The sequence below is a fragment of the Strix aluco genome, chromosome Z, assembly GCF_031877795.1.
Source record: "Strix aluco isolate bStrAlu1 chromosome Z, bStrAlu1.hap1, whole genome shotgun sequence".
NCBI classification, from domain to species: Eukaryota; Metazoa; Chordata; class Aves; order Strigiformes; family Strigidae; genus Strix; species Strix aluco.
In genome coordinates this window covers 26,039,349-26,172,957 of record NC_133971.1, presented here as the reverse complement: position 1 = coordinate 26,172,957, position 133,609 = coordinate 26,039,349, and the positions used below count along the sequence as shown (strand labels likewise).

At 44.6% G+C, this 133,609-nt stretch overlaps 1 protein-coding gene and 1 pseudogene across 1 annotated transcript; one reads left to right on the top strand and one right to left on the bottom strand.

The window, feature by feature from the left end:
* Positions 1–55,266: 55,266 nt before the first annotated feature.
* Positions 55,267–56,502, bottom strand: LOC141918714 (putative C->U-editing enzyme APOBEC-4; annotated as a pseudogene).
* A 14,795-nt stretch (positions 56,503–71,297) lies between these two features.
* On the top strand, positions 71,298–121,431 carry LOC141918771 (ral guanine nucleotide dissociation stimulator-like 1). The gene is made up of 14 exons (XM_074813638.1): positions 71,298–71,386; positions 71,453–71,531; positions 72,578–72,688; positions 87,981–88,186; positions 99,221–99,298; positions 103,459–103,643; positions 106,923–107,047; positions 107,757–107,972; positions 111,842–111,945; positions 113,113–113,197; positions 115,598–115,687; positions 118,754–118,786; positions 120,274–120,395; positions 121,284–121,431. The coding sequence occupies exons 1-14, from the start codon at positions 71,298–71,300 to the stop codon at positions 121,375–121,377; spliced, it is 1,617 nt and encodes a 538-aa protein (XP_074669739.1). The 3' UTR covers positions 121,378–121,431.
* The last annotated feature ends 12,178 nt before the right edge of the window (positions 121,432–133,609 follow it).

Here is a 133,609-nt window from a genome sequence, read left to right as displayed (position 1 = left end):
GTTCTCAGTCCTTATCTCCAGAGACGGGGCACAGCTGGGGGAGGTGGGAGGAATCACACCCAGCACCAAGCACCCAACCAGGAGGGGCGGGGAGGGGTGAGAATTGCACCCCCACACCACCTTATCCCAGTTGTTGAGACAGGAGACAGCAACAATCAGTCACAAACGAGCTGCCGGAGCATCGCAGGAGTTCATGGCACTGGCACCAAGTCCAAGTGCGCTCTCTGCCAGCCCTGTGCCCTGTCCCTGCGCCAGCCCCCCACTCCAGAGGATTCCCTAGAACCAACGGGATCGAGCAGCTCCCCACCCCTGCCCCTTCCCCGTTCCCAATGAACACCGCCCCAGCACACCCGCTCCTCTGAGCTCCTCACCCAGCGCAGAGCCCAGCCAGTGCCCCAGGAACAGCGCTGCGATGTTTCCAGCAGCGTCACCGCCTTCCCTCTGCAGGACGGGCCATGGCCTTGGGTGAGCCCCGTCTGATGGCATCGAGGGACTCCTGGCATGGGGCTCTGTCTGGCTTTTGGAAGGACAGAGGGCAAGAGGCTGATCCAGGGTAATTCAGGTGGTGTAACACAGAAGGAAAATAGCCCCCTTCGAACCACATTAACACTTCATGTTTAAAGTCACATGGTTTGTTTGGTTTTTAATTATCCTACCCAGGTCTGAACGCTCAGGCCAGCAAAACCCCTCTGCATCCCGCAGCTTGTTCCCTTCAGACAGCACCAGACCACCTTTCACAGGAATAACTGCTTGCCACGGTTCTTGAGAAGCACTTTTGCTTCGAGGCTCACGACATCACCCTAGAGACTCCTTGTAGCTGATAACAAAGGGGTCACCCCGCCCCGCATACCCGGGGGGGCGGCCCTGCCCGGAGCAGGAGCAGCCGTTCAGTTCCCCCCCGGCCCCGAACTCACAGACACGCCCGCAACGAACTTCGTTCTTCTACCCGCCCCCCCGCGGCACCTCCACTCGCAGCGGGCACCGAGGGCACGGACGGGGCGTGCGGCGGCACCGGCACCGGCTGCCCGAGCGACGGTGGGGCGGGAGGGCCGTGCCGGGGGCGGGGAACAAGCTTCCCCGAGGCGGCTGAGCCCAGCTCCGAGAGCCTCGGCCGGCGCCTCGACGGCCCCAGCCGTCCCGGCGGGCTGCCCCCGCCCTCCCCGTGCCGGAGGGGCCGCGGCACCGGGGACCGATCCCGGGACCGGCAGCGCCGTCGGCGGCAGGTCCCGGGGTGGGCAGCGACACACCGCGGTTCGGTCCCGGGGCGGACAGCGAGGAACCGGGGGCAGTCCCGGGGCGGGCTGGAAGGCACCAGGGGCGGTCCCGGGGAGGGCTGGGAGGCACCGGGGGCGGTCCCAGAGCGGGCAGCGCCGCTGGCGTTCGGACCCTGCAGCGAGGCACCGGAGGCCGGTCCCGGGGCGGGCAGCGAGGTACCGGTGGCCGGTCCCGCGGCGGTCTCGGAGATACCGGGGGTCGGTCTTGGAGCGGGCTGGGAGGCACCGGGGGCGGTCCCGGGGAAGGGCTGGGAGGCACCAGGGGCGGTCCCGGAGCGGGCAGCTTCGTCGGGATCCGGTCCCGGGGCGGGCAGCGCGGCACCGGGTTTCCGTGCCGGGGCCGGCAGCGCCGTCCGGGTCCGGTCCCGGGGCGGGTAGCGAGGTACCGGTGCCCGGTCCCGCGGCGGTCTGGGAGATACCGGGGGTCGGTCCTGGGGCGTGCTGGGAGGCACCGGGGGCGGTCCCGGGAAGGGCTGGGAGGCACCGGGGGCGGTCCCGGAGCGGGCACCGCGGCACCGGGGTTCCGTGCCGGGGCCGGCAGCGCCGTCGGGATCCGGTCCCGGGGCGGGCAGCGAGGTACCGGCGGCCGGTCCCGCGGCGGTGTGGGAGATAGCGGGGATCGGTCCTGGGGCGGGCTGGGAGGCACCGGGGGCGGTCCCTGGGCGGGCAGCGCCGCGGCACTGTTGCAGTTTATCTTGATGTGATTTCTGATACTTCTGATTCGCCTTTAAAGAGCAGGTTCCCTCACTTCTAAGAATACGAATTTAGTTACTGGATTTTTCTGTCTCATGTTGCAATCATATTTTCTGATTGCTCCTAGTCAGGCTTTATTTCCTTGTAAAGCTTTTAAAAAGGCTTTGTTGGGACATACATTTCTTTTTTTGTGGGAGTGGGAACATGTCCTATTAAAAATCCATAATTCCCATAAAATATCCAGCCTGACAAGACACTTGTTGTACTTGGAAGAAATTCCCTGAGATCTGGGTGAATTTTTCTTCTGTAGTCATAACATGCTCTCACCTAGGAGCAAGTCTAGCTGCCCCATATACTACTGCTATCTTAATTTGGAATATTGCTCACCTGAGGTATACAGGTTGAGCACCAAAGAGAATTTGAAAGTCATCTTTATGTCCTTAGGAGCTTCAGTGGGAAGGTGGAGGTTAAGCAGAATGAGTAGGAGTAAGTGCAGTGATATAACCCTGGCAGAGTTGGAAGACTAAAGTATTGGGGATCAGTGCTGCAGCCTTAATGGAAGCCATGGAAAACTTCTGTTGACAGTTAGATATGTTCAAAGGACAAGAGATCCAGGCCTTTAGAATGTGGGCTCATCTAAGCAGGTTAAGTACAACACTGAAAGGAGCAGACTGTAAGGGTGATAGAACTGCTCAAGAAACAGAATTTGTGGGATGGCATTCGTGTAATGCAACTAGAAACTCAAAGTATAGGAAATACATAAATCTGTTGGTGCGTGAGGTGGCAGCCCTCTTGTAGGTTGTCAAGCTAGTGAAACTTGGTGTTCCTGCAATCCAAAGAAGGGTTAGACTCTAAAGTGCCTCCTTTGTACTCTAGCTGGAAACTGGTCTGAGCAGTGACTGAGCAGAGGATAGGCTGGGGGAGTACTGTGCTCAGGAGACCTAGAGGGAAGTGCAACAGGTGTATTTTGGATGTGCCAGTAGAGGATTAAAAAATACTGAAGACTTTATTCTTTGTTTTCTGAGTAGGTTTTAGTGGACACATCTGTTCTTGTCCAAGATCAGTCGTTTGGCCAGAAATCAGCAACATCATCACTACTCAGTCACACTAAAATGCCAGTCTCAAGGAAAAGAGTTACTGGCCCATGGGACAGGAGCTTAGAAGATGTGATCAAAGATGACAATGACAGGGAGGAACAGCATATGTCAAGAGAAGAAGCAGTGCAGAAATCTGTAGAAAATACAGTTCTTATTGGGAAAAAAGAGTGTATGGTATGTGCCAGGGCTATGTTAAGAATTAGCGTAGCATGGAGTCTTGAAGCAAGGTATTATTCTGGTTTTCCCAATCTCTCACCTTTTTTTTTTTTTTTTCTTTTCCCCTGATCACCCTTATTCTATCTAAATCCAGCATTAAGAACTAAAAGTGGGATTACTCATCCTGTGGTGCCTGTTGTGGGAAAACTCTATAATGTGTCTGAATATAGACTAAGCCGTAAGAATTGCAGATTTGGCTTTCTCTCCTCCTCCTGTCAATGCACAGCAAATATTACCTGCTTTTAGCAATACAAGACTGTTCCTCTGTGTTCTATGCACAAGAAAACGCAGAAAACTGTCCCTTAAGCAAATTTAGTCACTTCTAGGGAAGATGAGGAGGGAACAGAGGACTAGAAACTGTTTTATGGAGGTTTCATTAATATTGCCCCAAAAATGAGCATCTGGAAAACAAGATCCAGTTTCTGTGGAGCTTAAGCCTGTTTAAGACAACTTCAACAATTCTTGTAATAAAATGGATGTTCTTTACAAATGTCTGCTCTGTGCAAACTTAAAAATTGCTGTGTTAGTACCAAAGAGATATTTTGATCTACTCATAAATCTTCCTGTTTATGAATAAGCTAATAAAAGAACTGGAAGAGCTTTTTTCAGGTGCAAGAGTAAAGTGGTGTTGTAGTGTTTGAGGAATGAGAAAAATCTCACTTCTGGGAAACCATTTCTTTATGAAAAACTTAATAACAATGGTAGTTCTAGATGCTGCTGAGTCTTGTAGAAGAGTTGAACAAACTTCTTGCTGAAAAGAAGAATAAGTTACTGCTGGAACTACAAATTCGTGAAGAGGTGACACAGGAATTTGCCCCATATTTTGCTGAGCAGGAAATATATTTCAAGCAAGTTAGCTTTAAGTGGTTTTTAAAGTTAAGGATTAAAAAAAATGAAATTAAATTCACTTATTTCTTAAATCTGTCTCTTGGCTATAAGAGACCCACCCTTCTGCTAGACTTACTGCCTCTGTTAATAGATCAGTTTCTGTTTGGACTATGAGTTCAGGAAAAATACTGTGTAGGAAAGGCTTTGATTCTGGGGGGGATGGAGGGGGGGTGTGTGTAATCTGTCAGCAGTGTTCCTGCAGAGCTCTCCCTAACAGAAGAGCTTTGATAGGATGTCTGTAGAAAGAGTGACACTTGCACATTCTTTGGTTACTGCAGTCTTAGTGGTACTTCAAATGGGTATTCTGGCTCAAGAAGCTTAGAAACAACGCTTGTAGTTAGGTGTCAGCCATAATCTGTGTATATATGTCTCCCCCTCATTCTTCGGGAGTGTGTGTGCAGGAAATAGACTTCTGTTTTGGTGTAGGAACACCATTTTGTGTATGTATCGGGTCTGGCTGAGCCAGAATTGGTTTTCCCCTGTAGCAGCCCTCATGGTGCTGTGTTTTATGCTGGGAGCTGGCAGGGTGTTGATAGCACACTGGTGTTGTGGCTACTGCTGAGTAGTGCTTACACAGCACCAAGGCTCTTTCTGACATTTCCCCCCCCACAGTGGGACGGGGTGGGCAAGATCTTGGGAGGGGACACAACCAGGACAGCTGACCCGAACTGACCAAAGGGATATTCCAGACCATATGACGTCTGCTCAGTATAAAGCTGGGAGAAAGGAGGAAGGGGGTGGGGTCACCCTTGGTCCTCCGAGGCAACTGCTATGCGTATCAGAGCCCTGCTTCCTGAGAAGGCCCGACATCGCCTGTTCATGGGAAGTAGAGAATAAATCTGTTTTCTTTTTTTGCTTCCGCGCGCGGACCTTTGCTTCGCTTTGCTTATATTAAAACTGCTGTTGTTTTACCCACAAGGGTTGTTTTGTTTTCCTATCTTATTTTCTTTCCCTTCTTTGCCCTATTGAGAAAAAAAGGGGAAAGGGGGGGAAGTGATAGAGCGACTTGGTGGGTACCTGGCATTTAGCCAAGGTCAAACCACCACAGTGTATTGTTCTATTGTGCCAAAATAAAGAAAAAAACATCTTTGTTTATAAGCAGCTGTACTAATAACTTCTTAGCAGCTCATCTAGCTAGCTTTTATCTGACTTATTTTTCCTACTATAGTGAGTGCCTTTCTTATGAGTGAGAACGGCTTGAAGAAGATGCTGACACACGCCTGGAAATCTTCAAGGAACTTGTAGATGGTTATCTTGAAGACATGGATGAAGAAAATAAACTAAAGGATCATCCTTGCAGTGAACAAGCTGCACCTCTGGTGTTTTTATCCCCCTGATAACATCCCTTTCACTAACTACCTGTTATGGTGATGGTACGTCTCAAGAATTAGAAGAATGGTTTCAAGGAATTGCATGCTGTGTAACTGTATCCTCAGCAAGATATATTTATCATGTTAAATAGGAGTAGTTGCTGTGCCTCGGATATGCATTTAGGAATCTTTGGGGTTTTCTGCATTTCTGCAACACAAAGTGAAAATTACTGTGTACAAAGAAGCTGGGGGAAAAGCTGCAATTGTGCTATCAACTGTTGCATTAAGTGCATATTTAAGGTATTTGAAGCTGAATTCTTAGGCCCCATATATGGGCTGTACTGGAGTGGTCCCAGAGACTTTTTTCCTCTTTAGGTTATTGTAGCTACAACTGAAGCAATGACAATTGTATAGACACTTAAGCATAACTAAACCCTTAAGTTGAGGCTGGTTCTTGTGAGTTTGGAACCCTTTGTTTTTAAAAAACAAGGAGGAAAGATATAAAGTCAATGTTTTAAGTACAACTTAATTTGATAAGTTACCACAAACTTATTTGACCTCACAAACTTTTACTGATATTTGAAAATTTCGGATGTATTCATTTTAAAACTGTTTGCTTGCTGTGTTCATTCAGTGTTCTCATTGGGTAAAAATGCTAGCTTTTATATTAAATTTGGAGGGGACGCTTTTGTGGTGATATAAAAGGGAATGTGATGATGGGCCATTAAGTGCTTTAAAAATGAAGTATCTGTTACTTGATGCTGGAGACTTCTGTGTGAAGGTAGACAGAAACTGGCAATCCAATTGCCTATGAACCCACAAGATGGCTTTGAAGTCAGAATTAACTGTACTTAGGTGTTTGAGGACATAATGGTCTTCCAAATTTTCAGTAGAAATAGTGGATATTGTGTAATTATTTCTATTTCTAAAAGGATATAAATTATCTTTCAGAATGAAGAATATGGCATAGGGCCAGGCACCTACATTGATCTTGAGGACGTTACTGATTCTCTGCAGAATGATGTCATTGATATCAAAAAGCAGGCAGAAGAAACACACAGACACGTGGTGTCTCTGGAGGACCCACAGGAAGCTATAGGTTGGCTTGCAAAACAGCTGGGCAAAACTACCACTGAACTAACTCAGACCAAAGAAAAGCTGACAAAGAAAACCAATGAACTAATCAAAATTGAAGAAGAGCTGACACAGAAAACCAAAGGTGAGCTCTGTGTGTGTGTGATGTGAAAGAAAAAAGAAATGACTACTGTAAAATAGTAGTTGAGCATTGTAAAATCCAGTTGAGCAGGATTTTGGAACCAAATCATATGTATAGAGGTGATAATAATTGTTTTGTGTATGTTCAGGTTGAACAATTGCACAGGCCTTGATTATTTCATTTTTAAGACAAAACTTAAAACTGTCAGTTGAAGACTTCTGAATTGTGGGGTAAGACGCCAACATAATTTATTCGTGATTTCATGGTTATATTATGATCCCAGCACTTTACATTTTGCTGATGCAGTGTTTTCAGGTATTCTGTGGAACACTGATAGATAAAAGTAGCAATACCTCATAGTACGATTTCAGCCGAAGTCTCTTGACGTGATCTATATTTTATATGGGTTGCAGGGCCCAATTCTATTCAAAAAACCCTAAACTTTTGAAATGTGTCCTGCAAGTTGAAGCCAACACAAAAATAAATGAGTCTATTCAAAAGCTACTAAAGGACCAGGAGATCTGGAAAAATGGATTACTGAGTAAAATATGTAATGGCTGGTTATTTGATGCAGGGTTCTTTTCCTGTTACAGACTTTGAAATGCAGATGATTAAATCGGATGAGTTTGCTGAGCAGCTTAAAGAACCAACTGAGGTAACTTTCTCAAAAAAAACTTGTGCAGAATTACTTGCTTTAATACAAAATTTCAGTAGCTTAAAATGCTGTTGTAGTACGTTTCTAGCTTTTTTTATATCAAGTTTAGCTTAACTGATCTTGCTTCTAAATGCATCGTATAGTTCGAGAATTCAACATTGACTGAACTACTTTCTTTTCTAAGAAAATGAATACGCAGAATAAAAGGATTCAAGAACTAATAGACATTGTGGAGCAAAAAGATGATGTTACCATGAGACCGCAAGATTTGATATCCCGTTTAGAAAAAACCATGACAGACTATGTAAGTCTGAGACATCTTAATTTTCTGTTTACAAAAAAAAATCTAAATCTGTGCTTATAATGGACTTGACTATTTTGGAAAATTGAAATTTTCTGTAAGTAATGGCTTCTTTCTTGAAATGGCAGCAGGTGAAGTTGGCATTGAAACTGAAGTTACAGCAGAATGTGTGTGGAGGTGTGTGTGGAAAATAGGACTTTTGGAAGCAGTGATCTGGAGTTATTATTGGAGGACTGTCGATGAGACTATGAAGAGCCACTCTAAAGAGAAAAAAAACCCCAACACTCAAACTGGGAGGACTTTAGCAGTGGGAGGAGAGGGATTATGTCACTGTCTTTTTATTTTTGCCTGAATGGAAGAGGAAGGAAAGGAGGTTTTGCTGCAGCAAAAGGTCAAATTTAATTGAAGTTAGAAGTTAATGTGAGAAGGACAGTGATTGTGTAAATTGCCAACAAAAATCAGTGTGTTCCACCTACTACCACCATGCACACAAACTTTTTAAGGCAGAGCAGTAATATGAACGTGTTGAGTAGAGTTTGAACTAAGAGTGGATGGCCAGGGTATCTCTGCTTTTGATGCGATCAATAAAACTTGCAGCTGGCTAGTCTGCTGCTAGCTGCTGAATGCCAAAAGACTGGCTTGGCTACATGTATACAGGTTAGAAAAAAATCAAAACATGCAGTTAGGTGGTTTTTTGAGCCTGATGCCCAGTAACCTGAAACGTAGTTCTGAGAACATTTTAAATTAAACTTAGGCAGCACTCTGATCCCTTTTTCTCTTCCACTGTGAACTTAAGGATTTGACCATACTTAATCTTCTGTTCCCTCTCTGCCTCCGAGCACCTTAGCTTTTCAGTAGCAGGAATGCTCAGGGTGATGGCAGTTGTGATGACTGCTTCCTATCACTGCTCCTTCCAAGAGAAAGGCTCCAGCTCTGTCCAGTGTTTCTATGAGACTCTGTGGCATGAAACTTAAAACGTGACCACAAACCTCAAGTCTGTTCTACAGATTATTTTTTTTTAATGAATTACTTGGATGAGTGATTGGTCCTTGGCAACCAGCATGGCTTGCCACTTGTGTCATCTTGTGAGTAAAGAAACTTCATTCTTAGTCAAATATATAGTCTAAAGTATATATGACAGAACTGACTAGGCTTTCAAATTGCATCAGATCTGTCATGGTAAAAATGATCTGTGGCTTTGCTGAAGGAGGTTAAAACTCCCAGCTCTACCAACCATGACAACAAGAAAGTGGTGAACTTGTAGAGCTGACCATTGGCCCTTTGAGCAAATCATGAATTTCCTCAACTCTTTCGACACTGGATACTTCAGGTGGTAAACTCGTTTTGCATTTTGTAGTTTCCTAGTCTCTTGCTCTACTTTCTGTACAGTGCAAAACATTGTGCCTATTACTGTCTGAAGGTGTACCTGCTTTTTGCTTGAGTAACTGATCTGTAACTGACTTGTTCTTCTGACAACCCCTATACAGGTTACCCAGATAGATTTGTAAAAATATTTGCATCTAAAAGATTACTAAGGCTTTTAAGTGCTCACTTGGTAAAACTTCAAAGTAATTGATCTTATTTTAACACAGGACAACACTGTAACTACCATAAAAAGAAAACTCGCAGAAAAAAACTCTAAGGAAGTGATTGAAAGCAGCCAATTCAAGGATTGTGAGGAGACTGTATTGGAAGTGGGAAGAAAACGTTGCTCTGAAAGTAAGCCTATTGTGGAAAAAGAGCCACCTGCAGAGAAAGGTAAAATTTCTACCATCACTCACAGGGGGCCTTCCAAAAAAACTTGATTACTATTCCAGAACAGAAGCGAAAAATTGTGAAGTGTAAACGTTATGTTGTGAGGAGAAAAACTACTATGTTAAACTGTAAATCAAAGTAACTGTTATGTAAATATCACTTTTGCAGAAGGTCCTATACTGCTCACTCCTAAATGCTTAAAATAAACGTTAGTTTTTAGACTCTCCTTTCTGCTGCTTTTTCTCATCTGTTAATGTACTTGCAGACTCAGCTGTAGTTCTTAATTTCTTAACAATTGTTTTTGGACTAAACTTGCTGTTGCTGGACTTCTGGGAGAGTAGCATCCCCTGCTCAAGTTTTTTTAAAATTGCCTACACAAGCGTCAACGGTGTCAGTGAGTTACTGATGGTTCAGTCATACAGCACGGACTGTGAAACTTGATGTTTCATGCTGTATGCGTGCTGTGAACACACCAGCTTTGCTCAAGGTGACAGTGCTGGCAAAGGAGAAAAGCTTTTCACTTGAATGGAAGTAAAATTATTTTAAGTCCACAGATACATATTTTGTGCAGCTCTCACGTTTGCACTTCCAATCTTTTTTGCTTTCCTTGCTTTATCTGTGAGCTTACCAGTCTTTTTAGAATGAGGTGAATAAACCAGCTACAGTTGAAGACCTTCAAGCATGAAGGTGAAACTTAAAAGGACACCACTACTTACGTTATCCATTTCATTAAAGTCTATTAATTGGTGAGATTGAGCTTTATGGGACTGACTTGTGCAAAATGGTATTTGTAAGATCTTCAGGACAGAGCTGGGCTCCAGTTTCTCGTAGAACTATGGAAAGCATATGCCAGAGGGGAATGAAAGATCTTCCCTTTGTATCCCTCACTTTCTTGCCTTCTTCCTGCAGAATAAGTGCAAGTAAGAAGATCTTCCAGGCAATTGTTTGGGTGAGGATAGGATAGAAAAAGAGAATAAGGTTAAAAATGGGGATCAGAAAATATCTATCTCCATAAAGAAGGATAAAATATGTTACAAGGAGACTTGTCAAGTTCACATGATCACAGAAAACTGAGGATACAGATGGTGAATAAACTGAATGCTGGACTGTCATTCATCACTGCAGTGAAAGAACAAGGGAATGCTCAATCTAGAAGATCAGTTTAAGTTTATGGAACACAGCACTTCATGCCATGGGTAGTGAACTTCTAGTATTTGTTGCCCTAGGAGGTGAGAGAGACAGATAATTCTCAGATTCCAGGAGTGGTTAGACAAGCTAACGGCCAACAGGTTCATACATAGATACTGACAGGGTTAAGCAGGGATTTACTGTCTCATGTTCCTCCAACATTCCCAGGTGTTCTATGTCAGAAAAGGTTTGTGGGAAGTGGCTGGGCCTGCCAACAGCAGCAAAAGGAGGCAAAATATTAGGCTAGGTCAACTGATGGTGTGTCATCCAGTAGGGCACTTCTGATGTCTGTGCAGCTTGTTCAAAAACGTGTCATTTGAAGTCTGTCTTAAGAAAAGCTTCTGTCTGTACCAGATGCGTTTCTGATTTGTCTCTACCTTTTTTGGTTGGGATGAATACTGGATCCTATCATGACCATTTGATAGTGCCAGCTATATAAATGTTACAGGAAGGGGGTGAGAACTGAAGCTGATGTAGACTCTTTGATATATTATATAGTAGTAGGTTTCTAATCTCATGACTGAAACTTGTTTAAACAAGCAAAAACCAGAGAAGTGATAGCTCTTCTCAAACAAGAAGTTAGTTAACAGTGCCAATTAATGACAGCACTGAGATTTTCTTTTTATTGGGAAGAGCAGGCTCTTCAGTCATGTTAAATATGTTTGATATGTGGCTGTTGAGAATATAAGGCATCTAATTTAAAAACTGAGTTACTAGATGCTCTGTAATGATGAAACTTATATATACTTACATTTAACCGTTCTTGTTAAACATACTTGGTACAATAGAAAAATGAGCACAGGTACATTGTGATGGCTTTGTTGTAGAATTTAGACATGCTGGTGGCCTATGACCAAAGCTTATTTTGTGAGAAGATAGGTTATCTTGTCTTGAGGTTCAGGTTTTTGTAGTCTTCTCTAGGACTTGCCTCCCATGTTTTGGGATGGGATTTTTTCCTTTCTTAGTACTTCCTACATAAGAAGCTTCTGCACTGAATATCATGCATCTTCTTGCACTAGTATTTATCCTGCTTTGCTACATGATTGTGGTTGTCAGTACAAAGCATCTCGATCACCTCTAAATCCTCTTGTGAATGATCATACTCTTCTCACTATAGCTGTTGGGCAAAACTCTGCTACTTTTTGTATCTTGGCACCTTAGATCGCAAAATATGTCTTAAGACATCTCAGCACCTCTCCGTTTTAGTGAAGTATGTTAAATTCATGTCCAGTGTGAGGAGTTTGTAGTATTTTGTCTGATATGTTTTCTTGAGACCAAACAACTAGGCTTTCAGAGAAAACCATCTCCCAATTCCAATTTTTTCATCTTGTAGTATTTAGAAGCATGGCTTTACAAGCCAAAGTAAAGCTGCTGTTTCCTCTGACCTAGCAGGAACACTTGATACATCTAATTAGAACAGAAAAGAAAGGGTACAGAAAAGCAGGAGGAAAAAAGTGTCCTGTAGAATTTGATCCCTCTAAAAATAATCAAAAACCAAAACCTGAATTGAGATGGAAACCACTATTGCTAATGCTTCGGTATGACTTTTTGTTAGTGACTCTATAAAACTTGTTGGATCTGTTCAGAGGATGTTTCCATGCAGTACACATGTACCCGTGTGCTTAATGCTCCCAAAGCGAGATGACTGCCAAACTCCACCTTACTGTAGTTGCAGTACTCACAGAAATCTATAGTATCACTTTGGAGTACATAGCTGTGATGACCTAAACCTTTAGTGATAGTCAGGCTTGATTTTAATACTAAAACATACATGCATGTTACTAAATGGACACAGTTGGATTCTAAAACAGTGGAAAATACAGCTGGAGTCAATTTTGAAGGTGGTGAAATGCATATGATTTTACTTCAGGGAAAAAACAGTCTTAAGCTAATAAAATGTTTATGGAAATTTGGGATCGTGATGGAATGTTGTAGATCTTTCTGGGAGAACCTTACATGCAACACATTAGGTGTGGGCATAAGTTCTCCTGAAAAAACTGAAAAAAGAGAAGAAAGTCCAAACACTAAGCAAAAAACTTGTGCTGGATTTTTAGCTTAATTTTTAAAGTAAGGGCATATTGAGTATGAATGAAAATTCTCAGGAAAGTAGACAATACCATTGCTTTTCTAAATGTAAAATGGGTGATTGGCTGTATTAAAAGGATTGTTGAACCAGTGGAAGTGGAAACTAGACATAACTGTGACCATTATCTGGCTCATAGATATTACTACATATTAGTAAAACTAGCTAGATTTTTCTATAGTGGTGCAGAGTAGAAGGCTGGAACAGAGCCATGGCAAAATGTTCTTTAAGGCTCCTGAACACCTCTTGCTGCAAACCACGTCTATAAGCCTAAGAGGCACCTACTGCATTTTAAACTGTTCAGAGGGGCTTTACTTCAAGACTTCGAAAAGCCATGTGATATAAGGGTGTGGCTTTCAGATGGTGACCATTTTCCACATAGTAATTGCTATTTGGCAGTGCTAGTGACTTGTACTACTGATTTTAATCATCCTGAACTGTTGTTTTGGTTTTTTTGGTTTATTTTTTTTTTAGGAGGTATGAAGGAGAGTTGGGAAGATGACTCTCTGGATCAAAAGAGAACTGAATATGTGAAAGCAAATAATACTGAGAACTATGCAGAAATACTAGCACTGAAGGAAAGAACTGAAACCTTGGAAGGGCAGCTAGCTGCACTTGAAGAACAATGCAGAATAGAAAAAATCAAAAAAGAGTTCAGTGGGCAAATAGAAAACTTGAATCTCAAGCTCTCTGCTTCTGAAGAAAGGGCTTCTGGCTTAGGTGAAGAACTTCAGCAGTGTCGAGCTGACTATCAGGAGATTGTTTCTGAATTGGACAAACAGAAAACTATCAATAGGGAACAAGAAGAAAAGATTATTCAGCTAAATAACGAAGTAGAAGGTGCTAAACAAAATATAATTTATAAAGTGCCACTAATTAAAACAATGCAGTCCAAAGTAGATGAGTTGTATAAATGTCAGTTAGAGTCTTACACTACGGATATTGATTCAGTTGATCTAAAGGATTCCTTAGACTCTCAGAAAGATGAACTGGAGAGAGCTCAAATGAGTCCTGTGTGCATGGAGTCCCAAACTGCTTCTACAGCAGCTCTGGGACAGGAGAGCTCCTTTCATTGCAGTGTTGAAAGCATTTGGGAAGAATGCCAAAACATTATTAAGGCTTCTTCACAAAAAAGTCAGCAGATTCAAGAACTACTTCGACAAGGTGAAGACTTAAGGGACTTGATGATGCTGAGAATTGCAATAAATAACTAAAAATAAAGTTAAATGAGACTGCAAATCGAGATCATCAGTCCACAAAGGAAAAAGATCTTATGAGTCAGTTACAAGAGCACATCCAGAAGAAAACCCAGGATTTTGAAAAACAGGCTGCAGAAGATCACAGAGTACTTGCAGAGTTTGAAGAGGAAGTTACCAGCTCCAAGGGAAAAATAAGAGAGCTTGAATGCTTCTTGGAGGCTTTTAGAGCTAAAGATGACAGCATAACAAAGTTAGAAGAAGTACTTAAAGAAAAAGAATCTATTATTTTAAATCTGGAAAGTAATATAGTAGCTCTGCAAGAGGAATGTGCCAATTCAGACAAAAAACTGAAAGAATTAAATGATCAGGAAGCAAATCTAAAGGAGGAAGTTGTGCAGTTGATGAACAGCTTGCAGAACATGAAACACACTCTTTAAGAAAAAGAGAAAAATGAGGACGAGCAAATACAATCTATAGAATTGTAAGTAAATAATGAGATAATTCCTAGCCCTTTGAGAATGGACTCAAGTTAAAACTACCCTCTGTGAACATCAATTTATTTTGACATAACACATCTTCATGTTTGTCAACTTTATTAACCAAACTGCTTAAGAACTTTTAATGCACTACTTGATTTCTATATTTGCATATTTTGCTAGCTATGTTTTCCTCACCTGTTTCTGTATTCTTTCAGAAATATAGATCTAAATCATGCAGAACTATTGTAGGGGCAAACAGGAAATGATGAATTATTGGGGGATTTCTAACAGTATTATGTTACATACCCTTTTTGGAGGAAATGAAATAGTTTAATGTTATATGCTGTCAGTCGTATAAAAGCAGGCAATGTTTTCTTTAGAAAGGACTGAATGGTAAAAAGGGAAAGAAGAAAGGAAAAAAAAGCCTAGTAATTAAACAGTAAACAGCCGGTTTTGGTAATAGCTATTCTAGGTGAACACAGTATACTATAAGAACTTGGAGGAATAATGGGTGTAGGAGAGTAGAACTTCCCCAGCCCCCTCTAGTTTTTAAATCTTTAAGAAATAAGAGATTAAATGTATCTGAGAGATTATATTTGCTATGTGGCAAGGAAATTGCAATGATGTAAAAATAGCTTTAAGATGCTGTGTAGCCCTTCTGACTAGGGTTTCTTTAGTTCTGATATCTGTGGGCACGTGCATGTACTCTAAAATACAATTTAGCGTGAAGGTCTGGGGAACTTTGAAAGGTTTTCCTTTTGTGAGACCTTATTTTGCATTGTTAATTATAGAATTTAAGAAATCTTCTATTAGGTAATTGCGAAGTAAAAATCCAAGGTAACTTACTGTAAGCTTTTTAAAATAAATATGACCATTTAAAAATAAACCCATTAAACTTCTTAATGACTTTATAGCACTTAATAACAACAGGACTTGTTACAATGTTGTTGTTTTTTCTACTTTCTTTTGATTTTTATTTATTTTGATCCTTACAAGGTCTGGGATGTAAATATCAAGTTTATACTTAACTGATATTAACCTTGTCCCTTTTGTTACTGTGTAAGGACACCTAGTGATAGAAATGGTTAGTCTACTGTGCTTAGAAAAAAGAATTTTAAAAAATTGCACTGTTCAAGAGTGAATCTGAGCGGTTTGTTACTTCAGGATCATATAATATGTAGCTGAAATCCAAAATTGTAATGCTTGTCATTTAGCTGATAGATCTGGGATTCTATTCATGAATAAAACCAGCCATCGAAGAGCCTGAGTTAATGTGTAAAAGCTGTTTCTTTGAGATGTGTAACACTAATGTTATTTACGTCTCTTAATTTCTAACACAAGGCTACGTAAAGATCTTTCTGAGAGCTCTGCCCTTGTACAGAGCTTGAAAAAGGATTTGCAGAGGAAAGAGGAAGAATATGCAGATTTGAAAGAGAAACTTTCTGATGCCAAGAAACAAATTCAGCAAGTACAAAACCAGGTTTGTAACCCTAGGGCAAATGTTTCTTCTGCAAGTTTGTTTGGGGTTCTGTTAGTAAAACCTGTTTTCACAAGTCTCAAGCTACAGCTGTTAAAAGTGATCCGTAACAAGGCTGTGTTCAGCCATCCATTTAGAGTAAGAGTGACTCTAAAGTTACATTGCCATTGAGCTGTGAGCTAAAGATAAGGTGTTAAAACATGGATTAGCACTGATATTGAAGGGGGGAAGTAAATTTTATTAATACACTTGAAAAAGGCTTGTCAAAAGTAGGCTAACCTGGTTATGGAGGAGGACTTTGTAATCTTCATAACAACAGTAGCCTTCTGTTGTTATTTGTGCTGACTGCAAAGCCTCAGAATTCAGACTTTTGGAAAATGCTCATCGCTGGGAGGAAAAGATGGATTAATTGGAAAAGGAAAGCGCAAAATTCTAGAGACTTTTTAAAATCTGAGATGTTTTCTATTAAGTTTGGGGAAAATAAATGAAAAAATGGAATAACTTTTACTAATGTTGATTGTTAGCATTTAGTTATTAAGCAGTAGAATTTCTTAGAACCTCATGGGATATCGCAAGAACTTAGAATCCAGAAGACTATTGCAAGAGTTTGGGCTTGAAAGTTAAGCTTTAAAAAAGTATTAATGTCTTCCCCAGCAGCCTAACATTTCAGGACTTTTTCCCGACTCAACATGCAGTGTATAATCCTTTGGGAAGTAGCAAGGAGTGGATGGGATCACATGTCAGGAAACACTTTTTTTTTTAAAGGACAACTGAATTTGTAGTTTGATTAGGCTGTTTCCTGGTGGTTTGGTTTTGGTGGTGTGGTTTGTTGTTTTTCGTTTTTTTCCTGCCAAATTTAATACTCTATTCTATGGTGAAAATTGTTCCCTGGGAAGGATGTACAGTATACTGCACTTCTAGCCCCTGAAATTTAGCAAAGATGCTTGCAAAAATTTGATTCTTGATGAAAGTATTTTTTTACTTAGATAACCTGCAGAGATTGTAAAAGGCTTATAGCTAAATGTCAGCTTTGCTTGCTGTCTTTATGCATTGTTACAGGTGTGTAGAATGCAATCTGAGGAGAAATTCCTGAGGAACAAAGTTAATGAACTTCAGAAAATTAAAAACCAGTTTAGTAAAGAATTAGAGATCAAACAGCGCACAATCCTGCAATTTAAAAAGGTATTCTATTTTTTTAAATTTTACTTGCTTTTAATTTTTTTAAGTAATCCAGTAATGAGGCAAATTTTCCAACCAACAGGAGAAAGCTTACAGAAATAGGGGTAAAAACAAGAGTATCCAGATGAAATTAGTCTTAATGGATGAATGAAAGATGTTTAAAGAACTTCTCACTGCAGGACCTTGGCAAATTGTTTTAAATCGAGTAATCTGCCTAGTAAATACATACTTAATACCTGCAGATACCCTGATTCTGATTAGTGACACTTAGATATGTTAGTAGTAATGTCTTCTAAACACTTTTTTAGTCAGCTTGAATGCTCCTTTCACTACATGAAAAACTTACTTATTCTCGACTGTTTGTGTTCAAATACTTCATTTAATACTTACTGAGGCTCAGAATGAAAAGCTACTAATATGTAGCATGTATATTTGTTTCTTTCAATATGTTTTTGACATGTTTTCTTTAATTTGCTTTCAATGTGATATTTAGAAGCAGCCGAATAATGAGACGCTGGAAGAAATCTCCAAACAGTATGAGAAAGTGTGTAAAGGTCAGAAAAAGCCCTTACTGCGCCATTTTTTGGGTGTGGAATGGCAACATAATGAGTTGTGATGTTATCTAATTTGGAGAGTCTTGCATATTTATATTTTAAAATACTGAGAAAATCCAACCCGGGCATTAAAATGTTACAGTCAGGAACTAATTTTTATTGAATCATTATTAGCAGGAATATTTGAAAGCAAAGAAACAGCCTCAGAATAAGAAACATAAGCCCCAAAGAAAGACTGGATTTGCTGTATCAGTGTTAACTTACTCGATATTGGTATTTATTTGCCACTTTAGTTTGCCATGTTAACATCAAACACTGAAACATGAACTAGCACAATAACAGTTTCTGCAGGTTTGATAAACACTCAGCAGTTGAACAATAGTTAGTTTTTCATATAATACAACCCTTAGTCTGACGTTAACACTGAAATGCGCTCCTAAATCGAGTGGATGAGAATCAATTCAGAATTCTGGATTTGGAAAGTTCTGTGGAGATACTCTATTTCTTTCTAATAGAGCTTTAGATCTCAGGAAATGGGGGAAATTACTTGTGATGAAGGCACTTTGGGAGAGAATGGTGGGAACTAGGATGGGGGCTCATCTGTAAATTTATTTTCAGATCTGTGTGTGTTGAGGTTTGAGCTCAGCTGGCAGCCAGTCGCCACGTGGCAGCCGTTCACCTCCCCCCTCCCCTCCCCAGTGAAATAGGGGAGGGACAAAAAGAAGAAAATTCGTAGGTTGAATAAAAAGAAAGAATTTACTAAACATTACAAGAAAACAACAGTAACAGTAGTGAGTCCAAAAAGCGGGTAAAATGCAGCAGTGTCTTACCGAGCGCAGCAACGGTAAGACAGGGGGGAGCAGTCCGTCGGTCACCCGCCGCGCTTGGTAAGCCACTGCTGCATTTTTACCCATTTCTTTTTATGTTTTCTTGTTATGTTTCGTAAATTCTTTCTTTTTATTCAACCTACGGATTCTCTTCTTTTTGTCCCTCCCCTATTTCACCAGGGAGGTGAATGGCCAGCCATGTGGCATCCAGCTGCTGAGTCCAAACCTCAACAGAGAGCATCTTCCTTTCCTGATTTCTGTGCTCTCCTGTCTCATGCCTTGCTGGATATGTGTGAGTAGGAAGGGTGTGGTTTTGCAAACTGGTCCTGGCTTTTGCCAATATCGTCCTTCCCTTGTCACAATCGTCATGAGAAAGGTGGTGAGAGAGGAGGAGGAGAAGGAGAGTTTTCTTTCTACCAGGAGGCAGCAGGAGATTGCCTGCTAGTAGCAATGGGCACGAATGGGTGATGAGAGATGAAAGGGGGTGTGTGGTGGTTTCCCCCTTCTTTGTTTTACAACTGCACCTGCAAAGGCTTTATCAATTAAGGTTCAGACAAACAAACTTCAGAAAACACAATATACATAGAATAATTACAAAATAAGGAAGATAAATCCTGGAGGGGCTCATCACTCTGGTCACACAAGCAGTCTCTCTGCTGGTTACACACTTTACTGACATCATCACTCCAGTCACACAAGCAGCCTCTCACACCATCATCACTGCCATCACCACTTTTAGTGCATACATTCACCTGAGCTGCATTACACCTCCAACACACTGACCACTAATACACACAAAATCAAAGTCAGCACACATCTTCACCACACAGGCAGTCTCGGTGCTGCCATCTTCTTCACCACACAGGCTATCATTTACCATAGATACAGAGAAATTCACACTCCACAGCTGCAGCTGGGCTGTGTCTCACACACAACACAAATCACACAACCACACAAAGAAGCCCTTTACACTTATTACCCACACAACATAAAATGACAAATACTACAATCTGCATTATTTTTGACTTCCTTAAGCTTAACAAATACTCCAATCTACACTATTTTTAACTTAAATACTACAATCTGCATTATCTTATTATTTTCCTTAAGCTTAACAAATACTACAATCTGCATTATTTTATTGTTTTCCTTAAACTTGAATACTACAATCTACATTAGCAATCTGCATTATTTTTAACTTAACTTCCTTAAGCTTCAAGACTTTTAAACATCAAGACTTTTAAACATCAAGAGACCATTAAGAATACACAAAGCCATTGCTTGTTGACCATGTGGTGTATCCAGAGAATTCCCCTTCTTTGTTTTTAATCAAGACCTTTAGTATACAGATTAGTCCTTTTAGAATAGACAAGTGACACCACATCACAGTGTCAACACCTTCTGTAAAATCCAGTATACTTTTGAGTTTTTAAGTCTGTCCTCATTACTGCTTTTCTCTGTAGTTCTTTAATAATAGAAAAATAAAGTCCTTCCCAATGTGGCTGACGTCCTAGTTCATACATTACAGCAACAACTTCTAGGGGTGTCTCTACTGCAACTATAGGATCTGTCCGAGACTCGGATCCACTATGCAACGTGGCCTCAGTTGCAGCTACCGCAACAGTCCAATCGCTTTTTTCTCTCTGACCTGCGCAGCAGTCCAATCACTTTTTAACTGTTTCAGGGAATCATTTACCAGTTGCCATGTAGTTCAAGATGATGCAGCAGGGACCCCATTCCTTTTGCACCAAATAAGTAAAGTACATACCACCTTTTCCTCATATTTGATACACATCTTCTCCAGAGTTCTTATCAAAATATATAAAGTAGACTTTTTCACTGCAGAAATTTTCACCTCCATCTTCTTTAGTGCTCAGCTGCTCACCTTCTGTCCAGGTGCCTTCAGTTACTTGTCTGGACTAGTTGGCTCACCTCTGCCGATCGTAGAGTTCATCTGGGCTCCACTACCACCGCTCAGCTCCACGGTCCTCGCTCTGTCCCAAATCAAGATGGGATTCACACATCACAGTCACCAGTTGTATTAAATTTAAATAAGTTGTAATAAATTATACTAAGTTGTAATTAAGTTGTAATGAGTTGTAGCAGCCAAAATAATTCACACATCACAATGTTCTTCTTTCTTTCTGCAGGGCAGGGGCTGTTTATTTTCTTTAAATTCTTTTTTTCTTCTTACATTAATACATACTCATACAATAATACATACTCATACTCTCATTCAAGCTCTTACTTAATAATAAGCAAATCAGCAACTAGACAGTCATCAACCCTCTCTCCCACAAACAGTTCCATCCACCTTAGCACAGCCTGGCAGTTTCTTATCTCTCTTCCAAGGCCTGTTTCTCCTCAAAGCCTTGCTGCTTCTCCAGGCCTGCGCAGAGCAGAGCTGGCACTTCTCTGAGCCAGCACAGGACCAACCAGCACTTCTCCAAGCCTGCACAAAAAGTGCTCCTGAGCAGAGCACTCCTGAGTAGAGCTGACCTGCCAATGTCTATTTGGCTCTTAAGTATTGAATCTCCCATAGCTGCGCAGAGCTGACAGGCCAATGCCGACTTGCCTCTTAATCATTTACAAGTAACACATTGAATCTCCCACAGCTGCGCAGAGCAGACACTCCCACAGTGGTTCCTCTTCTTTTCTTAATGAAGTCTCACCTTGAGATGCAGTGAATACAAGAGGTGCAGGAACAAAGGGACTTGTTAAAGTCTTCATGCCATTCCCGTGTGGGTGATCTCTTTCCTCTTTGTGGCATTTTCCTTTGTACCAGGTCTGGCTGAGCCAGAACTGGTTTTCCCCTGTAGCAGCCCTCATGGTGCTGTGTTTTATGTTGGGAGCTGGCAGGGTGTTGATAGCACACTGGTGTTGTGGCTACTGCTGAGTAGTGCTTACACAGCACCAAGGCTCTTTCTGACATTTCCCCCCCACAGTGGGACGGGGTGGGCAAGATCTTGGGAGGGGACACAACCAGGACAGCTGACCCGAACTGACCAAAGGGATATTCCAGACCATATGACGTCTGCTCAGTATAAAGCTGGGAGAAAGGAGGAAGGGGGTGGGGTCACCCTTGGTCCTCCGAGGCAACCACTACGCGTATTGGAGCCCTGCTTCCTGAGAAGGCCTGACATCGCCTGTTCATGGGAAGTAGAGAATACATCTGTTTTCTTTTTTTGCTTCCGCGCGCGGACCTTTGCTTTGCTTTGCTTATATTAAAACTGCTTTTGTTTTACCCACAAGGGTTGTTTTCTTATCCTATCTTATTTTCTTTCCCCTCTTTGCCCTGTTGAGAAAAAAAGGGGAAGGGGGGGGAAGTGATAGAGTGACTTGGTGGGTACCTGGCATTTAGCCAAGGTCAAACCACCACAATTTTCATTTTCCTTGCACCTCACCTGGGGAGAGTCATCTGGAGAGTGTCCAGCACAGTTCCCAATGAGCTGAGAGCACTCTCATGGAGCCATGGAGGCTGCCCAGAGAACTGCTTGTTGTTGAGAACCCAGGTGAAAGATGGGAGATCTCCAGGGATGCTTCTCCATGGGCCATTCACAGAAAGGACTCTCCAGCTGCATCAGGCATCTTGTTTTTCCTGCTTCTGGTGCTATGGAGTTGCGCCTTTCGGTGTGGGAACTGCTTGGCCTGCACTGTGGCCAACTGTGGCTCCTGACTCCCTGTCCCTGAGGAAGCAGCCCCACTCCTACTCTGCATGGGGAGAAAGATCGCAGGTCCTGTATAATGCTGTAGTCATTCTGTATGTTATCCAACAGGGAAAGCCTCATCTTGTCAGTATCAATCTGATAACAAACGAACTGTAAGGGTTATGTTTTGCAGGACATTGCTCCTTCACAGTGCCATTGCCATTGCACAGGTGGGATAAGAGGGTGTGAAAGTGAGTGGAAAATTCTGGGGTTGTGTTGGCCCAGAGAGCTACAAGGAGTTATGCAAAGTCCAGATGGCAGAGAGAAAGTAGTGGTATCCCTTGTGGGTTAGTACAGGAACAAATACTCGTTAATGTCCTCCCCTTTACAGGCAGTGTGCCACTTCCCCTTTTCTGCTTAAACAGAGGTGAACACAGTGTGGGGCCCCATTTGCACCCCTCAACAGGCTGGAGAAATGAGCTGACAGGAACCTCAGGGCATTGATTTGACAAAAGCCAATGCACAGTCGTGCTCCTGGGATACATAAAGCTGTGCAGCAGGACAAACTAGCTCTAGAGAAAAGGTCCTAGGTCCTGTGGACATGAGGCAGCAGTGCAGCTGGGCAGCAAAGAAGGTCCCCACACACTGGACTGCACAAGCAAGGAAGCAAGGGTGCAGTCAGAAGCGCAGAGAAGGGATCCTGCCCTGTGTTTTGGCACTGGTGAGATCCCTCCTGGAACTCCCATCTCATAGTTTGGGCTCCCAGCACAGGACAGCCACTGATGCATGGGAGCAAGTCCAGTGGAGGGTCACCATGATTGCAGGGGTATGCAGGGCATATGTGGAGAGGTAGAGGGTGTTGGGTACCTGGGTTTTTTCCTGGCCATGCTGACTCTGCCTTAACATGGGGTGACAGGCAGCCTCTCGTCCTCACCCCTTGCTGGCTCGTTAGGTTAACGGTTGGACTCAATGATCTTAAGGGTCTTTTCCAACCTAAATGATTCTGTTCTATGATTCTAATCTATGGTGAGCAGCACAGGTTTTCTCACCTGAGATGCATCTATTCCTTTGCTCTAACAAGAAAATTCCACCTTTTTCATTTTAAGAGAGCATTAGAAAACCATCTTTTCTATCACATCAGCAAAAATCAACCCCTTCAAGGATTTTTCTTCTATATAGCAGAATTAAGGATAAAGAGCAGGAATGAGAAGGCAGAGGTTAATACTATAAAAGATAAGTCTTTTGCAGGAAGTCCATAGTTCTGCATCAGTTTTCTTTTAAATCACAACAAATTTTAAAACAATGTTCAGAACACTGGGAACCAACATCAACAGTGATGTTTCCCAGTTACCTGAACAGCAGGAGATGAGACTCTGACCTGAACAGTGTACTCTTGAAAGTCAGAAACTCTAGAAAACTAAGACTGTTCAAAAGAAAAATAAGATACACAAAGTTTGTCTAGAGTACATCCTTTATTATTTTAAATTTTAATACATGATGGAATTTCTACATCATTTTGTCTGTTTAAGCACATCCTCATCTTTTCCAACAACCCAGTCAACTGCACCCTTATTACGTACGGTCAGTATTTATGAAATATTGCATACGCATCTATGAACTTAGAACAATAACATCCCTGGCAGGCCAGAGGGCTGTGCCCGGGGAGACACCAGGGGCATGGGGGGCAGTAGGGTTGTTGTGCCAGGGGACACTGCTGGTTCCAGCCACCTGAGCTTGATAAATTCCCCATTCTAAAGTCAAGTCAAGGCCAGTCCTTCTGGATTTCTGCAAATCTCACAGTTAGTGAACTCCCTCAATTCAGAAATGGGAAGACAATCCCCCGAAACATCTGTATTTTTCCAAATATGTATTCTTACAAGTCCCTCCAAGGCTCTGGCTGCTCCTCGTGGGAGGGCCCTCTGGTGTGGGGCTGCCACACCAGGGTGCAGGACGGCAGGCCTGGCGGACACTGGCCTGAGCTGGTCACAGCCGGATCCAGCCGCCCCGGCAACAGACAAAACCGGCCCACCACGCCAGACACAACCAATCCGAGCAGCTTGTTGCGCCTCTGAACCAACCAGAGGCATTTCTACTGGGTTGTGCGAGGAATTCCTCGGGGCAGCATGTTGGAAGGTCTCCTCATGCCTGGCCGACGGCATTCATTCCACTATCCTCCCATGAACCTGCACTCGATAAATGCAGGTGGAGCCTGACTTCCCCCAGTTGCTCTGTATGAGAAGTCTGATAAACTGAAAGGCTCTGCGAAGCTTGTTCTGCAAAGAAAACACAGCAAAAAGACACATCACTCGCGACGCGTAAGGAGCGGCAGGAGGCCCCGCGTGTCTTCCTCTGTCAGCCTGGGCCCTGCTCTGGCAGGCGCAGCTCCCGCCCGGGCCGAGGGAACAGCTTCTTCCTCCTTCCCTTCTCCCACCCAGGACCCCTGCACCTCTGCAGAGCAAGTGCCCGGCCTCAGAGAGCAGGCTGGGCTGCTGTGGAAACCTGAGGCTTGCTGGGTCTGGGAGGAAATGAGGCCTGGGGAAGGTCCTGCTGCTGGGGCAAAGTGCTGGGTGTCCCCCCTGCCACCACCTGCCCGGCTGGGGCTCGCTCCCTGTCCCGCCACCCCTTCCCTTCGCTGCGGCCTCTGTGCTGGCAGAGTGGCCGGGGAGCGCTCCTGCGCATGGGCTGTGGCAGTACCCAAGCAGCTCCTCCAGCTGCCTCCCCTGCAGAGCCCAGGCCCCGGGGATGCCGGCCACCCTGCAGCTGGGTGTGGGGCATCCCTGTGGTGCTGCCTGTTGGCTGTCGCCCCCCAGCACTTGCATTTCAGGGCACTGTGTGGCGCACATGGGGTGGTGAGGCCGTGGCTGGCTCTGCCAGAAGCAGCAGCAGGCATAGGCGGGGAGCTCTGGGGATTTGCACGGCCGTGGGACCGACCCGCCGACCGACTTGGGTCTCGCTCTACTTTTGCTGCCCTTGCTGGGTGCTGCTCAGCCCTCCAAACCCTGCCATGTCTCTCTCGGCCAGGGTTGGGCCCCTGCCCTGGGAGGGACCATCCACACTCCTTCTGCCACTGACTTGCTGGCAAGCCCGCCTTTCTGCCCTGGCCTCTTGCCCACACACGCTTCCCGTACCTGCAGAAGGAAGGTCTGGGTCGGCTTGCTCTCTATGTCGTAGCTGAATGTCCCGAGCAGAGTGTCCTCTTCCTCCTCACCCACTCCCTTGGAGATAAAGCACAGGGGAGCAGGTCAGGCTCGACTCAGCCACCCACAGAAAACACGCATGCCGGATCCGTGCCCGCGACCCGCCCCCTCTCCCACAGGTCCAGCACAGTCCAGCGCAGGATGCGGTGGAGCCGAGCTGTTGGGCCAGAACACACTGAGCAAGCCTTAAGATGGGATGACACCGCCCTGCACGTCCTCTGAGATGTCCCCTCTGGGCACAGCAGTGCTTGGGAGAGACCAGCACAAGAATCTCAGCAGATGCGCAGAGAGCAGCAAGTCCCCCTTATGGCTTTTCCCCAGCACCAGGTCCCATCCCCAAGCACCTGACAGAGACTTACGAAGACCGTGAAATCTCGGGGGGCGCTGCTGATGTCCACGAGCACAGAGGTCTTCAAGGGGTGCTGCACAGTGATTGCGGCTGGTCGGACTTGTGCGGGCAACCTAATGACCACTTGGCTCCGAGACGCTTGGACAGGCCAGCAGTACCCCGGGGAAATGTCCGGCTGAAAGCAGAGGGCAATAGCAATGGTTGGTGAGGGTGCGACACGGCTGGCGCTGCTACCAGTGCAGCCAGAAGCACTGGTGGCACAGTGCCCGTGGGCTGTATTTGTGCTCAAAATGAGTGGCGTGTTGGGAAATGAACAGAAGCGCCTGGATGTCTTCCCAGCCGGGGAAAGAGGACTCACTGAATTCCCCAGGAGAGGAAAATACCCATCTTGAAACACCCGATACCCTGCACCTGAGTCAGGCCTATGAAGAAGGCTCTCTCTTTGACCAGCAGCTCTGCATCTCCCCCTACACCCGCCTCACCCATCTAAAAAGGAACCATCAGAGCTGGGGGAGGCTACTGGGATCGCAAAGGAGAACCACAGAATCATAGAATCGCTGACGTTGGAAAAGACCCTTAAGATCATCAGGTCCAACCGTTAACCTAACACTGCCAAGTGCACCACTAAACCACGTCCCTAAGTGCCACACCTACAGGGCTTTTAAATATCTCCAGGGATGGTGACACAACCACTTCCCTGGGCAGCCTGTTCCAATGCTTGACAATCCTTCCAGTGAAGAAATTGATCCTCAAATCCCATCTAAACCTCCCCGGGCACAACTTGAGGCTGTTTCCTCTCATCCTATCACTTGGTAATTGGGAGAAGAGGCCAACACCCGCCACGCTACAACCTCCTTCCAGGTAGCTGTGGAGAGCGATAAGGTCTCCCCTGAGCCTCCTTTTCTCCAGACTGAACAACCGAACAATCCCTCAGCTGCTCCTCACAGGACCTGTTCTCTAGACCCTTCACCTGCCTCGTTGCTCTGGATGTGCTCCAGCGCCTCAGTGTCTTTCTCATAGCGAGGGGCCCCAAACTGAAAACAGTATTCGAGGTGCAGCCTTGCCAGTGCCGAGTACAGGGGGACAATCACCTCCCCAGTCCTGCTGGCCACACTATTTCTGGTACAAGCCAGGATGCTCTTGGGCCCAAATCCAGGAAGCAACACTTAGCCACGTTGAACCTCCTACAGATGGCCTGGGCCCATCGATCCAGCCTGTCCAGATCTCTCTGTAGAGCCATTCTACCCTCCAGCCGATCAACACTGCCGCCCAACTTGGTGTCATCTGCAAACTTACTGAGGGTGCACTCGATCCCCAAACCCAGATCAAAGAAGCTCCTTCACCCAGTGGTGACCAGGGCTGATGGGCAGGATGCAGCAGCTCAGCTCAGCTCCTGGGGGAAGCTGCTTGTTTTTGGAGAACCAAGCCCCATGTGAGACCTCCGGTGTCTGGCACCTGACTGGTGCGATGGGCTTCAACAATACCACTGGCCTGAGGGCAGATGCCCCAGCGCTTGCTCTCAGCCTTACCACGGGGAACAAAGCCACCACTGATGATTTCTCCTACCATACCTGCACAAAAGTATCCAGAGGGTTCAGACCCACAGAGAACTGCAACACTCTGAAGGGCCACGCGTAGCTCCTGGGCAATCTCTGCAGGTTGACGGTGAACCCTGAAGGGAGAAGAGAGCAGCTGACTGTCAGATTATCCAGGCTTGGAGGGCCGGTAGCTGTAGGGAATTGCTAAAGACTGCCTGCCAGTCCTGCGCGCAACCCCGTGCCCTTGGAGGCGACGCAGGCAAGGAGGAGATCCCCGTGCCCAGTGATAGCATCTCTCTCACAGCCGCACAAAGAGATGGTCTGTGGGTGCTGGGAGCCTGCAAGCCCCCGTGGGAAGGGCAGGGGGCCCAAGCTGAGGCCCCGCTGCATGGAGAGCAAAGGATGACCCGACCATCCGCTTTTTGGTCCCTAGAAAGCTCAGTGGAGAGGGAAAGCACAGAAATGCTGCCAGGGGCATGCCAGGGGCACCTGTGAGGGGCCCGAGGGCAGGACTGGGGTGAGCCCAAGGGACCCACTCTGCCGCAGGTGCACTGTTGGGCCCTGTGATTTTGTCTCATCAACTCCTGCCTTGAAGAGCAGAGTCTGCAGCGCGGTCTGCTTTTGGGAGCACTAAGCAGGAGCCCAGCGCAACAAGGCCTGCCTGCCCGCAGCCACACCTGCACTTTTCAGAGCCCAGGCAGACATCAGGATGTTCTCTTCCAAAGGCATCACAGATGTCGCCATTCTTGCGTCCAGAAGTTCCTGGGAAAGACAGAAATGAACATGGGAGACGACCACATCAGCAGGCTGTTCAGTGTGACCATGGAGTCCTGGCACAGAGCAAAGTGACAAGTCCGTGTCAGAAAGCGCAAGACAAGCCTTGTCCAAACAGCTGCCAGACTCAAACCCTTCTGATGAGAAGAGCGAGGGCTTGGCAAGAGCATTTGTGTCCACAGCAACACTGCGGGCGTGGGTCTGGGCCCCACAGCCTCCACGCTGTCCAGCTCAGCCTGGAGACGGGCTCAGCCCTGCCAGGGCCAGATGCTCCTGGGAGGGCACTTGGGTCTCACTGTTCTCCGGGGCCAGGCCCAGAGAGGCCCCAGCGCACCGGGAGAAGGATTTTGGCAGTCCTCCACTGCCAGACGTGGCCCAGTTAAGCGTGGCCAGAGGAAGGGGCTGTATAGTGGAGAAGCTCAACCAGCAACACCTGGAGGGACTGGTGGGTGGAGTGAGCAGGAAAACTGCACCAGCAGCCCCAGGAAAGCACCCTGTGTGGGGCCCTGGTTATCCCAGCCCTCTTTCCCAAAGCGCAGCATCACCTTCTTCACACGGCTCATCTCTGTAGCCACGCTCATCACCTCCTTCCTCAGCTGTTGCACCTCCTGGCCCAGCAGAACAAGTGAGTTCCTGCAGACGCCAGGAAAACATCTCCTGTCAGGGAGTTCCTCAGCCCGTCCCAGAGCCTCTAAGCTCAGAGACGAGCAGAGACACAGGTGCTCAAGCCCCCTTTTCTTTCCCTGCTTTGTGAGTGCTTCCCTTCACCTCCAGCTTTAGCAAAAGGCAAAGAGAGAGGGAAAGGCACGAGCCCTGGGCGCTACGCACGCAAGTGCCAACAGCACGAGGCTGGCTCCCACTACCCCACCAAACGGGCCACAGACCAGGAGAGGGCTCTTACCCCGCGGACGTCAGCTCGCCCACAGTCTGCTCCAGCGGCACCTGAAAGGGAAAGGTTTTCCCTTGAGTCCCAGAGCTGCCAGGGCTTTCCAGAGCTGGTGGCTCTAGGAAGGCACAGCAGAGGCCGCTGCTGCTTCTTTGGGTCACGGCCACGGACAATTCGGCAGGTTACCCAACCGCTGTCAGCACGGCTCCTCTGTGGAACTTCCCTGTCCCACAACAGCAGTCACTGACCTGTGGCATCTCCTTTTCCCGCAGCATCCACAGGGTCAGCGAGGTTCCGCAGTAGGCACCAGCTGTAATTCACATCACCGAGAGAGAGTTACTTTACCAGTGTTCTGATGATCCCTGTAGTCACACTGTCTCCTCCCACACCAGGGTGGCAAGAGGCTCGCCGGGAGGTTCTCTCCCTGCTGCAGTGAGCACCAACGCCTGGCTCCACAGGCTGCGAGAGAGCCACCTCTCCATCCCTCTCCCTGCACAGCACCACCAAGGAACTTCACTTCAGCTGGGCTCCGCTTCCCCAGCGATGCCCAGCTCTGGCCCTGGCTGCCACTGTCTCTGCTTCCTCCAGCACGCCTCCAAGCAGGGGGCTACGGGAGCAGCTGTAGCACAGCCGCGCAGGAGCTAGGGCTGTCCATCGCATGGGCTTGCAAGCTGGCACTCATTTCCCCGAGAGAGAAAGCCCTTCTCCAACCTCCCCTTCACAGCTGCACAGGCTGTTCTCTCCCGCTGCCTCTGCCCGTCTCCCTCTCTCACACACATGCCCCCATCATGCCGGCCAGACTGTAAGTACATACAGCCTTCCCTCGCAGCCTTGCCAGCTGAGCGAGGGGTTCCCTTGGGCCGTGGCAGCTTCTGCACAACCTGTCCACAAAGGAAAGCTGCACAAGAGGAGTGACCTCTGTCCAAAAGTGTCCCACTGGCTGCGCTTCCTAACGCTGCAAGCATCTGCAGCGGCCCTTCAGCCAGCCAGGAGCAGCGTGTCAGGAGCTCCCCGAGCTGCAGAAGCAGAAGGTTGGAAGGTCCTCACGGGTGTTCCAGCGCTTCTCCCTCATGCTGAAGCTTGCACCCCACGCCTGCATGCTACCACAAGCAGTGGGAAAATACTCACCAAGAGCGGCTACGAAGATGAGGCACAGGATCATAAAGAGCCCACTCCTCTTCCGGGTGATCTCTTGCCTGAAAAAGAGGGAGTCCTGGCATTACCAGTGCTCAGGGGCTGGGGCAGACCCCTGTACGGGGACACTTTCACTTGTAAGCTGAGAGGCACTGATTCTGGAGGTCAGCCCCTGACAGAAAGCTGACAGGCCAGCACCTTTCAAGAGGAGTGTGCTGACTGCCTGCACCCTTCAACGCTGCAGGCAGAACTTGCCAAAAAAAAGCGCTCCAAGATCACCGCCAGACACGGAGTTAGCGTGATCCAGGGAAGTAAGCAGACCTAGCAAGGGAAAGCCGCTCTTTGGCAGGCAGTCTCTGCTGTGCGCTTGTCTTCCCTTGTCCTAAGGTCGCAGACCTGGTTGCACTTGAGTTGAAACACCTCTTGTTTTTGGGTGTTTCCACAGTGCTGGGTGGAGCAGCAGGCATTTACTGCTCCTCTCCCGCCACCCGCCCCCCACCCACAGGCCCGCCCCCTCTCCCCCCAGCCAGAGCCTGGTCAAGGCCACGGCAAAGCCTTCTCCCACAGAGGCTCAGCCCTGACCCTGAGCACTCCGCCACGCACAAGGGACCTCCCTGGCGGATGAGTTGTCAGCCACTGACATGCGAGCCAAGTGGGGCTGCTGAGGGGTTTTGCTCTCATTGCTTTCCAAGCAGTTACCCCAGCCCTGGCAGCACCTGACCTGCTGCCAGCAGAAGCCACGCTCTCCTGGTCCAGAGCACCGCCAGCCTCCCCCTGGCCCACCAGCACCCCCCTCCACGTCCACATCAGACACGTACTGTACTCACGTGATGGAGATGCAGGTGCTGAGGTATCCTTGAAGGGACACCAGGGCCAGCGCCAGACTGCCAGAAGAGGTGACCAAGACCAAGCCTGGCAAAGAAACCGGACAAACACCTGAGGACCCTTCTTGAGGACACCCGTTGGGACGCATGTCACATCCTGCGGGGAGGTGGACGCTGGTCCCACCCACCCCCTCCCCAGGTCAGTGATGAGGGCAGGGCCAGGGTTTTGCCCTGGGGAGGGGGAAGCTGGGTGCACCCTAGGAGCAAGGGACTGAGGGCCCAGCAGGATCCCATTGCAGGCATGGCACTGACGGCTCGTCCAGGGAAGGAGGGTGGCATGAGGCTTCGGCCTCTGGGCTCCCACCATATGGCTGTACCCCGTGGTTGCTAGATGAATCCCCCAAGGACACGTGGAAACGGTAGCCAGTTCTGCCACAGCCACGTAGCTGAGATGGCCCCAGGCTTTCCTCGGAGCAGGATGCTGGCGGCTCTGCAGGGCTGTTGGGCCTGGCTCCAAATGTGGGGTGACAGGCAGCCTCTCGTCGTCACCCCTCGCTGGCTCATTTAACACCAGGCCCCAGCGCACCCGGGGGAGGCAGGAGGGAACAGGAGGATCTCAGGCATCTTTCCCAAGAAAGCTGCCTGCCCTGTGTTGGGCCCTAGCAGCCTGTGAGCGCTCGCCCTCCCCTTCCGAGCCAAGCTCCTGCCAAAAACCTGTTGGGCAGAGCCATGCCCAGAGCGGGGCAGCCTGCAGTCCCCTCTCGGGTGCAGGCATGCCAGCACCACCTCCTCCAGCTCTGGTGCAGAGGAGCTCTCTGGGTGCAGCCCGGAGGACGTTGCAGAACAAAGCAGCGTTGAACTTACTCTTCTTTTCTTGAGAGCTGTCCCTGCAGCACACAGGCCCTGGCTGGGCCGCGCCCTGGCCTGCCGGAGAACGGGTAAACCTGGTGGAGGAATAAGACAGAGCCCTCTTGTGCACTGTCTCCACACCATGCGACCTGAGGCAGGCGGGAGCTGCCAGCGCAGAGACCCCGGCACATACGTACCCATTCTCTGTGTCGCTGCCAGCTCTTCTCCTGGATGGGGCTCTCGGTGCCTGTTGTGATTTTGGGGGAGCCTGTCTCCGCGTCATGCTGGGGAGAAAGCAAGCTCTCCGGCAATCTTACGGTGTCCCTCCTTTGGCCCCAGGAGTTTTGCCTGCACAAGGCACAGCCACTCAGGCAAAAGCTCCAAACCAATCCCTGGCAAAAGCGCTCCTGCCACGGGTGCACAGCCACCAGGACAGCACGAGCTGCTTCCAGCCAGGCAGTTGTGGCCCAAGTGTCATGTGGCTGAGCAAGGCCCTGGCCTCAGAGGCATGGGCCCGCATGTCATGAGGCCATGGCTGTGACGTCACAGACGAGGCCATGAGGGCACAGGAGGGTGGGGAGAGACCCTGCAGTTTTCCTGGCGCAGCCCATCCGCAGCCACCCTGGGCTCTGGCCCGGGCAGTGCTGGGGTGCGGCTGAGCGGTCCGAGCCTCTGAGCCTTGTTGGGCCCTGTGCCGGGTGCGGCACATTGTGTCAGGGCTCAGCACTCCTGGAGAGCCCCCAGGAAATGGGGACGGAGGGTGGAGGGAGGATTTTGCCGTCACCTGATCCAGCAGCTGCTTCAGGCAGTGTTTCTGCTCTTTGCATCTTCTCCTTGGCAGAGAAAAAGGCAAACTAAGCACTCCCTTGTGCCCTCAGAGCTGTTGATGCCTGCAAGGGTTGATGCTAATTGCTGTAAGGGGCCTCACACAAGAATGCAACCAAGGACATAATTTTTGCAGCTGTGGTGGGTACATCCCGGGGAGGGCAGAGAAACCAGCAGACACCTGTGGAAGCCAAAGAGAAGAAAGCTGAGAAACTTCACAGACAGAGCAATGAGAGCTCGTATGAAAAAAGACTCAGTTCATGGGAAGGACACTAAGAGACACCTCTTCAACAACCACTAGGGACCACCACAGACCACCGAAACCCCCCATGGAAGCCCCTCGGAGACCCTTCCCCAGATTTTAGTACGCTTGTGCAATGTATTAACATATGCATTAGATTCTCTGGACATAGGTGGGTACTTCTCAGAAATTACATGAACATTCATTTCTTTTATTGTACATAATGAGTGTGCCTTTGTCTTTCGTCAAGCACGTTGGGTGGCATGATCACCTGTGCCTCTATGTAAGGCAGAGGGGTTTTTCCCAGCCACGCTGACCCTGCCTTACGGTCTGTCCCCCTGCACTGGGTCTGGCTGCGATGGAGTTGACTTTCCTCCTAGCAGCCCGTACGGTGCCATGTTTTGCATCTGTGGCTACAAGAGCGTTCATGACGCTCCATTGTTTCAGCTACTGCTGAACAATGCTTAGAGCTGTCTCTGTTTATCAGTCTGGCCCCTCGAGCCAAGAGGCTGGGCGTGGGCAAGAGCTTGGGAGGGGTTGGAGCCAGGAGAGCCGACCCCAGTTGACCAAAGGGCTCTTCCATGCCGTGTAACGTCTCGCTGAGCGATAAAGTCTGGGGCTCCGGTCTTTGCAAAGTAGCTGTTGCTTGGAGACTGGCTGGGCATCAACCTGCCTGCAGGTGGTGGTGAGCGGCTGCTGCTGCATGCCTGGTTTTTTTTCTCCCTCTTCCTTTCTTTCTTATTTTACATTTCTCCTCTTCGTGCCATGGACAATGGTTTGCAGCTATGTTTGCTATTTTATTTTTCTTAGGATGTCAGTTTAGTCTCTGCATTTTGTGTCAGTATTGACGACATAAGATTTCAAGAATGTAAAAGATGTGAATTGTAATAATCAGGTTTTTTTTAGGAAAATAAATCAATGAAGGTATTTTCTGTATTCTCACTGTCTGTTAAAGACATAGGAGGACTTTCTGATTGTCAAGCTGTCATCTATACGATTTCCATATTTCAAATGTAGGAGTTGCTTATTATTGCAATCTGATGATTTTACTTCTGGGAAAACTCTTATTTTGGTGAAAAATGGACCATGAAATAAGGAGAATCAAGATTCAGTGGCTTAAATGCAGCTAATTTAAGGTCAACGTGAAGGAATTTTGCCTAAATCCCTTGGTAGTTTGTGCACTCTCTGGTGGGTAATGCAGCAGTGGATAGAGAAGGACTGTATGTTAGTAAAAAACTGTGGTTACATGCCCTGTCATGGATGCATGCCCTGTCATGGTAGAGAGAGCTGCTTCTGTAGGAGTGAACTGGTTGCATCCCATCACACACCACAGCAGTGTTTTGAGAATGCTCATGCTTCTGCTCACATGTAACTTGTCACTGCTACAGAGATGACTGGCTGGCATCAGCAGAATTATAATCACCTGCAAGAAATTAAAACAATGGATAGCTTTGCTAAAACCTTAAATTTGCTTACCGTGTTGTTTTATTGTCATTAAAAATTATTTCTTTCCATCTCACAAGCATAGTGTCTAGTAAAAGATTTTTAGGAACTAACCATTGGCAAGAACAAATTCCTTGCTCATACTACAGAAACTTCAGTGCAGACTGTTGGGAGTCATTTTGATGTAGATTTCTGGGGAGGATGTAGATTTCTGGGGAGGAGTTCTGCCTATAAATACAAAACCAAGACGTGAAGGCTGATTTCAAATCCAATCTTCACCTCACTTCCTCTATATAACAGAGGAGTTTGGATCCACGGCCAAAACTTTCACTCTAAGTATAAAATCTTCTGGGGTCATAGTGGGTCTTCCCAGACTAGATCTGCATCAGCAGTTTTTCATGTATTAACTGTGGCCAAAGATTATCTAGGAATTAAAGTATTCCTGTGGATTAATGGCTTTATGGATTTTGACTACAAAAATATTTATTTACTACACAATTTTTACCTTTATAGGAGGAAGAATTTTCAAGTGAGTGTGGAAAACTACTAGATTGGCCAGAGATGTTCAAAATTTTGCACTGTGTCTTTCCCTGGCACAGCTTGGCTCTTGATAATGACTATGTTACAGCAATTTAGAAATGATCTGTATTATGCAAATACAACCTCAGTTTATTACTGTATGTATACTGTAGCATGGATGGATCTCCAGAATCATATCTATGGCACAAGAAGCAATGAAGACATACAAAATAATATGAAGTCTCCATTTTAAAGAGCTTACCATTTAAAAGGCCAAATAGGATACGAGAAAACTGTTTAGGGAGGGAATATGTGTGTGGGGGAGGTGGGTCTGTAAAGCAATAGGATGGTTCATCACAGCCAGTCAACAAAATATTGTTAATTATAGTAATTTCCCAGTGTCATATCCCCTTCATACTCATAAAGTAGAATAATCTGAATCTGCTGCACTGACCATTTTCAAAAAAGTGTGTGAATGCAGTAAAAGTTCAGCACAATCCAGGGCATTGATTATTCGCTTGCTGTATTTGATCTTGGGCAGCAGTCAGCAATAGTAGCTTCAGGATAAATGCCAAGGTCTCATCTCCCCCTTCCTTCTCCTCTCCCCTTCCTTCTCCTCTCCCCTTCCTCCTCCCTTCCCTTCCCTTCCCTTCCCTTCCCTTCCCTTCCCTTCCCTTCCCTTCCCTTCCCTTCCCTTCCCTTCCCTTCCCTTCCCTTCCCTTCCCTTCCCTTCCCTTCCCTTCCCTTCCCTTCCCTTCCCTTCCCTTCCCTTCCCTTCCCTTCCCTTCCCTTCCCTTCCCTTCCCTTCCCTTCCCTTCCCTTCCCTTCCCTTCCCTCCTCTTCTAGGATCCATAACCTGTTTGAATAACCCTGGCTCTTTCAGTGTAAAGGTCTGGGGAGGAAAAGACAGAAAAATCTTCCCTGCTTGAGGAAAACGGATCCCAAAATATTCCCAAGGAATCCCTCACATGACAGTATCCTATTGTCTGCTGGTCCCAGGCGGGGTCCAAAGAGCATTTGCAGAACTGCTGCATGGAGTTTGTAATTGTTTCAAGTGGATCTGTTTCTGTATCTCTGACTTTGTGAAGACTGCTTTCCTCAGTCTTGTGGGTGAGGCACGTAGAGATGAAACATGGTAGATGTCTTGAATTTTCTAAGGTGCTACTAATTGAAGGCATAGTTCCTACAGGCAATCACTTCAATCAGCAAGCAAATATCTATGAATAGCTCTGTAATTCTTACGGAGGCTCTCAAATAAACCACCAACCACCAAAAATTAAACATTTATTATTAACAGAATTAACTAGCTCTCTGTAAATTACAGGTTCGAATGTCTGTGAGAGAAGAACAGAACGACTTCCTAGGGTTTAATGGCAACCCAAAACGCATAACAAAGCACAACTCCTTAGGGTTTAAGCAACCCAAAACACAGAACAAAGCCCCACTCCCTAGGGTTTAACAACAACCCAAACCACTCTATCACTCACCCAACAAGTGAGGGCTCTCAACCTTGAGGACCTGCTCAGGGCAGTGTAAAAAAATCAACGTAAAAACCTATCCAGTTTTGACGTATCCTATCCAGATACATCCACAAGCTGGATATGACTAAATGTTTTAAAGCACCATCAGTAGCCATTCCCTGTAATCTGCCTACAGTTTTAACTATTAAAAGCCCTTACCTTCGGAGGCCGAATCAGAACGATGGCCCGAAAGCCAAAGAGGCTGTGAAGGTACTACTAATGACAGAACTCGAAGCTTTTACAGAGGTCATACCCTGAAACCAATGCCTAGAGCTCTGCTCAAAGGGAGAATCTCACCATGACACAGCCACCTGTCAGGAAAGGCCTGAGCTGGGACCTTGTGATGTCGGAGGAGCTCAAACAGCACTGAGGCCCAGGCAAGCAACTGGGAGATGATGCCAGCAGCAGCTCTGCAAGCCCAAAGCAGCTGTTTCCATCCGCTGAACGGAGTCATGCAGAGTGTTCTTTCTGGTCCCGATCACAAACCACTGGACTGAGATTTCAGAGGCACAGGATAAGCAACAGTGGCTCCACAAAAAGGCAGGAGCTTGCTACGCCTGTGCCCAGCTGAGGGTTGTGGTAGGTCTGCAGAGGATTGCAGGTGGCAGCACCTCTCCTCGAGGGAGGCTGTGTATATGAGGACAGCAACCAGTGCACTTATTCGCCAACTCTGCAAGCCTGCAGAGGTCAGCTGGAACATGCACAACAGGTGTACGATGCAAAAAGAGGAATGGGTCCTCTTTTTGTATTTTATGACAATTCATTGACTATTAGAAGAGAAGCATTGACATCTGCCTTCTGAACAGACTGTCCTTGCATGCAGATATATAGATAGAGAGAGAGGCTTGTTTTCAATCTGCTTGTGAGGTGCACAGGGAGGAGACCTCCAGCCATTCAGAAAAATGAATTCCCCTTAAAAGTCAATCAGTACACATTTAAATGGATCAACTGAAAACTGAGGAGTGACAATAACCTGGTGAAGTAAAGGCTTTATTTGCACAGGACACTTATCACGGCACATATTGGTATGTGGGACTTGAAGTATCCCACTGGCTTGGTCGCTGAGGCAGAGAATTTGTGGAAGAGAGTTTACAAACAGCGGAGTACGCTGCAGAGTCAGTTCTGTGAAGGGACCTGACACCTATTGGTTTTCATACATTTATTTTTCATTTGCCTCAATTAATTGACTTCATTTTGGTGATGAAATCTGTGTCAATGGTGAAATCTGGTGAAGTCAAACAATGTAGACTTAAAAGTTAACTTTTTTGTTTTTAAATAGGAAAGGACTAAAGCTGGAGCGTTATTCGTGAAGTCCCTCGAGATTTCTGTTTGCTCGCTTTGAATTTAACAGCTGCCAGCTTAGTCTAACAGCTCTGGGACAAAACTGGCATCTACCAGCAAGAGCCTGTTCCCCACAGGCAGCAACATCCCGCATAGCTGCGGGGCCTTGGCAGCTACCAGGAGCTGCGAAGTAGTGTCACTCTGCCTCACCACGACTCCACATCTGCAGATTGAGCAGCGACATCACGCTGTCCCTTCCCACCCCACGGAACCACTGGCGCCGCTTGCCCTCCCGGTTCCCTGCACGCCGGCGGGATGGGCCCCAGACTGACTCATGCCCCGTGGGGACAAGCCACAGAGAGCAGAGTGTGGATCCCGCAGGCCGTGGCCGCCGCCAGCCGGGCAGTGCCTGAGGCCCCGTGCCCACCGCCCCCACGCACCTTCCTTGGTCTGGGCGTTGGTGATCCGCAGGTCGCAGGTGGCCGCCTTCAGCTTCTGGCGGCCCATGATCTGGTGCTTGAGGTCGCCCAGGGAGATGTGGAGGCCGCTGAAGGTGACCGTGTCGTAGCGCAGCTGGGAGGAGAACTGGTAATGGACGCACAGCATGGCTGGGCCTGGCGACGCCTGCTTCTGACAGCGTCTGCTGTGCGCGGCAGGTGGTATCTGCCAGCCCCTGGCCCCCGCCCCTGCAACGCCTCCGGTCTGGGGCCCTCAGTGATGGAGCTGGGCTGCGGTGGCAGCGCCCACCCGGCTCCTCCTGGCAGCCCGGGCCAGCAGATGGGTGATGGGGAGAGGGCCCGTGGCCCCGGCTCAGCCTCTGCTCCCTCTCTCGCGGGCAGCGCTCCCAGGCCCCACCGCTCGCTGGGGCGACTCGGGTGCTCCTGCCTCAGGGCTCCACCGAGGGGCTTCCTGGCCACCAGCAGCACAGACTGCGACTGCCACCGCCACTGCCGCGTGTCACCGCACACTGCCACGGCACTGCCGCGCCCACCCCGCGTGCATTACGGCCTGGCGCATGGTGACAAAAGGCCCGTTGTCCTGTCACCCCCCGGGCCTGTCCCTGCCCGGTGTCCCTCCTGCCACCCCCCGGGGCCTGTGCCTGCCCGGTGTCCTGCCAGCACCCGGGCCTGTGGTGTCCCTCCTGTCACCCCCCGGGTCTTCACCACACAGCATCACCTCCTGCCAGCCCCTGGGCCAGTGGTGTCCCTCCCAACAGCCCTGGGCCCATCACTGCCTAACATCCTGTCACCCCCCCCGGGCCTGTCACCACCTGGTGTCCCTCCTGTCCCCCCCAGGCTGTCACCACCCGCTGTCCCCTCCTGCCAGCAGCCAGCCAGGGCAAGGCAGCCTGGGGGAGAGGCAGCGGGCTTTACCATCTGGCGCTCGGCTGCCGGTGCTGCCGGGCCGCTGAAGGGAGGGGACGTCTCCGGGTGCCCGAGAAAGGTCCCGCTCCGCCTCCTGCCGCCGCCCTGCTCCCCGCTGACGGGGCAGCCCCTTGTTTCCCGGGCAGAGAGGGGCCGCCAGCCCGGCCTGCGCTGGGAGGGGCTGGCGCCGGGACCGGGGCCGGTCGGGGCCGGGCGCTCTCAAGGGGCCGCCGCGGGGCCTTTCTCCGGGGCTCTCACCGACGGTGCGAGGCCGGGCCCGGCCCCGCGGCCGCCCCCGCCCCGGGTCCGCCCCGCGCCCGCCCCCGCCGGGACGCACCGAGCTGCGGCGGCTCCAGCGGCGCGGGCCGGGGTCCGAGAGCGGCGGCGGCGGCGGCGGCGGCGCTGGCCGTGGCCGTGGCCGTGGTGCTGGTGGCCCAGTGCGGCCGGAGCCGCGGGGACAGTGAGTCGGGGCCGGGGGCGCCGCCGAGGCGGGCGGCGGGGCCCGGGCGGCGGCGGCCCCGCGGCGGGAGGGGCCGAGGCGGGCGGCGCGGGGCGGCTCCGCCGCGCTTTGACCCTTCGTAGCCGTGGGGGGGGCAGGCGCCGCGCCAGGCCGCACCGCGGGGCCGGCGGCTGGGGCGGCTCGGCCGGGGCCTGCGGCGCCGGGAGCGGGGCCTGCGGCCCTCCCGCGGGGAGCGGCTCGGGTCACCTTCGTCCCGGGGCCGGTGTGTTTGGCCCCAAACGGAGCCGCGCGGAGGGAAGGGCTGGGCGGCGGCCGCGGCGGGAGCTGGGATGGTGCCGGGCCGGGCTGCAGCTGCCCCTGGTTCGCCTGAGGATTGACCCTCCGGCGCCTCCTGAGCCTCCGGGACTCTCGCTCGAGCAGGCGCGGGGCCGGGGAGGGTCCGGCCGTGCCGCCCGGGGCCGGGGATCAGGGCCGGGGGGGGCCGTGCCCTTCCCCGGCCCTGCTGCTGGGAAGGGGCTGAGCCGCGGCACCTGACCCCGCTCTCCTGGGCCGCTTTCAGACCCGGCTCTAGTTACAGAAGAGTTTAGCGAGGCGTGGGGCTGGGGGGTTTGTTTTTAACTGCGTGAGTGCTTCGAGGGAGCCGTTCAAATCCACAGGTGTTAAATGGGGATGAAGCTCGGAGGTTGGGATCGGAGTTTGGGGTGTGGTAAAGTACAAGACAGGGGTGTAAAGGTGGTGTACTGGAGGTCACGAGCTTGTTAAATCCAGGCTGACACGAGTTTAAGCCTTACAATCTGTTTTGATGGCTCATGGCAAATACACTTGCTTAGCAAATTATTCTAGTTAGAGGTTTTTGAATGATGTTCATAAATATTTTTTAATAAAAGGAAAGTATTTATCTGAAGAGAGCTGACTGGGTACGTAAATCACCTGTCCCACAGACAGCCCCATACCCCTGTCAGCTTTCCCTTCGCAGAGGCAATAGCAGGTTCCAGTGCAGACAGTGCAGTGACGGCTGGTTTTGAGCTGTGTCTGCTGTTCAGAGAAAAAGCAGGCTGTACCCTTAAGACAGCCCCTTTTTCCCAGCAATCGGACAAGTTACATATTTCAAAAATAGCCCAGTTTCTTCCTCGTATGTGTTTTTACGTTAGAAGCCTTGAGAGAGACCAGTGGTACGGTTTTGACTTGGGCAGGTAAGTTCCAGCTGTCAAAGCGTGTCCAAACCTGCCCCTCGCCAGCAGAGAAGTGGAAAAGGGAGTTGACGTACAGCACTAATAATAAATGCGTATACAGCTCCGGTCCAACAGTTCCTAATCTGAAAATGTTCTTATGACTACTACAGTGAAGCTTCTTATTTATTTCTTTATTTATTTATTTTAATCATGTTCGGCTTTTTTGGGTTGCAGGTGTGTTTACGATCTTAACTCCCTAATCTTTGCTGTACTGCTACGCGGTAGGAAAATAGGCTCGACAATTCATGGATGGAGAAACAGCAGCAATGCACAAGATGTCAAAACAAAGTCTGGGAGGCATGGCAGTATGCGTCGTGTTTTCTGTTTGTGTTTTGAACTAATGAGGAGAGCGTGATGGTACAGCAAACCGGGCTTCCTAGCCCAGACTGTGAGGTTATAGATGCCTTTGGCACTAAAGAAAGCGACCTCCGTGAGAGGTTTGCCCTCAGTTCAGCAGCGCGGTCTGGAGCAGTGAGAGAGAACAGGCAGCTGAGATGTTGTCGGAGGGGCTGGAGGTTTATAGACGCTTTTGAGTCCGTATCTCAGTTTGCTTCACTGCTCAGATCTAAATGGCTGAGGTGGAAAACTGAAGTTTAAAAATTAACACTTCACAATTAGATTTTTGAATGTTTATTAAACTATTGCTGCAGTAGGCTAGAAGCTGTCTCGCAGCTTCTACTAACAGCTTCTCCTAACCCGTCACTTGACAGGATGTTTTCCGCTCTCAGCAGTTATCCCAAGAAACACCCAAAAGCCCTTTTTCCAGTTTCCTAACTACCACTTCTGAAAGTCAGCCTTACACAGAATTGCAAAGCTTTTGACTTGACCAAATTGAGTGTAATTTTTCTTAAATAATTTGCTTATTGAAGTGAAGTAGGCAGCGAACACTATAAAAGTGCAGGATTAACTAATAGCTTAAATGGTTTGTGATCTTTCTGTGCAGTGCTGCATTATTCTGGTCTTCCTTGATTGTTAAAGGGCCAGAGCTCTGAAGCAGTCAATTGTTGAGGTTTGGTATTGTAGTGGTTTAGCCCCTGCCCGGGTCTGAGACCACGCGGCCGCTGCCCCTCCCCCACAAAGGGAGTGAAATACAAAGCCCGGAGGCTGAGATAAGGAGAGGTTTAATACAGCAGTGCAACAGCAACACAACAAACAACAACAATAACAATAAGAATAACAGTAATAACAATGAACAGGGCAAAATATCTACCAATACAGCAGTGAGAATAGAGCAAATCCCACAGTACACGCGGTAACCTGGCTAAACCAGGACAGGTATCCACATGTTTTACTATAAACAATGCTTAAGTTCCAGCTCTTCCCCTGGTTAGACTCAGTCTTGAAAACCAACCTCTGACATCAGATCTAGTTTCTTCATTCAGTACTTCAAGGCTGTTACCGAACTAGTTTGCTGAAGAGGCTTTGGTATCTTGGGATTTTGTTTGTTTGTTTGTTTCTAAAAAGCAAGCCTTGCAGCTTTTTTTCCTTGGGGATCTGATGAAACATGTCTGTAATGATGTTTTGGGTGTTTTTCAGTTACTCTGAATAGGTTGGTAACTAGGGATGGAGGAGTGTTTCCTCTCCTGCAGCGTAATGCTGTGCTGATGACATGGAGCCTGTTTCTGCTGAAATTTGGGAATTTAGTAGAGATTTTGCCAGTAGTTTGACCAGCAATAGCTTTGGGCCTACGACCACCTGAAAGCTGATTTATGTGGGTTTTTTTGAGACCAGGTTGTCTGCATTATAATTGACTGCTCAACTTTGCTCTCCTTCTTCTGGGATCAAACGTGCGTAGCCTTCGTACTGAATTGTTGATTAATTCCCCTGCCCCTGCATCACACTGTGAAGAGAAGTTGTGGAAAACCACTTAATTGCTTTGCTTAAAACTGCTTCTTTTTGTCTTGGTAACAATAAATTTCTGGAGTGGCTTAAGCAGCTTCTGCATGAAAGAAGATACAAACTGATGAAGAGAACTCAAAAGCATGAAAACCCTCCAACAAAAAAAGCGTATTTACTTTCAGATACTCTTAACTCCTTACTCTTCTCCTTGATCCTTGAGGTGGTTGACAAAAGGAGCTCAGATACCGTGGTGGTATTCCTCACTTAAAAAGTAAACTGAAGTAGAAAATGAAAAATAAGTCTTAAGTGTCATTTTCTCTAACTGTGGAAAAATCTGTATAAACCCTTTTAATCTTTGTACATTTAGAATTATATTAACCTTTTATTCAGTTGCTTGTTTCAGAAAAAAACCCTAATTTGCTTTAAATGTCTCCTAAATTTCTATTCCAGGCTAATGTTGGCATCTGCCGTTGCCTTCCGTGAAGAGGCCTTGTGCAGAAGCCCCCAGTACTGGAACCCCTTAAGCCCAGCAGACAATGCGCCAGTTTATTACGTTGCTGTTGCTCGGCTTTGAAAGCAGCAGAGTTTGAATAACGCGGGTCACATCCTGGTGTGCCAGGATGCGTAGAACCTCCTGTCTGGTGCTGGCAGCACTAATGACAAATAACGCATTCTGCATGAGAGCTGGTGAAAAATACAAAAATATTTCTAAAATGCAAACAGCTGATGGACTGTGGCTGCGTACTTCCAGCTCTGGTAGATTGATATGATTATTTAACACTTCAAGATGCTTTGCTGTTTACTCCCAAGCTTCACTTGCTTCTTTTTAGCTGCGCTCCTGGAGCAGGGGTAGCTCTGTGGATTAAGGGGTTGTCTGGGGGCCAGCTTGTGGCCAATTTCTAGTGACTTACCTAGTTCTAGTCAAAATGATGAAAGACTCAGGTAATTATGCTTCGTGTATAGGTGCATTTTGTGGCCTTAAGCCACAAGAACAGCCTAGAGCTTTTACTCTCGAAGTATTTCTTAGTCTGTCGAGTTGAGCTGTATGTTTTGACCCTTCCTTAAGGTCAGCTGTGCACATTCAGATTACTCGAGGTAGTACTTTGTCCTGTGCTATGGCCGTTGGCCGTGGGTACCACCTCAGCTTGCTGTGTTTGGCCTGTGTGCTCAACAAGCAGTAAATAAGAAGCAAGCTGTTGGATTTTGCATTTCTCAGGTAGCTCTAGCTGCACCGGTGTCTTGTACATTGAATTTCAGTGTTTGAGTTTTATTTGCCCTTCTGTTGTTTCTCCTTTCATGAAGAAAGCACTGGCCTGCCCTGTCACACACTTGCTTCCTTGGAAATACCTATCTTAATTATTTAAAATGAAATATTTAGAGTACTTGAAGTGTTGCTCTCCCAGTTCTTTTAGCCCACGGTTGGGATGTGCAGCAAGACAGCTTTCTGCCTTACTTCCAGTTTGGCTGCATTTTTTTATGGAGCAAAGAGGTTGCTGGTAGTTGGTCATCAGATTTCCTTTCCCAGTTTTAAAAAGTTGATCTTTGAGGCACTGTGTGCATTAATTTTTTCTTCCAGAAAGCAATTTATGAAACGACTTGGATATAGTGACGGAAAATCCCACTGGGCAATAACATTGCTTCAAATTCTATATTAGTGTTGCCAGATTTATTGATATTTTTTTATTCCAGTGGAGCAAATTTTTGAATAATCATTAAGATGTTTGCATAGAATTTATTTGTAACCCACACAGCAGTGGTCTGTGTAAAACCATGAGGAGTCAGACAATTGTCACTATTAAACATTTGTCTCTACCTCAATTGGGTAAGGCCTGATTATTGCTGGGTGATTTCTTGAAGCTGTGGCATGGTAATTTTATAGTCGGTGAGCTTTACATACAGTGACAAAAAGAGCAAAGACCCTGTGCTTTTAATTCTTAGGGGGCAGGGAGACAGGGTTGGGCTGTCTCAGCTGTAGTCAAGAGAGAGAATCCCTCAAGTGGATGCAGTCTTAAAAAAATAATCATTAAAAAAGAATCCCCCTGAACAGGACAGGGGAGCGGTTGTTTTGCAGTGTTGTGTTGCCAAGCAGGTTTGCCTTTCCACAGGCTTCTCCCTTGAACGTCTAGGTCCAGCTGTGTATTTCTATGAGGTTTGGTTTGAAAAGGGTTATCACCGGGGCTTTTGTTGTGCTCTACAGGCATGGGGCCCTGAATTTCTTTCTTGATTTCTTACCTGTGCTTAGAGTTAAAAAAAATATTTCCCTATTCAAACTTTTTGCTTTCCGTCTTTTCCTTTTGCTGGTGCCTGGATTCATATTATTCTGTTTACCTTCTAATTTATGCTTCATGTAATTGTTCTCTTTGCCAGGTCTTTGGGTTACTGGTTCTACTAAATAAACTGTCCAGGTAGTCAAGGCAGGGAGATTTGCAACCTTGGGAAAATAATAACAAAAAAGCCCAAACTCCTAATCTGAAAAGAATGCTTAGGGCAAAAATTACTAGTGAGTAAATTACTCCTGTCAGCAAAGTCTGGGCAAGAGTGTAGGCTGTACTCGTGCATGTGTGTATGTCCAGCTTTTTCTGCTGTCTTCCGCAGCACTACCATTTCCTAGCCATTACTCTTTTCCTATCTTCCCATCCCTGCAACCATTCTAAATTACTTCCTCTAATCCACTGGCATTAATTGCACAACCTGAGATGAGGTAGCTGTGCCGCTGGCAATATCTAAAGAAAACAGAGTCTGCTGCGTAGACATCTCTTACTTTTGTAAACGCCAAATGACATCTAAGAACTGGTGTTACAACAGCTGTCGTGATAGAGGTAACATCCAGAAACTCAAGATGGCAGAAAAAGTTATGAAATACCCCTTCAGTCTTATTTTGTAATCCTATACCAGGGAATGTTCCCCACAGTACATTTCTTAGCACTTGAAGCATGCTTTACTGAAAGGGACCTGGTCGTGGATTCTGAGTGTAGCCATATATTCTGGTGCGGTTGGACAAAACTGTGTATTTAGAAAACTGAAACAATTACCTTGTATTAAATAGATAAATAACATTGTTCTTTGCCTTCCAGTCTGCAGAAGCACGGACACTGGCAACATCTGACCCGGCTGAACATGCTTGAGAACTGCACTGTGATTGGGGGCCACTTGCAAATATTGCTGATGTTTAAAACCAAGCCTGAAGATTTGCGTGAGCTCAGCTTTCCTAAACTGACTATGATTACAGACTACTTGCTTCTTTTTGGCGTGTATGGCCTGGAGAGGTTAAAGGGGCTTTTCCTCAACCTCATTGGGATTCGAGGAGCTCATCTGTTTTTTACCTCCACGCTGGTCATTTTTGAGATGGTTCGCCTGAAGATCGGCCTCTGTAACCGGATGAACATTACTCGAGGCTCTGTGTGGATGGAGAGGAACGATGAATTATGTGACTTGTCCACGATCGACTGGTCAAGGATTTTAGATTCTGCAGAAGATAATTACATCGTGGCCAAGGATGACAAAGAAGAGTGTGGAGATGTGTGTCCAGGAGCTGTGAGAGGGAAGAGCAACCGTCCACCTGCTGTGATAACTGGCATTGTCATTGAACACTGCTGGACCCACGATCGCTGTCAGAGAGGTGAGTCTGGGGAGTGGTGTATGTCAGCTGTGTTTTTGCTGTCAGTTTTTAACCTGTCAGACCTGTGGGAGGGCTAATAGGTGCCTATTAACCTGCTACCTTTAAGCACAGCTTCCTAAAAGCAAGGCTCAAAATTAATGTGTGTCCGGTGAAGAGAGGACCTATGGGATGGGGCTGTTATAGCAGTTCTTTCACCTGTGTGAATAATGTATCCAAGAATGTTGTCTTTGGTTTCTTTGGGAAGTTAGGGAGTGCCTAAAGCTCGCAAGTTTAACTGACTGTGAGTGTATCTGGTATCTTGTGTAATATTTAAAGTGGTCTTAGTCTCTCTGGTGGCGTTTGGGCAGGGGAATAAAAGTCCAGATTGCCTGAAAGGCTGCAGCAGGCAGAAACAGAGAGGGGGAGAAAAGTCTGGTGGAATAAACCCAACTCTGTAAAGGTGCAGTTACGTTTTTACTGAAACATTACTGCTGTAAGAAGCTGTAAGCCCCATGGATGAGTGAGCAATGTTTGCACAGAGCAAGAAGCTGGAAGCCAGGTCAGACCTGAAGGGAAAAGGAGAAGGAGGAGAGAGGACCTGGGTGGGGGTTGTCCACAGCAGGAGTCCTGGGGAGGGTGAAATAACTGGACTTCGAGCCTGGGGTTTTGTTCAGGGGAGAAGGTGTGTTCAGAAATCTGGCTGCTGCTGCAACCCCTGAACTGCAGTTCTTAAACTGTATTAGCGTTGCTTTTAATTTCATACAGCTTTGTTTTTTCCAAACTTGGAACTGACCTTAAGTTTAGTTTTACTTATATATTTACTTTGATTGCTGTTAAATCTGACTGACAGGGAGCAAAGTGAATTGAGGTAAACCTGACACATTTAGAGCTGTCTGTGTGTCTGGAGATAGTGCATCCAAAGGAAGCAGCGTGTCCTAAGATGAAATGAGGAAACTTGCGGGCTGGAGAGAATTTCTTGCCAAGCTTTAAAGGGCAACTCTCAGTGCTAAGTGCCAAATTTGAGAAGGAATTCCTACCGGTATGCATAAACTAATGAAATTACTGTGGTTTCCCCTCTGACACTCCTCACCCCAAAATTGTCTAGCTTCGTTTTAGAGAAGGTGGTTGTTTTTGTTGCCACAATAACAGGGTATGAGCAAGAAGATGCAAACGTGTATGTGTGTTCCTTTTTTAAAATGAAAAAGAAGGTTCTAAGGCATTTTAGTCTGTAAACTCTTCTGGTATATGGTTCAGCAGCACTGAAACCTGACTCCTTATACACTCGTGTTTTATGCTTTCCATATTTCATAACGTTAAAGATCTAACTGAAACTTTTTCTGTGGCTAGACCATTCATAATGTCCCTCGTTCGTGTGAATTTTCTGGGGCTGTGCTGCAGCAGGCTGGAATGCATGGTTTCTCTCTTTTCTATGACTGCCTATTTCCATGAAACCTGTAGGCATGAAATATTTTTACCACTGGGGCAGAAATCTCAGCTCCTGAGCCTCTCATAGAAATTCAGCTAAATTTACTGGAGGGTACCCGTGCAGTATCACACGCGCTCTTAGCTTAGTTACCTAAGGAAGCCAAACTCGTAAGTCCATTTGACTTGAATTTGAAATTGAAATTTGAATTTGAAAATGATTTCTAGAGTAATTATATACAGATGCTCCCATTTGGTTTTCTGTGTTCCTTGTAGAAGATTTAGAGGAGCAATGCTCCTACATATTTGGGCTGTAGTTGGTGTGCATTTTCAAAACACTTAACAAGCCACACTTACCTTTGTTTTGCATGTTAAGATTTGTACTGTTATTTATTGGTAGCTGGTGCTCAGCAAGCTGCTCTCTGTATTATATTGTGCCTCGTGACACCCGCCTGTATGCCTCTCAAGTTATTTTAACAGCTTGAGTAGTCTTTTAGAGCTTTTAGACTTTTTTGAGTAGTCTTTTGAGTAGACTTTAGATTTTCAACACACATGCACAGTAGTAACTGTGGTGAAGATGAAGGGACATTTACTTAGTGAACCTGTTCATCTCTGTTTGCTCTGTTCCCTGTTCTTGTGCCAGCCATAACGTATCCTTAGCATGTGTAATTTTTTTCTCAAGATTATTAAGTGCTTATGTGAATTGTACTTTGGCTTTCCTCAGCCTGAAGAGCCTCACAGCAACTCCCTGAACTGAGGGTATGAATGTCATGAAATCTTTCCTTCTGCATTTTTGCAGCTTATCTGGGAATCTTCAGCAGTTAATTCTGTGCTGAAGTTCCCATCTCTCTGGTTTTAAGTGTATTCTCCTCTTTTATGTTTGCTCTTTGGCTTTTAACCAATGCTGGAATGAAATGTAGCAATTTCAGTATCATTTTCTTGGGGGAGGTTTGGTTTTGTGTGTTGTTTGTTTTAACGCAGGTTATTTGTACCCCTGGTTTATTTTATAGAACTTGGTGTAGAATCTCCTGTTTGCTATTTTTTGTTTTGCATCTCTGGATGGGAAGTTATTGCTGTCTAATCTGAGAGCGCTGCTGCCCTGGGACTGTGTGCCAGGATATTTTGTTTGCTGTTTTGTCTACCAGAAAAAATTCTTCAAAAATCTTAAAGAATATGTAAATAACAATAGTTTTGATGTTACAGAGTGTGTGTCAGTGTCACAGCTGGTGTGTCAAGTCGCTGGGACGTGGCAGGCTGTGGCCGAGGATCTGTTGCCCCTCGGGCCGTGCCCCACCAGAGAGGTGACCAAACCACCGCAACCCCGTGCTGCGGGGACAGGCAGGTCCTTCAGGCACCCTGGGCCCAGTGGTGACCCAACGAAGCTGTTGCTACCACCAAAGCTGCACTTCACCCTGGACCCTCTGCGGAGCAGGGCTGTTAAGCCAGTAGCCGCACCCCGAGCTCACGGGGCACACACAAACTCCCGCAGCTCTCAGCAGAGGCAGCCGGCACCCTGGCCCTGAGGGGCCTGAGGGGCCCAGGCCCAGCTGCTGCTCCTGCCATGGCACCCGGGACCCCTCGCAGAAGGGGGGATGTGACCAGCTTGGCCGTGGCTAATGGGCGCCTGCCCACAAGATGGCGCCCGCAGGCTGAGGCGCAGGGGCCCAAGCTTGTTCCTGTCCCCATTCCATCCAGTTCATTCTGCTTCTCCTGGCTGGACTTACTACTTTCAGCCTCATTGTTTGAAACAGGGATTACCTCCCTGTACGTGTCTCCACTGATGCCACGACTGATTGTGGTGGTTTAGTCCCTGCCGGCGTCTGAGACCACGCGGCCGCTGCCCCTCCCCCACAAAGGGAGTGAAATACAAAGCCCCAGGGCTGAGATAAGGAGAGGTTTAATACAGCAGTGCAACAGCAACACAACAAACAGCAACAATAACAATAACAGTAACAGTAATAACAATGAACAGAGCAAGGTATATACCTATACAGCAGTGAGAACAAAGCGATGACATAACACACGTGTTAACCAACTGTCTTGCTTCGGTGCCAGGATGTGACGTCAGCCTGGTATCTGAATAACCCAGCTAGAGCCCCCCCCCACTGCTGGGGAAACTTAACCCTATCCTGGCTAAACCAGGACACTGATCTATCACACTAAGGAGATACAGATTCCATTTTGGTACAAAAAATCATTTTCCTCAACTTTTATATCATTTTTGCACTTTGACAATGCTCCAAGCATAAACTTTTCTTCCAGGGTGAGGAACGAAGACTGCCCAGCAATAACTCCTCTTGCGTCATGTTAGCAATACCAGTCGGTAGCCGAGTTTATCTGCCAGGTTCCTGTGTATAAAAGACTGCGTTCAGTGGATTTGGACAGGTGAATTCAGACAAACTTGTAATTACTGGTTTACTCAGTAATGAGACACGAGGAAATCCTAACAGCGTCGGAGTAAAGGAAGAAACTATTGCAGACCAAAACTCCTTTAGCGGGTATTCTGTCTCAGAGTCAGATCAGTCACGCAACATGCAGTCAAACTTTTGCTTAAGACACTGCGACAGGGACAAAAAAGCCCAAACCAGAACCCAATAACCTGACTAACTGCCAGTACTTCAAATTTGCCGTATATTTATGACACGTATATTCTGCCTCACGTATCTAATTTTGACACCTATTTTCATGGACTCTATGTGGCACACTGGAAGAATGTTCTGTCCTCCATGAACTGATCTCTTTCCTGTTTTTACAGTGCTTTCTCAAGGACGAGGGAAGGGCATGTTCATCCCCCCATGGGCCTCATGCCTCCCTCTGCTGTGCAACCAAGAGAAAAGCACGGGCGTGCAGAAACCGAGATGCCCGAGATCCTGATACTGTGAAATGTTACTGTGGGCCAATCTGGAGCATACTGCCCTAGCATCCACACTGCTTAGAAGACAAATCTCACAAAGATTCATTGTAGATGGTTGAGACATTTAATACTGAAAAAAACCCAACTTGATGGTGACTGAGGCAGCGATGGTTTGGCAAAGGCACCCGCCATGAGCCGGAGGCGTATTGGGAAGGAATTAAGAGTATGGACAGAGTGACGCCCTGCAGCCTGTCGCCGCTGTTCCAGTGCCTGTGGGCAGTTAGTGGAGGTTGGTGCCTGCGCACAGAAGATACGAGGGCAAATTTTAGGATCGGAGGTTGTCCTGTCCCACTGTGACGGGAGGGCGGTGGTGCAAGCGACGGCCCTGTGTGTGGCACACGGTGGGGAAAGAGCAGGAGTTGGTTGCGAAAATGTATCCCTGGGTGATGTTTTGGGGAGCCAGGCAGTAATCTAGTCATGATTTCTTTTCTCCCTGCCATGGACGCAGGTGTTCCTTACGCGGCTTAAACAACGGACTGCCCCCAGGGACAGGGAAGGGCACCGGGGGCACTTCACACCAGGAGGCTTCACAAGACTGCGACCTGCATTTGGAACGGCACCTGGAGACGTTGCCAGCGTGACAGAGTTGGGTTTCAGGGCACATCCACCTCTCCTTGTTTAACATTTCCCGTCGGCACAGCCGGCACCCCCAGCATGATAACTGTGATGAGGCCCGTGGGTGTTCATGTTTCCTGCTGAGTGAGACGTCGACACCGGAGCATCCATCAGTTCCTCGGCCGGGAAAGCAGAAGCGGGAGAGCTGTGGAAGAAGCTCTGACCCTCAGGCCTCGCCTCTGCTGAAACCAGCCATTCCTGCTTTCCCCACATCACAGCAAATAGTTGTTTCCCAGAGTCCAGGGCACCGAGGGAGGGTGAGCATGGCTTCATGTGTGCATAGAGGACGACGCTGAGAAAGTCCTTTCCCTGTCAGAACCAGTCCTGCCCTCTTGATTTCAGGTCACCGCTCTGCTAAACCAAAGCCCCTCAGAGGCAGGGGCAGAAATCTGACAAAGCCTCTCCCAGGGTGTAAACACCGGTTTGCCTCGGGAACTGCTTCTCTGCACAGTGCTGGGATGAGATCTGTTAACAGCCCCGTTCTGCATATGTGTGTCCGTGTCTGTTCTCACAGCTCCCGTGGAAGTAGCTGAGCTCCTCTGGATGCCAAGGCACGGCCAGAGGAGGCAGGAGTCTGAGGTACTGAGCAGTGTTCCAAACGCTGTCTTCTGGGAGAGAAACAATCGGGCATCTACCGAGGAGCCCGCTGCCCTGATTCCTACTGCCATGGAACACGCCAGCTGCTGAAACCAGCAGCAGAAAAATGTGAAAGTTCTCCACGATGACAGCGTCACAAATCCGCAGGCCATGTGCGCAGGGAAAAGAGCTGTGACACTCGCTCCTCCAGCAGCTAGCAGGCCAGGTGCGAGCGCTGCAGCACTGCTGCTGTCAGCAGCTGTTGAGCATGAGCAGCATGAGAAACAGGGGAGCTCAGGGGTTATTCAGCCCGTTCCTTGGCAGGTCACTCCCTTCCACAGCGGGCTTCTTCACTGCCTCCAGAGATGCCCGAAACTGAGCCCTGCGCAGGCATACGCAAACACCCCGGCACAGGCACAGACACGTCCCGCAGGACAAACATCTCCCCACCTTGGAGAGGTTCCTGCTGTGTCACCCTCTGTGGGGTGCAGAGACAAGTGCTGGAGGGGGCAAGGTTACAGCTCACCCCGACCCTTGGATTGCCCAGTCGGGTCCCCATCGGACCTGTGACAGAACCACCTTCCCCTCCTGCCTGCTCTGCCCTTGGCATCTTCTGCGTGGCGGGTGGGTGGCTGCAGCAGGATTTTCTGCAGGAGGAGGCACCGCGGGCATGGCCCTGGGGCTCCGGGGGCCCATGGCCGTGTCCCCTAGCAGGCGAGTGTCACCAACAGTGGGGCAGGTGGGACAGGGAGAGGCACCAGGAGAAGGGGGAGAAAGCTGCACCCAGAGATGGGGTCAGACAAACAGCGATTTATTGTCTTTTCCTTGAAAAAAGACTTGCTACAGCCCTGCTAGTGCTGCTGATGGGGCGGCCTCTTGCAGGGCTGGGGAGAGTCGTGGGGGCTGGAGGCCCTCCTCTTCAGGGGGCGCCAGGACCTCCCAGTTGAGCGGTCCCTGCCATGGCTGGGAGCGGAGGGGCTGTGGCTGCAGCCCTGGGCAGAGGAACCTGCCACCGCCGCCTGCCCCGGCTCCTCCTGGGGCTGCTCCTGCTCTGCCAGGACAGGAGCAGATGGGGGGCAGCCAGGACCCCCGCAGAGGGTGGCCTCCGAGTTGCCGGCTTCCTCCTCCCCGTCGGAGCCTGCAGAGCTGCTGGAGGGGGAGGGGGTAGTCCCCCACCGGGAGATGGTGGGGTTGGGGCTGGTGGAGCTGGAGCTGGTGGAGCTGGAGCCAGCCGCAGAGCTGTCGTCCTCCTCCCACACAGCACGGGAGAGCAGCAGCCCCCGGGCATCCTGGCTGCACCGGTCCGCAATGATATTGATGACACCATGGACCAGAGGTGCTGCCTGTTCCCCAAGGTCAGGCTGCAGCAGCTGGACCATGGCCTCCGCAACCGGGCCGCTGACGCACAGGGTGTGCAGGATGTTGGCCTCTGCACGACGTACCTGCCACCACCAGGGCCCACATATTGACCACAGCTCCAGGCGCAGCCAGGGCAGCAAGGGATTCAGGAGATGATGATCTGTTTGGAAAAGTTCTGCCCAGACCTCGGGCAGGATGCCACCCACTGCCTGTGCCTCTGGCCCTGCAGTCCCCTGCTCATCTGGGGACAGTGTCCTTTGTGGAGAAGGTGCAGGGGATGCCATGGGGTGATGGGGGCTGTTTTCGGCCGGGCAGCTGGGAGCTGTGCCTGCCTGGCTGCTGGTGTCTGGCAACACTTCAGCTTCTATGACTAAATGTAGCCAGTCATTTTCTCCCTCCACAGGAAACCGGACCTTCTCTACCCATTCTTTGCAGAGTGGGCACTCTGGCTTCATAGGTACCCTTGGCAGGATGCAGTCCAGGCAGAACCAGGGGCAACAGGGCAACCCATAAGCATCTTGTGGGGCATCATGGCAGATGGGGCAGATCTGCTCTGTCTCCGTGGCCGTGTTCATGCGCCGCAGCAGGTTTGGGAGAGCTGATGAGGACCTGGTCCCCCTTGCTGGCGTCACACACTGCAAAAGGGGGAAAGGCCTATGTCACTCACTGTCCCGGTGCGGGGAGGGGAGGAAGAAATGCCCAGGCCCCTCGCGAAGGACACCCTCTGGCTCCCCGAGCGCCTTCGCCCACCCCGGGAGACGCTTCCCCGCACAGCTCACCTCCGCTGCTGCAAGCACCCGGCGGTGCCCGACTGCCTGACCCAGGCAGGGCTGGGGAAACCCAGGGGATGGCTTGGGGACGGGCACCGAGAGCCAACGGCAGCCCCCAAAGCCCCACCCAGCACCGGGAGCAGCCTCGCTCGACCCTCCAGACCTCGCAGGCACGCTCTGCAGGAGTCCAGGCACGAGCCAGACTGGGCTGGGCTCTGTTGGCGCCCGAATACAAGCAGTGAGGGATGTGAGGTCACGGTCCATCATCGCTCGCTGATATTACAGTCCACCGCGCGGTGATGTCACGATGGGACATCTGCCCCCATGTCACTCATGCCTCTGCCATTGGTCGGCTGCGTGCGCAGCCCCTGGGAGGGGTGGGGCTACCCATTGCCAGGGCGTCCGGTTGCTGCGGTTACCGCGGCAGTCGTGGACAGGCGCCGCAGGAGGTGGAGTGGCCGTCACCTTTGGGCTGCAGGCGAGAACGCTCCTGCGGAGTCCTGGCAGCGAGCTGGTCCTGCGGACACGGCCACAGGGCACAATGCCGTGCGGGCTCAGCCTAGGGCGTGTTTTCAGAAGGCTCTGGCCAAAGCGAGAGCCTGCCTCCCCCTCCAACAGGCCTGTGGAGGGGACACGGAGCGCAGGTGGCGCAAGGTAGTAGCATTGGGGAACAGGGTTTGGTTCTGAGCTTGGAAGTCCAAGCTCAAACACCCCTTAGGTACCACAAGAGTTAAAAAATAGCATTGGCTTTATAAATTCGAGCAAAAAAAAAAATCGCCGCGATGCTACAGCACAGGTGGCTGCTTGTGGCCATGCTTGCTAATACTTGATCAGAAAGTATAGGGTGATTCAGTCTAATTTGAAAAAGCTTTCCTAAAAAAGCGCCTAGGCGTTGTAAAAGTAAGGGATCTGGTGGGTTTCAGCACAGTTCTGCCTCTGTGATGTTGGTTAAGGCTCAGCAGAACGTTTGGGTTTCCAAGTGGGACCACCTGTGCTGAAGTCAAGGCTGTTTAAGGTCACAGGGGGAAGCAACCTCCTTTTTTCTACTCAGATATACGTAAGTAAGTAATAGATGCCACAAAAAGAGTAAAGGAGCAGCAGCACTGCCTTCACAACATTAGGCAGTGTGTGTGTTGGCAGTGGCTGTTGCCTAGGGAGGAACCCCGGTTTCCCTCGGCAACAGCATGAGCTTGACTTCAGCTGCTCCCTTCTCTACAACTTTTAGTATAATAACAAATGTACTGGATCACACAGTGAAAACACTGCTCTAAATGATAGAAACTTTGTTTTTCTTTTTCAAGTTACACTTGGACTGTGTAGGTCTGTTATCTATATTATCCTATTAGATACTTATTATTAATTACAAAATTACACAGCTTTGTGAGCTTCCTCTTAATGGAAGGGAGGAACATGGGGGGGGGGGGGGGGGAAGCACACACACACAAATAAGTGTATATAAACCCCCCCTATTATTAAGGAAACAGCTGGTGGGAAAACTTTATTAATAGATCAGCCTCACCTGCAGAACCATCTTCTTGATAGAGGAGGAATTTAGGATATGTCATGTGTTCCACCAAAGTAGCCTCAGCTGGGAAGCTACAAATGCGGCTGTGGCTGTAGCTTGTGGACTGATCACATTTTTCTGGTAGCAATTGGCTTAAGGGCAACAAACAAATTAGACCCAGGAGGTAATCAGAACATACTGAGGTTTTGGTTTTACTGCTCTAGGATTATGTTTGAAAGGAACAGGAATAAAATAAAAGTATACTATCTTCATAATCAGCTATTCGAGACCCCCAGTTATTCTGTGGGTTAACTTTTGTAGGAGGTAATTTTATTGATTTTTTTTTTTTTTTCCCCATCTCTGATCTCAGTTTGATAGCCTGAAAGCAGTTCAATTTGTATCATCTTTAGAGTAGGTGTCTGCTGCTTGGAAAAATGTCAGGATTATGAGTTTCACTGAATTATTCCTTTGGCATTTTTCAATGCCATACGATATTTTTAGGTCTGGGGTATAGATGTTCCCTCTGAAAGGGCAGAAACATGCCTGGGAAAAGCACCAAGTGGCTTTGAGACATCGGAGGTAGCAGTCTGCCTTTCATCGCTTGGAAAGGCTGTTGGGAGGCTGAACTAGGAGAAGAAAAGGCCTTTAATTTCTGCTGCACAGCAGGGTTTCCCTGCATCGCCTGTGGAAAGGCTTTCCTAAAATACGGTTTAATTCCTGTGAAGTTGTTAACTGGATGCAGATTTTGTTGATCTGCTAGGGTTCTTGATGGTGGAGTTGAGTGGTAAAGGGCTGACCCTGGGATGCCACACACAAAATTGCAGAGGAGGTAACACCGTGCCCCCCCCAGGCAGTCTGCAGAGTCACCCAAGGCCACAGGCTGGAGAGGCTCTGCAAAGCTTTGCGGTTCCACGCAGCAGTGGGGAAACCGTCCTCAGTGTGATAAAGCCAAGAGAAATAGATGCAGAGCGTGATTTCTGGATACTTCCACAAAAAGTTGTAGATTTTACTTACGCAGCAGTGGTAAGCCTTATTACAAGGAGAGTAATTTGAACAGAGGACGATGCAGCCGATGTTTCCATAGGGATCTGTAACTGCATCCAGATAACCACCCACCCCAAACAGCGTTGGTTCGGCATGGTAGCCTCGGTCAGTACAGTTTGTAGCACGGCCTTTCTGGACTATGCTGCCTGAGAAACTCCTCAGTTCATAGAAGAGGAGGTGTTTGTTTCAGAGAGCTGCTGTTGATCTGTATGGGAAGCCAAAGACCCTGTCAAATTCTGCATAAGGGACTCTTGCTTCTTCACCAGTCCGTATGTGGTAGGGACACTTAGCGCAGATGTGGTTCTGTCTCTGCCAGCAATAGGGCTTTACCACAGTCCCCTGATTTGTCAGATATTCCTGGAAAATCGTTTTCTCTGCTGGATTCATGTTCTGTTGAAGAATCTCCCTGTTTATGTGCTACATAGCTGACAGTCCTGAATGAAAAAGGGAAGTAATATCTTAAGTCAACCCTTCGATTTATTTTGCACTTGAACTGCAAAAATAGTAGGGGACAGTCTCTTCGAAAAGGTACTGAAACTTGTAGCAGCATATAGAAACTTAGGGACACACAGAACAAAGCTCTCTTGCAGCCTAGGAACATTTCTACTTTTCACAAACTAGCCTTTTTGCTAAAAACATAAGTAGAAAATATTTCTCTGGCTCTGCTCTCTTACCCTAGACAGGACAAACTGCATAATAAAACCAGCCATGATTTTCAGGAACTGATTAGCAGATGAGCCTTATGAAATCTGGCAAAGCAAACAAGAAAACACCACCAAAACCCAAAAGGTATAATTACCATCTCAGCAGCTCCAGCTCAGTAAATATTCATCTGATTTCCTTCACGGGCCTTATAGGACGGGTTCAGAGTTTCCACTCCAGTGATATTGCAAGCTTTCTTTTCAAAATCATGTGATGAAGAAGAAAGTTACTATTGCCTCCCCGGTTTTGTCAGCTGAGCTGTGGCAGGATCTTTCCCAAGTGCCGTAACGTTGCTCCAGCTGTAATGCAATGGCAGGCAGGCTGCTTTAGGTGTTTACAGGTGCCGAGTACTAGGAGACAAGAATACAAAAGGATTTTGTTCTGTATGGTCAGCCACCTGTGGTAGTTAGGCTTCTGTTCTTTGCCTGTCAATATTTGTTTGCTATCTTAAGTGATTAAGGTTCCTTCGCTTCTTCAGCGCTGTTTTGATACAAGGTTTTTACAGCCGAAAGATGGATGTTGTTCTACCGAATCTAGTACTGAATTTGTTTCCGGGTTTTTGTTATTTCTGCGTGTAGCCGACTGTTGTGCCAGTGGGGCAGAAAGCTCCTGTTGTGCTTCTGCTCTCCTCCGCAGGCAACAAGGTTGTCCCTTCTTTAAGAAGTTGATGTGTCCCCCTCACTGCTGCAATTCAAGCAAGCAGTGGGCCATTTCATGAGTAAGCTAAATCACAGAATCACAGAATCATCAAGGTTGGAAAAGACCTTGAGGATCATCTAGTCCAACCAAATCGTGCCTGCTTTGCTTGGGCAGGGTTCCAGATAAGGGCAAACAGGTTGCCCAAATTAGTAAAGACAATTTGAAAAGCTGCAAATCTGGAGCAAGGTTCCCATTCCGTCCCTCCTGGTATTTTTGCAGAGGTGGAGCGGCCGCATGAGGGCAGCGTTGCACACCAGAGATGTTTCCCATTTTGTGCTGCTCGATCCGAGGCAACGGCTTGAACTCTGCTGCAGTGTGTTTAAAGGGATGCCAGCAGAGACGCTTACAGTGTTAGATCTCCCTCTAAAAGCTGCCTTTTTTTGTTTGCTTGTTCGGTGGTTTGACCTGATCAAAACCCAGCAAATATTCAGCCTTCTCAATTGATAGCGTCACATCCTTGCAGGATGGGAGTCAAATCCCAAACTACCCAGTTGGAAGGATTAACTGGAAGAGCGTTCCCACAGCCCAAGTGCATTTCTGTGTGTGCTGCGCCAGCCTTTGGCTCCTCTGCCGGCGCCGTCCCCGGGAGCCGGCTGGGGCTCCCAGTGACAAGGGCAGCTCGCTCGGCCTCCAGCCTTGCCAGCCCCCTGCCAGCTCTGTCGAGCAGAGAGGGTCGGGGAGCAAGGATCCCAGTGGGGCTGGGAAGAGAAATGGCAGAGGCTTCTCACTTGCCCTGTACGTCAGTCTCACAACCGATCATTTTGGGGGTGCAAAGAGGAAGGATGTTTACAAAAAGTGCGAGCCGAGCAAACTGGAAGAAAGCTGACCACTCATTATGTTCTCTGAATGGACCCATTTCTGGTTTATGAGAAAGCAGAAAGTTGGTTTTTCTTCCTTTTATTGCATGACCTTTTCTAAAGTAGAAAAATGGTGCAGATGTGTTACACAGAATCTCTTAAACTGATGTATGCATGCACCTACACATGGATGCGTGTGGATTAAGCAGCTAATAGGCCCACTCATCATTCAGCTCTCTTGCAGAAAAAAGTTTGTTCCCAGGCACGATTTTATTTAGTAATACTGAACAACTTGGTAGCATTTGTCATCTTCAGAGTAGTTTATAAATCTGATCAAGTGGTTAAAATACAGACTGGTCTAAATGGCTCTCTCGCTGGTATTTCTGCTGCATAGCATCACTTAGCTGCCCTGCAGGGAAATTGTTAAAGGGGCTTCTGACTTTCAGGCAGCCTCATTTGTCACAGTGATCCCGATGCATCTGCAGAGGTGGGAAATGCTGCAGATTTTAGCTGAAGTTAATAGTTTATATAAGTTGGAAATGTGGAATTCAGACGGTTTCAGGCTGGGAAGTAAAAAAAGAAGGTACTCAAAATGACTTCTCCCTTTTTGCTAATTTTCCTCTTAATTTCAGTGTTTGCAATCCTGATTGGGAGGGAGGAAGAATTTTACCTGATCAGGTGCCTAGTTTGGTTCTGTAGTTTGTTATAAGGTGGCTCTCCTAGTGCCTGTCTCCAGTACCTCCTGTTGGCACTACCCAGTCATAAAGTGCTTTGAGATCTTCGAGACACACTGTGGACTGTGGTGTATAGCTCATTCTGTTTCATTTTCTTTATCCTTTAAACACAACACACCAATCAAAATAGTCAATGCCCTGGTATAAAAGCGAGGTATCCAAACTGTTCTTTTGCTTTGTCAGCTTGTCCCATGTTTCTGAGCAGAAAGCCTGCCCACATCTTCTCTAATATTAATCTTTTTCCACACACAGCCCTTCGTGAGCTCATAGGCCGTTCCACATCTTCAGCAGAAATGCTTGGTTTTAAATATGCTGCATGAACCCAAGGGTGGGTCTTTTGACACTTGAAGTTGTTAGGAAAAATACCATCTTCATCTATCAATTTCACTGCATGAAAGCATCATCCTGATACAGAAGGTCATGTCTAATGGATACGATTAGGGGCTCAAAGCACATGTGAATGGATCCATGTCCCCCCCAGTTACATTTAAAATTATATCCCCATCCCTCCCAACTATCTTTGGAGGGGACAGGGATATAATTATAAGTTTAAGAACTTGTTTCACTTATTACTAATATGCAGCCATCTTTGGGGCAAAGGGCAGTAGCTGTTTAATAGTGCTCCACAACACGGTATAAATGTTCACAGGAGGAACTGGAGAGGAATGCTTTATCCAGTTAAAACCGCAGGGGAAACTTGTGTGGTCAGTACGTAATTACTCAGGTTGGAAGTTAGCCAGGATACAAGCCATATGTTCTGCTCCTAGGGAAAAAAAGTGTAATGATCAGGGCTGTGAATTTTTTTAATCCAAATATTAGCTAAAAGCTGGTTATCTCTTCAGTCTAAAAAGCACACAGAAATTCTGATACATCCCAATGTGGCCAGTTTGGACCTGACACTGATTTTACTAATTTAAACTTGGGATACTGTGATTTATGAAGATGTCCTCATTAGGCAAAAGCTGTTTTTTCTGACATGTGATTATATGGAAGTGTGATGATTTTTTTTATTCCCCAAACTAAAACATGGTCTACTTGCACAGTCTAGTATAAGTGTAGTTCTGTTTACGTGAGGGGATCTGGTGCTTCTCCCCAAAGCGCTCCACTCAGTACAAGAATGGTTCCCCTTATTCATATCAATGTTGCATTTGTGTGTGAAGCTTTCTGGTCCTGCTTCTTGCAGCTTTGCCTTTGAATGGAGTCAAACTGTATAGGTGAAAACAAGATAGATTTTGTCCCTGTATATATATACTTCCATGTGTTTGCTTTTAATGAACCTATTTCTTTACATTACACAGATTATTATATTTGGGTGTTTGGGGTTTTTCATTTTCTGTTGCTGCTTATGTACAAAATAACAGGCTAATTCTTTCCAGATATTGCTCTGCTGACTCCTGACAGCATGTTTACAATGCCCTGCAAGGTGATATAGAGGAACCCCTCTGTCCTATACAACAGCTGTGTATGTGTCTGATTGCTGAGTGTGTGGTGAAAAGGCAGTCAACGTGGTATAAACACATTACCCCTCTCACAGAGCAAACAGGAGGGCTGGATCTCATGGCAGTGTTGGGTGAGCTGGGAGAGATGGGCTGCTGATTTCCTAGTCCAGTCACCACAGTCTCAAAGGACACGTTTTTTTGGCAGTGTACCTCAAGGACATGCAATTCTTTTCTTGAAACACTGGCCAAGGGGAGGAGCTGTGTGCTTTTTCCTTTCTAAGTAGCACCCAAGTGTTCTCCTGATTATACCCCACTCTGCTTTCAAGATTCATGGTTGGCAGAAGCTGTGCAGAAGAGGAGGCTCTGATCTTTGCTGCCTACCTCACTGTGTCTGGCTGATACATTAGCAAAGTGGATAAAAACTCGCAGGGTGGAGGACCCCGGCCTTAGCAGACATGAATTCAGGTCCCAACTTGCCATTTGGGCTTAGACTTCCCTCTGACACTGTGCTGCGCAATGTACGTGGCATGGTAGCCTGAAAAAGAAAATTTTAAATCAACATTCCTTCAACTGTTAGCTCCTGATTGCTGTTCAGGTAGTGCTATGAAGGTCTTATGGGGAGAGGAGTGCCGACTGAACCTACTGGCTAGAGCAAAGAACCGCAAGTCAGTATTTCTAGGATTTATTCCTGGCTCTTGCACAGAGACAGTCCCTCCCAGTATTTTAGCTGCCAGTGGTTCAGTTCCTGTCTGTAATATTCATCCTCATAACATTCCACCCTTGCCTCTTAGAGACTTCCAGAAACATGTTTAGTAGTACCCATTTTCTTAATCTAGAGGTGTCCTGGTCGAGGAAGTCTTATCACTGCATTTACATATGCAGTGTAAAGAGAGAGAAGTAGATGTGCTGTCTAGGTTACTGGTTTAGGCCACTGCAATAGCGGTACTTACTCTAGTGTCAGAGAAAGCAGAAATTTAAGCGAGCTAGGAAGGGGGCTTGGGTGTATGTAACCATGCCATTGGTTAGATGCACTGCACCTAATCAACATGAATGAGCATCTTCCTCACCTGTGTAATGATTTTAGTCAATTGTTGTGATTCACAAGAAAGAGAGAAACATAATGGATATTAATAGTAAATGTATTGTCATCTGAATTTCAAAACTGCCTTTCTGTTGTTTTCAAACAAGTATGAAATTTGTTCTTCAGGAATCTGTTCCGGAGATTCTGGAGAAGACAGAGTAGAGTCGGACGTGAGCCACAAATTGCCGAAACCAAAACACCGTTGGAGCCTGCAGAAGGAGCAGAGAGCGGGCAGGAGGCAAGTCACTGGTGTACAGACTGTTATATCTGACTATGGGATATTTTAGAGATGATGTAAAAACAATCAAACAGAAAAACAACTCAAAAAACCCAAACCCCGGCCTCCCCAAAGCTGGGTTTTATTACACTGCACTTGAAAGATACCCTTTCTAATTTAGGGATTTCTGTGTTCAAGGCTGTGGTAGTTAGTAAAGCCCTGAAATTGTACTTGTTCAAGTGGTGTGTATAATGAAAAAACATTACATGGTTACAGAGGGACTAGTATATATATATTTCTCAAGTTAATTGTTACATATTTGTTTGCAATTCTCTTGTTCTTTGCTCCTCCCTGCAAATCTAAACAGAGCTCAAAAGCAAGCTCTGGAGTAGGAGTCTGATTTAATGGTGCCTACTTGGCTCTGTAGCAGGGCTGTAAGAGGGTAATAAAATCCTTGTAGGATTTGGTGAAATCAGATAGAATGAATGGAGCATTAAACAAAACAAGTAACCCACAGATAAGCCGAATTCTTGCTTCTCTTCAGGTATTTGCCTTTTAACTGAATGAAGAGAAGAAAAAAGATGACAACTATGTCTTACTGTTACTTGAGCACTGGGGAAAAGTTAGGGTCCCAAGCCAACTGGAAAATGAGATTCTTTCCCATGTCTTTGCTCTCAGCTGAACTGAAGCCTATGTTCTGTTTTCTGTTACACTAGTGGGAATCCTTTGTTGGCTTAGACTAACAGCATTGCGATCTGAGACCAGAGAATTGCAGAGAGTGCCCATCTTCCATGAGCGCTTGAAAGAATTTGTCTTAGATCTGATTGAGAAATCTGTCCATGGTGTTCAACAGTCTTCAGCATCCAAAAGACCTCTCTTACATGACTGGCTTCTTAAAATGGGGTCTAGGAATTTCTGAGTATTTTGAAATGTGTCCTGCAATAAAGGGGGACACAGTTTTCAAGTTTAATATGGGTCATTTCTAATAAAAAATGGAATAGGATCAACTATGATAGTAATACAAGGATTTGTGATTAATTTATCCCTGTTATTTTAATCATCTCTTAGAGGTTAAGAGTGTTGAGTTTGTGCACAACATTCAGAAATGCCAAAGTTTGTTTTGAGGTTCACATTTCCCAAGATTGCTTTGTGCAGATTTTCCTCATGTTTTAAGTCTAAGCCATGGAGTTACTTTTGGACATTTTAATTGTGACCTCTAATATACATAATGCCACTGAAAACATGTGATTACTAGGATTTGTTGTAGGAACAGCATTTAAACTGAAACTTTAAAGCCAGAGTCCTCTGGGGAGTGCTTGGATTAAAGGATACCAGAGTGATACAGTCTTCTAGGGAAGGAAATATTTCTTTTTTAAGAGGAAAAATGAAAAAAGACTCTAGAGTGAAAGTGAAGGAGATGAAAATCCTCATAGTCAACAGAGATTTCTACTGTTTGAGCACACAGCAACAGGGCCATAAAAGGCATATGTGCAGTATATCTGTAACCAAAGCAAACTGAAACAGAGCAGAAGGGAAAAAGAAAGTTATGTTGGTAAATGGGAAGTTCTGAGAGCTCATTTAATCAAATACTTACATTTCTTGTTCTGGAGACTGAAGCTTGCTAGAAAAGAACATGACCTATGGCAAGTAATTTGGGAATGAGGGGGAGGATTGAGTACCAACTAGCCAATAATATAAATAACAAATTTGTAAATGTATTGAAAGTAAGAAGCTTCTTACGGACAATCAGCCTGTTCATGGAGATGAGAGAGCAATTAGGGAAAATGAGGATTTTGCTAAATCAACCCAGTATCTGTTTGTGCAAAAAAGAAGATCTGAAATACAGAGAAGGCAATCTTTTGAGTGACACTTGTATATGAGTGCCATTTGATTCACAAATCAGGAAAGGGGTTTTCTTTTCCTTAAGTCAGCTGATGCAAACAAAATGACCTCTTTATATCACAGTGTCCATAGGAATTTTTTTCCTTGTGTTCGTTGGACTTATTTTGTGATGCTGTCTAGGAGCTGTGGCAGAAAACTCTGTGGTTACAACAGTGCTGATACTAAATGGAAGTGGGTGTGTATGTGTGTGTAAAAGATGGGAAAATCAGTCCTTTCCTTGAAAAAGGAAGAAATTGGTGATCTCCATCTCCCTGTCTTCTCCTTTACATCAACACTTGCTTATTCCTCTGTGAAGCAGTAATAAGATAAAGAAGCATGGTCCCATTGTTCACAAACAGAACGATCTCAACAGCACAGGCAACTTTCGCTTTGTTAATACCCCGCTATCCCCCAGGATAGCCTTGTTTCAAGCACTGTGCCGTGTCTGAACGCTTCAGTCACTGCCTCTTCGGGCCTGAACCCTTGACCTGTTATAGCTAGTTTGTACCATCTTATTTACAAAGAAATTACTGAGAGACATTACCATGTAACATTGTATTTAGGTTTTCTTTGTGGGTTTTTTTTGAGATATTATTGAATTATCATGAAAGGGTGGTAAACTCATGCAACCCATAGGCAGTTCAGGTATAACTCCATGCCTAAACTATCAGCTGAGCAAGATGTGGGTTGTGCTGGTGCAGAGTCTGCCGCAGAATCCAAATCTCTATCTGGCTGAAGTCACCAGGTTGTCCTGGATCTCTGCTGTGTGCCAAAGACCGGCTGTGTTAAACCTTGGCCGGGGAGGACTGATGAGGAGCCACCGTCCGCTTCAACCTTAAATGCTTCTGGAGCTCTCCCTCTCCACCGCTTTTCATGTATCTTGTGACATGAAGATTTTGGTATGAAGCTTAGAGGTTTAGGCATTTTGGTCTGCTCTTTTATGGTGCTCTTCTTACAGGTATATAACGCTTGCTGGGTATTTTAGCTTTTCAGGCTTTTCAGTCTTCCATAACTTTTTGTTGGAGAAGGGAGTAATAATTTTTAATAGTTCTGCGTAGGCACTGGGGTTGATTCTGGTCTCATGACAATGTAAATTGGGAGAAATGGAATTGACGTCAGGAGAACTACCCACAGTCAAATGTGTTATTGAGCAATGCTTTTTTATACAATTGAAGTATTTATTCTTTGCAGAAAGTTTTAAAATTGTTCAAATGAGGCCCTTGGACTCTGCTCAAAGGTGAATTTTTTGGAAAGTTTGAGTGAAAACATTTCATCCATGTGTGAGTATGAGAGTGGAAAACTATTTTTCCCTCCATAAAGACTTTTTGCTGCCTTCTTTTGAACAGCTCTGCAGCATGACTGGCTGAGCTCTGTGTGCTAGAATTTGGCATTGAAATAGCCATAACTATGAAGTGTCTTAGTTGTGGCTTTGATTTGACTGAGTTACAAGCCTTAGAAAACCATGTACTCAGCATGCACTTCAGGGTTTTGTTTCTTCCTTCAAAGCTTGTGAAGGGGGCAGTCAAGAGGATTTGCTGCGAACACCTGAGTAGCTATAGAGCACGAAACTAGAGAAAGATACTGCTTTGAAGCGGCAGGGACACGTGTGGCTGGAAGAAGAACAGAAGACCTGGTAAAGTGCTTATGGCTGAAGAAAAGTTTCTGTTTTGCGATCTGTGCGACTGAGACTCCAGTTCCTAGGACCTGCTGTCTCTGCTCCTCCAGGTCGTTTCCAAAGAAGCAAGAGAGGTTTCTGCAGGCTGAGCAGGGGGCAGGTATAAGACCAGACTCTGAGGTACGCTGGCACTACTTACACTCCTCTTGAGTGAAAAGGCTCAGGGGACAGGGAGTAAAACACGCTGTTGTTTCTCCATACGATGTTGCAGCTGGTGCAGTTTACCAGTGATGTGACCATGGTTTTGCAAGCAGCATTGCTTTGGAGTCTTAACAAATGGAAGGCTAAGGACTTGCTGTTCCTGAAGGAGATATGCCACCTAGATCTGAGATTATACAAAAGCATGCCATATCCTCTTGGACTGCACAGTTTGGGAAACAGTGCATGCCTATCTAATTGCAATCACATGTGAAAAGAGAGGTCAAGGGAAGGCTGGATGTGCTTCCTTAACTACATAATTTTTTGAATTAGCATTGTTAATTATGCAGCCTTGTGAATCATTAATTTAGTTTTATGTATGGGAGCTTTGTTGCATTTCCTCTGGCATTTTACAGTGAAGCTGGTTAATACTTCCAATTACTTGAAGGCATCTATTTAGTTCTAGTGTCAGCGAAGACAGATTATGATGAACTTGTGTATCTGGTTCTTTACTGAGCTGCTACGGCATTGTCACATCTTTCAACGCTGTTCAGAGTGAGCGGGGAGCATGGCTTTTCCCTTTTTGCACAGGAATAAGGATTGCAAAGGTTGCAGACAGTGGAAGATCAGACATGCAGTGTGTAATGTAACATTTCTTGTGCTTTGATTAGTTAGTGGTTTGAAATTCAAATTTAATTTTTGATCCCAACAATTTTTCTTACTGGCTGACATGCAGTGACAGGGCACTCATTCATTTAAAGAATATAAATATCCAAGTTAATTTATTTCCAAATGAGGAACATGGAGGACCTGGCTCCCCTCGGTTACCCTCTACATCAGCACGCAGCATGTAAAAGTATTGCCCCTGTGCTGATGGAAATGACTGCATGAGGTACGTGCCTGTGAGGCGCTTTGTGCTGTAAAGGACCTTCAGTGTAGGTGAGATTGCAGCACGCTGAATGTTAAGCAGGTCTAAAGCACTCTCTGACAAACTAACTGTGTAACTGAGTGGAAAGCAGGAACTCAGGTGTGCACAATGTAAAGGAGTACTACCAGGTGATTTTCATACGGTAACTGTGGCAAAGAGCTCTCTGCAGCCAAGCTCCAGGCCAGAGTCCACAGTCAGTAAAACACAATATAAAACTGATAAGTGTTTGCCTTTCTATAGTCCGCATTCTGTAGCTTTTGTGGCTCATCTGTGTGTGATTTTTTTTAATAGTTTCAAGAACTGTAGTCTGCAGCACCTGTTAGTTATCAAATTGAGGGCATATGCCGTAAACAGAAAGCAAGAACTAGATGTGGTTATAAAGAAACCAGACAAATAATAATTAATGAGATAGTCTTAATAGAAACAGCATTTATTTCCTTTTGTAAGCATGCACTTCTAATGCCTCATCCATTGCAGGGGTGTCTCTTTGGACAGGCTTTATTCTATATGATAGATTCTCGTATTTTCTACAGGATGAACAGACAGACTGTCTCGTGGAATCCTCTCTTCCATTTAACAGTTGCACATGTATAAGTAGTGTCCTTGAGGTGGTAGCCACTGCTTCTTAAACAAAAACCCCAAAACAGAAAAAAAAAGAAAAATATGTAATATTGTAAAACCGTTTAATGCAAAGGCAGGGTTACTAGGAGATGTCTGGCATTTCCAACATGCAAACAGTTCTAGACCCTGGCACAATCAAGCACCAGACAGTGGAAACTGCTTGAGCTGGCACTGCCATTGAAAGGAACGTCTTGAAACCATGGCCTAACTTACGGTTTTTGTAATGCAAGGAGTGTTCTCCCTCTTTTGGGAAAAAAATAAGGAGGCAGTTGTGTGTTTCTCTTTCCTATCTCCCACTGAGCATCCTTTCCCAGTAAGGCTCATTTGCATGCAGCTCTCTGGTACCTGGCTTCTTTCCTTTTAGGCTGCTCGATGCCTTTCTCTGGTAGCGAAGCTGTCTGGGACGATTCCTACATCACCTGGTTACTTTGTCCTTTTCCTTTGCTGTCCCAAATATTTGCCTTATATGGGTATCTCTGGCTTCTGTTTCCTCTTCTCCTTTTTCTAGGCCCCTAGCAGAGGCAGTAAGACTGGCTGTTCTTCATTTCCAGCTGGTTTATAGGTCTTTTGCTTTGTCTTCTCATGAAAGTGTCTGCATGCCAGCTGTAGCAACAGCTGAAAACAAGGAAAAATCATCACTCTGTGACTAACCTATTTCTCCGTGGACAGTCGGCAAGTTCTCATTGGGCTTAAGTGGTCAATGATCTGCAGTTTGAGAACTTTCCAGACCTCAAAATATTTTCTTAGATAACATTTCACTGTGAGAAGTGTAAGGTTGCATTCACAAGTGGATTTGTATTTCTTTCTTGTTGCAAGGGGGAGGGAATACATACTCAGATGTATTAGAGGAACAATTCTGATTCAGTAGAAAGGGCAGGCACAGAGCTTGATTATGGCAGGAATGTAGCTATTGCATGTGAACATGATTTGGAAAGAACCACATATTTAACACAACGTTAACCAGGAGTGTGGTTCATTGGTGTAGATCGATGTCATGATTAAAGTCTGTTAAAAGAGCAAAGCAGCAGTTCTACTAAACTGAGTTGCAGACTGTTCTAATTCTTTTTCATGCTGTTTTGGGTCCTTGAAATCTTTACAGAACATCTTTCAGATTAATCAGAGCCTGCTTTGTCTTCATGTTTTCCTGTGCATTCTGATCCTGTCTCTTGGTCTCAAATAAGGGGTTGAACACTATATAATGGTCTTAGAATGCAACTAAATGGAAGTTAAATGTTACATATACTTTTCCTCCTTTTCAGTATTAAATAATCAGTATTTGGCTATAAGTCAGATTTTTAGGAGCCTGGACTGAGCATAATCCTTTCTCTCTGAAAGATCAAATAAACACATACATGTGATGTATACATACACAGACATGCATGTTTTGGTAAAAGTTGATGACAAGAGTTGGAGTCAAAATGGGTCCTTCTGATAAATTTGGAGTCAGGACTGTATATTTCATTCACTTTGAAAGATTCTACCAGTCTGAGAGAAATTTCTTGTATTCCATGTAACAACATTGTTGTAGCTATGAGATCTGATGATATCAATATGGACAAGGTCTGTTGAAAGAGGTAGTATATTTAAATTGACCTCTTTGTTTAGCTGGAAAGCAAGCAAATACTTGTGGCATAAGAAAGGCACACTATGTTGGAAAACACTATCCCATCCCCTGTCAGCTGCTTTAATGAACAAACCACCCCAATCTACAACTCTCCCTTTCCCAAGTGAGACAGTTATCAATGGAATCCAGACTTCCAAGGAAGTAGAAAACTGCAAATATCAGAATTGGCACAGGATTTGGATAAACAGGTTTTCACTGAAAATGTGTTGCAAACGTGATTGCTGGGCTCTTGGCAATGCAATGTTTGATGTAATTCTTGTGGGGAGAAGACTCAGTCCCATGGAGGTTTGAACCTGCAACTCATTTTGATTTCAGGGTCTAGGCTCCGGTTCATCAAAGAATCTTAAGAATTTAGTTTCTTTGATGTGAATGTTTTAAGCTCATGCTAAAGTAAAGCTACTGCTTACATGCTTTTCTGGACTAGCATACTAGGTAGGGGCTAAAGAAAGATGAAATTAATTTGTCAGACTAAGTTGCACTGTGTATTGTCCTGGCCATCTTGCAGTTTTCCTCTTGCAGCTAAACTAGTTAATGGAAACAGTTTCTAGAAGCTTAATCATGTAAACTAATTTAAGGGATAAGTAAACAAAATAACTAGATTAGGATTTCAATCAAGTAAATACTGAAGGTTTCTACAAAACACAGACTATTTAATATTGGGTTGGGGTTTTTTTGCCTCATCCTTAAAGAGCAATAACTCTCAGCACAGACAATGAGTTTTTTCCTTCAGGCTAATCCTGATGCTTCCCTCCCGGACCAGCTGACTGAGGACAGTACAGAACCAAATATCCCATTGTAAATGTATCATCTTCAAGGCTCCCTCAGAAATCTCTTGAGCTGGGAAATAGCTTAAGTAAATCTGCCTTCACAAGTGCATTTAGCACCCATGACAGCAGAGGGGGGATGATGCTGGCAAAACCCAGATAACAACAATTTGCCATCTCAGGTGCATGTTGGCAGAGCTGAGATCTAGGGGTAAAGATTAGCATGTGTGTGATTTAGACTGTTGAAAGCTCCACTTCAGATCTGGAAGAGTGTAGGTAGCTCTTTGTTCTTGTAAAATACGTGTATCTGCTGCCATATAGACCTCATCACCTTGGCCAAAGTTTCTGCCTCCCCTTACCGCCCTGCGTGCCACTGTGCGTGTTGCAGGTTCTTGTTCAGCAGCCCAGGTGTGACCACACGCCCGGGGTGCAGTTTATACAGTATCTTGTTTGTGCAGTCCTTGCAGTCTGTTAGGGTGAAAGACAACGTGTAAATTCAAAATACTGTTACAGAAGTACGATGCAGTTTAATGTACTACAGAATCGTACGCCTGATTACTGTCCCTCCTGTAACCTTTCACTGTGATTTTGATTTTTTTTTCTTTTAGAAAGGTGTATCTGTGTGTAATGTTACAAAGTCTAGGCACCACATCTCACTAAAAATTATCTGGAAAATAGCCTAACTCTCAGCAGGACTAATGGCAAACGTCATTAATAAAAAGGTAGCTTTTTGCTGCTTGCTAAACTGGATGAGTTCATCTGGCACTCTTTCCTGACGGAGCTTCTCTCTGTCACTTGTCAGTGACCAAGAGGCTTCAGAAACATCATCCACGAGAGGGCTTGTGCCCTGCCTGGAATGAAAAGTCCTGAGCCTGTCTCTCCATAAGGCGTTCCCTAAGGATCCAGTCTGAAATGTGTGATTCAGCAGAAGCTAAATGTGCTCCTCCCCACTGTACTAATTCACTGCCATTTTCTTCTTTTTGAAGAAATAGTTAGAAATAATTGTCATTTTTTGGTGACTGCCATCCAAAGTAATGGTAGTGGCACAAGTGCACTTACTGCGGCAGCAGAACGTCATACCACAATAAAGCTTTTATTTCAGTACAAAAGAATTATTTGGCTTTAGTTTTACATTCCTTGTAGCTGGATATCCACTTTCGTATGTTTGTCCTGTTCAATAGCAATTTGTTCTGAAACTGCTTGCACACCTGCTGGGCCAGCTACATGAATTCAATGCAGATTCTGTTTTTTGCACCTAAAACTTACGATGTGGAAAACTGGTTTGCAAAATCTAAAGCATTCAAAATGCTCTGTGGGGGTTTACGAGAGAAGCCAAGGGACTTTGGAAAATCTAGACTTTGATTTGTATTCTACAATACGTTTTGGTCAGATTAATAAAGCTTGTATCTGCCTCAGCATATTCTGGATCACTTCAGTGTTACACAAATAAAGTAAATGCACAGCCTGGCAAATAATCAGATCAGTTCAACCGTGACAACACAATGCAATCTTGGTTTCACAGCTTAAAATAATGTTCCTTGCTTTCATATGCTTCCTCATGTTAACAGCTGCAAGTGATAACAGTCTCTCTGAACCAGCACTGCTCCTGAGATAATTGGTAGTAACACTTGTGTATAAATATGTTAATATACTGGCTGTTAGTGCGGAGGTTCAGGAGGTCTGAACTTTCTGGTTCAAGTCTTACTGCTTTCATTGACTTGCACAGTAATTTGTGCATTCAACTGCTCTGCTTTCCTTTGTAAGTCCAAAAAACCAGGTAACTAGAGACAGCTCAATAGGCAACTTAAGTCAGTGTTTTTAAGGTGGTTTGAGATCCTCGTGTTAGCATGCTGATGTCTGCAGCTAGTGCTTGTATAAGAGGATGGTCACGGTTCAGACAGGCTTGTGTGTGAGCAAGGGGCTTCCACAGATGAAAATTAAGGACATTGTGGGTTTAGTCTATGTAAAGAGGTAGGTGAGAAATGTGATAATCTATGGGTTACAGAATCAGTATGAGAAACTTTTCTTCTTCAATAGGAAGAGTCATTCTCTTGAGGTGAGACAGGTGAGAACAGTCAAGGTTTGTTTCCCAGTGCCAGCTGTACAGGTCCAACGGGTAGGAATACTTTCCCCATGCCTCCTGTTTCCCATCACCCTAAACCTTATCTCCCAAGAGCAGGAGCTCCGCCCCGTGCCCCTCCACATCTCAACCTGCACAGCCCCCGTCTCCGCTCCTCATGGCTCCCCTGGTTTTCTTGGGTTTCTTATCTGCTGCTGCATGTCTGCACATCCCCTGTCCCTGCTCTTGCATCTCCCTGGCAGGGGGAGGAGTTTTTCTGCTGACGGTCCCAGGGGTGCGGAGAGCCGCGGGGAGCCACGGCTGCCCCCCAGCCAGCATGGTGGGGGCTGCCTGCCCTGGCATGGCCTGCCTGGGGTGGGCAGGAGGAGGAGGAGGAGGAGGAGGAGGAAGGCCCTTGCTCTGCTCCTGTCTGAGCCCCCTGAACTGCCTGGTGGGCAAGTGCAGAGCAGGACCATGACAACCCCGGCAGGGGGGGGGCGGGTAGGGGCGGCTGAACCCACCGTCCCTTCTCGGCTGGTGGTAAACAGGAAGCCCCTCGGTGGGGCCGAGGCTGAGGCCGAGGCGGGGCCTGGCGCAGCTGCCCGCCCTCCAGCCTCCCACCTCCCGCTCCTGGGAGCCGAGGGGCCGCATGGCGTTTAAAGGCTGCCTGCCTAAGTAATTCTACAGTTTTAAAAAGTGCAATTCCTTCCATAAATGAAAGCCCAAAGAGATTAATTGCTTTAGAAAAGGGAGGAGGGGGAGGGAGAGGGAAGAGAAGTCTGCTAATCAAAACCAAACTATTTCCTTAGAAAAGACTTTATACAACTATTTAAAATATGTGCTACTCTAGAAAAAATAGTTAAATGGAAAGTCAGGGTATCTTGATACCACAGGAAAGGACAGTTTGCCAAGAATATCTCCAGTGTTCCCTCAATCTAAAAGTGTCCCGTATCGCTTGGATTGTTGTATTTACTTTGCGCAGCCCATCTTCTGCCCTCAGCTCTGTGTGAAGCAGCACAGCACCTGATATAGATTGTGGTTACAGAGGAGTGAAAATGTTCTTTTCTCTCTCTTTTTTTTTTCCTTTCCCCTTTTCCTGGCAGAGCACAATTCAGGATGGAGGTGAAGAGGTAGAAGAGGGAGCTGTTTACCATGTGACCCTGAAAAGAGTAGAGATTCAACAGGCTGCCAACAAAGGAGCGAGATGGCTAGGCGTAAGTAAAGCTGGCGCGGTGGCATTTTGGAAGGCTGCTCATGGACTGTGGACCCTGCTCCAGGGAGCTGAATTCCACACGAATCATTATGATATTAACTTTTAGCACTGACTGCTCTCACTCTTCAAAAAAACCCAAACACTGAAGTTGTCTGCCTGGGTCATCTGAAATAACTCTCTCCTTGTGTTGACTCTTCCTCTTTTCTTGACGTGTAAAAAAGATTTGACCAGTTGTGGCAAGGGGGTCAGATGATACTTAGTGCAGGAATAAGGATCTTAGCTTATGGCCTGAGCAGTTGAACATTTAACAGTTGTTTCAGACTGGGCTGTGGCTTGTTTCTGCTGTTAGGAACCTATCTCAGGTCTCCCAAATAGGTAGTGATAGTATTTTGACTAATGAAGATCTGTCAAAAGTTAGCAGAAACTTCCTGAAAAGTTAAGTGAATATAGGTTTGGGTCTTATTTTTGTAGTGCTTTCTCAGCCAGATGAGAAATTAATTGTCTGCATTTCTGCAAGAATTACAGCTCTGTACTGTTTTTCAGAGGTATATTTCAAAGCACGAAGGCTTTAGTGGTAAGTAAAACGAGCTTAAATGCACACGCACTCAATTTGGCATGCTGCTGAGTGCTTCACCTTTGTCAGACCAAGTCCCCAGCTGATATAAAATGTCCTCACTTCACTGGAATCAGTGCAGCTGTGGCAGTTTGAGCCAGATCTTCAGGAGGTGGCTATAACTTTCATATTATTTTGTTATGTTTATATGTTTTCTTCAGGATCAAAGGCAATGGTGTAAGAACTTGGTTTGATGTAGTATCCAGATTGGTATTTTAAAGGCTTTTAAAACTGCCCTGAGATTTATACCAAATCATGTTCTTGTGAAGTTGCGTGACATAAAGTAGTGCAGCAGCGCTGAAACCACAGTCAAGAAAGATAAGCAAATTCTGTCCTGCATGCAGATAATGCTTAGAATCTCCCCTTCCCATGTTTCCAAGAAGTACACAGAGTTCCAGACAGAACAGATAATTTCAAATGTGCTTCCTTCGAGTGGTAGATTTCCCATCTCTGCCTCCTGTTTTTCCCAGGAAAAATATTCGAAAGTATTTTTGAGCTCCTGTGAATTTCCCAGCTGGTGGTTTTGTGTAAGAGGTAGAGATGATTTTGAAGATGTCTGTGTCCCATAAACATACTTTAGAAAAGTAGAATTTTTTCCTGTGTCGGCTATGTTGTTCCGAGTCTGTAGAAGGAATTTGCCAGGTCTTGGTGATATTCTCAAAGGAAGAGTGCATCTATGTTCCTGAGATATCACCACAGCTGATGGTGCCAATCTTAATAGGAGGGCAAGGGACTTACAAGGTCACGGATGTGACTTTTAGCTTTCTGTGGCTAGCATTAGTTTTTTCAGGTCAGAATTGAGCCCTGTTTGTGGGGAAGGACGCAGCGTGTCAGAAGTCTGCACCTGTTCTGGGCATAAATTGGTGACTTCAGCTTCCAGGCTGGTGTCTTTCATGAGCAAAAAATCTCATGCATATTACTTAAACACATTTTTAAACATATGGGCTGTTTGTTTCCCTTAAGCTCTTCAGAACATGAAGTATTTTAAGCTTTTTTTGTGATCTTGTTTTATTAATGACTTTACTGTGGTCCTAAAGTCAATAAATAGCCTCTAACCCAGAACATTATTTATGAATAGCCATTCCTGCCCCCAGCAGTTTTGCCTTGAAAAGCCTAATTGTCTCTTTTATAATTATCATCAGGTGACTTTTTTGTTTTTTAATCTGGAGTTTATGGGGTTTTATGATTTTTTTTTTTTTTCCTATGCTTTGAAATCCACAGCACTGAATTCATAAAGTATTGGGTTTATGTATGTTGGCCTTATTTTTTTGATGGTGCTCTAAGTCACGCTTAGGTTGAAGATGCAAGGTCAGCTGAAGAGTATGGGAACAACCAATTGTACATCAGCAAGTATTGAGCCTTTCTTGTAACAAATGTAGTACCTCTGTTCCTGATTATATGCGTGCCTGGATTTACTTTTTAAAAAGTTACTTTCTCAGTGTCAGTTAGTGTTCTGTAGAGGTCTACTTAACAGCTTGACCTTCACAGAGGCACTGAGCTTTTCGTCCTTTCTTGGTTCAGGTCAAGTTCCTTGTGACTTGGGAAGCCCAGGTCTTTTAAAACCTTGATGTTGCATGTGGCTTTTAAATATTGTGTGGTGTCAGAGCAGGAGCTTGATCCAGCGGTTCCAAAGTGCTTAGTTCTTAGTGATGCTGCGTTCATAAAGTGATTTAGAGGCTTTTCAGCTGAAAAGCGTTAGATGGTAAATTGCTTGATGTGTCTGAGAGAAATGCAGATCTAACTGAAAACTTACAGAACCTGTGTTGAAAGGAATATAACACGTCTTACTTATTCTGAGTGTGTTGGGATATATTACCAATTCCTTTAATTACTGAGAAGCTTGAAATCTTGCTCAAATATGTTTGTGTACAGGTACCCGTAAGTGAATGAACCTCTATCTTTTATGTCTCGAAGTCTAATAAACATTTCTTAAAATTCTCTATCCTAGGAACCCATCCAGGGTTCTTGGATGGTTGGCCCTGTTAGGAGAGAATGGTCTGTTGAAAAGCCAATCATAAGATTACAGCTTAAGCACTGTAAACACTTGCTTATTTACATACAGAAGTGTCTTCCTTGTGTTTCAAACTGCTACAGTTAATAAAAGAAAAAGACAAACAGGCTGTGACATATGCAGTCATCAGCAGTCCTATAACTTTCAAAAGTGTGAAGCTTTTGTATAAACACCAAATTTCTTAGCTTTAAATTTAATATTAGACATCAAAGGATGCCAATAATAGCTACTGGTTTTGTCACTAAATCCTTAGTCACAAAATATTTAGCGAAGCTTAAGACTTTAGGCGCTACAGTATTATGAAATATTAAAAGCTCTAGTGGTAGCTCAGTGTTGTGACAGATGCTGCACAAAAGCACTATCCTGACTAAAAAGAACTTACAGCCTAAATATCAAGGCTTGTCTGTACACATGTGTTGTCTCAACTGATGATTTACACCCAAGGAATTGGCTTTAAAAATAAGGCAGCTAGAACAGAGTATGGTACTCTACATGTGGTCTCATCAGACCTTTTATGCAGTGGAAGAATAATGTCCTTTGACTTGCTTTGGTACCCTTTATTTATACTTTGCAGAATTGTTTGCTTTTTGTTGCTGCTTCCAAGCGTTGTGCTGAAAGATTGAATGTTCTGCCTACTCTAACCCTTCAGCTCTTTTCTCTGATCTGTGTGCCACAGTGTGACCTTTGAGGGTAGTACTTTCAACAGACTTTTTTGCTGGCCTCTTACATTTCTCTACATTTAGTTGCATAAGCCATCTGTTGCCCATCAGAGTGCTTTAACAGCTTTGGCAATCAAAATTAAACTTTGGCAGCCTCCATGTTAGGTGTGAAGCTTTCGGCCATTTTGCATGGTAGCACTCAATAACCTTCTGTTCTGTCAGGTTACTGGGTTACAGTCTGGTGGAGATTGTACTTGTTCCTCTTTGCCACCAATTTGTGTCCAAATACCAATTCATGTCCAAATTTTTTGCAGTCATCTCTGTAGCTCAGCCCTGCATCAGTGCAGAAGTTATTGCATACTGCAAAAACCACTGAAATTTGTGGTGGTGGTCCTGCTGCTGCTCCACTTGTCTCCCATGGCTCAGAAATACCATGAAGTCTTCACTGAGAATAAACTGGTTGCTGCGTATGGTATTGAGCACGTGAATTATTATGTATAATGGCCCCATCATACCAATTTGAGCATAATCGTGATACTGGATTTAGAGAGGTACTGCAAGTCAGGAGTCCTGTGCCCAGTATTCATTTGTTAATGACTCGCCCTGGGGCTTGAACTGACCAACTTAACTTCTGAGGGTTTAATTTTCTCACCTGTAATATAGTCACAATTCGTTTTCAGATCTAGTGATCTGAGGAGTGTAGAGGCAATCTCTTGTGCTTTAATATGAATGTATAACATTCAAAGCTATGAGAGCAAAAATTATCCTACTCTGCTGGATATGCAAGAAAAGTTCCGTAGCAGAGCACGATCCTCCTGATGTGCCCTATGATTCTGTTGTCCAGTCTTTACTGTTGACATTTTGGAGAGCAATATACTCTGCTGCTTACAGAGGCAGGGGCCTGGCACTTCTAATCCCTTCTGTGAAGAGAAAGGGTGTTGGGTGAGACACTGGAGTTTACCTCCTTCTTCTTAAAACCTTCCAGCAGGACCCCGGGAGTGTGCCACGCAGCACGTGGAGGAGTGGGTTGCTGTATCGGAGTGGGTTGCAGTGGCTTTGAGTGCTGCGTGGGTCTCCAGCACACGGCCTGTGGGCTACAGCCAGTGATGCTGCCACTGGGCCACAATGGCACTACTAAGGTGTAGGCATTTTAAATGCTTTTGCAGAGTGATCCTGTTATTATATTCTTTTCTTTCCACTATTTTCCTCTTAAGTTCTTCCCACCTTTGTGTTGTGAAAGCAGTGTGAAGGGTTATTTTCTTTTCCTCTCCTACCCCCTCAGCTGCTTTGAACAGTTGCCTTTCTCCTTATGAAGGATCAACCTTTCTCCCAGTCAATAGCTGTTTCTTCCTTTCTAGGGAGTCCATGGACTCTTTGTGCAAGTAAAACAACATGTTTTTATTATAAAGTGTCATTTTCTGTTGAAAGGTCTCAGAATGATTGAACAATATGGAATGAATGAATGCTTTGAGATGTGTTCAAATTATCACAGCTATTGGGCTTCAAACTGAAGACTTGTGATATATCTCATGTGGTAGCTTAGACTTCCTGATCTCAGTGACTCCTTCTGACTCTTAAAAATCAATAAACTTCTGAGTATCTATATATCCTAAAGCAGAGATAGCCCATCGCATATTACAGAGCTATCTAGGATTTTATTTCCTCCTATATACGGTTTATGCCCCGCATAAAATCTTGCATGCATTGAATCATATTGAGTTTCTGTTCTGAGTTGAGTCAAGTGCAGAATGTCCTTCAGTTGTTTATAGTATTCATGCGGATAGAACTTATTAGATGAGGTTGGTAACGTTTCAAGGCTTTGTTGGTGTTGGGATGCAAATGACAAGTCAGCACACCCTTCAGGATTAAGTGTTGTCTTCAGTGCAAAAGAGATTAGTTAACTAAATGCTCCTGAGGTGCATTTGGAAGCTAGTTTAAATATTACATGCAAATATACAACAAGTAAACGATTATGAAGATATGCCTACGCATCCTTTTGTCTGTTTGCTTGGTTTGTAGTAATCTCTGGCTCTACCTGCGGTCCATTTTGTATTTTTAGAGTAGAAACCCTTTAGGGCAGGGATGGTTCCTTAACGTTTTGACATGGCAGCCATTGTGCTGCTGTTGGAAATGTTTCATAAGTAACAATAATATGTTTCATTTGGAAGTCAGATCTTACGCTTTTGCATTCCTCCCATTGAGTGCTTCAGACTGATTCTGGCTGTGCTTTCGGTCTGCTGGCTCCCTGTAGCATACAGAATGTGAATGAACTCTTGCACACTTACTTAAATCATGAGACTTGCATTCTTTGCGCGAAAACAGTCATTTTGTTCAGAAAACATCAGGTGGAGGACAGAGAAGAACAGAGCTGTGCTATTAACTCCTGATGGGTAATTAAACAACATGCACACACGCACACACAAAACCAAATCCCCAAAACCTCCCGAACCAAAACCAGACAGTAAACATGAACGACTTCTGTTTTATCTTACAGCCTGACATTTTTTGCTCTTTCTTTCCCCGTTACTTGTAAGCTATACTTATTTTGCATTGTGACTCAACACTTCCACATAATTGTGTGTGTTTTGATTTGTGTCCGTTGTCTAAGGATTTAAGTTCAGCTGCCACATAACATTCTTAAACTGAAATACAAATGTCTGCAGCGTGTTCAGTGCCAGCTCGTGCAACCCGTGCTGCTTTCTGCTGTGTCAAAAGAGGTGGGTTAGTGGCCAGGTGCTGTAGTTACAAGAATGCAGTAAGCTGTGTAGGTATGCAGTATGTTTATGCCATCTGCTTATACAGTTTGACATACAAAATGCAGAATTTGACATAGAGAAGATACCTATAGAATCGGCACAAGGATGTTGCCATCACAGGTACAGTACATACAGACACACATGTAGTCATACATAGACACTCTTTATATGTGTGTGTGTATGTGTACAAGAGAAGAATCCAAAGAGATTCTGTATCGGGTCCCCTGTGATGTCTAGATAATATAATAAAAATGAGTTGGGCCTGAACTAATGATTGCACTAATACTTTTGGTCTCTTTCTGCTCTTAAATAGATGTTCAAGCTGGTAACTCTTAATATTAGGTTATATTAGCTTATTATTACTGTTTTTTCTAATCTGACCCCACCCTGGAGAGGTCTCTTAGTTTCAAAACACAGGGCAGTAAAAAGCATAGCCATTGAAATGAAGTTTATAATGCAGTTAGGTATGTATTCGTGCTGTGGCCGTAAAAATGGTTACTTACTGCTAACCTATTTTTTTAATAAAAGATTAAAGAAGCTTGGCAATAGAGATTGCTCACAGTAATTATTATGAAACATGTAACAACATTTCCTGGATATTTTTTCTTTCACAAAAATACTTTATGTTTCAAGTTCAGTTTATTTTAAAATCTGAATTAGTCTTCTGCTAATTATTTTCTCCTCTGTCAGAATGTATTTAATCTCCCCGCACCTACCGTTTCGTTCTCCAGCTATTCACGCTATTAAAATCTATCACTCTTGCCTTGTTGTTTACACTGAGTGTGGTAGCAGTTTACACTGGTTTCCTGAGTCAGTATAATTTTAATTTCTGTGTGCTGTTTGAGCAAGCTTTGCAGTGTGAAAGGAGAGCCAACAATACAATCAGGATGAATCAAACCAGTTTGGGTTATATAATGTGCATTCATGCTACTGTTATGCAACAGAACTATTACTTGTGGCATTCTAAAATACATTTTGAGTTCAACAGTGTTGCCTGCTGTCTCATACAGAATGTTCTTTGTTTCTAATGACTGAGCAGAAAGTGATGATGAGCTCCACAATGAAATTAAATTACATTCCTGGAAAGGGAAAAGTAGTGTGACTTTTCCCAGGTACTGGTGAAAAATGGTCTTTATGGTTCTGAATGGTCAAAATACAACTTTTGACTGTTTCTGAATGGTCAAAATACAATTTGTTCATGTTGATCTATAATTTTCATAAACTGGTATGACTCTTACATGTTAAATCTGTCTGACTGTGTTAGTGGTAATATCAATCATCCCTTCTCTTTGCTATACCTGGCACATTAAAAAATGACAGCATCTTTTGGTTTAGCATTTTTCATGAAAGAAGCATAGCAGATGACTTTACTGATGAGTGTTTCACAAACAAAATTTGTATAATAGCTTTCCTCTGATATTTCTTAGGATAGACATAGAGTAGTTGTCATCTTTAACATCCAGACATCTTATAAATATGAGGATAATTGAGAATTTTCAAGTTCTGTGTGGTGGTGATGTCACTGGGCTGATATAATAGCAGTATGAAGTGGCATCAAAATTCAGTTGTACTGGAAATACTCCTGTGATGTCTAGCCTTGTGTCAGAATAATCAAGGGTCATATAACGATAAAATAAGGAATTAGGGAGATGGGAGGGGATGCAACATTAAAATTGCAGTTATGCAGTAACTGTAGCATAAGCATTAAGGTGTATGAGACCAGGAGATGAGTCTTGGGAAAGGGTTACATAGAAACACTTGAAGGACAAGGTTTTCTATTTCAAGGTAGACTATAAGTTATTTATGAGCTTGGACAATGACTTTAGCAGCTGTATATTTTTATATCTGGGAGGATATTGATGTGGGTGACATGGGGAGAACGGTCCAATTTTGTAGGCCTTCAAAATCTAGATTAGTTTACAATAGGAGAAAGTATTCTGTGTAGAGGCCACAGTGTTCTTACATGTCACTGAATCAGGTAACCTGACTTTTTCTAGCTTATACAGTCTGTCTTGTTGTATAAAGTTCTTTACTATTTGCGTACAAAAGGAGTCCTGGAAGGACAAAAAGGGACTAATATGTGCTTTTATGTCAGTAATTTAGCTTAAGATGCCTAGCTTATTAGGGTGAGGAAGGTTTATACCTGTACATGTTCGTGTTTGTTAGAAATGCTCTTAAAGTTGGGAAGTTGACATGGCCTTAGCCATTTATGCGACATTTTCAGAGTCTAGTTAGTTCTTCTGTAGGAGATTTACACACTGATAAGGGAATTCCATTATCTGTATTCAACCTGGCTACTTACAATGCATATCAGCATGTCATGTTATTTATCAAAAATATCACAATGATTTTTGACAGTATTCTTTATTCAAAGTGTTTGTTCATACCTGGGTTTGTCCTACTCCTTGCTTGCTGTGCCCTTAGTTGTTGGCTCGTGACAGTATTCTGCAATCACCCGGTAACAATGCAAAAGCTAAAGCCATGTGAAGGTCTCTTCTGGTGAACACTCTGGTGTCTCAACCCTCTATTAAGATCTAGACTGACTGGTATTGCATGACACCAGCAGGTGACTCTTCCAAAGGTGGTAAAATGTGTGAGGTGGAACTGGGGAGAAGTTTTCATTTTGGTAAGAGATGGTTTGTTTTCAAGTTCCCAGTAGACCTTACAAAGAACTGAGCTGGGATCTGGCCTTTTGAGCCGAATATATGAATTTGTCATGTTTTCAGTTGCCATTTTTAGCTTCCCTCATCTGCTTGTTGCAACAAAACTGGGTTGGTTTGGTGGTCTTTTACATCTTTAGTGTAGAAATTAGACTGCTTAGTTTTATAGAGTACTTGTCCATCTACGGACTCTGAAGTACTCTACAGAGGAGGTTGGTGTTAACTTGCCCTTCCATAGCTGGGAAAACTGACGCACACATAGGTCTTGCATAAGGCTCTACCCAGGGCTAATGTTACCATGGTGTGAATTTTCAGAGTTCTGAGACTCTCTTGAGCCACCTTTGAGGGCCTCCCAGGAGGGACTCTTCTTCCTGCAAAACTGTCAACTGAAGAGCCAAACTCCCAACCATCTGTAGTTAACAGATGTTCTGCTTTGTGCAGGTAAAATTTTTGAAATTAGTTAAAATCTCTAAGCAGAGCAAATAGTTGCACTTCTTGCAAAGGTTGGCCAGTAGTTCTGGCTAAACTTAGTGGTGGCCAAATGCATATTTGGCTGCATAATCTGATTTGTCTAATGTTTTATAGATATGGATGATGTTAACTTCTGGAGTGGTGAAGAGTAGAAACATCCTGCTTGATTATGCTGTGTTTTCAGATAATCATAATTAAGGTTTGCATTCTGTATGTAAATACAGTATTTCCTCTTCTGTGAGCTTGAACCTCTAAGTATTCCTCCTATGGAAGGTGCAGTATACCAACCGTTGTAATCTATAGTCAGGATTATGGAAAGCTGTTTCAGAGTCAAGTGAAGTTTTTGAGTTCTCTGCCACCTTTTTGTACTATTTTTCCCAGCTCAACTCCTTTTCCTTTCTCCTTTTGGTTCCTAATAAGTAACTCAGCCTGGAAACTATAAGCAGGCTTTGGCACCCAAATTTCCAGGCCAGACTGGAAGCAGTGAGAGTATGGGGAGGTAGGAAGAGAAGTTAACATAAGGGTTGTTAGCAGAAACAGTAATTATCATATATCATAAATTTGCATAACTTCAGAAGGTGTGAGAATGCAGAGCTCAGCGCCATGGTATGCATGTTGTTTCTTATTTTCCCCAGAGTGGCTTTAAGTAGCTGCAAGGTGCCTGAGTGAAAGGGTTCTAACTGAGCAACAGCATTTGTGTAAGAAGCTTTTTTTCTTTTTTTTTTTTTTTTTTTTTAACCTCTAAATCTGACCCACATCTTTTGTTACTGTTTGCCAGCTCTTCAGACAGATACCAGCCAGGCTGTGAGCTCTAAGGATACGAGAAAACGAGAATGCTTTTTGTATAATAATCACAGAATTAATTGGTCCTGGAAACTTTGGGCTGCTGCCAAGAAAGGTTATTTATGTGTTAAGAAAGCAAAGGAAAAGGGTGGAGCTTTGGAAATCCAGGAATACCCCTAGCTGTTGGATCGTAGGAAAGAGCTCATAAAGTTATTTTGGCTTCTGAGATTGGTGCAGTCAACATGCAGAATTGTGATTTTTCAGCAGCATCCAACATGAGGGAATGGGAGTTAGCGAGGTGGAGGAGCTCTGCAGAGAGCTCCATTGTCTTTTTATTTCCAAGTGCACTGTACGATACAAACAGACGCTCTTGCAAAGGCAAGCATCTACGCTGTCTGAAGTCTGCAGGCTGCAAGAGATCCTACCTCTGATCACCCAAATCCTGCATTTCAAGCCACGGTTTCCTAGACTGGAAATTCTGCTTCCAATCCAGAGTCTTATCTCATGCAGGCTGTTTTCCAGGCTGACAGTTCTGCAGAGTGGAGGGCAAGGACAGAGAGGAGAGTGGTGGGATGCAAGGCTCTTAAATACTGCCAGCATTGCAGAACCCATTGCAAGTGGAAGCACGGATGTGTACACCCAAATGACACTTGAAATTGTTGTGACTAATTTGATAAGCTCAGTCCTGTCACTGCTTTTTCTAATGTGCACTGTTAATGTGGTATTGTTAGTGCAAAATTACCACTTTTTCTTTTTTTTTGTGTTTTTTTTTTTTTTTTTCTTTTAATGGTCATGTGCTGTGGACGGGGGAGTCAGCACATTGTGTGCAAGTTTGAGACAGTTCAGCATGATTGTCAGCTGCTGTGGATTTTAGCTGTCAATATACACAGGAGGCAATCTTGCTTTCTTTTAAGGGGAGCAGGCTCAATTACAAAGTTCATTAAGATCTTTGTTGGAAGGAAACACTATGTCAAATAAGTTAATATCTTTGCAGTTATTTACAAAGAGAGTAGGAGGCTTACGTAGCATCTTGAAGACGTATTATTAAGTTTGGCGTTTTTGCCAAAGAATCCAGTTGTTCTTCAAACTTCTCTGTTTCAACTGTCTTGCTACTTTAAGTGATGTATGACTGCATGTTTAATGAAGGATACCTTAGCTTTTTCTTCTCTCAGGCTGGTGTTATGGATGCTTGTATTTCTGGAGTTTTTGAAGCTTAATCTTTTCATGACTTGATGATTATTCCCCCCCCCCCCCCCGCCCCCCCCCAGTCAAAGATGAGTGTAGATATTAAAGGCTTATGCTAGAGAGCCTGTGTGTAAGAAAGCAATATCCACAAAATAAGGACAAAAGCATCTTACTCCTGTGTTCAGAAGGTTAAAGCTGATTCAGGCAAACAGTGAAATGAAACACTCTTGATTAGAGTGCCCTATTTTTAGTTAACTTATAAGTTACTGCACTTCAGACACTTCAGGCAGTTTTATTCCAGCATCAAATGTCTGTCCAGTAAGTTAATAAAAATAGGTAGAGTGGAAGACTCCCCATCTGGAAAAGCTATAGGTTTCAAGAAAAGTCAAAAGCATTTAAAAATCCATCAGAATCAGTTAAAATGGAGTCTGAGACACTAGCTAGGTGCTCTTGAAAATAATTTTGCAGAATTTCTAAATAAAGCAAGTCTTTAGTGAAGTGGTGATGTTTTAAATGACTAAGCCTGAAGAATATTTGATATCTCATTTACTTATTGTTCATCCCAGTTGTTTTCTTTTGGTATTTTTTTCCAGCCTGCTGCCTAATGAAAAACAATTCTACTGATTTCATTCCACAGTTCTCGCTTTCAGAATCTCAACAGATAATATTTGCGCTGGAAAAAAACTGCAGACCAGTGTTTTTTTGGGTAAAAGCGATTGCTTCCAGTGCTATTTCTGAAATAATGACTACAATTCTGTATGTCGTTATTTATGTAACAGCCTATTTTCGTACTGTTCAGAATTTGAATTATTTTTTTACCTTGAGTGTCTACTCCCTCTTGCTAGGGTGTATCATTAATTTAGGAGATGGTGAAGTTTATAATTGATTGATAATCCCATTGAAGGTTAACAGGTAGCATTTGTACCTTTGGCCCATGAGTCTGTGGGATCTAGATCTGTATTTTAGCTGTCAAACTGAGTGAAATACCTGGCAACTTTGGGGCATGTGGAGGTTTTGCTTTATTTTCCTGTCACTGGTAGGCAAAATGGCAAGAGATCAGCGTATCTTGGCCAGTTCTTGCAGAGAAGGACTGATAGGAAATGGAGACTGTGGTATCAAAGGTTGCACATGGTGTCTCAGCAGATTCATAAAGGAGTGTTGCTTTTACAAACCCAGTAACAAGCTGTGCTGGTAACGATGTGCTTGTAACTGAGGACCTGCTTACTCAAGCGCTGTATTGGTGGCTGTAGCAGAGAGAAGAGGGCTGTTGGATATTATGCCGATACTCGTATCTTTTCCTCATCCTGCAATTGTGCGCGTGGCTATCTTGCACTTTCACAATGCCTTGGTGAGTCAGTGAGATTGTGTGTGGGTTCAGGAGCCAGCCTGCGTGGGGCAAGGTCAGGACCTTAATTGTAACCAGCTTGGAACCGAATTACAGCTCCTTCATCACCAGGGCATCTGCAGCCGGTTTTGCAGTCGGTTTGTGTTTGAAGGAACTTTTTAGCCTGAGTGTTTTTAGTCTGCATGGATTGTTTCAACAAGAAGTGTATATGCGGGTAATGTTTTGTGCTGTATAGCAGTAAGACGATCACCTTAAAAGAGAGTGGGCCCCTCTGAAGGTACAGCATTGCAGAGGATTAGTAAAGATGTTATAATTACACTAGATCAGTACCTGCACAACCTCAAAAAATAAGGACTTGCAAGAATATACCTCAGTTCAATCTTTCTACATTTGCTTTTGAAAGATGCTGTCTACCTGGTAGGAAACTATGTGCTCATCAGTTACATTTGCATATTGTCAAGACCATAATCCATTGCCTGAAAAAATCAAAGTAAGACTGTTGAAAAACCATAAAATAAGTCAGACTATAAAATGCCATATTTCTTTACTTTTACCCTTGTAGAGGACCAAGAAAATCTTACTGAAGCCCCCAGATGTTAGGGTCTAGCATCTTTGTTAGACAGCTAGACACGTTGTTGGAAGAGATGAACAGAAGGAGCCGGAGAGCCCTTTTTGTCTTTTTGATGCACAAAACAGTGCAAAAGTTCTGGTGGCTTTAATTGGTACCACGTAACAGTGATCACCACGTGCTGCTGTCAGAACTTGCGAACAGCTTTAGGAACATCTTTTAATAGCAGTAGATACAGTATTCCTCTGATCAGACAAAGCAAAAGCAAACATGAAAACTCTTTGCCTTTGGGTAGCCTGGTTATGTCCGTGAAGAGATGGCCTCTTGATTAAATCCAGACTGAGCAGTTTCCTGTTAGCATGCTAACTCAGCCCACAATGTCTTATTCTGAAAGTCTGTTACTGAGCGGGTCTGCCAACTCCTTTCTCCTTTTAAACTTACAGGCAGCATTGCTAAAATAATACAAACACAGACAATCCCTAAAAGTCTCTTAAAATGTTTTCTAGCAGTTTAATGTTTTGCTGACAAACTCAGTTTTAGATTTCAGTGTTTGGTGTTGTTTTTTTGTTTTGCTTTGGTTTTTGGTGTAGGTTTGTTTTTTTTTTTTGTTTTTTTTTTTTTTTTTTTTTTTTTTTTAACATTCTCCCAAAATGATAATCTTGGGGAAGTTGCAGTGTTGCAATTAGCAGAAAAATTTGTGCATGTATCAGGCTTGGAAGCAGATTCTGCCCTTGTTTGGTACACATTCACATTAGCGAATGAGATGTTTTTGCACACACTGAGTAGGACATGGCCATAAATCAATACATCATGGGTTGGACAATCTGCTGGATAGAAAATTAATAGTTAAATACAGTGGTGCAGACGTTCTTCCCTGTTTGAAAGTGGTTGTATTGTGTAACTAGTTATTTTCAAAAGTATATTTTAATTGTAAGATGAAAAGTCAGCAAGAAAATTTAGTATTTTTTTTTCTCCTGAGCAAGTTTTGCTTAGGGAAAATTTGAATGGAGAAGATATATAGCACTAGTAACAGTATTCTTATAGTGTTTCTGTAATGGTGATGTCATATATAATTCTATATATACCTTAAAGTCAGGTATATAACAAATTATACACCTTTAAAACAGCCGTAAGATCCATGGAACAAAATTTTGCAAGTTCTTCTGGTGTAATTTCACTCATTCCCTGTGGGGTTGCATTTGGGGTAATGGTGGGGTTTGGTGCAGTAGTCCTGTGCATTGCCTTCTCTGTTTATAAAAGGCATTAATGGGTTCATGACACAAGCCCAAGTTACCAGTCTGTTTGAACAGATGTAAACCCACGGTGCTTCCAGAAATTGTCTTACAGCGTGCACCCAAGCTTGTGTTTCCTGCATCAGCCTGCGTGTTTCTGCAGCTGTGGGTGAATTTGTGTGGGTTAAACCTTCTGTTTGATTGCTCTTGTTGATGGTTTTTATTTATGATCCCATTTTAAAGTTTTTATCACACATACTTAACAAGTAAGTATTTAAAGTAGTCACAAAAATAATTTTCCGAACCGTCCTCTAAATAATGGCAGAATTTAAGGGAATGTTTCTAGTTATTTCAGACTTAAACCAGTCTGTAAGCATTAAAACCAAATGCTGTTTAAAAAACACACACACCCCCAACACCAAACCCTAAATTTGTTGACAAATATTGTGCCAAACGAAAACCGTAAGAGAAAATTGAAATGTTAGAATGGCAAGTTTGCAAGATGACGTTGACATCCTCCTTGCAAAAGTATCATGAAATGTTTCACATCCAAATGTGTTCATGACCTTGGGTTCTGTGTGGGAACCCAAAGTTGGTATTTTCGGAAAGGGAATCGCAAGTGCTGATGCTAAAGTTGTGGTCAGTTTTCATGTTTATTCAGAAGTTAATGGGGCACTGAGTTACCACTATTGTTCCTTCCAGTAATATTATTATTTGTGGGATAATGGATTTTCTTTTAGATACTAATATATGATGGGATCATAAGATAACTTAATAGCAGTCGGACTATAAAATGTTTTGTGGAGCGTGTCAGAGAAGTATCTGAAAGATAAACTATTTGGTACAGCATTTGGTGTTCAGATAGCCAAAATTGACAAAATCATTTAGTAAGTAAAGGTGGAGTATTCATGTGAAAAGATGGAATTTAATCTGTGTTTCATTGTGAAAGCTGTGTCAGGGATCTGGCTTCTGTCTGATTTTTGTGATTTGTTTTTGTTTCAACTTTGTAGGCTGAAGGGGACGAGTTACCTCCTGAACATACTGTCAGCCAGTATGAAACACAGAAGATAAGATCAATAAAAGCTGGCACTGTGGAAAAACTTGTGGAGACCCTTGTCACAGCTTTTGGGGACAACGATTTCACATATATCAGTATCTTTCTGTCAACGTACCGTGCCTTTACTTCTGCTAAGGAAGTACTGGAACTTCTTGAGAGGTAAGAGCCAGTATGTAATGGAAACTGAGCCATCATTTACGTGATAGGGGGATGTGGTCAGCATTTTCTTCCATTACTTTTAGGGGACATGGACTTAATAACCCAAGGGACAGATGTCAAGAGTACTGCAAAATTCAGAATTTCAGCATAAACATAAAATGTGTAAATACATGCTGCCCACATCCCAGCTGTCATTAAAGCATAGTCATCAGGCAGTAAAAGTGTGCCAGTCTGACTGCTAGGGAGCCAAACTAGGACCAACACAAGCAAATGAATATAGCTTCCCTCCACCCCCACCCCCCCCCAAAAAAAAAAAAGAATGCATGGGCTGCAAAGTCATACCTAGAATAGATTACTATGTTTTTCGGGATACTGATATTTTCGGACCTAACTCTCCTGTTTGGGGGCTGCTGATTTGAGACAGGGGTTGTACAAAGATAAGAAAGAATTCACTATCCCCTTCTAGTACTTCACATGAGCATGCAGTCATAAGTTTTTGCAGACAGCACAAGAACTGGATAATGTTACAAGAATAGCTTATGGTAAGACTGTTAAATCACATCTGCTATGTCTGTATAAATGCTTAGAACCCACAACATTAGTTTTCTCACCCTAAACTCTAATTGACACATGACTGGGTCGGAGATGATCTTATTTTGGGAGGACTGTATTTATTGCATTTTCAAAATCAAGTGATGTACAGAAACAGTTATTCTGGCATATAGTAATTAGAACAGAGGAGTAGCATAAGAACTCCTAGCTTTTAATTTTGGCTCTCCCACCAGGTAGATAAGGAACAAGGCATGGATAAGCTATCTGTGCTTTTCTTTTGTATCTGGAAAGGAGATTAATAATACCGCTTGCTTTGTAGGGATGTTGTTATGTGGCTCAATTAATAATGATGTTGAAATGCCTAACTGCCAGTCCTACTGTGATTGTAATAATAGCTGTGGTTGCTCAAGTGCAGTAACTTCACAGCCAGGTAAGAAGTCAGACAAGGAAAGAGCAGCCACCCTGGGGAGCAGACCGTACAGTTAGATTTACTACTGTGAGCTTTACCTCTCAGTCCGTACTAATTCTGACATAGAGCATGAGGAGCAATAAAAATTGACAGTGCATGTATACAAGAAGGTAAAAGTGTTGAGGAATTCGTTCTTTTGAATGGGTAATTCTTGCTATACCCTCAGTTTTGGATTCTATGTTTTGGACATACGTATCTTTGAAAAATAAAATACGAAAGGACACCAAGTTTATGTGGATTCTAGTAACTTTAAAGAGGAGTTGACAGTGTGTCATGAGAATGTCTTGCTCCCTAAGCATGTAAATTGCCAAAGAGCCACAAATTTATCAGAGGAGCAAATAGTTGCACGCATATACATTGCCACTTTTAGCCAGTAGTATTTCATGTATGGTTTATTTTACTTACTTTTATAAAAGATACATTTTTAACAGGAAAAAGTTGGAATAAATAAATAGTAGCCTTTGCAAGGATGCTTTGCCTGAAATGGCTATTTTAAATACCATTCCCCTAACAGTGCAGTTTTTGTTGCTCTTTGTTGGTGGGTTGTCAGACTGCTCTTTTGGGGTTCTTATGTATTAACTGACATGCACCTGGGGAAATTTTCTTTCTGTAATCAATGAGAACTTGCGAGTAGCTCAAATAATGTGAATCAGGCAAAGGTGGCTCTAAACCTGAAGATACACACCTCGTTTTTCAATGAAAGGCTCTCAAGTTGTCTTAAGACAGCTTATTTTGTCTTAAAGTACATTCATATATCCTGTTTAAATGCCCAGAAAACATCTTTATGTGCATTCCCCACCCAGTTCGACAGTAGTTTCCATTCTTCTTTTTTACTGAGGTACTTCACTAATGCAAGCAAATGTCCCACCTGAGACTGTGACCATTTTATAAATCACTGTACAAACATGCCTAGAATTGTTGCAACAGCCCCCACCCTGAAGACACTCTACTGTCAACAGATGATAAAGAAAACCAGTGAGATGAATAGGCTATGATGCAGAGACTTAGGAGGAGTGTACTAAGGCAAAGAGAGACAGGCTTTAACTCACAGTGACAGTTTTGGAATTTGACCTGGGTTGTCACTCGTTCATATTTTTACATGTCCATTACTGGTTGTTTTTTGCTGTCGTCAGGAGGCAGAAGGCCATCATGCAAAGAGCAATTCATATATTGTGCTTATTTAATTTGTATAGTTATAAAAGATCCCGTGTATCTGACAAATAAGTTTAAAAGCTCCTATGAAATCTGTTAAGCTGGGTGATCACCAAAGTGATGTTTTTGGAGAAAAGTTCTTGGTGCTGGGAGGCTGCCTTGGGTCCTTGGTGTTGGGCTGGCTCTTTGGTCAGTGCAAAGGCCCTGGGCAGGATGAGGAAAGGGGTCTTGTAGCTGTGGGGCTCTTTTGTCCTCCTGTGTGCTTCTGCACAGAGGACTTTGCATGTATAACCTTTGTGTGGGACAGGAGATTATTTCATGTGCAAGTGTGTGGATCTTGGTCTCCTTACCTGGCTGGATTCAGTGGGAGCTCCAGGTGGTTGTGCTCAAGAAGGTGAGCTGCAGGTACTGCTGGGGGTCTGGATGAGCTGAGGCAAGGGAAGGCATGTTCAGCTGCAGTGTCCCTGGTCGTGCCACTTAACAGGGGACATAGGTCTCCAGAATTGTCAATTCAGCCCTTCAGTGACTACTGAAATAATTAAATCTCTCTGTAATTGAGGACTGAAGCAGTTTAAACTTGGGTTTGGGGACAAAGGGGTAATCCATTGAAACAGCAGTCCATTTTACAGTCAGTTAGCCTTGTTACAGTTTTGATTGTTTTGTAGTGTTTCCTCACTAGCCATGAAAATGTTCAAACTCTGTTTGACTGCACTGTTAATAAGGATGATGAAAAAGTCTTTTGGGAATCTTGCTTTTGCACTGAAGTTTGTAGAGTCCTCTAGATAAATGGATGTGTTTTCTTCCCCTATTTTCCCCTGGTGAAAAGAATCATAGCAACCTAGAAATAGAAATGTACAAAATTAGTGAAACATTGAAGTTATAAAATGAGATTCTCAAAGATCAGGAATTTGAGAGGGGGAAGAACTCAACATCTTTATGAAGTCCATTATGGGCTTTAGTTTCTACTTCTGTATTGTCTTCTTTAATGTAGGTATTAATGACAGGATTAAAAAAAACAGCCTGAAGAAAGTAATTACTCATTCTCTGAGAATCATTGGTCATGAGACACTTAAACTCTTTGGGACCCTGTGAAAATGCAGCTCCATGCAGTAAAAGTTTCTGTAAATTGTACAGCTAGTGCAATTTAGCTCAGCTAACTCTGCAATTAAGTTCTTAATATTTTCATATCTGGGAATAACATCTGTAATATTACAATTGGATTGCAGCACAAAAGTGCAAGTCTGACTTATGAGTCTGTCTTACATTTTCTCAGGAGTGTATCAGAGGAGAGAAAACCAGCCTTGATTGGAAAAGAAATTGAGCAGACAGGACTAACTCAGCTCTGAAATGTGCACCTAGCCAGTTTATAAGGGATTTCATTTGAGCATTGAGTCAGGAATGAACAGGAAAATAGGTGTCCTCTTCTAAAGATGATGTGCTCGTTATTCACTGTATTGTTTGCTGCTGACTGAGGGGAATGATCTTGCGCCAGACTTGTGCACTGCTGTGTTCTTGTGGTCTTGATGAGAATGAGTTCCTGTCCCATTGGGTTTTGGTGACATGTTGGCATGGGAGAGGACCTGCTTTGGGAAGGGATATCCTCCTGTGGTTGGCTTTGAGGGTAGGAAGGGAGAATAAGGGTATTTCAGATACTGCAGCTTTACTTCAAACAAATAGCCTAAATGATATTTCTAGCAGTGTCTCAGGTAAATTTGGGTAGTCAGGTTGTTTAGAGCAGCAGCAAGTCAGGAGCGTACATGACTCTAAGGACGTCAGCCCTGCTCCTCTCCTCTGATGCTGCTTTAAAGAGGTGAAAATGTCAAAAGAGGGCAAGAAAGCACAGGGGAAAAGTCTCCGTAGAACAGAACTTTCTTTTCTGAGCCCAATTATGATCTCACTGGCTTGTGTACCTCTCAGAGCAAGTTATAACATCTCCCTCAGAGGAAGGGCATGTTGTCAACATTATCCTCAGTCTTTTATAATAAATGATAGAATCCACAGGAAATCCTAGGAGGTCACCACTTCCTTCCCCTCTCACAAATCTGAGGAGTGTAGTGCTTAAGAATCCATAGATGTTTCTCTTGGCTTTTCGAATATCATGGATAATCTAGAATTTTATGGCTTGGGACAAAACACAGATGAAATTTAAGCTCTAAAAGTTGGCATGATTTACATGCAGCTGCGGAGTGTGGACTTGTGAAGAAAAGCAGATGTTATAAGGAAAAATAAAAGAAATGAATAGTAATAAGAGAAATGGATAGTAATTTAATTTAACCAGCTTAGTTTTCATTGGTGTAGCATAAGTAGCAAAGAGAGTGCATTTTTGCAACTTTCTTGGTAGTGATACTTGTTAATAGTAACAGTACAGAGACTAAAGTAGGTGTCAGTGCATAATCTGTGTTTTATGAGTACTTGTATTTTGTTTTCCAGTGAAGTAAAAAAGTAATGAAAAGGGCGCTCTTAAAAAAGCAATAAGATTTTGGCATTGGTTGTCAATTTTAGTTTCATGTGAAGAGCTTGAACCCTGTTTCTTATTCCTGGTGATAGAGCAGGATCGTAGAGTAAGGGAACAATCATGAATGGCAGTGCTGAGCTCTTGTTTGGCTCTTGTTTGGTCCAAGGGAGAACAGTGACGTGGTCAGATCAAAAAAGGCCCTTTCATCGTTTTCCAGGTGAGCAGCCCCTTGACATAGAGTAGGAGAAAACAGCATCTCCATCTCCCAGTTGTAGGATGCGCTTTTTTGTAGGAAAGTACACATTGACAAACTTGCTTCAAAATTTCTATGTGTGGAAGCTGGGTTGCCCCCAGTGTATTCAGTTTATGTTGGATTTGCTTTGGATACACCCCTCACTGTGAGTGCTGCAGAACTGTCTGATGTATGCAAACACAAATTCAGATTAGACAAAGAGAGTCTGGGACTCTGGAAAAGTGTCCTTGGAAATCTGGATGTATTGTAGTCTAAGTGTGGGGGGATACCTGTTGGTCAGTTGATGTGGTCTGCAGAGTATCCTGTCCAAGCAGTGCAAGCATTAACTAAATTTGGGACATGAAACATTTATTCCATCCAAAAAAGGTGAGATGCTTTTCCCTGAGTGACAGAGGCAAATAAAGAGGCAGATGCTGTACTTAAGAGAAACTGAAGTGTTAGGGCGGGAAAAAAAAAGAACTTTATATAGGTGTGAATAATTCAGAATAATGCGTGCTTTTGTTAAATCAGTTCACATTGCGGTGAGGTGTTGTGAAATCTTCTGGGCAAAACCTTTTTCCTTGCTTGGACCTTACTCTGTTAAAATAAGCTGTGATCTGCCCTGTGAACATGTGAGGCCCTGCAGCCATCGGTAGCTCCAAAGAGCCCTTTCTGGGCTGCACGCTCTAATCTTCATTTCCTGCATGGCTGTGGAGGAGTTGGTAGTTTTCTCTCTCGTGGTGTGGCAGGATGGACCAAAGGGACACGGGTGTTGCTTACACTGCCTTTACTCCTCTTCACGTGACGTCGGGAAGCAGGAGGAAGTCCTGCCAAAGCCAAACACCCATGGCTGTGGTCATGTCACAGCAGGAATCGCACGGTTTCACGGTGCTAGTCCTTGTGGTGTTTTTGACTCCCACAGCCCGGGCTGGTATTGTCGTCACAGCAATGCCCAAACCAGCAGGGCAGAGAGGAACAGGCCTAAAGGTGGTTTCTGCCCTATCATCTAGTGCAATGAGTGGACTTACAGAAAGTATCGAACGAGGCATGTGTAAAGGTTTAAATTGTTAATGTACAATTCAGAATATTTTAAGACCGATGTAGTTCCCTGTGGTTCAGTCGGAAGATACTCAGCGGATTTTGAGTGCTATGCTACTTATTGTAACGGACTTTAAATTGGGACCTTTGATAACTTCTGTCTTCAGTAAAATCAGAGATGTGCTATTTGCTCTCTGAGTAACTTTTAACACTTCTTGGAGATTGTGAATAAATCTGTTCTTCCCCCCCTCCCCCGACTTCAAATTAAGCTTTTGCTTTTTATTACAATTGAGACTGGAGCCCTATTCATTCTTGTGGTGGTTTAGTCCCTGCCGGGGTCTGAGACCACGCGGCCGCTGCCCCTCCCCCACAAAGGGAGTGAAATACAAAGCCCCGGGGCTGAGATAAGGAGAGGTTTAATACAGCAGTGCAACAGCAACACAACAAACAATAACAATAACAGTGATAACAATGAACAGAGCAAGATATCTACCAATACAGCAGTGAGAGGAGCGGTTGTACAAAACCACGTGCTCCGCGCTCTCACGCCAGGATGTGACGTCCGCATGGTATCTGAATAACCCGGCTAGAGCTTCCCCCCCACTGCTGGGGAAACTTAACCCTATCCTGGCTAAACCAGGACAATTCTTTTGGCTGGATTCAGCCTATAAAGGTTTTCTTTTAACAGAGAGTAAATGTCAAACTAAACAAAATCTTGGGCATAAGCTGGTATGTTGAAAAGTGAGGGGGATGACTTGTATTCTCAAAGCTATTTAAGAGTGATTGGACATCCGTATCCCTTTAGTATTCATGGAAGTTTGGCGTCTAAACGCAGCAGACAGCTTTGAAAACCTGCCAAGTCTTTAACACTGTATGTTCTGATATTTTCTCTTTGTTTGGTAGAAGTGGGTAATGAGATTTAAAAGAAAAAATCTTGTTGGCATTTTGATGTGAAAACACTTGATGGAAGTTCCTGGAGAGAGGAAGAAGAGACCAGCTCCTTCTGCCCCTGGGTGTGAGATACAGCATGGTGCCTCCTTGGAGATCCTTCGATATCCCCAGTGTCGCTGGGTGCACGCTGGAATTAACCGCTCACAAGCATGATGGAAGCCAAAGATGTTTATCTGTCCCTATGAGAGCAGAAGCAGGCCGATTTCCTCTCTTACATATTTTATTTTGCCCTGGTAATCACATTCCTTGCAATGGCACTTAAAAGTGGGGCCGTGCTGTGCTCGGAACAGTTGCATATAAAGTAGCAACCGGTCCCTATCTCGAGGAGTACAGAGAAGGGAATTGATACTGTTGGATGGGAGAGCTAGAGCTGGATAATGACTGTAAATAGCAAGTTAGTTTTACATTTTCAGTTCATGCCTTTTGCTGGAGAATGGCTTGATAGGGGGTAAATGGAGAGGAAAATGAAGGTAGAGAGGGGACATGGAAGGAATGGGTCCTTTGGTAGCAGAGCCACGTGTCCTGGGACAGCAGCTTTATATGGCATCTGGCTCACTGTTGTTGCTGTAGCATCTATTCTTTCCTCAATTGTTTTCCTCTATACCAGGTGGTTTGTCTACATAACCACAGAAGTAATTTCATTTCCATGATTCTGTGTGTGTATAATTCAGAACACCTTATGGTTCTTGCTGAGTATCTGTGCTGCCAAGTTGCTTGTGTCAATGCTTACAAGCCTTATTTAGGGCTTTGTTTGGGGCTTTTGCAGAGAACCACCTTTCCTTATTATTTCTGAGTTATTCAGAGTATTTTCCTCCCTCTTCTTCCCTTCCGTTCTTAACAGAGATGCAGGGGTGCATTTTCTACTCTATTTTTCAGTATTTAAATATTCAGTACTACCCATTGCATTCTGGTCTCTTTTGCTTAGTCAGTCCCTTTGAGTGGAGTTTATAACTTCCCAAACGCCAAGCAAGGCTGAAAAGTTCTGTGGGCTACAGGATCCTTTTGTTTCTCATGTCCCTTTTTGTATGCAAAGCATTCATACAAGGCTGGGTAGTGAATGGCTCTTTGTCCAGGAGCTGGTGAGAACAGAGCAGTGGAAGTCTGCAGCAATGCTGTTCTTTACATCAGATGTATCATTAACTCCTCCTAACCCGTATTTAATGACCTGTTGTTCATGCAGAGGTTTACATCCGGCAATATAACGAAGTGTTATATACTTACCCAATTTTGTACAGAAAATTTGCCTGCTCTTTATTACTGTTATGCATTTATGTTATAAGGATCAGCGTGTATCTCTCTAGTGGGATTTAAATGCAAATGCCTAATGTTCTGCAAATACATATTTTATATTTCATACAATACTAGGACAGTGACACTGAGTCATCTCAACAAATTTTGCTTGAAGAATTAATGGCAAGTTTTGAAAAATGAATATAAAACTGTAATTGTTATTCAAAAACTGAAGCTTTCTTTGCAGATTTCTCCCAGCAGGGGAAAAAAATGTCTTTTGTCTATTGGCTAAGAAGTACTTGAGTCATCTTACCTAGCAGATGGCAGTGGAGAGTGAAATCACTAGCAACAGGACAGGGGCAGCCATCATAGCATGTAATGTACGTCCTGTCAGCAGCATGTCTCGATTCTGTCCTGGGCAATCTCCACTGAGGAGGCGTCAGCATAGTTCTCTAAATATCCCTCTTTTGCTCTTTTTGTGTCTTCTAGGTAAAATGATATGTTACCCAGCATTATAATATTTAGAAATGCCGGACAATCTACAGGTCTGCAAGAGCAAATGTTGAAACCAATAGAATTAAATCTAGTAAAATTAGGCTGAACTTTACACTTCAGTTTAGCAAAGGGTTGGAAGCATTGTTCTTAAGGCTCTTCTCATGTATTCCATCCTTGCAGTAAAGCAGTGGGAAGTATCTCCAATAGTTAATTGCATTCACTTTGAATTGCAAACACTAGTAATGAGCGTTTAGGGTATGACTGAGAGCTGAGAGAGGCCAGGTAGGATCAAGTGGTGAATTTGGGCATAGCCGAGAGTTGGAAAGAAGGTATCTACTCAGATTTACAGCTTCGGTAGTGCTGATCCCAATAAAAAAGAAGTACAGGCAGGGTGTGAAATTGCTTGGGAGAATATAGGAGAAAGCACAGAGGCCATTGATTCACCAAAAAAATTTCAGAAGAAGATTGACAGCCATTCTTGTACCAAGCAGTGGTGGTTCCTCTGTGAATGCTCCTGTTGTGATTCACTGTGACCACGGAGGGACCGAGGTGTTGTTCAGCATGTTTGGAAGTGGATTCTTACCCCACTGTCAGTTTAGCTAAGCATATTTTTCTTTAGATGTTTGAATTAACTCTGTGAAACGGCAACGGCAAAATGGGTTATCCTGTATGTACCTCTAAGGACCCTTTCTGTTAAGTCCTTAAAACCTGCTCTTGTACTTCTGCTGTCTTATAGGACTAGAAGGACTGTTTCAGAATAACTGAGAATCTGGGCCCTTTAAAACATATGTTTGCAAGTTCTTATGCATGCGCTATGCCTTTTTTTTTTTTTTCTGAACAGATAAAATGCTGAGATTTCTTAAGTCTTCACCACTGATGTGGGAACTTGGGTTGAACGAGAGACAATGTATTGGTCAGACTAAGCTGTTGGGGTCAAGCAGTCATATTTGTCACAGATATGTGGTAACAACTGAAGCAAATAATTTTTTGTTATGTCTACCTGCAGTTTAGTTGGAGATGCAAGATCTGGTTTTAAATGAGCTGTTTCAGATAATTCAAGTGGTCTTAGCGCAGTATTCTCAAGGCTAAGTAAGCCCAAGCTGACCTCATCATGACTGTGGCTATGCTGCTCCTATCAGAGGGATTACTTGTTTGCCTTCATTAGTTTGGGTTTACTCTGCAGTGCAGTGGAATGTATGCAAACCGTTGATCTCGCTCTGCCTCAGCTTCCCCATCCACAGTGGAATTGCCCGGCATTAAGCCCTTGTCATAAGATTGTTGAAATTTAAGTTCTTTTCTTTAAAGTATTGTGGAGTTCTGAGATTGTGAGCCATCGTAGGGTAGAATATCAGTATGAGGGTGATAGATGGTGGTGCAAAAACCTTTTATTTATAATCTAGCAGATCTGGTGTGAGCAAGCTTGAATTCAGTTACACTAGTTGACTTTCTGTACAGATCTGGGATTCTTGCATATGAAGCCTTGGACTGATACTTCAGCGGAGCATAACACTACCACCTCTTATTTTTGTCCTTTGAAACATCTTGGATGAATTTGTTACAGTTCTGACATGAACCTCCTGGACACAAACTGACAGCCTGCTCCATGTTCTCCGTCTGATGTTACCAGGATGTTGTAGCACAAACACTTAAAGATGCACTTATTCTCCTAACTATTCAGATTAAATTCAGGTGCCTGACACAATTAGTTGAGCACAGAATGTGTAAAATCAGCTTGCCTTATTCTGGACTGTGAGTAATTGTCCGCCCTCATTAAAGCTGGCTGTAAGGAACCATGAAATTCTTTATGGAGCTGTATATCTGAAGCAGTGGGCACTCCCATTGAAAGTGAAGTGCATAATCCTGCCTTCAAGGCACACGCGCTGCCTCTGTAGGTAAGAGATTTTGCTTTGCACTTTTGGATTTGTGCCCATGGTTTCCTCTTTCCCAGTGGTAATTTCCACAGTACCGTGGGCCATTGCCACTCGTGACAACTGTGTCAGTAGTTTTGGCACAAGTGGGCACTTGCCACCTAGAAAACTTTGTGTGAAATCACTCTTGGAGTTAGAAGAAGTGACAAATACTAGAGAAACAGAAGCTGTGTTGGAGAAAATGGTTGTGTTACAGCCTCATTGCACACTGGAATATGGCTCTGGGAAAGGATGGAGTGCAAACAGGCAGAAAGGGTCTTGGAGCTGTGGGCAAAGAACTGTTGATTCCTCCTGTGTGCAGGCTGCTTCATATAAATTAACAAATTGGGTTGGAAGATACTGTCTGTCTCTTTAGGATTTTTTTCCTCCTAAGTGAAATAATCTTCTAGCCCCTTAATTTCGCCCAAGTGTTAGATTCTGTATTTGTAGTTTGAGCTTTTTAGTTGTTTATGAGAACTGTATATGACTTATGCTATTTAGGATTTGCTTTTATTCAGCAGGGGTTCCTCTAAACACCCATCTCATTTTTCAGGCACGGAAACCTGGAGACCCCAAGCTGTGAAGAAGATGGAAGCCAGAATTGCTCCGAATCCAAAACAGTACTCAGGACGTAAGCGTGGTTTTGCACTGTTATTTTGCACAGCAAGCCCCAGTCAGGATTCGGTACTGGGGGAGGATGTGGGCAGCATAGATGTTGTTTCCTTTGAAATTTCACAGGTCTGCTTGTTTAAACAGGCTTGTGTAAAGGCCAACTCTCAACTGTCTGGTAACATATCCATTCATATAACCCAGAGATCTTTCTGTCAGGGAAATTGTCTCAGAATTAAACATGAGATGAACACATCTAGGCCAACAGTTTGCTGATTAAACACAGGAGGAGTGTTTGTTTCCCCTGCTTTATCTGTAGTGGTAAATGATTATTGCTTATGACTGATTTCATTCTGCATAACAACAGTGTCTGCAGACCAAAGCTGAGGTTGTTTCAGGCAATGTGTGTATGCATGTATCTTTGCCATTAGTGCCCCTATGATTTACAGTGTTGCTTTTAAGAGTGAGATTTAAATTCTGAAGTCATCCTATTTGCAAGAAAAATAGCAAAGCTGTTTTGAAGTGCAGGTAAAGGGGAAAAAAGTGGTTTGGTTATCCTCCTAGCGGCATATGAAAGTGCATTTTATCTTTAGACATCGGGTGTAAAATGTGCCTTAGGTCATCAGGCTTTGTTCTTTGACATCCACATTCCTTGCGCCTTGGGATGTGGAGCTGAGCTGGCGCTGTTAGCTTCGCGGTGGTGGTCGTGGAGCACTGGCTGTTGTGTGACACCTGTCCTGACTGAGAAAAATAGTCCTGAAGCTCCAGATAAAAAGTTTGGCCACCACTGACCTAAACTATGAAGGCTGTGCTTGTTGCACGTATGGTGGAAGCTTGTCTGAGCAGAGTTGTGAAAATTCGGTCCAAAATGGGTTTCAGACGTGAAGAGAGTCTTCCAAGCTACACAATCTGTGTTTCATGTTTGCAATGAAACCTGAAATCCAGAACATGTTTGCATGTTAATTTTTGGTTGTAAATACTTTTTGTACAACTGTAATTCCAGACTTTCTCCTGAGAGCAAGCCTAACCAAACAGTATTACTGATGGATTTCCAAATACTCTAATTAGAAATTCTAAGTTGCCACAATATCAGGGAAAGAAACAGAAGAAGCAAGAGACTAAACTGGATAGGACTTCTAAAGTGATATCTATATGGGATTGAAAGTTAATTGAGTTTTGAGGAAAAACCAATACAGCTAAGATGAGACAAGGAGAGTGGAAGAAACTATCTTTACTCTTTCTTAACTATTGGTTTATTTTGAATGCCACTGAGCAGCTGAGTTAACCAGATATTACTGTGGTTTCCCTACTTGCAGAACAAACGTGCCAATATTTGTTTGCAACTCTGATATGGAATTTTGTGGGTTGGCTTTTGGGTTCCTCGTTGTCTACATGTGAAATCTATGTTCATATTTGAACTCCTCTCATGATCTCATAAATTGAGGAGGGAGAGGTCCTCCTGGTATGCTTGTCCATGTGCAGCTATTAACACGATAGACATGAGCCACTCTATCTGTCTTTTTGAGGATTTGAACTTTAAAAGCCAAGTGCCTGATTGTCAGGAGCACAGAGCACAGATGTTCTTTGAGCTGACACATCAGTGTGTCTGACTGGATACTCGTGGTTAGAGGTTTCTACTGAGAGCGTGGCCCTTCTCTTCATGGAATATCATTGGGAGTATGGGATACTGTTATTGCACGAGGGTCTTGTGAGGTGGGGTTGTTGGAACAGGTATCGGGGAAGGTTTCTGTAGGTGTGAAAAATACGGTCATTGGAGGGCTGAGCTCTCACAGCTAACTACACAGCACGGCCCTAAGCATTTGTAGAAGTGAATAGGACCTGCTGCAAACCAGGACTGTTGTCACTTGGTCATCTCAGCTATTTTCTGGTGGCAGTGGAGCTCATGAGATCTGCTTCTCTATAAACCTGTTTCTTCTCTCCTAACATCTTCCCCCGCTTTCCACGACAGCAATACCTGTAAGTCACCTCTCGTGCCTGCAGCAGCATTTACGGCTACTGGCTGGAAGAGATTTGAAATACAGGGATGGTTTCAGTGTCACAGGGGAAATCGTCAGGACTTTCTTTTCTCAGGAAGTTTAGAGGTTTATTGTGCCTTTTATTCTGGAACAAGGGGCTTTTTCCCTTTCACTTTATGTCCTACTCTGTCACAGTAGGTGATTAAGAGACTGTGGCCGTGGACAGTGTGTCATGTTATGTGACTGCACACAAAAGTCCTTTTCCCTAATCTCTCTGTCAGCTCACGTGAACAAAATTCTCTTTAAAAAGTTTTTTGACATGCTGTTTTCCCAGCCTGTAATATGTGCTATGGCCAGTGCTCATAGTGCACCAAAATATACATGCTGATTTACCGGCACATTGCTATGACGAACCAAAGATCTCAGAAAATGCAGCAGGGAAAAAAAAAAAAGTTGATTGTTACTTTTTTTATCCAGGCTTGAAGTTTCTTAAAACTTGAAGAAATTTGGTTATTTTTGCAGACTTTGTCCAGTTTTTTTCACACTCAGTTGAAATTTGTCAACAACTGTAGGAGTCTGGGCCGCGCTGGGAGAAAGTTAGTGCAGACAGAAGAGTGCAAGGACGAAGACAAGGCCAGCAAAATAAGGCTGGCAAAAACACACAAGGTAGCAGATAAGTGAGAAACACATGTGGTCAGCAAAAGCACACAAGTCTGAGCAAAACAGGGTATGAGATAAGGGAGTTTTGGCAAGTTTTGGGCTTTACGTGCTAATTGCAATTAACCAATGCAAATGCTTGTAGAGGCGCGTGAACAGCGCGTGTAGATGACCTGTAGCCTATTAGAAGATAGATGAGTGCGTGTACGGAACTTAGAAGAGTATAAATGTAACCAGAAAAGGAATAGAATACGATAATAATAATATATAATAAAAAAGATGGACGACCTGATCATCACATTGGTGTTGCGTCGTTTGTGTTCCCGCACGGAGAAATAAGGACCCCGGCTAATGGTGACTCTGACAAACAACATTGTGAGTTATTTCTGGAAAACCATGTTACGCATTTCATCCTGAGATTAGCAAGGCCAATCTGTCTTCTGGGTTCAGTTATCTTGGCGCTTCAAGCTTGATACTGGGCACTGGCAGCACAGTGCTGCCCATGCTGCACGTGTCACGATTAGGGTTTTATCTTCACAGATGAGGCAATCTCACTGTGTGTGTTCACAGGGGTTAGGTTCAGGTTTAGACTGCTTTTTCACAGAACCCAAGGTTTCAGTCTTTCTACTAAGACAGCAGATCATGAGTAGTACGGTGTGGAGGATGATGCAGCTTCAGTTTGGTCCCTAGACCTGGCAGCAGCAATTGATGGGAGGAAGGGCAACAAAGGAAGTGTTTGATTTAGCGCTTCCACGGGCAAGCTGCTGCCCTGAATGTGTCCAGAGGAGGGCAACCAAGGTGGTGGCAGGGCTGGAGGCATGTCCTGTGAGGAGTGGCTGAGGACTTTGGTCTTGTCTGGTTTGGAGAAAAGGAGGCTGAGGGGTGACCTCATGGCTCTCTGCAGCTTCCTGAGGAGGGGACGTGGAGAGGGAGGTGATGAGCTCTTCTCCCTGTGATCCAGGGACAGGACACGTGGGAATCGTTCAAGGCTGTGCCGGGGGAGGTTCAGGCTGGGCATTAGGAAGCATTTCTTTACTGAGAGGGTGGTCAGACCCTGGAACAGGCTTCCCAGAGAGGTGGTTGATGCCCTAAGGCTGTCAGTGTTTGAGAGGCATTTGGACAATGCCCTTAACAACGTGCTGTAACTTGTGGTCAGGCAGTCAGACTAGATGATCGCTGTAGGTCCCTTCCAACTGAAATAATCTGTTCTATTCTATCATTATTTGATGTCCTGAATTTAATAGAAGAGTCTCAGTATAGCATAAGTGGACTTGATTCTTCATTAGTTTTCATTTGGGGACTATAATGGGATCCACTTGGAGGAGGGCAAATCAGGAGCAACTTCACTGAAGTCCCTGGCAAAATCTGAGTGACATCTTAATAAGATTCCATGCATAAAAATTAAATTCCTTGCTCAAAAAAGTCTTCATACTGCCTTCACGTGGGGTATGAATGTCTGTGTTTTTATTGTTGTATTAGATACCGATACATGCGATTGCATCAATACATGCTGTTTACAACCCATGTGTTCTTGTGTATTTGCTCTTAGTGCAGTAACATCAATCTTGCGAGCCTGGCTTGATCAGTGCCCAGAGGATTTCAGAGAGCCACCTGACTGCCTGTGCTTGATCAAGTTGCTGGATTACCTGAAAAGGAATATACCTGGCTCTGACTTGGAGAAGAGGGCGCAGAACCTCTTGGAGGAGTTCCAGAGCCAAGAAGTTGAAAATGACAGTAAGTTACCTTTCCCTTCTGCCTTCCTGTTCTCCCGGACTGTATGGTGATGCAGGGATTTGTGTGGAGTACACTTCATTAACTCGTATGCTAATTGATTATATCGTGAGGCTCACCAGTGACTTTTTTCTTGTTTCTTTCTTTAAAAAAAATATCTCTGTGAGGCTGCAGGTTCTGTGTGGGATGAAATAGTCCTATAGTGTAGGTGCCTATGCCTGTTTATTGTGGGGTGGATTGGGAAATCCAGCACTTCTCTAATAATTAGCCAAAACTTTGAGATTGCTGCAGCAATTAAGTCGTTAATTGTCAGCGCACTTCCCATGTCGTGGAATTAAAACACACAGCTGGTCTGTAGCTGGTCTTTTCATTTCAACCCCCCCACACATACACCAAGAAAAGCCCAAACCAACAAAAAGAAAAATACAGAGCTGCGACAAAATACAGCTTGAGTCACAAACCTTGTTATCGTGAAGCTTTTCTTCCTAGTTACCATCATGACAAAGGAAGTGTCTGTGGCTGTTTTTTCCTATTTGAGTGGTCGGCTGCTGGTATGCAAGGACAGAGGAAAAACTTACGTTATTGGGGGTCACAGACTACTGAAACAATAGTGAACTATAGTAACACAAATACGCTGCATGCAGCATCAAGCTTGACGCATACCCTTATCCTGGTCAGAAAGCTTCCTGTGGCATAAGCTGAAAAATCATAGGAGCTCACGTAGTGTGTGAATGAGAACTAGACCAACTTCCAGCTTTGGTAGAGGGGCAAGAGGGAATAATTCATGTAATAAAGGATAAAGGAAATGACAGCGAAAAAACCCATTTCATCCCATAAAAATCATGTCTGACGGATGTTCCAGAAATACCATGTCAATGCATAATGCTGTGAAATGCCAAATTAACTCGGTCATTAACACATACATGAAAAGAAGTACTGCAGAGAGCCCAGGCATTTTCCTTATTGAACATGGGTAAGTGAACAGGATTGCTGATATGTGCCTATTTGTGTCCTTTCCTGGGTTTGATTCCCCCAGGTCAAACAAGGAAAGCTCATGAGAGCTATATTTGAGTTCATCTGTTGTTCAAAGTGAACAGAAGTTCGCAGCAGCCCTGCTTCTGCATTTGTTTCCTCACGTAACAGTTGAAAAGGTTCTTTTCTGAGTTATAGATGGGTCAGTTTGAATGATAACAGTTTCCAAATTGTGGCAGAAGAGAGGCTGTTAATTATAGAATAAAATAAAGAGGAGGAGAATGCAAGTAACCTGTGGGGTTAGAAGAGTTTTAGAATTGTCACTTACTGTATCAGAGCTCCATCTTTGCTCATTTCAGAGATTTCTTTCAAAACTCTTAATGTGTTGTCTGCCATCAAGACTTGCTGATAATTATTGTTCCAAAGCACTCATATTGTGCTATGAATTTACAAATTTGGGTCCTAATCCTACAGTTTGATTTGTGTAATCAGACCTCCATTCAGTGCTGCCGTCAGCCATGCCAGTAGATTAGACTGCAGTACCAGATACGTAGATAAAAGCTGTTTCTGGCCTCAATTCTTGCTGCTTGAGCAATACAAATCAAGGTGAGTCAGAGATTGCAAATCCAAAAGGGGCACGTGGTTGCTCTCAGTGAAGTCAAGAGGGCAGCTGGGCTTTGAGGGGGACCTAAATGGATCAGCAATTTGAAGATGATGAGATACTTGAGTACAAGAGAATTCCAGCTTCTCGGAGAGTAGGGAAAAGACTGGTTACACATTTATGAAGGTGAGGGAGAAAAGAGGAAAAAGAGGCATGAAAAAAGAAAAGGAAAATCTTGCGTAGTCTCCAGGACCTGATTTTAAAGGCACTGTGAGATTTTGAGTAAGGTTGCAACTTGGTGATGAGGATTTTCAGCTGAATTTCAAGGCTGAAGGGAAAATGAGGAGTTACATAGCCAAAAAGAGAGAGAAAAAAGCGTAACTCTTGTAACAGTTTGGTAGAAATCCATTTAATTATGCGCATTGTTACAAAACAGGCACAGAAAAATAATGGTGGAACAGAGGTCTCCATTTATTCCATTTAGCTCTGTCAATTGTGCAATTGGCATATACAGATGGAAATCTGGATACAGCCTCTGGTTATAATTTGTTGCATCAGAACTGTAGCAATTTACATTGATGATTAGGTTTTGCTAATTAACAAAGAAAGGAAAACCAAAGTATTTCGAAAAACAATGATAAAATATCACAGTCTGCTTTTGTCGCTTTAATGTCTGTTCTGCTTTAACTGGCTATGAAGTATTGCATAACATACTCTGAAATGCACTGGTTGTTTTTGTTAATGAAATCTCACTAGTAGTAAACTCAGTTCTTTCATTGTTAGTCTTCAACAAGTCCAGGTTTTTTTTTCTGCCTTCTTACGGAGTTACTGTCGCCTTACAGTAAAAGGGATTAGGAAGAGTATTTATTTTCAGAGATTTTCTGTTTGACTTTCTCCTCTACCATGGGAAACAAGGGCATATTTCATTGTGTTTTAATGTGGCTCTGTTCTCAACCTGTGGGAGCCAAAAGGTGACATGGGAAATTCTGTGAAATCCTTTCCCTTCTGCACGGGATCTGGTCCCTTGATGAGGACAACTCTCCTCTCTCACCTCTTCATTGCTGCCCAGTGCAAATTTAGAAGAAGCATTCAGCTGAATGCTGTAGGTGCTCACTGTTCTCCCTTTTCTGGGAAAAAATCCCAGAGAGGGAAGGTGAGGGATGCTGGAATAAACTCTCTTCAATATAGTTCATGTAACCACAAATGGTGCTAAGAAATCTGATATCTCCTTTTAGTTCCACACATGGGGGATGAAATCTGGCTATAAGAGCACTCCTGATGCAGTATTTTGGGGATATAACTGCAGTCTTGTCCCTTTTCAGTTTGATTTATTTTTGTTTTTTCAGATTATAAAATGCATAAATACTAAGAATTAGATTAACAAAATTCTGCAATGTTAATAAGGAATTTTTGTTGGGGCATTCTTTCAGAAGAATGGTTAGTGAATGGGTTAAAGCCACTTCTCTGCTAAGAGACCCTGAACAGCTCAATTCTCTCTATTTCTTTTTCTTCCACCTTTTCTTTGCCAATTTAATCTTCTGGTCATCATCTTTCTCACTAAAATATGCAGCACAGTGGGGCCATTAGGTCAGGCAGGACTCTTTGGGCGTTCTGCTATAATATATACAGTGGTGGTTTAAAATAAACATCTGCTTTGATTCACTGTTTGCTGTATAAATTTACTAAGTGGTGCTTTCCATCCTGGACAGATGGGTTCGGTATCACTTCCCTCTGTAACCTGTGTGATGAAGAGGAAATGGAGATCAGCAGTCCAGAAGAATTCTCTTTTTTCCAAGCAGACCGTGTGGCAGAACAGTTGACATACATTGATGCAGTACGTAGAGTACATATACTACTTGAAATGCTAGGGTAAATGGTGCTGGGCTTCTAAAAATCTTTTTTAAAGATATGTCAATGTAAGTATAGTGTTCCAGAAAGGGTCTGTGTTGGGACACAGAACACAGCTCTGCCTGGTTATCCAAACTTGCTTCATTCATTGGGCTTTTTCCTTCAGTCATTCCAAAGATTTTTTTTTTTTTTTTTTTTTAATTAAAAGAAGTGTGAATGTATACTGTAGCCTTTTTTGCAGAGTTTAATATTTGACACCTGAGAAATAACACATTTTTAGGATATTGCTACCTGGCCTAAAGATGTATAGGTACTATTAAATGCAGTGCTCTGATTTGATTTGTCTGTATCAATCTCCTTCAAAATATTATTACGTAAAAAATTTTCCCCTTGGTTATGCAACTGATATAATGGTGTCTCTTATTTTCCCAGGACTGTTTAGCTGACAGTTCTTTTAGGGCATCAAGCCTTTTATAAAGTGTATATTTCTGCCAAATATATATTAAAGTATATACACTTTATATATAAAAAATATAAAGTGTATATACTGCCAAAGCGTATATTTCAAACAGAAAACAAATATTTACCTTTTAATACCATATTAGATTTAGATCCATGTAAACATGCATTTCTTCTTGTGAATAGTAGTGATTTAGGTGAACCCTGCTGACCTAGACACCTCTATTTCCCTCTAGAAACTCTTCAAGAAAGTTGTGCCCTACCACTGCTTGGGATGCATCTGGTCTCGAAGGGATAAGAAAGAAAATAAGCACCTGGCGCTGACCATCAGGGCTACTATCTCTCAGTTCAACGCAGTTACCAATTGTGTTGTCAGCACTATCCTGAAGGACAAGAAACTCAAAACACGGCAAAGAGCCAAGATTATTGAGAAGTGGATTCATATTGCACATGTAAAGCATTTATTCTAGACTGTTTAATGTTTCTCGTGTGGGTGCCTTGGAGTGAGGGAGTTGGAAGGGGAGGAAGGGGTTGTATGCATTGGTCCCAGGCCAGTGAACATCTTAGCTCTAATTCTATTTTTGACTGACTTTCTTTGTAACAGCAGATGAAGTATTGCCCTTCCTCTCCTTAGGTGCTTCCCCACCATGGAAATGGGGTTGCTGCTTGTCTCTTCACAGGTTTGGGAGTGCTAATTAATGGGTGAGGCAGATACTGTGTCTTGCAGATGGGGAGTGCCATATACTTGATAATGCAACATTTATGGTAAGATAGGTATCAATTCAACCAGTTCACTTCCCTAGAACTAAACACTGCTCATATCAGGGAAAGAAGAGAAGTGATGGTTGATATCATCCAAAGGTTAGACTTGTTTGCAGAAGAAGGTTTAACAAGAAAGGAGTAGGACTGGCAGTGGTGCAAGCAGCAGGCAGAGTCAGAATAAGCTTTGCACTTGCCTGCCTTTGGCCATTCATGTTCAGTCAATGAGCATCATGCTCCCTCTCCTGCGTCGATGAACGCCATGGAACTTGAAATCAGATGTGGTGGAAGACAGCACAACTGTTTGTGTTTTATACATTTATGTATGTGTGTGGACATATGAAAGTAAAGTAAATACGAGGTTTTAAGTAAGTGCAGACAAAGCTAACTTACTTCTAGGAAGTACTAGCCTCTTTAACATGGAAAAAATGAAATTATTGTTTGTACTCTTTTGTTTTGAAAAATTCTTGAGGCTGAAAGGTCGTTTGCCTACTGAGTTATTCATGGTTCACATCATGTATGCAAACCAACTGAGTTGGGAGGGGGTGAGAGGTGCAAGCAGTGACCAGAAAAAATAAGTAGAGTTACAATATGGTACCAGACTCCTCATCATCTTACCTTTCTGCTTTATCATTGTCGCACGTGTTTCTCTAACACATTTTTACTCTTGGCTTCAATTCCTTTGTCTTGTAGCAGATTGTGTGCTTCTTATCTTTGTGCGAAAGGGTTTTTCATGACTTCTTTACATAACTCTGGTTTGCTAATTTCTTAGATTTTATCTTTAATGTTTTACTGTAACCTTTTTAACTCCCCTCAGAGCACTGGGCAGCTGGCAGCAAACTAGATCTCTCTTTTGAAGAGAACGTTTAAAGCACTTTCATATGGCTGTGTGTTGACTTTTAAGAATCACATGGATTCTTTCCGAGCTATACAAAATAAGCAGTCATAAAAAGCTCAAGCCAAGCAGAGGCTTTCCAGCCTTGACAATGCACTTCTATGCTTCCAGCGGCAGCATTGCTAGTCCTGGCACCTAAGCTTTGGCAACTGCATGGTTCAGGAAACTGGTATGGGGAGGAAGTCTTTCACCTCTCTTTTGGCACTTACATTGACTCGTTTTTGTTATCATCTGATGGCTGCTTTATAGCCCCTGCGAATGGATTAGGAAGTTGGATTCCTATTTTCTGTGTGCAGACCTTTAAGTTGCAGAGGGTACGAGCTGAAGGGGCCTTTATGGGGCAGCCTGGGCTGCAGCCTGGGCGAGCAAGTACGAAGCAGCTTCCTGCTCGTTCCAGGGAGCAGGGAGGCCCGGGAAGCCAGGACAGGGACTGCTCTCATCATACTTGTTGTGTGAATGGAGAACTTTGTTCTCCACCTCTGTTGATTCAGTGCTTCTCCCTTTACTTAGTTCATACACATAATTAAATACTCCAGTCTTAGCTAAGCACACGAAAAATGCATGTACACGCTCTACAAAATAATTGCACATGTAGAACAGCTAGTTGCATGTATACTTAGCTGCCCACTTCTGAAGAAAGTTGCTTGCTTTCTGCATGCAAATGAATGTTTTGAATAGTTAGATGCCTCAATTAGAAAATAATCCACTCATTAAAGTGCAGTTATTCACTGACTGCTAACTCTGTAACTAAGCAGCATGGAGTTCCACGTTTGTTATTTGTTCGTGACTTTTGGATCCAGTTTCTTGGTTTACAAGATAAACTGAATACTTTTCCTAACTGCCAGCCCTCTCTGCTCCACCTAGATCTGGGGTTCCTGAGCAGGAGCAGCCAATTTTACTCACACAATATTTTCTTTAAAAATAGAAAGTAAAATTGAAATCGTTAATATCCTGTTATGCATAATCCTTTAAAATCAAAGTTGCTTCTGCACAGGATTCTTTCTGGCTTTCCTCTTGTGAAGGACACAGCATGAAACAATGTTATTCAGAGCAGTCTTAAAAATTCTTCTTATATATAAATGAAAGCTTGCTAAAGTTTAGTCTGCAATCAGTTAAATCATTGAGAACACAAAATCCAATATTGAATTCCTAATGTGCTTTAAATTATACAACGTGCAATTAAGTCAAGATGGTTCCAAATTGGATCTTCCAGTACAAACTCCTGTTGTATTTGAAAAAACTAAATGCTGAGAATTTGTGCCTCTCAATCCATGTTCTCCCCAGTCTGAATTTCAGGTTGAACTTAAAGAAAGAAGGCTCTTCTTCTTAAATGTGTCAGTCTCTGAAGAAGAGCTGTTATGTGGCTCCTTTGGCTCCAAAGTGTGCAAGAATAGCTTTCAGGTCTTGCATGTCCTACCACGTGATCTTGAACTTGGTCTTTATCTAGCCTAGCTGTTAACCTGCTTCAAGTGCTGTGTGTTTAGTCAGTCTTCTTAAGCCATACTTTGTTAAATGTAGCCTCCTAAGTTGCTCAGAGATTTTTTTTTTTTTTTAGGTAAAGAAATGGGAGTAAATGTACTTGCCTTAGTTGTTCAGTCAATTTTAATGCAACTCACGAACAGAGTTGCTGATATACTAAGGTCTGACTTTTGTTTATGTTAACGTTGCTTTACATTGAATCAGTCCTACAAAGGAAATAAATTATGTCTATTTTCACTGTAAAGATCCTTTACATAATCAGCATTATTAGTGTAATAATCAGTCCCATAAAAATTTGCAAGGTGGAATTGTAGTTTGAATATATTCTCATCTACATGCAACAGTCAAATTGGCACGTGTTTTGTCTGTTAATGTTTTGTTTGCATGTACAGACACCTGCTAGTGAGAGCTTGTATTTGCAGGAGTGTAAGTCTGTGGTGCCCGGGCTCTAGTTCATGAGCCACCAACAGATTTACAGGAGTTCCTTGAAGAGTCACAGGCCAGACTTTCCCTCTCCTCCTTGCTTCCATCTGCTTTACCAGGAATCTGTGCTATTTTTTTGAGAATTAAGTTTTTCAGTATCCTTTTCCATCAAATCTTTTGCCCCAGAGAAGCTGTGTAAGAAATATCTATGAACCAGTCCCTCTGTTAGGATTTGATCCTGACTCTGGAAAAGCTGGGAAGGTTTTTCTCTTTAACAGTGTGCACGTACTTGAATAACAGGATATTCCTTTGCATGTGTCTATTTTTAATTGACACTTAGATGATTGAGGGTTTACATTTTAAATACCACACATAAAGAGGCAAAGCCTGTTTTTTCCCCTTAAGGGTAAAAGGGATTGGTAACTATAAAGAGCTTTTTAAGAAGTGTAATATTTGTGCTTCTTAGCCTGGCTTCATGGACTCAGTTCCACTTTTATTTTTACTGGGACAACTGGAAACTGTAACACTGCAACGTCACCACAAATACATGAAAGTGAGGAAAACAAGATATAAATGCCAAAGCCCATAAAGTGTTTGTTGGCTGGTGGGGGGGGGAGTGATATTTTTGATGCTCAGTATTTGTACAGCTGCCTGCTTAGCAGTGAGAATGTGTAGCAAGCATGACACCAGTCAAACAGAAGAGCACTAACATATTCGTAATGCTGACATTTAATGCTCCTGTATTTCTAACCGCTCCTTTCACAGGAATGTAGGATCCTGAAGAATTTTTCCTCCTTGAGGGCCATCACTGCAGCACTGCAGTCCAGCTCCATCTATCGGCTAAAGAAGACCTGGGTGTGTGTTTCAAAGTAAGCATCCCCCTCTGCTCCTGTGGCTAGCCCCAAACAAAGACAAAAAGCTCAGTGCTCTTTCTTTTCATCTTGTTCTTCTCAGTCTTCCTATTCTGCTCCTTCATGGACAAGTGCTCTCTTAGAAGATAACTCTCATTCCTGTGAGGCTCAGACCCCTTTTTTGGGTCTGACTGCTGTGAGCTCCTCTTTCATATTGATTGGACAACCTGCCCTCAGGGGTACTGGGTCTCTTCTGTCCTTTATAGCGTATTGGATCTTCCACAACCTATTTTGAAGAACTATGGGACTAGCTACTCACCCAGCACAAGCACACAGTTCTTGGAAGGTCAGCAAAAGGGCACCATGATACTTGCCAGTTGCCTACTCTACTGTGAAGTTGGAGGAGGTCCAGGCTGCTACAAACCCTCACTAATCATCTCTTGGTCCTGACATTTCCTTAAAATATATCCCCAAACTACAAAATCCAAGCCTGTATTGAAGATGATATTTCTTACAGGGGAATACCTTTTTGTGCAACTGGTATATTTACTGCATGCCAAACAGACACCAGAAATCTGTGTAGGAAAGATGGTGTTCTGCTCATTCAGTTTGTGAAGAATAGATTCTTTCCTTTGTCTTTGATAAACAAAGAGAAACGTCACTCTGCCACACAGTATACTTCTGCATTTCCACTAGGAGAAGTGGGTCTTTCCTTCTGCTGCCCCATGTTCCTGTTCCTGATCAAGATGTTGCCATCTTGTGTTTATAGTGTTGGGTAATAGAAAGGGGCTCATACACTTAAAGGCTTCTAGCTTTCCAGAGTACATGGCACAGGGCAAAAACGTACTACTTAGGATACCTCTCACGGCTATTTTTCTGTTTCTTTGTATCCATTTACCCGCTTTCTTACAACAATCTGATACCCCTCAGTGTGACTGAAAACCCTGCCCAGGTTCTGCGTACCTGTGGCATTCCTTGTGATGCTGTCAAATAAGGCTGGTGTTACTGGGGAGCACCAGAAGATCCCAGGAAAGTTCCTAGTTGATGTGCAGCATCTCACTGGATGTGTTTTGGTGGTGGTATCTTTTATATGCCCAACTGTTAACGATTCATGAGGAAAAAAAACAGTGATCTGAATTAGAGTGCTTACTGATAACCTAAATGATTTAATCTTTTCCTGTACAGGGACATGATGCTGATGTTTGAAGAGCTGTCTGATATCTTCTCAAACCGTGTCAATTATTTGACAAGCAGGGGGCTGCTAATGAAGGTGAGAATTAGCTTGAGTTGCAAGGCTTGTGTTCGCAATCAAAGCTGAGGTTAGCCCTTTTTCTAATGAGCTGTCAAAGCTCGTCTCTCCCTGAACTACTGTATGCACTGCTTCAGGGAAGAGAGGTCTGTAAAACCTTTTCTGCTGGGATGAGAGGTGATTCTGTTGCTCCTGAAAGCACCTATGCCCGTGTTAGCCTGCTGAGCTTGGATACCCACATACAGCAGGGTGCAGCAGCACAGTTTCTGTGTGGACATGTTCACAGGACAGCAGGTCAGGAGCCTTGGAGCCCCCACTGCTGTAGTTAGACATCTCTTGGGCAGGGTGATGTCTAGCTCAAGAATAGCTGTGATCGTACCTGTGGTAGTGGGATTTTACTGAGATGAGTTACAAGTTAGCTCTTTGGCTTTAGACTGGACTGTACAGAGAGATGAACTGCTAGCTCGTGCACCCTCTGAGCAGACCGGGAAAGGCTCTGGTTTGCACTGGTGAGTGCCGAGCAGCTCCAAATGAGATTCTCAAGTGGCCTGCACTGCTGTAGTGCTTTTGACTTCACTGGAACAATGCCACTCGGCTTCAGCCGAGGAATTAAACCAAGATGTTTATCCAACTGTCCCGTACCTGTCTTGGAACTAGAAAACAGGGCTGGGAATTTCGAAGGAACAGGCTTCCTGCTCTGTGTGTGGCCAGATGGACAACAAAGCAGGCTCTGTCTGAAACAGTTTGACTTGTGCACTCGCCTGGGCGAACCCCAACAAGCGCAGGATCTTGACAGGGGTGAGGAAGAATAGCAGGGAAAGGTTATATTCTGTAGAAACTATGGAATGTTTGTGGCAGTTTTTTCTGTCTGCATAAAAATATTTCTATAAACTGCCTGACCAGTTTATTTTTTGGCAGTTCTATCCAGTCAGTCTGGCATTTGTACCTTACCCCCTTGCCTTGGTATTTGACACAGTGTTTTGCTCAGGAATGATGGGTGAACACATTCAAACCTGTCAGTCTGTTTTGTTTATCATCCATTTATCAACATCTGTAGCTAAATTTTAAAGCAGGTGAGACAATAATAAGCATAGAGGGAAAATGTGTGTTCACAACAGCTTATTAAACTAAATATAAAAAAGACAAAACAACAACTCAATCTGAGCCCAGACCTTCTGGCTCCCAGCAAATCACCCTCTCCAGCTGCTGTAAGTAGATTTGCAAAACATTTTGAAAGCAGTGAGAGGAGAAAAATTCCACAGAATAGCTAGAACCTCTCTCCTACTTCTCCTTTTGGACTGTTTTGTAACAACTGGAGGATTAATGTCCACTGAATCCCTAAAGTCTTTGTTTTCTTTCACTATAAATAGTGTCTCTAGGGAAGCCGTGTTTGACCTTGCCTATCCATCCTACAAATTTAAGTGTAAAGCAGACAAAATGCCATATGAAACAGGTTGGTTGGCATGGAGAGGGAGCACTGTGTTCTCTCCTCCCCAAACAATGGCTCTGCTGCAGGCTGCAGTTTTAGCTCCTGTGCCTGCCCGCCGGCTGCTGTTAGAGGATCTCCAGTTTATCTTTCAGTATCTTGAAGACATTGAGACAACACTTGTTTTTCATTTGCTCCTGTTTTCCAGCCGAGGAAGGAAATACAATTTGAGTTTGATCTCTTCCTTAACTGTGACTGAGAGAAGTAAATGTTGTGATGAAAGGATCTTTACAAGTGCAGGCTGTTGTTTTGTGCCTCTTAAAAAGACTGATAATGATTCATGCCCCATCTGTCCAACCACTGGAGAAAATAACAGTAACTCCTAGCATCCCATATGGATGCAGGGAAATAAAGGCTACAGATCTATTGTGAAATAGCTCATCCATTCACAGGAAAGCTTGAATTGTGGAGATGAAAACCTATTCCTTTCATTTCCTGCATGTTTTTGGATTAGTCAATAAGCCACAGAGGGTAGTTGCTGGATCTCTGTTGCGGCATAAGAAAAACAACAAAGCATTACATAAGATAGAGATGTTTACTTGTAGCAGTCCTGATTAGGAAATTAAACAGAAATCCTGAGGTCAAGAGTGTCAGGATAGAGTTCAGAGAAGCATCTGGCCACCTGAAAGTACATCTAAGCTTCTCTGATTTAAACTCTCAGGAGATTTTCAACAGCGCTTAGCTTTGACCAGAGTAGAGCCACTTTGCTGAAAAAACTGCCTTATAGTAATTTTGTGGGATTTTGTCCACAATTCCCAATCAGTGTACAAGTCCCAGAAGTTTAGCACGTGTATGTACACGTGCATGTACCTATACAGCAAATATACTTGCTTGCCCCATTAAATGTATTTGCAATTATTTTACACAAACATAGTTGCCAGCTTATCACTTATAGATCCTTTGTTAATTGCCTTTAATTCTCTTTTAACTCACAGGAAGGAACACCCAAATTTGCCAACCTGGACAGCAGTGTGAAAGAAAATCAGAAAAGGACACAGAGGCAGCTGCAACTTCAAAAAGATATGGTGCGTTTGGGGTCCTTTTCCTCCCCGTTTTGAACTGATAACGTGATTAACCCTAACTGGTGAATTATATAAGGAGCAAAAACTGGAAAGGTATTTAATAAAGAGAGCGTGCAGTAGGTAAAGCTCTTGAGTGTGCCTCTGTCAAGAAAAACAATCGTATCAATGCTATTGATTAGCTGATGCAAAGCAAGTGAAGCGAAAGGTTTAGACTGAACAGGCAGTCAGAATGTTTGTTCCTGTAAATATATGTCCAAAGCTGTATTTCACTTATGCTGTGCATCATAGTAAGCAGGTAATACCCTCTGTGTGTGTATATGAAGTGCATATATATGTAGATGATCCCCCCCACACATACATCTGTATATAAAGACAGTTCCAAAGCAGGATTCGTGCTGCACCCCGCTCAAGCTGTATGGCCTACGCTGAGCTGCCACGCTGTAACAGCGATGGTTTTTAGTGCAACCCAGCTGTCCTTCTACTCCAGTAACACCCGCCTGTGTACTGAAAGGCTGGAGGAAACGGATATGCAAAGCATCAGCATAGCCAGTGTGTTCAGAGATCTGATGCTGGGAACGCTCAGAGATTTCAGGATTGGGTGGTTGTACGCAGGGGCCACGTTATGTTTCCTGGCACCAATCTTCCCCTGTCCCCTGCAAGGGGGTAACTGGGTGGACAGGTTTGCTGCTCCCGCTTGCGTTTCCTTCCCATCCCAATCAGCTGTTGGGGGTGGACACTGAGACATGGGTTTGGCCTCAGTTTCAGGTCTTCCAGAAATGTACTAAATCTGTCATATAGAAGAGTGATAAATGGTTGATGAATATAAACCTGTGTTCTTCGTTTTCAACTGTCTTGTTTCTGTCCTGCAAGAAAGAATTCCATTAACTACTCCTGCTACCCTTTAGAGAGAAATACAGGGAGACTTTTTCATGTAGTAAAATACATAATATAAATACTGGAATTCTTGTGATAAAGAAAATTAGCTCTGGCAGAGCAGAAATCTCATTTACTTTTAAGCAAGCTCATGAAGCTTCTGACATACCAGCTTGAAAATTGCACAGACTTTTACAGACATTGCTTTGTAAAATGTGTCCGGTTTCCAGTCTGCTGGTGCAAATGCCTTTTGTCTCAAAGTTGGCAAAGATTTAAAAGGACAGGGGGGAGAGAAATCTGGGATAGGGAGGCAAAAGTGCTGAATATGATTTTTTGTCTATTTGTTTGACTGGAAAAAGTATGGAGCCTTTTGGATGGTAGAAACAAGCGTTTCCTTCACAAGTGTAGAAACAGCCTGAATACTACAACTTCTAGCAGCCTAGAAAGTTTAAAATTTGAATAATTAGTATTAAAATGAAAGGAATGGCTGAGGAAGATGGTCACTTCTTAGAGGAGAACAAGTGTGACTTGATTTGACTTGACTGTCACATGGCATAACACCATTAAGGAAAAATCCACTGGAATGAGGCAGAGCGAGAAACTGCTTACACAGGCTAGCCGGGACCATTCCCCGGCTGCTCCTCTTGTAGCAGAGATCGTCCCTGCTGCTCAATGCTTCTTCTACAAGTGGGGTTTCCTGGTGACCCACTGTTAGAAACCAGGGTGTGGTGGCAGTATTGTAATATAAAACCACTTGGCAATATCTGTGAGAGCATCCCACTCTCATTAGAATTTGATTTGAATTCTAGATTAGATACTGAGAGGATGCAATGAAAGAAAACATAAGACCACTGTTTGGTTAAGCAGACTGCTTTTATTTCATTTTCCCACACAGGTGTATTCTAGCATTCTAATTATTACCATTTCTCAGTCATTTAATCCAACGTTGCTCTGATCATTTGCAGGGAGTAATGCAAGGCACGGTACCTTATCTTGGTACCTTTCTCACTGATCTCATCATGCTTGACACAGCACTTCAGGACTATATCGAGGTAATTTGAGGCAATTTTTTGAATCCTAAATATCCTCCCTGCCTTCCTGGCACTGAGTGTGTCTGTTCCTGTGTCTTCTACCGGGTTCTTCTGCAGTTCTTAAAAATGGAGGAATCTGTTTTCAAAAAAAAGGAAGCAATACGCAGTTTTATCAGCAACAAGAATCTTGTGTGAATTCAGGTGCTGTTATCTGAACGGACAAGCTTAGCATCGTGTTTTGTCTTGTTTTCTTAGGTTAGAAAATGTGAAGAAAGTAGTCTTTCCATTATTCTGTTTTATTTTTCTGAAAACAACATATTAGGCATGAAGATTTATGTGAATAATTGGGAAAATACACAGAATCAACAATTCAGCACTTCAGACTGATCACTGAAGTGCTTCCGTATTGACTCAGGTGTGTCTGAGCCCTAAGGTGATTGAGGACTTGGTTTTTTTCATTTGTCTTTAGCTGAACAAGCAGGGGGAACCAATTTACTATAGGAAGGGGAAAAGGACTGCGAGAGAGTCTGGTTGTTTAACAGAGACTGAGGATGGGGCCAATTTTCAAAGGTGTTTGAAACCATTAATAGAGAGACTGCAGCCTTCATTGTGCTGGTGTTGGTATTTATGATAGGAATGGGCAAATACAGTTCTCCCTGGGCTGGCAATCGTTGCTGGGGTCTTTAGTGGTGGTTTGTTTTGCAGAACTGCACTGAAGCAGGCCTGCGTAAGGTTGCTGTACATCCATTTTCTTTTTGGCAGTTTCCCTCCTGTCCATGCTTTGTGTTCGCTTGGTGTTTCTGAGACTCACTGGGAACACTGCTAAACTCACAGCACAGGCAAGAGCCAAGTTTGTTTCTTGCATGCAAAATCCCACTAGCATTCTTCAGACCTGATCTCAACACAGCTTTTATGAGCATTCTTGTATTGGGCTTTTTTTTCTCGGGCAGATTGCCATATAGGCCGTGAGGACAGATGTCCCTTGGAGACTCAGATGTATGAGCGCTGGGGTTTATACCAGATCTGGAAACAGGTTATTTTTAGAAGGTCCTTGCTCAGGGCAGGTCTGCGCTTTACATTAGCCTTGCGACTTCATCCTGTTCGTGATTAAGTTCAACTAAACATGTGTTCCTCTATTCTGATCCCTTCTCTTTCCTTCCAACAGGGTGGCCTGATCAATTTTGAGAAGAGACGAAGGGTAAGTTGAATGTTCTGTGATTTTTAGTTTACTGATACCCTCTTCTAGAGCGTTCTCTTGGCGAGGCCATTTGTCATTGCTCAGGCATATATAACAGCTGTGAATTTTAATGCAAGTTCATGAGGAAAGAACAGATCCCTGAAATGCTGTGGGCTTCTGCCAAACTGTGAACAAACTGCAGAATGAGAACCTACTTTTTAGATGTGTGCAATAGGGGAAGAGGAGCTGCAGGCCACTTACTTTCATGGGAATTACATCCAGGGCATGCACACTCCCTCCATTTGGTGTTCATGGGAATACGATACATGCGTATGACCTGTGTGTTGAAACAGAGCTGGTGGCATGAGACGTTTGCTTTCCAGAAGATAGAGTTCATAAGTATCTTCCTTCTACTGCAGTAAACTATTTCTAGGTGAAAGGCTGCAGATGAGACAGAGGAATAAAAGCTATCAGTCTTCCCTTTCAGCCTGATCCTTGTTGGTCAGAGATAAGTAATGTTATGTAGGAGTAAAGGTTCTAGGGTTTCATCTGTCTGAATGAAGTCATGCCAAATCTCCCTTCTGGGGTCTGAAAGCAGACTTGGACTTGGCTGGGATGGAGCCATTTCCTTCCCTTAACTGCTCCCAGCTCTACAAACCACCTCTTGGACTTGCCTTGCATGTACAACTGCAGGGCTCAGGATACTAATAATGGGATACTGGAGCTTCTGGTTGGTCATCAGTCCAGCTTCATACAAACCAGTGGCAAAGCTGCCCTCTGAACCATGCTGAGTACTCAGCTCCATTCCCACATCCCGATTCTATACCCTGCTCTAACACGAGGGGGTATTAAGAATTATTGTGGCAAAGCGTGTGTGCAAGTGGAGTTAGAGAAGAGCTGCAATTCCAGTCACACGTATTACGGGTAGCATTTTATGTTCCTCTGGTGCAAGTGTGAGTGCACAACGTGAAAAGCCGGGGAGAATCAGACTCTCTGCTTTCATCGCAGGCCCCCCTAATTATTACCCTCGCTTGCTGTCTGAGAACCACCTAAGCACAGAGCATGATTTTTCTCTCACAGCTGCTCTGGCCAGAGCAGGGGTCAGCAGGTAGGGTAATCTGAAGACTTTATGACCCTTTGCTACCCTCGTTCCTAGAGGAACAACCAGCAGTGCTGCCATTCGGCGGGTTTGCACTGGCGTTGCACTTCAGTTAGTACTTGGGAAAAGCGCTGTGGTGAAGTATGATTCCTTGTGTTTGTCTTCTGATTTGTGCTTGTCTGAAAATGTTCACACTTCAATAAACATTTCAGATGCTGGGGGGGCGGGGGGGGGAAGACTTCATTGTTTGAAAAACTGGTTCTTGAAATAGTCACTCAACTGAAACTGAACTTCAGGTCAAATTAAGTTTGTCCTGGATCTGTTGTTGCATGTGTTTAGTATATGAATGAGTGAATTTGGCTTTATGTTGTTTTCTAATTAGAATTCCCGTTTGATTTTTTTTTTGTAGGAATTTGAAGTAATTGCCCAAATTATGCTCTTGCAGTCTACATGTGACAGCTACTGCCTGACACCAGACCCAAAATTTATCCAGTGGTTCAGGAAACAAGAGCATTTAACTGAGGAGGAGAGGTAGGTTCTCAGTCCAGCTGGCAAAGCAGGCTTTTCTTACCCCACACCCACCTGCAGGTGGGTTATGTCAGCCTTCAGCTGTCCTCTTACAGGAACTTACATGTACTGCTGCTCCAGGAGGGTGGAAATACCTCTGTCTTCTGCTAAACAGCTGTAGAAACCCTGTTGAACATTTAGCAGGGTTGTTTTGAGACTGGATTTTTTTTTTCTTTTGAGATTGGAAATCGGGCTCCTGACTCTGAAATCTGATAGTCTATTGTGTCTGGGCTGTCTGTATGCCCAGACACACGCTCAGAGGTCGATCCTAGGGGCCGTCAAGATGCAGGCACTGAGCGTTCGGCTGGTGGATGCGGGCAGCAGGTAGCCAAGGCAACACAGAGCTCGCTGAGCGCTCACCAGATAAACGTCTCCCGGGTGTTTGGGGTGGGTTTTGCAGCTCTGCTGAGTTTTGTGCTACGGCACATGCTGCTAGACCAATCCAAGACAATTTCTTTACAGCATTTTAATATTTCCACTAGGTATCTGAATACCACTCTGCTGCACTAAGAGTGTAAGCATAGATACATACTGCATTGTACTGAGTCATAGTAAAAAAAAGTCAGCTTATCCAAGATTCACATGCTAAGTATTTTCTTGACTATTTTTTTTAAATGAAATGATGAATGTCATCCAAAAAAGCACTGATTTTAAAAATTATTATAAAGAAGTGAAATATCCCCTTCATCAGGGTAAAATGTAGACAGAGCTATGTTCCTCTTTGTGGGGTTGCAACCTTCGGTGAAGTGGGAATAACTGAAGGTTTCTCAAATTTCTTGAATATTACTGCTTTGAGATACATAATTAATAGTATTGCCTGTAAAAATTAACCCAGTGCCCTCTGTTCTGCAGTTACAGCCTTTCACGTGAGATCGAAGCAGCTGCTGACACCAGCACCACACTGCCGAAATCTTGGAAAAGTGTGGTGAAGAGGTTGAGCCAGTGAATAGGATGGGGCAAAGTCTATCTACTGTGTTAATATGAACCTGAATAAATCAAATGTGAAGAATATGGTGGTGATTCGTGTTAAGAAAATATAATGACTTTAATGTATTTTGCAATGTATATATGTTAAGGGAGATTTGTCGTGGTTTTATGGTTAAAAGGGTTTGGGGGTATTTTTTCCTCAGTGACTGTTGTTATGCAAGTGGAAAATTACTGGAGAGACCCCTGTCAGAAGTCCCCAGCAACACCGGATTGCGCAGGTGGAAAATGATTGGAGGGACCCCTGTCAGGAGCCCGAGCAACACCAGAAAGCCCGGGGAAAGTTTGAGGGGCCCTGCTGCGCATGTGAAGCCCAGGATGGGGCTATAGAAGGGAGTGACGCAGCACCACCTGGTGTCCGTCGGTGCGGAGCAGAAACCCCCCCATGCTCCCCGGCGTACCGAGATTGTTCTTATTGCAATCAATTTATAAAAGTTATTTTCGGCTCTGCCTCTGCATTTATAACAATTTGGTGACTCCGACATGATACTGCGAAACCCGTGGAGTATTGGATTTTTTCAGGGGAGGCGCCCCACCTTTTAGGTGGCCCCTGGACTCCGGTGCTCTCTCGGACCGGCAGTATCACGAACAAAAAGGCAATAAGAACAAGCAAAAGAAAAGCGAGATCCCAGGAGAAGCTCCCAGAGATTTCCCTGTAAAAGATCCAGGTGAAGACCTCGGACTGTGAGTGCTGCTTGGTGGGGGAGGGTATCTGCCTGAGTGTGCCTGAGTATGCCTGAGTGAGCGTGGTGTGACTGAGACGTGACAGTGTCACGAAGTGAGTGCGGAGCCCTTCTAGCCGCGGTTCCAGAGTTCTGCGAGGAGCCTGGCCAGTGAGGGGCGAAGTGAAAGGAAAAGTTTGAAAGGACTCAGGCAGGTTTTGGACTCAGGAGGTGCTTGGGATAGGTTAGATCCCAGGACAGGGTACTTGGGATAGGTTTTATCCCAGGGACTCAAGCAGAAATACAAGGACTTGAGCCTAGGCAAGTCTTGATTATGGGCCAGAGGGGAGTAAGTCCCGCAGCTCGGGGAACCCACGGAGAGGTTCCGAGAAAGGGAGCGATTTACCCGATATTCCCCAGGACAGTCCCCTGGGTTCCATGTTAAGAAATTGGGCTAATTGGTCAGAAACAAAACGAAAAAGTAAAGAAAAAATGATTCAATATTGTATGGTCAAATGGACCAAAGAACCTATTAAATCTAATTATTTATTTTGGCCGAAATTTGGAACTTCTGACAACTGGGCATGTCAGGCACTAAATTTATATGTAAAAAATAAAAATCCTTATAACCAAGAGGAATGTGACTATGCACATGTGTGGAGAGATTCCCGGATCATATCAAAAATCCTATTATTGAAAAATAAAAATGCAGAAAAGAAAACTTTAAAAGACAAAGAATGGGAACCTTTAGAGAATCTTCCTCCTCCTTATGAGGGAAGCTCAGAGGATGAAGAACCAAAACCAAGCGCTCCTTCCCCTCCACCAGCTAGCAGAACCAGTAACCAAGAAAAGCAGAAACAAGTAGAAAAGAGTGGGGCAGAGGTTTGGGAAGGCGTTGGCGGCGGCGGGCGGCCCCTAGGACCGCAGCACGACCCCGCGCCAGGACCCGGTCCCCCCGCGGCACCGCAGGGAGGGGGCCCGGCCGTGGCTGCGCCCCCGCAGGGGCTGCGCTGAGCGCTCCGGTCTGACCACGCTGCTGGAAGAGCCTGGCCAGGGAATACAGCGGCAAGCGAGCAAAAGATTTTACAAATGTATTCGGGAGTAGACCCTGCATCCCCGGTGGGGGAGGCTTTATTAAAAACTCAATTCGTGACCAAATTATGGGGAGATATTAGAAAGAAGTTAGAAAAATTCGATGATTGGCAAGAGCAGGGTCTACAGGAATTGTTAGGAGAAGCGCAGGAGGTGCATGTTAGAAGAGACGAGAATAGGTTTCAGAAACTAAAAGAAACACTGGCTGAGCCTCCAGTGTTAAGTTTACCAGATGTTAAAAGGCCTTTTCAATTGTTGATAACCACCTCAAATCAAACTGCTTATGGGGTTCTAACCCAAGATTGGGCTGGAAGTAAAAAACCAATTGGATATTTTTCAAAATTATTAGATCCCGTAAGCAGGGGCTGGCCAACATGCTTACAATCTTGGGTGGCAGCCACCTTACTGATTGAAGAGGCACGAAAGGTAACTTTTGGAGCTATTATCACAGTGTTTTCCCCTCATGATGTGCGTGGGGTACTGCAGCAAAAGGCTGAGAAATGGCTCACTGATAGTCGACTATTGAAATATGAAACTATCTTAATGGAAGCACCAGAATTGGAACTGAGAGTAACCGGTGCTCAAAACCCTGCTCAATTTTTGTATGGGGATCCTAGGGGTGAATTAAATCACAATTGCATCGAAGCAATAGAATTACAAACCAAGATAAGGCCTGACCTTGAAGAAACTGAACTATCTGGAGGCAAGAGATGGTTTATAGATGGTCCTCTAGGGTTATAGAGGGGAAACGAAAATCAGGATATGCAATAGTTGATGGAATCAAGTTAGTAGTCAAAGAATCAGGCCCTCTCAGTCCTGCATGGTCAGCTCAAGCATGTGAACTATACGCTTTATATCGAGCTCTTGAAATTTTAAAAGACACAAAAGGCACTATATATACCGATTCCAAATATGCATTTGGGGTGGTTCACACATTTGGAAAGATCTGGGAAGAAAGAGGAATGATTAATACTCAAGGAAAAGATCTGGTGCATCAGGAATTAATAGTTCAAGTATTGCAGGCACTGAGAGGCCCTGAAGAAATTGCAGTAGTACACATAAAAGGACATCAGAAGGGAACAGGATATCAAATCAGAGGTAATAATTCAGCAGATGAAGAGGCAAAGAAAGCAGCTTTAAGGGAACCAATAAAATTGTATGTAATGGAACAAGAAGTAGATTATGGGAAGAAGATAGATAACCCTCAGGAGTTAACTGAGATTCAAAAATTGGGGACCACTGTGGTAAATGGGAAATGGATCCTTCCAGACAATAGGGATACAAGGAGAATTGCAGAAGACTCTGCAAGCCAGACCAGAATTGAAACTTTTGGGTGATGGGTACAGTGTAAAAGAGATTAATGAAAACCAGTTAAGTATTCAAGCCACAAACAATAAGAAAGATCTTGATGGCTGTGCAGTGCATACCATTAATGGCACATCATGGATAAAAAGCAGGCACTCTGATCTTTTACCTGGTGACACAAATGTTAATGAATGTGACCCAAAAATCAATATGTTTAAGAAAACTGAAATTATGTCATGTATTTCTACCAGCAAAACAATTTCTGCAATGAATGAAAGAAATGAATGAATTACCCACATAGCCAAATCAGGTTCAGGCTTTACGAGTCATATAAACAGATGTAGCAGAATACACCAAGAGAACAAAGGCTCCCCTGATCACCAGGACCCCGTCGCTCATGGTGCCACCCTGGCAGCTGCAGGCACAGGGGTTGCTGGCTCTGTGAATAACACGGACACTGGCTAATTAAAGCACAGCAGATCCCTCTCCAGCCTTCTCCCCTCAATGCTTGCTCTCTCCACAATGTGTGGCAGAGACAGGAAAGGAATTTCTGCAGGATCCTGGGGCACTAGCAGTGTCAGCAACCATCTTTCTAGTTCACTTAAGGCCCTAGCAGAAAAATGTGGTGACCAAGCAGGGCAGGGGGAGAGCTGCCACAGTAAGGACACAGCACACATGATTTTCACCACCCCTGGACATACCTAGCTTGGGCTAGATCCCATCTGTGAGCTGGCTCCCCCAGCTGCTCTAGGCTCTCCAGTGCGTCTCTCAGGTGAGAGAAATTGTTCCCTTCTGTCACTGGAAAGCAGGAGAGGTTTCCCAAAAGACCAGTTTTTGTTGCAGACTGTCAAGCTGCTCTGCAGAGTCAGATGTGGAGGAAATAGCACAAGAACTGGGGAGTTAAATAACATGTTTTTCAGCCTCACTTCTGTCATCTCCTCCTGGCTGGATTAAAACATCCATATCATCAAGGCAGGAAGCCCAAAGATTCGCTGGACACTGCCCTTGCACACAAACCTGCACTTCTGAACAGGACTCTTGTACCAGCTACTAAGTGCCCACAGACCTGACTGGCCTCATTTCTCCACAGCAAATGCCAGAGGGAAAGAAAGCTCCTTGAGCCCTTTCCCTTCTGCTTCCCTGAACTCGGCAGAAGCCCTCCCCACAAAAGGATGTCCAAAAAGTTTAAGTCCAAAAGATGAGTGATTGGGAAAGAGCTAACTACATGAAAAGATAATATATTCCAATGGAAACGGCTGGAAGCTCAGCTACAGGGAGAACCCAGGTTCTCGAAGTGATAAATAGGAAGACAAGACAAGACAGGGGCAGCAAAATAGGTTCCTTACTTCATCAAATCCCATCTTGTCAGGATTCTTCGGAGGAACAGAGACATACTGAGAGGGTTCAATGGGAGGATGATCGACTGAAAGAGAGGAAAGATCCCCAGCATTACCCTCATGTACAAGCTGCACTGATGTATCTGCATGCGTTTTCATCACGGGATCTAAAAAGCCCCAGAGAGCTGGGTTATGAAGTCAGTGCAGGAGTGGGTGTAGCAGAAAGCGTCCATGTTGCAAAGCAGAAGCCAGCAGCCATGTGCCAGACAAACCTCATGACAAAGACGAGGTTCTGCAGCATCCTTTCCACATTAAAGATGCATTTTGGCATTTAATATGGGGAGATCAAGGGGTTTTGTGAATGGGGTTGACCTGACTGTGAAGTGATTACAGCCCTGAGTAGAAAAGCGGTGGGAAATGGAAAACTGCAAGTCAAAACAGTAAGAGAGCAGTCAGATCAGGATGCAGATTCCCAAGGGGAAGACAGCTTGGCTGCTGGCAGGAGAGCTCTACAAACATGAACTTGGGGGGTCCCTCATGGCAGAGCACAGCAACTTACTCATAGCCTCGATTAGTGTGTGCACAAGGTTCTCGGTTTCTTCTTGTAGCGTCTGGTGCGATTTCAGGGGCATGGGAAGGAAGCCATAGTGTTCACAGTTGCACATGAACATCTGTATTCCTGGGGATCACAGAAAAACAGAAATTACAGTCAGGTCTTCTACCAGCGGATTTTGCTGCTCTTTTGCTGCAGAGCCACAACCAAACTTGGGACCTCAGTCCCAAGAAGTTCTGCTTCATAAGCAAACAGTTCAAAAACATCACAGTACCATTTTCTGGTTTATTTGGCTGGCAGCAAGTGGTCTTTCCTATGAAACCAATTCCTACTCGCTCCCTAACAGTGGGTATTTTTAACTGCAATCAGTTTTCTCCTAGGAGAGACGGGGGACAGCCCTCTTAGATCAGAGAAAAAGGTTCTTTTTCTGGCCTTTGCCTTCACGCTATGAAAACAGCAGAGGGCAGAACTGGCCTTTAGGAAAAACAGTGTCTGATACACACAGCAGGACTACTGCGAGTAACTGGGGAGTACTGCAGAAACCCTCATCCCCAAACCCCCTCCCTGCACTGCTCAGACCTGGCACCTCACCTGACAATCCCTTCACAGACCCAGAGCCGACAGCAGGACCAGGTTTTCATCCTCTGAGTAAGCCAGCCTCAAGCAATGCAACAGCTGGTACGGGAGCCAAAAGGGCTTCCACAGGAAAAGCAGCAGCGATCCTGGGACATGGGGCCTCTCTCCCCACACAGACTCAGGGCTCAGCAACAGCCTCCAAACCAGGGAGGGGGGGGAAATGGGGCTCAAAGGTGGGGGAAACACACAGTTTTCAAAGCTTGGGGTGAAGGCAGCCTTAGAGAGGGTAAAACTCAAACCCAGCGTGGCTAGGGGTGACGGAAGCTTTTGTCTGAGCTTTGTGAGGCTTCTCTGTCAGACTACAATAAATATGGAATGACTCTTCCAGGGTGGAGGAGCCAAGTCTAATCCCTGGCTTCAACAGCACATGGTTGGTCAAATGTGGGCCCGAGGAGTTCAGCTCCCCTGGGATCACACGGGATGAAGCTGCAAGGCCCAAGGCATCAGCATAGCTGCGGGGTCTGTTACTAGCCTAGCAAGGGATTCAGTCTGGGTTTTGTAGTCAAGCATCTTCCTGCTTCTGTTTGCTTTAGCTAGAAAATAAAGCCAATATATTTTCACCTGTGCTGGCAAAGGGCTTTGAGGAATATATATGATAACCATCTTGGAAGCACCAAGTCTTCCACCAGACATGGTCCTTTCCTCTCCAGGATTAGTTTTTATAGTGCCCTGAAGATTAGGAAAATCCTAGAGAGACACCAGCAAGGAGAAAAGATGCTTTCAAAAAGAGGCAATAAGGTAACATCCTTCTAACTCAAAAGCTTTTGCAATTGCTTCTGCAGTTCTGCAACTGCTTGTTCAAGGAGCTGAATCTGAAGGTGCAAAACAAAGAGAAGAAAGATGCAAAGCCTCTCCCGGGACCAGATGCCTTTGCAAGGGAGAGACCCACCCACTGCTGAGATTGTTCACCAGGAATGTCCCAGCAGATCAGCAAAGCTCTGCTCCCTCTGCACTGACCAAAGGTTTGCTCACTCACTGTCAGCTATAATGGCAGCAGCAGCACTGGCCCTGGTGGCACATCAGGCACCATACTCAAAAGCTACATCCAGAGAAGCCAAGGGAAAGTATTTCCATTGTTTTTCATTGAGCTCTGGTAAGGCCCTTTAGTAATTAACCAGTCTGAAAGCCGCTAGAACCCGTACAACTGGCCAAGCATATTTAAAATAAAAATAAAAATGAAAGCCTGCCTTTTCCTTTTTTTTTTTTTTTTTTTTTTTTTTTAAATGAAACAAACACAACCACCCCTCCTCCCTCTAGGAAATAAACACTATCTGGTGTGTTGATGCTTTGCTTTCATGTATTAGTCCCCCTAATCCTTGGTATTTTTAGCAGAGCAGAATTGTCTGCATTAATGACCTCAGTGTTTCTACCATTTTAAGTTCTGCAAGTAAATTGCTGGCTACGCTGCTTGCCAACACACATTCAGCTGTCAGCTGCAATGTAGGTAAATGGCAGAATAAAAAATACTACCTGCTGACGTTAATGGATTTGGCACTGATCTAATCAACTAATCTTATCTGGCTCACTGATCTCCGTTCTTATCTTCCACTGGCTTAAACACAGTTAATCTGCGTAGATTCATGCCAGTATTTCTGCTCCTTCTGGGATAAAAGCTACTTTAAAATAGTAAAGTTACCTCAAGCTGGGGAGGGGGACTTGCTCTCCAGTGCTGTTTTTATAATAAAATGAACAATTTCTTCAAGGGACAGAAAAGCTATAGATATTTGTATTATTACTAGCCTTTGTAAGGCAGTCACCAGGATACACAGCCATGCCCTAAACCGACAGCCATATCTAGGCAACTTAAATTTCCCTCCCAACCCTGGGACCAGACCTTCCTGCTGGCTGGCTCTAGGTCTTCAGAGCCTCAGGCTGAAAGGAAGTTCAGAGGATCTGGCTGGCTAGATGCTACCTTGTGAGTGCAGGGGGCTCTACAGAGTCCACCTTTGTCAATAAAACACCCGCACCAACTTTTGTTCTGAGTCAGTACTCCCACCACAGGCCACATCCTCTCAGCAGAAGTGGGATGGTCTCATTGGGGAATCACAAAACAGTTGCTTTGAGCAGTAGATTCACTGCTGAAAATCAATGGTTTGATCTGAGGCGTTAAGTACAGTACTTGGCCTCGACAAAAGCCAACATCATTTACGACTTCAACGAAGTAAGTGAAATTATTCCAAACAGATGATTACCTCAAAGTCCATACATTTTTCACATTTCTGAACTTGGATGTCATCCTTTTACCCTGGGTGACAAAACTCAACCCAGGACACAAGCCAGCAATCTGAGCAGGTAAATGGGCCAGACTGCTGATGCAAAGCCTTTCATGTCAGTCCTGGAAAAAGCTAAAGTGTTCTAGGATGGAAGGAAAAAATGATGGGTTTGAATCCCTGAAATATTCCTTAAGCATTTGGAGCTAATGCAATGCAGTTACCATGCTCATTGGATGCCGCATTTCTGGAAGAGCTGTCAGAGGGAACAAGTGGGGCAGGTAGATTTGAAGGAGCCCACTTTTCTACCCAGACTTAAACTTCAATTATCCTCTGGAGCCAGCATACCGATGTCCTGACCCTGAAAGTCAGGGCCCCAAAGGTGCCCTGCAAGTGCACATCTCACCTCTGCCTCCCAAGGGCTCTAATTTCAGCTCTTGTTGCCTCTCCTCTATCACTCCTTTCTCTCATTTGATGCCCCTCATCCTGTCGTAGCTGAGTTTTAAAAAGCCTTGCTTAGTCTGCCAAGACACCACCATCTTTTTCAGTGCTGTCAAGAACTTCAAACCAGAAGCATCACTAAGAGGAAAGCTACCAACAGCTGGTGGCTGCTGTGCTGGTCTGGAAAGGGTGGGAAAGGCAGCCTTCTCAGCCCATTTTTTCTGCAGAAGTGACTGCCAACAACAACAAGAAGCTATACTTCTTCACTTTCTCTCTGCTTGTCTGTCCCCCAAGAACAGCCCTTTCTTCCCACTTAACTTTGTTTCTTTTACAAACAGAAGACAGGTAACACCAACAGTACATCACTCTGAGGACCCACAAACAACTACTATTTCACCTCAGTAAGCCACCAAACCAGTCATGAAACTCTCAACAGAAGTGCATTGCATTGGTGCTGCTGAGATTTCAACAGTCCCTTTTTCCTTATAAAACCCCAAACTTTCCCCTTTTCAACACAGCAGGGCAAAGAACAATACAGATGGCCATTACCACCGGGTCTGCCAGCCAGGACCTTTTGCTGGAGATGGAATACCCAGCAGATCCACTCTCCAAGAATAAACGTGACTAAACATCCTCACTGCAAGTACAAGCAGCAGTAGCAGCAGTATCATGCACTTCAGAGACAGTGATTTCTTTGAGACACCTGGAGCTCTCTGCAAACACCAACAGCCATTCCAGACAGAGGAAGAGGACACTGAGGTTGTGACCTGGCCTGAAAGGACCCCCTGTACTTCAGGTCTAACTGAAATCCTCCCACTGTCCGTTAGAAACTGATTCCAGTATCAGCTGGGGTGGTACACATTTTCTCTTTGCTGTGCCCCAAGGATCTCGAGGCAGCTCAGTCCTTGACTGGTTCTCCCAAAGTACCGGTGATACAATGTCAAGTATGCAGAGATTTTACTGCTCACACACCAGCTCTAACCTGATCTTGCCTGCAAGAGATTTCCTCTCAGCACAGCCCACAGGCTCCACATCATTCCCCTGAAAATTGCACTGATTTTGCTTTCAACTAAAAGACAGAACAAATTCCCCCTACCTCTCAGACAATTCTTGCTGAGCTGCCATGAAGCCTCATCAGCACTGTGAGTAAGCAACTTGGTTTCTGCTTTCCACAAGGGCTGCTACATTTAAAAAGAGTTTCTTGCCCTCACCCCCTTCATCATGGATCTCCTGGAAGTGGTGACTTTAGATACCTTACCTACAGACTTCCAAATACCTTCCACTCTCACTGCATTCACCTGCGTTCACTACTGTCTTGCTGTGACACAAATCAAGGGTGGATGCCACACATTTTGTCTCTGAAACACTGCACCCATCCCAAGAATGGCTCCCATGTCCTTTGCAGCTAGCTGTGACTCAAAACTGCATTGCCAGTCCCTTGCTGCTGGTTATCCCTGACCAGATCCGAAATAGGAAAGGGAACAGGGTCTTAACTTACCACTGAAGTCAACACAGGACTTTTGGCCTGTGAACTCGAAGTAGAGGTCTGCACGTCTCTACTAGTGAATCCTGCCCAGCAAAGGCTCCAGACCTACCTGCTCGGCAACTGGAGAAGGCAAAGACCATGATATCATCAAAGCTCCGGGTGTAGTCCTGGTGGGGGGCGGGGTAGAACATCAGCTTGGTGGAGGCCTCTTTCCTCAAGTCAATGAGGAATGTGGAATGAATCACTGGGACAGCAAAACAGCCTGTCCTGTTCCATTCCCGAATCAGGGGATAATCCAAGGTCCTTTTGTAATAGCCCTGCAATCACAGCGAAGGGGCTGCTTGTTACAAGAGATTTCTGTTTCATAGATACTCCTTAGCAAGAGCTCTCACACTTAGCCCTCCCCAGCAGGGATGGATCAGTTCTCAATTCTCAGATTTTTAAGTATCTCCCATTTGGAAAGGGCTCAGTCAAGTATTTAGAAACAATCTCCATCCCAAAAGTTAAAGTTTGACTTCCTCTTTCTGTTTTAGCAACTATTGGAAATCCAAGCCTTTCCATTGCAAAATTCCCTTTCAATAGAGCTTCAAGCCTTGGACTATTTTCTCTGGCTCTTCAAACACCTTTTTTTCACATAGACTCTCAGGTTTGATCCTAGAAGATGCTGAGCATCTGTGACATCCTCCATGTTCCACACGCACAAAAGACATTCAGTGTTTCACAGAACAGGACCTGCAAATTATTTCTGACCGTGACTTTAAAAAAAATCATTTGCTTCACTGCAGTGAAGGCAACATCTCAGTCTCCATCAGTTGTGCAAGAATTCCTGCTTCCTCCATCCCAGGGCAGGCAGGTTTAATACTCCTGAGCACTTCAGTCAGCTCATTTCTCTGCCACCAGGGGCTTTTCTAGCCTTCCAGCACTGGGGGTGCAACACCCACGCTGTGCAGCTCACGGCTGGTTTTGCAGGTGTAGTATGTCTAAAGCTATTGGAAATAAATACACTGAATCCCTCCAGAACAAAAATCCTAATGCACCAATTAGACATCCAGCCACAGCTAACGGTTGAATCCAGAGCAGATTCTGGTCTTTACAGAAATGATGAGTCACTAAAATAAGTTAAAGTTACTTTTACGTTATATTTTCCGTAAGCATCCTAGCAACAACTGAGCAAATCACTGCAGAACCACTTTACCCTGGTTTTGTGTAGAAGCATGGTGTGGTACGTTTGTGTATCTTCATGTATTTTATGTATAAAAAATGTCTGTTTATGTACCTGTTGATCCTCCCCTCTGCACTTTGGGCCTCACAGCATGGTCAGAAGGTATCTCAAAACCAGTCAGTCTGATTTTCATGAAAAGGAACGAGTAGGTAGAGACCTTACTAGCATTCCCACTGAAGGAAGTGTTAAGACATCCAACCTTTAGTATACATCGAGAATGCCCGCAGGTGAAAGATGCTGGAAACTAGTCTTTCCTCCTCCAGTCACTCACTGTGGGGTTTGGGGGCTTTTCACTGCTCGTAAATCCCATGTAGTCAAGAAAGACTGCAACTTGTCAGCACTGTTGCCATGCTCTCCTAAGGTTATAGCTTCATGACTACTAAATGTCAAGCTGTCTGGAGTTGGGTTTGGCTCGCCGTCGCTCGGCACCGGAGGCCGTGTTCAGGGTGTGCTCCAGCTATTACTCCCTCCCCAACACCCCAGGGAGAGCAAGGCTTAGGGCATGAAGCTGTGGGACTGCGAGAAACAACCAGCAGCAACTAAGAAAAAAAACTAAAGCGGGAACTTTCCTTTTCATTTGAGCAGCTTTCTTCACCAAATTCTGCAAGATGCATTTGCTGCTAGGTTTTTTCCCCTCTCCTTTCCTCAGCTAATGCTGGTAATGATGGAAATTTACTATCGCAGAGGTAATACCAGGGGCCAGGGCTGAGGCTGGTGCACACAGGCTGAGATCCACTGCAGGCTGTGGAGTAACGCTGATTTACATCCGTGGAAAACCTGGCTGTCTCAGGGCTTAACCTTAAAAACTTAAAGGACAATACCTTCGCTGTGAAATTTATGTCTCCATTTTAAAACAAAAACAAGTAAACATCCCCCCCCCTCCTTTTCTTATCTGTATATTTGCTTCCCAAGAATCTGGAAAGTTCAGGATCTTTTCCTGCTATTTTTACTCAATTAGTTAGTCTGAACTGTGGAACTCCTGGCCATAAGATCACATTGGTGCCAAAAAAAAAGAAAAAAAAAAATACTCAGATAGTGATTTCTGTAAAAGAAAAATAAATCACTCAGAGCTTTAAAGACGAAGACCTTCCTCAAGAAATCCTAGAGAAGGAGATTGCCAGAGGACAGAAAAATATTTTCGGAAAGTATCATTCATTCACTAGTTTGCCATGTTCTTATTCTATTCCCTAGGCATCTGCTACAAACCACTGCTATCAGATGGACCTTTGGTCCAACCCAGTACAGTTGTT

Bases quoted from the DNA above. Each gene is read 5' to 3' on its own strand.
- LOC141918771 (XM_074813638.1), top strand. From the start codon at position 71,298: ATGGTCACGGTTCAGACAGGCTTGTGTGTGAGCAAGGGGCTTCCACAG. The intron at 113,198-115,597 runs GTGAGAATTAGC...TTTAACTCACAG, and splicing joins GCAGGGGGCTGCTAATGAAG to GAAGGAACACCCAAATTTGC. The intron at 120,396-121,283 runs GTAGGTTCTCAG...TCTGTTCTGCAG, and splicing joins CATTTAACTGAGGAGGAGAG to TTACAGCCTTTCACGTGAGA.